General features: G+C 37.9%; 7 protein-coding genes across 8 annotated transcripts; all 7 read left to right on the top strand.

The window, feature by feature from the left end:
* Window positions 1-3,018: 3,018 nt before the first annotated feature.
* Window positions 3,019-6,802, top strand: LOC129424552 (intercellular adhesion molecule 2-like). The gene is made up of 5 exons (XM_073857018.1): window positions 3,019-3,241; window positions 3,733-3,993; window positions 4,085-4,414; window positions 4,654-4,890; window positions 5,134-6,802. Exons 1-5 carry the CDS (start codon window positions 3,178-3,180, stop codon window positions 5,202-5,204), a joined length of 963 nt encoding a protein of 320 aa, XP_073713119.1. The 5' UTR covers window positions 3,019-3,177; the 3' UTR covers window positions 5,205-6,802.
* Window positions 6,803-24,706: 17,904 nt separating this feature from the next.
* LOC129431515 (intercellular adhesion molecule 2-like) lies at window positions 24,707-56,938 on the top strand. The gene is made up of 6 exons (XM_055189451.2): window positions 24,707-24,882; window positions 25,130-25,390; window positions 25,488-25,811; window positions 26,019-26,255; window positions 26,359-26,424; window positions 55,514-56,938. Exons 1-5 carry the CDS (start codon window positions 24,819-24,821, stop codon window positions 26,421-26,423), a joined length of 951 nt encoding a protein of 316 aa, XP_055045426.2. The 5' UTR covers window positions 24,707-24,818; the 3' UTR covers window position 26,424; window positions 55,514-56,938.
* Window positions 37,580-41,123, top strand: LOC141349185 (vascular cell adhesion protein 1-like). Its single transcript, XM_073857016.1, has 6 exons — window positions 37,580-37,770; window positions 38,149-38,409; window positions 38,511-38,837; window positions 39,265-39,519; window positions 39,624-39,947; window positions 40,544-41,123. Coding segments are annotated over exons 1-6 (1,233 nt in total). The 5' UTR covers window positions 37,580-37,706; the 3' UTR covers window positions 40,546-41,123.
* LOC129431488 (hemicentin-1-like) lies at window positions 53,354-55,579 on the top strand. The gene is made up of 5 exons (XM_055189418.2): window positions 53,354-53,541; window positions 53,993-54,253; window positions 54,344-54,670; window positions 55,100-55,336; window positions 55,442-55,579. The coding sequence occupies exons 1-5, from the start codon at window positions 53,478-53,480 to the stop codon at window positions 55,510-55,512; spliced, it is 960 nt and encodes a 319-aa protein (XP_055045393.2). The 5' UTR covers window positions 53,354-53,477; the 3' UTR covers window positions 55,513-55,579.
* An 8,717-nt stretch (window positions 56,939-65,655) lies between the features above and the next one.
* Window positions 65,656-73,584, top strand: LOC129431525 (vascular cell adhesion protein 1). The gene is made up of 5 exons (XM_055189471.2): window positions 65,656-65,874; window positions 66,394-66,660; window positions 68,166-68,498; window positions 68,577-68,825; window positions 73,316-73,584. The coding sequence occupies exons 1-5, from the start codon at window positions 65,826-65,828 to the stop codon at window positions 73,321-73,323; spliced, it is 906 nt and encodes a 301-aa protein (XP_055045446.2). The 5' UTR covers window positions 65,656-65,825; the 3' UTR covers window positions 73,324-73,584.
* A 4,042-nt stretch (window positions 73,585-77,626) lies between these two features.
* tyk2 (tyrosine kinase 2) lies at window positions 77,627-103,671 on the top strand. The gene is made up of 24 exons (XM_055189387.2): window positions 77,627-77,853; window positions 78,318-78,515; window positions 78,597-78,720; window positions 78,796-78,934; window positions 81,780-81,943; window positions 82,377-82,737; window positions 82,826-82,981; window positions 83,179-83,336; window positions 83,419-83,533; window positions 85,495-85,678; window positions 85,832-85,950; window positions 87,463-87,630; window positions 88,466-88,553; window positions 88,699-88,826; window positions 89,366-89,501; window positions 93,059-93,210; window positions 93,286-93,436; window positions 93,613-93,707; window positions 93,791-93,983; window positions 97,011-97,129; window positions 97,438-97,610; window positions 99,515-99,632; window positions 101,933-102,043; window positions 102,121-103,671. The coding sequence occupies exons 2-24, from the start codon at window positions 78,341-78,343 to the stop codon at window positions 102,262-102,264; spliced, it is 3,471 nt and encodes a 1,156-aa protein (XP_055045362.2). The 5' UTR covers window positions 77,627-77,853; window positions 78,318-78,340; the 3' UTR covers window positions 102,265-103,671.
* Window positions 103,672-105,271: 1,600 nt separating this feature from the next.
* Window positions 105,272-130,293, top strand: raver1 (ribonucleoprotein, PTB-binding 1). Of its 2 annotated transcripts, XM_055189366.2 has the most exons (15): window positions 105,272-105,668; window positions 106,612-106,678; window positions 110,871-111,340; window positions 117,502-117,693; window positions 119,996-120,116; window positions 120,351-120,445; window positions 120,523-120,594; window positions 120,806-120,884; window positions 123,859-124,028; window positions 124,118-124,202; window positions 124,299-124,441; window positions 124,540-124,611; window positions 124,704-124,820; window positions 128,236-128,301; window positions 128,424-130,293. In XM_055189366.2, the coding sequence occupies exons 1-15, from the start codon at window positions 105,354-105,356 to the stop codon at window positions 128,568-128,570; spliced, it is 2,211 nt and encodes a 736-aa protein (XP_055045341.2). In that variant the 5' UTR covers window positions 105,272-105,353; the 3' UTR covers window positions 128,571-130,293. The 2 variants fall into 2 exon arrangements, with proteins under 2 accessions (XP_055045341.2, XP_055045357.2); XM_055189382.2 differs by lacking the exon at window positions 120,523-120,594 and having other exon boundaries at window positions 105,274-105,668.
* The last annotated feature ends 272 nt before the right edge of the window (window positions 130,294-130,565 follow it).

Genomic DNA, 130,565 nt, shown 5'->3' with positions numbered 1-130,565 from the left:
AAATTATGAAGTTATTTTTTTCTTTTTTCTCCATTTGCAAATCCAGTAGCAATGAAGCAAGATTCACTGTTGTGAAAAAGAGCATCAATATTACAAATTCGCTTAATTATATTTTTTTAGGTCAAGCACGGTGCATTGGACATGGAAGAACTGAGTTCAGTTTTAATTCCTCTGTCTGTTTATTAACATGTGATGTAGGATTGGAAACAAAACACAGTAATGTTTGGCCTGGACAATTATCATACATAAATCCATGCTAGTGCATCCTATTTATAACACTTAATCTTGTTTAAAAATGTTTGTCAACCACAAACCTACACCAATTTTACAATATGATAATATCATATTCAGTTTTCATTCAATCAATTTACATCCATTCAAAATTCCAATCTTTTCTTTTATTTTATTTTAAAATTAAGAAATGGATCAGGGAGAAGGCATGCACTGTAAAAAATATCAACATATATTTATACGTTATGTTAACTTAACAAATTAAGTTAAACAATTTAAACTTGCTTTTGTTAGTTATGTCCACTTATCACAAGTCAAAACTTAAAATAATAGGTTAAATTAACTTGCATAAACAAGTTGTTTAAACTTCAAGCTGCATTTTTTAATAGTGCGACAAAGAACCATTTTAACAAAATGGGGTTACTGCTGTGGTAAACAAAAGAAGGAAAGTAGAAAGGTTACTGGTGCTCTCATTTCTTAAAAAGAGGAAGATATACAGGTTAGCTAACCAGAAGACGACCTCAATAACCATCACCACGATGACTGCACAGATAGCAAGGTGGTACTAATATGACCTTGAGTTTTCATCCAACTCATCATCAAAAGACTGAAAGTATATTTAAATTGATAAAATATGTTGAATTGGCCTTGACAATTTGTTTAAACCAGACAGTTACAGTGACACTGAACTAACATTGATTTGTAAAGGATTGCACAAGGATATATTTCTTCAGAATGAAACACTTAAAACAATAACGGTACAAAATAGCGATCCCATAGAAGAACAATTTTTGGTTGGCCAAATGAATTTAAACGTTTTTTAAATAACTATTTCTTTTTTACTTTTTATAGGTTTTTTAGTTTGTTTTGTTTTATTCTTAATGCCATTCCAGCATCTACTGCTATATTCTCATGGTGAGAACTAAATCTATATACAAGTTAATCAAGTTGGAAATTTGGCATCTCCAATTCACCTAACCTGCATGTTTTTGGCCTGCAGGAAGAAATTGTGGCTAAGGGATACAGTAACGGACAACATTTTTGAACATTTTTGAACTCCGACAATAATCTTGAGATATTTTTATTTATATACATTTGCTTGGCCTAAATATAGGACAGAACACACGCTTGGCTAACTTGACCTATCAAGTTGGGTTGTTAATTTGAACCAAAGGATCATTTTTATTAAAACATTAGATTATTTTTACTTTATAAATGGTTAATATATGTTTTATTTAATATTAATTTTATTTATTTATTTTGTTACTTTCTGGCTGAAGTCAAACACACCACATTAAAAACACATGCAAACAATACATATAATATAACAATACATGTGCTATTTTTCTCATTACATGTGCTGTAATAAAGTTTACCTCAATCAAACATATAAAATGTAATTTGTAAACATTTCTTTCACCAGAAAAATTATAACTTTAGTATATTCTCTTTAAAAATGCTGACTGGAGTCTGATGGTCCAAAATGCCTGCGACAGCAACACTAAAGAGTTTTTGCTCTTTGCTCCCCCTACAGGTTGGAAGCAGAATTGTCCATTACCACTGTCATAAATAATTTAGCCTACTGCAGCAAAGCTGGCTCTGATTGGATTGTAAGTCTGCCGTAAAGCAAGTTTATAGTTTTCACTCGAACTACAGGACCGCGACCCGACAGTTAAGGCTAGAGGGCTGCAAAGCGAAAGTGAAAGTGCCGTTCACCCTGTTTCAAGTGGATGAACGACTGAAACTTTTTAGAAACGTTATTTGAAGGTAAAAAAAACTCTTTGGTGTTGCTTTAACAGTGTGGTTGATTTGACTCAGCGCAGAGTACACGGTTGAGGTGGAGAATATGCTATGCAACTTTAACTTTTTACCTGGACACATTAAAATGTTCTGCAGATATGACTTAATTTTAATAGTTAAATTACAGGATAATCACTAATCAATTTTTTAACCAAGAGAGCTCCTGCAAATGACACCTAATCCATATAAGAGTACCTGCTCTGAGAAATATAAATCTGCAGGACTGCAGCACTTCAGGACCAATGTTGCCTAACCCTGGCCTACTTAAATAAGACTGCATGGCCCATTAATGCAACTGCATATGGTCCATTCATGTGATCTCCGGAGGGTGCAACCTTCAAAATGTGGATTTGTTATTTGCAAAAAACAAAAACATTACAAATGTAAAATTTAACAGATAAACTTTAGGTTCAATGCTTTTCATCAACCGCTCCTGTAGGTGTCTGGCAACCCATGTGAGCATTGTGTCTGAGGAGGAGAGGGCAGTGAAAAAATGTGTCTCCAATATTTTGAATTAAGACTGCGGTACCAAATTTAACCTCTAGATGTCAATATCACACACTGCATTTTTAAATACATCGTGGAGCCTTATTGCTGTCCCATTATCATACTGATATTTAAGAATTACAGTCTAACATATTAGACTTCACTTATGTAAACGTTTCAGTAGACTATATGCACAGGTCAATTGTTTTTTATTCTTTGTTGAATATTTTTTTAGTTTGAACCAATATTAAGATAACCCAACTAAGAGCACTCGAAAGCTTGTGAGATTTAGTCCAAAATAATTCATCATTTTTTATTCATGACTAACTCACATTATGTTGTGTAATTGTGCCAGCTGATCTTAAACTAACAACACTCACTTAATTGTCTGATATTATTTGTACATTGGTTACTTCCAAAAAGTTCTAATCTCATTGGTTATATTGGTACTAAAATAAGCATGCTACTGAAACCTCTACTGCAACTTCTCCATTAAAGGCTGCGGCTGGGGTGTGTTCTTTCATAACTACTTCCTTGAGTTAAATCTAAACAGTTACAGATCTCAGTAAAGTGACAACGTTATGAAGATACGCTGAGTGATCTTTTATAACACATCCTGTTAAATTTCACTTTTAGTCTGCAAATCTAAACGTACACAACATGCTTCAAAGTTTGTTTGGACTTTTTTATCTCTCGGCGCTTTCTCAGTTAGTGACTCTCACAGGTTTGTATGTTGACTTAAATTCATTTTTTATATAAACAAGCTGGTGGTGTCAGTGAACTTTTCATTATAAAGTTTACGATTAATATTTGAAGGCTTACTTTCACAGATATGGCTGAGCTAAAGTCACGATTATACCTTAGTTAAATTAAGTCATTTAATTAAACATTCTTTAGAAAAATACATTACTGGTGTTTATCGTGAGTCAAATCAATGACAGTGGGATATTTTAAGATCTGTCAGTGCAAGTTATTTTGTTAGTTGAGACAGCTCAAACATGTGTTTTAGTCCAGGATAAAGCATTGTTTGTTAAACCAGGGTTATGTGTTGTCTCTCATTTCTTAGGCAACATGTGAACTTGCTCCATGTATTTCTTGATAACAGTACAGTATATTGCATTAACATAACCGAACTTAAAAAGTATCACCAAAGATTATTTTATATTTGAGTACTGTAATTATAAAACGTCACTCTTTAATCGTCATATATAACAGGTGCACGAGCTGAATGTCCTATAAAGCTCAAGCCACCGAGTGTTGTTGTGGAGTACGGCAGCTCTGTTTCAGTGGATTGTAGCACTGATGTCACACATGATGGGATGGGCTGGGAAGCCCCTGAAGGATCAGTACCCAAGACCACAGACAAACTGATCACCTGGAGAGTGTCTAACCTGACAAAATGGGACATACGGCCACAGTGCTACATGAGCTACAATAGAGCTCAATGTTCAACTTTCCTCCCAATCACTATTTACAGTGAGTTTTCATGTAAGTTTGAACTAAAATACAGAATATAATATCTACATTCATTGGTGTTATATCAAGTTCTTAAAATCTTCTTTCACAGAGACACCAGATAGTGTCTTCATCAGCACGGTGGATCATGCAGGACCAATGACTGAGGGATCATGGTATGAGTTCCAGTGTGTCATCATGAATGTGGCTCCTGTTAAGAATCTCACTGTGAAATGGTTTAAAGGAGAGACAGAGGTACACAGTGAGACCTTCAATGACACCATCAAGACTCCAGTGAGTGAAACATCTACACTTGATATCACTGCAGTCAGATCTGATGATGGAGTTCAGTACAGATGTGAAGCAGAGCTGGAACTGGGAGCAGATGGACCTCAACCTCCTCCTAAAGTGAAATCTAAATCTGTTCAGATTACAGTACAGTGTAAGTATACTCTATCAATTGCTTAACTTTTAAGATGTTAAATGTATGTTTAAAAACAACCAATGTAATGTGCAATCTCATCTCTTCAGTTGTGAATGAAGTATTGGAATGATTATGGATCACTGTTATACTACATGCATTAATTAGCTACTATATAATGTATTTCTGCTATGAGTGCATGAATTAATACTACAGTATAATACTAAGTGTGTTAAGAAGTTCAATTCTGTCCTCCCCAGATTCACCACGACACATTGATTTAGTGGAGATCATCAAGAAAAGAGATGGAGACGTCACTCTGAACTGTACAGTACCAGCAAATCCACCTGCTACTTACTCCTGGTACTCAGAGCATTTGACAGGGCCAAGAAATTCAGCAGTGTTCTCATCCTCTAAACTGACTCCAGGAAACTACACATGCACTGCTACAAACACTCTGGGAAACTCCAACAAAGTGTTTATCGTCAATTTTGCAGGTGTGTTATAAATAAAAAAGTGTGTCTGTTGTCACTGATATCTGTAAAACTATGGATCTATACCATACAGTTGTATCTTTTTTATTGGTCTACTGTTAGTCGTGATTTTCCACATACGTGCACAGAAGCAAAATCATTGAAGCTGATATTATGAATTTGTCTTACCTTTCAAGGTCCTACTGAACAGCCCAGTACTGCTGCTGAAAAACATTTGTGACATCATTTTTTGTTTTTCTTTCACAGGAAGTCTCCACACATTCATAGGTTCTCTTATTTTCCTACCGCTGCTGGTTGCTTTAGGGATTGTCGTGTGAGGAAGATACAAATGAATGATCCTGAAAGTTTTCTTCCTCTTCTTTTTAAAAATAGATGTTGAAAATAAATTATTATTCTGTAAATCGCTAGTTTGATATGCATGCTTTTATTTTTATTATAGAGATTCACTTTCTTGGTTTAAGATCAGTAAATGTTTTGCATTGAAATCTTGTGAAAGCAATTATTCATGACACACGCAATGTATTGCATCATTTTTCTGTTCCTTATATCGGCCCACCATGTCAGGAGTTTGGTCCACACTTGCCTTACCAGAGCCGTTGAGAAAAAGAGTTGTGAAACGCTAGTGTGTGTGTGCTCTATAGCATACGCCAAGGGCGACCGAAGTAAAGGAACTGAGATTGAAAGAAATGTCAGGAAATAAATCAAAACTTGTCATTAGGTGCCATGCTCCTTCTTTACGGCAATAACTAGATGTTTTTTTTTTTTCGATATTGAACAGATAAAGTAGCCTAGTAGACGTCATAACATGTATGTGACGTCAATAACTATGTTGTTGAACTAATGTGATTCGAACAACAGATGCAACATAATTACTGTGTTTTCAGGTAGCCAGTTCAAGGTCAAGGTCTTTTACACTAAGAAACATTTGGTTAAAAACAACCCAAATTGAGTTGTTTTCAGCCTGTAATTGAAATGTATTCTTTATGCATTTATTGTTTATGTATTTGTATTCTTTGTTTCTTAATGTTTAAGTAATGATTTTCATTATGTGTCTTTCATTATGTCTGTCATGACATTTTATATGCGTGGGTGGCAGACAGGAAGTCAAGCTCGAGAGGGCTCGGGTTAGGAAGTATGGCGGTGCAAGAGTGGTTTTTGTTTGTGTGATGATGTGCTTAAAAAAACGTATGTATCGTCTGCCTAGATACAAGTAGAGTAATTTTTAACCACCCAGAAGTGTCTAAACTACACCTAATAAGTAGTGGTTTTGATAGAACAGCATAGGGGGTGGTACAAACTCAATGTCCGTATATAACTGTGAGGACTGGAGACATGGAGCAAGAGAACCCAAGCGCAGACAACATCGGGGAGTGAACAAAGAACATTCACCAAATAAACAAGAAAACTAAAAAGCCCATGAGGGGGCAACACAACATAGAAACATGAAATAACAGTACTGACTAGACAAGAAACATTCTGATGAAACTAAAACTGAATAAACACAATAGACTACGAGACATGACATGATACAACTCAATGATCCAGCACAGTACAAGAGACAAGAGGAGATTAAATAGGGATAAACTGATAATGAATAATTAACAGGGAGAACAAGGGGGCGGGGACTAAAGACGAGACACCAGAGGCACATGCCACAATAAACAAGGCATGGCCTCCACATTAAACAAGAGACTGTCAGAACTCTGCCATCACAATAAAACATAAATATAAAACCAAACTCTCGTGGCAGAGTCCTGACAATAATGGAAGGAGATTCGAGTTCTTCCTCACTTCTTCGCATATCGGTTGTCTGTATATGCGTTGAGTCCTTGTACAAGTAAATAAATCGTCTCTGATGGACAGATCCTGGTATTAGTATTATTTTTCCATGACAAGCCCAATGGCTGGTTAAATATAGGACAGAATACACGCTTGGCAAACTTGACCCATCAAGTTGAGTTGTTAATTTTAATCCAGCAAATGGATTTTTTTAAATAATAATAATAATAATTCATTACATTTACTTTATAAATGGGCTAATATATATATATTTATTTAATATTAATTGTATTTATTTTATTAAGTTACTGTATTGCTGATGTCAAACAAACCACAAAAACACATGCCAACAATACATATAATATAACACAATAATAGCAATACGTGTGCTATAATTCTCATTGCATGTGTGCTATAATACAGTTTACCTCAATTAAAGGCGGAGTCCACGATGTTTGAAAAACGCGTTGGAAAAGGAGACGGGCCGACTTCCAAAACACACTTATAGCCAATCAAATCAAATCAAATGCCGGGTTGCGTATGTGTGGGGCGGGTCTATCAACAGAAGGTCCAGATTCTATTGGGGTAGGGGCGTGTTTGTTTGGGTGATTTCAAATATCAACATTGGCTTTCAAACATCATGGACTCCGCCTTTAAACATATCTAGGAACTTAGAATAAAATGTGATTTATTAATATTTATTTCACCAGTTCTGAGAAATAATATCTGCAGGATTGCGGCACTTCAGGACCAACGTTGCCTACCCTTGGGCTACTTAAATAAAATTGCATATGGCCAATTAATGCAACCAGGATGCAACTTTCAAAATGACCTTTGGGGGTTTGTTATTTGCAAAAAACAAAAACATTACACATGTAAAATTTAAGAGATAAACTTAAGGTTCGATGCTTTCTGGCAACCCATAGCGTTGAGTTTGAGGAGGAGAGTTCAGTGAAAATATTTGTCTCCAATATTTTGAATTAAGACTGCGGTACCAAGTTTAACCTCTAGATGTCAATATTACACACTGCTTCTTTAAATATATTGTGGAGCCTTATTGCTGTCCCATTGTCATAAATATATTTAAGAATTGCAGTCGAATATATAAGACTTCCATGTGTCGACTATACAGTTGCTGGTCATATAATTAGAATATCATCAAAAAGTTGATTTACTTCACTAATTCTATTCAAAAAGTGAAACGCATTTATTATATTTATTCATTAAACACAGACTGATATATTTCAAATGTTTATTTGGAAAATCACAAATTCAGTATCTCAGAAAATGAGAATATTACTTAAGACCAATACAAAGAAAGGATTTTTAGAAATCTGTGGACCAACACCAGCAGATGACATGGCACCCCAAACCAACACTTCCTTGATTGTCTTATATTATTATTTTTACATTTTTGTATGACAGTATTACTTCCAAAAAGTTATAATCTCATTGGTTTAATGTATGTAAATAAACATGCTACTGAAACCTCAAGTGCAACTTCGATCAAAGGCTGGGTGTGGTTTGTTTTTGCTTGACTTCTTTCTTAAGTTAAATCTAAACCGTTACAGATCTCAGTGGAGTGGAGATACGCTGAGTGATCTTTTATAACATATCTTGTTAAATTTCACTTTTAGTCTGATAATCTAAACACATACAACATGCTTCAAAGTTTGTTTGGATTTTTTTATCTCTCTGCGCTTTCTCAGTTTGTGACTCTCACAGGTTTGTATGTTTACTTAAATATTATTATTTTTTTGTTATTTTATATTAATAAACAGCTGGTGTCATTGAACTTTTTATTATAAAGTTTACGATTAGTATTTGAAGGCTTACTTTCACAGAGATGGCTGAGCTAAAGTCAGGACTAGACCTTAGTTAAATTAAGACATTTAAGCATCTTTTATAAACATTCCTTAGAAGAAAAAAAACATTACTGGTGTTTATCTTGAGACAAATCAATGACATTGGGCTGTTTTAAGATCTGTCAGTGCAAGATATTTTCATTTTAGACAGCTCAAACATTAGTTTAGGATAAAGCCTTGAAACCAGGGGTGTGAGTGTTTTCTCTCATTTCCAACATGTGAACTTGTTCCAAGCATTTCTTAGTAACTGTATATTGCATTTGCTTAACTGAACTTATAAAAAGTATCACCAAAATATTTTTTATTTGAGTACTGCGATTATAAAACTTTACTCTTTAATCTTCATATTTAACAGGTACTCAAGCTGAATGTCCTATAAAGCTCAACCCATCAAGTGTTGTTGTGGAGTACGGCAGCTCTGTTTCAGTGGATTGTAGCACTAATGAAACACATGATGGGATGGGCTGGGAAGCCAAAGAAGGAGGAGTACCCATGACCACAGACAAACTGATCACCTGGAATGTATCTAACCTGAGACGATGGGACATACAGCCACAGTGCTACATAAACTACAATAGGAAACAATGTGAAACTTTTCTCCCAATCATTATTTACAGTGAGTTTCCATGTGAGTTTTAACTGAAATACAGAATATAATATCTACATTTGGTGTTATATCAAGTTCTTAAAATCTTCTTTCACAAGACTCCAGATAGTGTCTCCATCAACACAGTGAATCACAGAGGACCAATGATAGAGGGATCATGGTATGAGCTCCAGTGTGACATCATGAATGTGGCTCCTGGTAAGAATCTCTCTGTAAAATGGTTTAAAGAAGAGACAGAGGTGAAAACTGAGACCTTCATTGACTTCATCAAGACTCCAGTGAATGAAACATCTACACTTCAGATCACTGCAAACAGATCTGATTATGGAGTTCAGTACAGATGTGAAGCAGAGCTGCAACTGGGAGCAGATGGACCTCAACCTCCTCCTAAAGTGACATCAGAACCTTTTCCGATGACAGTACAGTGTAAGTATACTCTGTCAATTGCTCAACTTTTATGATATTTTAACTACATGTTTAAAAAAATTATAATTGAATGTGCAATCTCATCACTTCAGTTGTGAATAAAGTATTGGAATGGTTATGGATAACTGTTAACTATACTATGCATTAATAAACTACTAATGTATTCCTGCTATGGCTATGATTAACACTACAAGTGTATGAATTAATGCTACAGTATAATACTGAGTGTGCTTTGTTAAGAAGTTCATTTCTTCCATCCACAGATTCACCAAGCAGTAAAGCATTGGAAATCATCCATTTTGCTGGTGTGTTATAAATTAAAAAGCGTGTCCAATGTCACTGATATCTGTAAAACTATTGATCTATACAATACAGATGTGTATTTGAAGAGTTTCGTTGCAAAACGAGATAAATTCATTTTTTAACATATTTGTCAAAACATGTTTATTATTATGTTATCATGTTATTATTTTGTTTTATGGTGCTACTTAGGTGTATTTTTTAAGTTATGAAGGTTTAAATCAAATCAAACCAACTGCAGTTGAATGGAAACTAATTGGAATGCACAACCAAAAAACGAGATTTCTGAACAGTTAAAAAAACGGTGGTTATCTCGTTTTGCAACGAAACTCTTCATTGGTTTTTATTCTTTTACTGTTAGTCTAAAGTAGTGCTTTTCCACATACGTGCACAGAAGTGAAATCATCAGTGATGTCAATATTACTTTAAAAAAGTAAGTAGTTATAGTTACTTGTTATCTCTCACAAATAGTTACTGAGTTAGTCACTGTGTTACATCATTATAAAAGTAACAAATTACCAGGTAAAGTAACATATGTGTTTCTGAAAAAAGTTCAAATATAAAAAAAAACTTGGTTGCCCACAATATTAAATCTGTCAAATTAATGAAATGGACACTAAAGACACCACAAATTTTGTGGCAGCATGTGACAATGTGAGGTGCTTCATTAATGTTATATTTGAATTACAGACGTGGAGAAATTCTTTCTTTCTGGGCATACATTGCACTTTACATAAAGATTTTGCATTTCAAAAAGTAGTGCTTATTATAGTGTTTGTGAACGCTACCTTTGAGCTCGTCGTATACTTGCCATCGCTCTGTCGCCGGTGTGTTTGACTCAGAGGGACTGCTGCGCAAGGACCGGGCTGTCTGTGAGTCCCTTAACACATGTATGAACAGCAGCAGCAGCACCCGCTGTTTGTTGAGAAGAGAGAACTAACTTATACCTGCTAATGCGTCAATCTCCAAAAGTCTCCAACCACGACAGAAAAGGTTGCTAGATTTGTCCTAGTCGGGTTTTTTTTAATTAAGTTGCTAAAAGGGTCTAGAAAGTTGCTAAATTATGGCCTCTTATTTATGACAAGAACCGCTTAATCCATACACAGGTTGATCCAGACAAGTTCATACACACGATGGACAGAGGAAGAACATGCAAACTCCACACAGAAAGGCCACCTGACCTAGCCGTGACTCGAAGCGGGGTCTTTCTTGTTGTGAAGCAATAATGCCCACTGAGCCACTGTGCCAACCCGTCAGTGAAATCAATATAGTAACATGCAGCATTTCATTGTCAGTAATGGTAACAGCATTACAACAGGGGAAACAGTTATTTATTTGATTATACTTGTAAGTAAAAAAAGCAATGCCATTAGTAAAGCCATTTATTTATAATGCTGTTATTCCCATCACTGAATATCGTTGATGCTGATATTATGAATTTGCCATGACCATTTACCTTTCACATTAACTTTTACACTGTGATGTGTAAAAAAGTACTACTCCTAAAAAAAATGTGACATCATTTTCTGTTTTTCTTTCACAGGAAGTCACCCCACATTCATTGGTTATCTTATTTTCCTACCACTGCTGATTTCTTTAGGGATTGTGATGTGAGGAAGATACAAATGAATGGTCCTGAAAGTTTTATTCCTCTTCTTTTTCAAATTAATTTATGAAAATGATTTATAATAATTTATTCAGTAAATCGCTAGTTGCATGCTTTTGGTATCAGCTGAGGCACAACGTGATTTATTTTTATTATAGAGATTCACTTTCTTGCTTTAAGATCAGTAACCGCTTTGCACTGAAATCTTTTGAGCACTCTAGCAATTATTCAAACGCCAATTTTGGTGGCATCTAAATTCATCCCTGTTTGGATCCTAAGGAATGAATGGGGCTAGGCTAAATGCTACCACATTCACAACGCGCTGTACAAAGATTAAGGGCATGCATTGAAAAAAGATAGCTATGTATTAATTTGTTGAGGTAAGAACATAGTAAAATATTGAAAAATGGTGGTGTTTTCCTTTAACTAAGTTGTTGAGCCAATGTGATTCAAACAACGGATGTGCAACAAAGTTACTATAATTTGGAGAAAAAGTCGAGGCTAGTTCATTTTTCCAACAATATGTCAAACTAGTTAAGCCAGAGAAGCATTCCTGAATGGGTTTAAAGGCTCAAAATGTCATTTTCCCAGCAAGATGTCGCTAAACATCAGCATCAGGGGGTAACGCATTACAAGTAACGCGCATTACGTGATAATATTACTTTTCTCAAGTAACAAGTAAAGTAACGCATTACTTTATAAATGTACACATTAATATAAAAAAATAGTGCAAGTTACTTTTCAGTTTAATTAATTCAATTTAAAAATATATATAATGCACTGAATTAAACTGTCACGTAGATTTACGCACACTATGCGTGCGCGCCCGAGCGTGTACCTTAAGTAACGAAGTAACTTAGAATTGTAATGCATTACTTTCCCAACACTGATCGGCATACTCTAGCTTGATAATTCTGTGAAGGCGTGGAATGAAGTTGTAAGCCCTGGGTAAAGTCTGCGAAAGTTTTTAAGTTTCTGCGAGTGTTACAGTCGAACGCACAGCCTTGCAAAGCATAGTTTATGCGCGTTGCGACACATTGCTATACTCTTGTATGAACATGCGAAAATTGAAAAACATTGCGTTAAGCAGGACTCACAAATAATGTACATTGATGACATAATGAAAAAAGTTTTAAAAATGTTTATATTATATTGTAAGCACACAATGTGGTTTGATAGAAGCAACAACAGAGTAACGTGCTAGATGCTTCAAGTACTACATCTACATCTGGTACAACAAAACTCACTACTGAACCAGCATAGTACGATGCTGAATATTTTTATAAATTCCATCATATTTTTTTATTCCTACTATGGAAGTTAATGGTCACTATCTGCTGTGTGTTTACCATCATTTCTCAAAATATCTTCTTTTGTGTCCTCGAGTGAATTAACCCTTTAAACTCCTGGGGATATTACCTTCAATTAATTTAAACTTCTTAAATGTTCATACAAATAGCTATGGTACAGTACAAGATCTCTATTAAATGTCCCAAAGGTATACAAAGGGATTTGGTAATGCTTTTATCTTTTGTGCTCCAAGGGCCTGGAATGAATTGCAAAAAGTATTTAAGTGGGAAGTATAACACCTTTGAGTAATAGATTGTCTTTTCTCTAACTTGATTTTTTCTGATTGTTTGGTATAAGTATTGTTTGGATTGTGATTACATTTGTGTGTGACTTTCTTTTGACCAGATCTCCATTAAGAAAGTGATATCGCAATAGGATTAGTATGGTTGAATTAAGGTTTAATAAATAAAAAAACATAAGATATCTGCTTCAGGGAATCTGGAAAAAAAGTGTGGTTATGTTGTATTTTTTTGCCTGTATTAAATTAAAAATATAAATCCCATTTGTTCAACTTGCAGCATTAATGACTATAATATTTCTTCTTTAATCATTGATTTGTCTCAATATACACACCAGTAACAAGGCACGTTTACAAAAAATGCTTAAATGTCTTCATTTAACTAAGATCTAGTCTTGTTAAGCCTTGTCTGAAACCGGGGGCATCATGGAGTCTTAAACTGTTGCGCCTTTAATTATTCCAGGTATTCCAGGTAGCTTAAGTCAGGTGTATAGAGGGAATTTGTCCAACAGTTGTCATGAACCAGCCAGGAGCTTTGGGAATCATTCCTCTGTTGAATGTATTATGGAATTGAATTTATTTTATTAGAGGAACCTGTCCGCTCCATTCTGTGAGGTCTGCAAAAAAGCTGTCGGTGTTAGGAAATACCCAGAGTCAGAGTCTCAATGCAAGTAGTTTAATAAAGAGTTGAAGAAAACACTGGATGTAGACAGGATAATAATCCACTAGAATGAAAGTCACTGTTGTCTCAAGCCGTCCGTGAAACACACAGAGCCACACACTAATCCTCCTCGCAGACACAGAGTCACAGTAAATGAACTGGCGTATGCTTGAAGGCAAAGCATCCAGTCCAAAAAGTAGCAGACAAACACAATCGGGAACCATATAGCAGAAACCCGAACACAGGATTAGGATCCCGAATTAGAGACAGTAATCCAAACAGGCAGGCTGAACCTATGGCGAGAGCAGAAAGGAGATGTTAACCAATGCGTGGAAGAAACACTTGGACGGGCGGCGAGACAGAGATCTAACAACGAGCGCGTGACGGAAAACAAAACAGAAAGGTATAAATAGACAAGAGGGAACAAGACATGGCTGGAAACAAATCAGAGAAGGAGAGGGAGGAGCCAGTGTGCACGTGAGGATCCTTCACCAGAGAGGTAACACAAACAAACACAAACAACCACACAACCGATCACCCAGAAGGCGTGACAGTACCCCCCCCCAGGACCGGCACCGGGCGGTCCCGGAGGAGGCTCACCTTGTCGCCGACGAAGATCCTCAATCAGACCAGGGTCCAATATCCCTCGAGCCAGAACCCAACACCTCTCCTCCGGACCATAGCCCTCCCAGTCCACTAAATACTGATGACCTCTGCCCCTGCGACGCACATCTAACAATCTCCTAACCGTATAGGCAGGAGACCAAGAATAGGTGGTAACTTAAGCTTGACCGTTACCGGACTGACGACCTTAACAATACTGTATGGCCCAATGAAACGGGGAGCCAGCTTGCGAGAGGGCTCCCGGAGAGACAAATCCTTGGTGGAAAGCCATACTTTCTGACCGCACACATAACGAGGTGAGGGTCGCCGGTATCGATCAGCCGCAGCCTTGGTTCGTCTGGCGTTCTGTAATAAAAGAGTTCTAGCTCGCTTCCAAGTGCATCTGCACCTGCGGACGAAAGCTAGAGCAGACGGAACCGCTGCATCGGGTTCTTGTGATGGAAAAAGGGGGGGGGGTTGAAACCCAATCGATAATTGAAAAGGGAATAAATTAGTAGATGCGACGGGGAGGGAATTATGTGAATACTCGACCCAGGGGAGCTGTTGGCACCAGGAATTCGGATAACGTGACGACAGACAGCGGAGCGTTCGACCAAGATCCTGATTAGCCCGTTCACATTGTCCGTTGGTCTGTGGGTGGTAGCCTGAAGACAAACTGGCAGTAGCGCCTATCTGTCTGCAGAACTCCTGCCAAAAACGAAAGATGAACTGAGGACCCCTATCTGAGACCACGTCAGTCGGAAGACCATGCAACCGAAAAACGTGTTTGATCAGAATCTGAGCCATCTCCTTGGCAGAAGGGAGTTTAGGTAAGGGAATAAAATGAACCGCTTTAGAGAAGCGATCCACCACAGTCAGAACAACAGTGTTACCTTCAGACGCCGGTAAGCCAGTGACGAAATCAAGGGCAATATGAGACCAGGGGCGGGAGGGAATTGGTAAGGGCTTAAGCAGACCATGAGGGGGTTGATTAGCCGCCTTATTACAGGCGCAGACTGAACAGGCTAATACAAACTGTCTGACATTCGTAGTCATCGAAGACCACCAAAAACGCTGGCGGATGGCAGCCAGCGTTCTCCGAACGGCCGACAAACCTAGACTCATGACCCCACCGGATGACATTGGAACGTAACAGCTCAGGAACCCATAGACGACCCGTTGGGCACCCCTCCGGAACTTCCCCCTCTCGGCCGGCCTCTCTCACCCGCTGCTCGATTCCCCAAATGAGGGCACCGACCACTCTCCCTTCCGGGAGAATGGTTTCGGTCCGCTCGACATCAGAACCATCGAACAGACGAAAGAGAGCATCGGGTTTAACATTCTTGGAGCCAGGCCGGTACGAGAGGGTGAAGTTAAAACGGTCAAAGAAAAGAGCCCAACGAGCCTGTCTAGATGTTAACCTTCTGGCCGAATGAATGTACTCTAAATTCTTGTGATCCGTCCAGACCAGAAAGGGCTCCGAGGTTCCCTCCAACCAGTGACGCCACTCACCTAAAGCAAGTCTAACCGCCAACAGCTCCCGATTACCTATGTCATAATTTCGTTCTGCTGGGTTCAACCGGTGAGAGAAAAAGGCGCACGGGTGTACCTCACCGTCAACAACAGATCGCTGAGACAAAACGGCGCCTATGCCGACATCAGAAGCATCCACTTCCACAATAAATTGGTTAGCCTGATCAGGAATAACGAGGACTGGAGCAGAGATAAAACTGGTCTTTAAAGCATCAAAGGCTTCCTGAGCCTCGCTATTCCAACGGAAACAGATCTTAGGGGAAGTGAGAGCGGTAAGAGGTTTAGCGATCTGACCAAAATTTCTGATGAAACGCCGGTAAAAATTGGCGAATCCCAGAAATCGCTGAAGCTCTTAATGGGTGTCGGGCACTGGCCAATCGGCGACCGCTTTGACCTTGGCGGGATCGGAACGAATCTCTCCCTCGGCAATGACAAAACCCAGAAACGAAACCGACTCCCTGTGGAACTCGCACTTCTCCGCCTTAACATAAAGCTGATTCTCTAAAAGCCGTTATAAAACCTGGCAAACATGCTGGGTGTGAATCTGCATGGAGGGAGAGAAGATGAGAATGTCATCGAGATACACAAAGACAAACTTGTTAATCATGTCTCCCAGCACTTCATTGACCATGGTTTGGAAGACAGCTGGGGCGTTACAAAGACCGAATGGTAAAACGCAATATTCCCAGTGACCAGTAGGGGTGTTAAAGGCTGTCTTCCACTCATCGCCCTCCTTAATACGAACTAAGTGATAAGCGTTGCAGAGATCTAACTTGGTAAACACACATGCTCCCTGTAATAACTCGAAAGCTGAAGACATTAAAGGCAAGGGGTATTTATTCTTAACAGTAATGTCATTCAACCCTCTGTAATCAATGCATGGACGAAGAGAACCGTCTTTCTTTTTCACAAAGAAAAATCCAGCACCTGCTGGAGACGAGGAGAGGCGGATGAGACCGGCACTAAGCGCATCATTAATGTATTTGTCCATAGCCTCTCTTTCTGGACAGGTAAGGGAGAAAATACGACCCTTAGGCGGAAAAGTACCTGAGAGGAGTTTGATCTCACAATCATACGACCGGTGAGGAGGTAGAGAGGTAGCCCAAGCTTTACTGAAGACCTGGAACAGATCAGAATACTCCGTCGGGACCCCAGAGAGATCGGCAGCAGGGATCTGAAACCTAGAACAAACAGAAGACAAAGGAGCAGGACCGAGACATGACACATGACAAGAAGAACTCCAAGACAAGACAATACCATTCTGCCAATCAACGTGAGGGTTGTGTTTTACCAACCAATCGTGCCCTAAAATAATGGGCGATTGGGATGCATGAAGTAAAAAGAATTCGATTACCTCACGATGATTGCCAGAAACATAAAGACTCACAGGGGGTGTGCGATGAGAGATCACTGCCATATGCTGCCCTTTTAATGTCCAAGCGGATAAAGGAGAATCTAAAGGGATAGCAGGGATACCAAAAGATTCAGCCAGACCAGCATCTAGAAAACTTGCCTCCGCACCGGAATCCAATAATGCCTGTAAACAGAAATCAGACTGATTAAACCTTAGCATGACAGGAAGAACAGTGCGGCTTGAGGGAGAATTAGAGGAGAAAACGCCCACCGATACTCCCGAATTTACCCGCGGGCGCTCCCTTTTGCTGGACATGATGCGGCCAGATGCCCTGCTTTTCCGCAATATAAACACAGTCCATTCGTCAGACGACGCTGTCTCTCGCTGTTGGTGAGGCGCAGCCTGCCTAGCTGCATTGGTTCTTCGGGCTCAGGTGTAGACACAGGTAAAAGGACCTAAGGTGAAGAAATAGCCTGACGAAACGACCGGCGGAGATTACGCTGACGATGGCGGGTCTCAATTCTCAACGCCAGGTCGATCACGGCTTCCAATGACGCGGGGGGATCCCGTGCAGCGACTTTATCTTGGATGTTGGGATCGAGACCCTCAAGAAACTGGACTCGAAGAGAGGCATCATTCCATCCACAGGTAGCTGCTAACGTTTTAAAAGTGATGGCGTAATCAGTAACAGACGATCCTCGTTGTAGTAATCGAACCAGTTCAGCGGCTGCCATGTCACCTTGGAGAGAACGGTCGAAAAGTCTCATCATCTCTTCCTTGAGAGCCTCAAACGAAGTCGTGCACGGGGCCTTGACCTCCCATACAGCCATTCCCCAGTCTCTCGCTCTCCCGGTGAGCAGCGTGAGGACAAACGCTACTTGTGACATAGATGAGGAAATCTCCGAGGCTGGAGAGCGAAGACCAAGGAACACTGCTGTAAGAAGGCCCGGCAGGTGTTGGGATCGTCGTCATAGGTAGGTGGTGTAGCAGTGTGTGGTTCTCGGTCGGTGCTCGGTGAAACACCGCTGGGTGCAGGAAACGGAGGCTCTCCACCGGGTTGCATAAGCTGCAGACGATCGCTTAGCTCAGAGAGCCGGTTGGAGAGAGCTAGAAAGTCCCGTGAGGCTGCAGCTAAAAGTGAAGAGTGTTGGTCGATAACAGCGCCCTGTTGATTCAACGTGGACTGCAAAACATCCATTCCGTCACTACTCGCAGACTCCATGTTGACGCGCTCGTACTGTTAGGAAATACCCAGAGTCAGAGTCTCAATGCAAGTAGTTTAATAAAGAGTTGAAGGAAACACTGGATGTAGACAGGAAAATATAATCCACTAATGAAAGTCACTGTTGTCTCAAGCCGTCCGTGAAACACACAGAGCCACACAATAATCCTCCTCGCAGACACAGAGTCACAGTAACGAACTGGCGTACGCTTGAAGGCAAAGCATCCAGTCCAAAAAGTAGCAGACAAACACAATCGGGAACCATATAGCAGAAACCCGTACACAGGATTAGGATCCCGAATTAGAGACAGTAATCCAACACAGGCAGGCTGAACCTACGGCGAGAGCAGAAAGGAGATGTTAACCAATACGAGGAAGAAACACTTGGACGGGCGGCGACTTAAGCTAGCACATAAATAAATAAATAACAGAAAATATTGGAATTGTGACTGCAAATTTACTGAATGAGAAAACTGAATCTGATATCTTATGGTAAAACTGTAAAGGTTTGTGGTTGACAAACAAATTTAAACAAGATCTAGAGTTATAAATAAGATGCACTAGCATGGTGTTATGTATGTCCTGATAATATATGTCCAGGTCAAACATTACAGTGTTTTGTCTCCAATTTTGAAATCACATGTTAATAGACAGACAGATGAATTAAAACTTGCTTATTTTGCTTCTTTTTCTGCAACAAAGTATTTTGCTTATTTACATCTGTTGCTAACTTCTGGTCTGGAACAAACTTTTTTTTATTAAAATGGGGTTACTGCTGTGGTAAACAAGAGACAAGTGAGGAGGCTGCTGGTGATCTCATTGCTTTAAAAAGAGGAAGATATACAGGTTAGCTAACCAAGCATGATGACTTCTTATGTAAACACCACAGTTGGTTTAAGTCAGTGGCAGAATTATTTTTAGTGTAATTTTATGTATTGTTGTCTCATTTTTTCCCCCTATTTTTAAATCATTGTTGCTTGGGTTGGGGTTAGATTTGGGGTTTGGGTTAGGATGTACTTTTATGTATTGGTTTCTACATGATTTTCTTCCGCAGTTAAAATTATTCTCGCTTGGAGTTGGGGTTAGAGTAAAAGTGATTTTAACCCCAACCCTGAAACGACAATGGTAAGAAAATAGGAAAAAACAATACATAAAATGACACAAAAAAGAAAGTCGTGCCATGGACACGAAAAACTATTGAAATTTGTAAAAAATAAGCTGAATTTCATGCCATAGACACAAATAAATGAATCAAATTTTGCGTGACTATAACACGACTTTCCGTGAGAATACGCCCAGTCAGTAAAAAGAAAGGGGTTTCAGGGCGGCTGCCTTTGCAGCATGCGTGTGATTTCCTGTGGATATAATATCAGCTTTGTTAGTGTGCACTGCGCATTTGCAAACAGTTATGACTTTTGGCAAAAGCATAGCATCAAGTATAAGTCAGAAATCAGTGGACCATTAAGAATTGGTATTCCATCTTATTTAAGAAAATGTATGTGCTGCCAGAAAGTCCCAAAATCATGGACAACTTTAAAGGCATATCTGGATTTAAGAAACACAGTGATAGATTTGTCAGTCATCAGTTTACAGGCCTCTTTCAGTGTAACAAGCTCTGCTGCCTGTGCAAAGAAGTGAATGTAAATGTTTAGAAAGAATAATGTGTTAACAGTAACATGTGTGTTCAATGTTCATCACGTTTTTCAGAAGCATCAATAAAAGGTTTGTAGTCGCTGTCAGATAAGGGTGTGTCAGAATGATTTTGTGGATATGTACAGTATAAACCGTATCAAGGGTGGTAAAGCAGCAATGGTGTGGTTACCCATCATCTTTGTTGGGGAACAAAGTGGCAGGATTCAGTACTGTCAATCGTTTGATCTTGATATTTGGCAAGTCTAGTGATAGCGCAATAAACTGTAAAGTTTATTTTCTAACAGAATCATAGAAGCAGAACGAGGAACCATGCCAGATCAGAAAAACCTATACGTGAAACTGACACAAAAAAATGTATGCCACGTGCACGTAAAAACGCGGTAACACGTCCCTTAAACGCTCAAAACATTTCGAGCTGAATTCAAACACAGTCACATTCCTATCTTACCATATCTGCGCTACTCACCTGACCAATGGTGAGCTCATACTGCCAGAAGCTGGTGCAAGGCTCAATATCTAGCACCAGTGCTGTGATTGGCTGAAATGCTCGGGGCACAGGAAGTGCCTTCCAGGCAGCGCTGCCTTGAAGGCTTCGTTGAGGGCTTAAAACACCAACGAGTCAGGAGGTCACCTCCTGCTGAAAAACTGTGCTAATTAGCAAATCCAGGTGATTGGAACAAAATACTGGGGAGGACTTTTACTCCTGGCACATGGATTTTAAACCTCTGAGTGCAACCCAAATGTCAACCAGAACTTGTTGTTTTCTACGGTGTGCCATATCTAAAACAGATGTGGTTCTCATGTATTTTTTGTTATGTGGGCCATATACCTCAAAATGACATGTGAACCAAAAAAACATTCCCGCCATTTCTGAAGCTATGGCAAAACAGATATGGTTACAATTTGGCCCATATATGTTCAGCCATGCCATATCTCGACCAAATGTGACAGCTGAAATTCACATGTGGCCCACAAATGCTTGCTATCTGGGGTAGGCCTGCAGCCACTGGGTCGGGTTTTTCTAAAAGTAAGCAACAGGATGCAAACGAATGTAAGAGGCGATCATTAAAGGGGTGGTTCAATGGTATTTCATGCATTCTGACTTATTAACACAGTTATAGAGTTGTTTCCTATAGAGTTGATTTAAAAACGTAGGCAAAAAGTCAAAAAATGAGTTGGGCGTGTTACAGAGTATTTCTGTGCTGAATGCACTTTACCAGGGTTCAGACAAGTTTTGGAAAGTTTTTTTCGATTACAGGTCCAGCTGACGTTTCAGGGGTTTCTATAAGTATCATTTATTTTTATGGGCACTTCCCCCAGCACTAAGAGCACTAGAAAGCTTGTGAGATTTAGCCCACCATAATTCCACATTTTTTATTAGTTATCAGTTTATCAGTTAATCTCAAACTAACAACACTCACTTAATTGTCTGATATTATTTTTTTTTATTTTTTGTATGACATACATGGTTACTTACAAAAAATTATAATCTCATTGGTTAAATTTATGTCCTTAATGAACATGCTACTGCAACTTCTCGATCAAAGGCTGGGTGGGGTTTGTTCTTGCTTGACTTCACTGCAAAAAAATGATGTGTTAATTTTTAACACATTGTGTGTCATTCCATTTAAGGCGTTATTTCATGTTAAAATAAATGAAAGGGCTAACACAAGTTGTGTTAAAAACAGTGATGGGAGTAACGGGTTACAAAATAATTCCATTACTGTAATTCCACTCCTTTTAGCAGTAATTAACATGTAACAAAGTATTTTTTTAAATCAAGTAACACAGTTACAATTAGTGAAATTTAAATGAGTTGGTTACTCACGTTACTCTATTTTGTGATAAATGAACACTTGTAGACAAGACATTTCTGATTTAACATCGCAGGACTGTGGTGGGCGGCACAATAAATAATAACACAGAAGGTGTGTTAGTATAGGGACGACAGTGTAATTCTCTGATTCCTTGGCTCAAGACGATTTGAATGCACCCTATGACGTCATTTTCCGTCACGAGCTTTTGCCCGATTGTCAAAAAAATTGGTATGTAGCATCAAGGCAAAAAGTTATGGAATTCATGTCGAAACCCAGAGATCGAAAACACCATAGGAAGAACATTACAATACCTTAAAATTTTGTGTTTTTTACACACAAATGGTTATAACTCCGCAACAAAATGTGATTTTTACACCAAATTTGATACTCTGATGTATGAGCAGATTCTGAGGCCACACAAAAAACTGTATGCTTGCATCACTAGTTGGCCTTATAATTGAATATCGTAGAGACACTGGGATGGTCTCTTTTGACTCATTTAACTTGTTGTAACATGTTTTGAACAGTGTTTTGCCATGGCAAACATCACTCACATGTCCTTCAGTGCTCTAATGTTCTATGATTGTCAATAACAGAAGGTCAATTGCAGTAGACAAGAACATAGATTATTTTTGTTGATTACTTTTGCGTTTTTTCATCTGAAATCATTAGGTTTACCTAGGTTCTTTACTCTGCTTATTCAAACCCAATTTCACATCCTTCTGTGCCCTTTTCGGCTTGACCCCAGTATTGCTGCTTGCAGCTATATTTGAAAAGTTGCTATTGCTGGAAGTGGATCTTGGCATGTGCAGATGGACGGCAGACAGTCAGAATAGGTAACAAAATCATCTAAGACAACCAAAGTGAGCGAGGGATCACCACAAGGGTGTGCACTTAGCCCTTTACTCTTTACATTGTTGACACATGATTGTTCTGCTAGTTTTAACACCAATCATATTTTAAAGTTTGCTGACGACACCACAGTTGTTGGCCTCATCACCGACAATGATGGCTTACAGAGAGGGGCTGGAGCAGTTGCCAGCATGGTGTAAAACACACCCTTGTCCTTAATACAAAAAACAAGAAGATGGTTGTCGACTTCAGGAGGACTAGTCATCCGCACCATCTCCCACTGACCATTAGAGGTGGGGTTCTGAGGTGGACATAGTACACAGTGTCAAGTTCCTGGGGTTCCATCTGACCGATGAGTTAACATCCAGTGACAATACAACAGCTATAATCAAGAGGGCCCAACAGCATCTTCATTTTCTTCGTAGACTGAAGTAGGTGGATCTCCCTATTCCAGCCTTGACCATGTTCTATAAAGGCACCATACAGGGCTGGTTTGGAAACAGTACGGCAGAGAAGAGACATAAACTAAACAGGATTGTGAGAACTGCTGAAAAACAGAATGCTGTGTGCATAGAGCAAATAGCATTATTAAGGACTCATTTCTCACGTGGCATGTTCATACTCCTTCAGTCTGGTAAAAGATACAGAAGTATCAGAGCAAGAACTAGTAAGCTTTTCCTCACAGCTATTAGACTGCTTAACCAGAGAATGTGAGAGTGTGCCGTTCACAGACACCAGAATGAACAAGTTCACATCAGGCAGTAATGCAGTTCAGTTCACGTTCACTCAAAACATTCAGATTGAGCTGCAGATTGAGTTATAAAAATCTACATTATTGGGTTTGTAATTTGTAAAAAAACAAAAACATTACATATGTATCATTTAACAGATAAACTTAAGGTTTAATGCTTTCCAACCCATGTAAGCATTGAGTCTGAGCTCTGATGAGGAGAGGGGCAGTGAAAAAATTGTCTCCAATAATTTGAATTAAGACTGCGGTACAAAGTTCAATCTTTAGATGTCAATATTACACATTGCTCCTTTAAATACATTGTGGAGCCTTATTGCTGTCCCATTATCATACTGATATTTAAGAATTACAGTCTAATATCTATTAGACTTCCCATATGTAAACGTTTCAGTAGACTATAAGCATAGGTCAATTGTTTTTTATTCTTTGATTATATTTTTTAGTTTGAACCAATATTAAGATAACCCAACTGAGCACTAAAAAGCTTGTGAGATTTGTCAGGACCGAGCGAGACAGCGGGGAACAAACCCAATTTTTACTAAAAATTATATAGACTAGATAGGACTGACTCCTAACAAACAGAACTGGACTCAACCCAAACACGGACTGGACCCAAGCCGATCTACACAATCCGGGAAGACCTGACAGACATGATCAAGGACATGACAAAAACATTTAAATACAAAACACACGAGTACAGAATGCTAGACAACAGGGCATAATATAAGGGAACAAATCAAGAGGGAACAGTGGAAACCAATCAAACATTGATGGGAGAGCTAACGAGGAGACGAGGGGGTGGGGACACAAATGAGACACAGCAGCACACAGACCAAACAAAGGCCATGTGGTTCAACACAAAACATGGGTACCACCACAATCCTGCCACATGACTATAAACAACTATGAATAACTATAACAGGAGGGCAGGATCATGACAAGATTTAGCCCAAAATAATTCATAATTTTTATTCATGATTTACATTATGTTGTGTAATTGTGCCAGCTGATCTCAAACTAACAACACTCACTTAATCGTCTAATATTATTATTTGTACATTTTTGTTTGACAGTATTTGGTTACTTCCAAAAAGTTATAATTTTCACAATTTATGTACTTAAAAAACATGCTACTGAAATCTCTACTGCAACTTCTCCATCAAAGGCTGGGCGGGGTTTGTTCTTGCTTAACTTCTTTCTTAAGTTAAAACTAAACAGTTACAGATCTCAGTGGAGTGGAGATACGCTGAGTGATCTTTTATAACACATCCTGTTAAATTTCACTTTTAGTCTGAAAATCTAAACACACACAACATGCTTCAAAGTTTGTTTGGACTTTTTTATCTCTCTGCGCTTTCTCGGTTAGTGACTCTCAAAGGTTTGTATGTTGACTTAAATTCATTTATATATGTGTGTGTGTGTTTTAGTCTAGGATAAAGCATTGTCTTTGAAACCAGGGGTATGAGTGTTTTCTCTCATTTCCAACATGTGAACTTGCTCCAAGCATTTCTTAGTAACTGTATATTGAATTGCCTTAACTAAACTTAAAAAGAATGAATAAAGCTTATTTTTTATTTGAGTACTGTGATTATAAAACTTTAATCTTTAATCTTCATATTTAACAGGTACTCAAGCTGAATGTCCTATAAAGTTTAACCCACCGAGTGTTGTTGTGGAGTACGGCAGCTCTGTTTCAGTGGATTGTAGCACTGATGTCACACATGATGGGATGGGCGTGGAAGCCCCTGAAGGATCAGTATCCTTGACCAAAGACAAACTGATCACCTGGAGAGTGTCTAACCTGAGACGATGGGACATACGGCCACAGTGCTACATAAACTTCAATAAACAACAGTGTGAAATTTTCCTCCCATTCATTGTTTACAGTGAGTTTCCATGTTATTGTCATTAATTTGGAATATCTGAAATACAGAATATCTACATTCATTGATGTAATATCAGGTTTTCAAATCTTCTTTCACAAGACTCCAGATAGTGTCTCCATCAACACAGTGAATCAAACAATGACTGAAGGATCCCAGTATGAGCTCCAGTGTGATATTGTGAATGTAGCTCCTGTTAAGAGACTCATTGTGAAATGGTTTAAAGGAGAGACAGAAGTGAAAACTGAGACCTTCAATGACACCACCAAGACTCCAGTGAATGAAACATCTACACTTGTGATCACTGCAGTCAGAGATGATGATGGAGCTCAGTACAGATGTGAAGCAGAGCTGGAACTGGGAGCAGATGGACCTCAACCTCCTCCTGAAGTGACATCAGAACCTTTTCAGATTATAGTACAGTGTAAACTACACTTTATTTATTGGTCAACTTTTATGATATTTTAAATGCATATTTGAAAGCAACCAATGTAATGTTCAATCTCATCACTTCAGTTGTGAATGAAGTATTGGAATGGTGATTGATAACTGTTAACTATCAAAAATAGCAGAAATACATTATATAGTAGCTAACTCAGTATAATAAGAAGTTCAATTCTGTCCTCCCCAGTTTCACCACGACACATTGATTCAAAGGAGATCATCACGAAAACAGATGGAGAGATCACTCTGAACTGTACAGTAGCAGCAAATCCACCTGCTACTTACTCCTGGTCCTCCGAATATTTGAAAGAGAGGAACAATTCAGCAGTGCTCTCATCCTCTACACTGACTCCAGGAAACTACACATGCACTGCTACAAACACTCTAGGAGAATCCAAAAAAGAGTTCATCATCAATTCTGGAGGTGCGTTTTTAAATGAAATGAGATTAATCATTGGAGCTCTGCAAAAATGTAAAGTAGTTACACGTTGTTTTTATTTGTAACAAATTCTGTTTTTCTTCCACAGGCAGTCGCACCACATTCACATTCAATTTTCTCCAGCTGCTGGTTGCTTTAAGGATTGTCATGTGAGATAGATAAAATTATATCTTCCTCACATGACAAGATTCATTCCACTTTTTTAAGCAACTTATTCATTTTCTTTAAGATCTGACAGTCACTGCTTTGCATTGTGTAACATTGCTGTCATATATCAACACTATGTGGTATTTTCAACCTCATAATGTTTATTTTAGATTTCAGACATTTAAATACACATAAGCACTGGTAAAACAATAGCCTATAGTTTGTAAAATACACCCTGAAGTCTGTGGAAGCAATATATATATTCAAATAAGATAATAATTTGCAAATAATAAATAAAAATTATTTTCAAATAATAATAATTTGCCGACGTGTGTTTTTCATATCAGACAAACACAGTGGAAGCAACTATAAAGTTTACTCTATTGTTATAAAGGTTATAATGATACCTGTTTAAAAGACGAGGATGCGCACCTGTCAATCAGCTATTACATAACAGAGCGAGGCCAGAGACGAACGTGCTCTTAAACAGGAATTAATATATGGAATAATTTGTGCATCTTTGAATAACTGTAAGAATACATTTCCTTTAAATATCATTTTTGTCATATAAAGTTTTAAGAGATAATTCTGTTTTATCCACTTTTATTGCTTATTTAAACTCGCGGTTAACAGCGTGTTTGGCGCATTTACCTCAGAGTTTATTTCAGTAATATTGCTGTTTTTCCGGTAACAATAATACAATTAACATGTCCATCCTGCTTCCTTGTCCGTTTATTAATTTCATTATGCTGTTATTTTAAGTTATAGCCTATGTTTATCGCCGTACTTACTAGTCTATCAAATAATATCTCATGATCTATCATCATTAGTGAGTTTTTGGTTACCTGTGCTGTGCAGTGGCATATTATGGACCGCTGCATTTAAAAATATGTCTTTTCAAAGGGAGATCTCAGTGTATCATTGATGGTATAAAGTTAAGCCCCCTCAGTCATTTCATCCTGCAGCCGGGCCTGCACACCACTGATAATATAGTTATAATATTATATTACATTTCTGTCATTAGATCCTTCTAAAAGTTACACACTGCACCTTTAAAAAAAACCATCCGTTTGGCTCAAATGGTGAAAATCAAACAGCATGGCAAAGGATTCTTGCGCGTTCGGCCTTACTGATGACATTTTGGCATTACGTAATTTTAGGTAGTTTTATCTGACTCCAAAAGATAAAATCTCGCTATGTATAATACAAATCGGATTGATTATTACTTTTTAACACAAACGATACCTATGTAAAGAATAAACTGACCGATTTCTGACAATAATCATGCCATAGTTGCCTATCAAAGGTAGATAGAGTTCCCCAAATCTGTATTCAAGTAAAAGTACAAGTAATACAAAAATTTACTCAAGTAAAAGTAAAATAACAATCTAATTAATTATTTACTTGAGTAAGAGTAAAAAGTATTAGATAAAAAACTCAACTACTCAGCTTAAAACCTAAGTTAAAGTAATCAGCCTATCTCAGTCCTGCATTAACATCACGTAACGTGTAATAAAAAAAAAATCTCAAACACACAGATGTTTCTCCTGACAATTAAAGGAGGGGTGCATGATCTCTGAAAGCCAATGTTGACATTTAAATCACCTAAACAAACACACCCCTACCCCAATAGAATCTGGACCTTCTTTTGATAGATGCGCGCAACATATACGCAACCCAGACGCCCCTTACTGCTGATTGGCTACAATGATGACCTATTGGAGTGAAAACATAAACTGAACTTGAAGCCATGGGTGATCTGCCTCAGACAGCTCACACATGCCTCCTCCGCTTCGGCCATCTACTTTTATCTACGGGCGCTACAGGGTGTGATGCATAGCCACCTCTCGCAACACAGCCTCTCCAACGTCTCACAAGACTTTAAACAAGCCATATAAACTTTTATTAAATACATATTTATTCATTAATTCATTCATTTAAATTCAGTTTTTTCACTAAATGTACTTAAGTAAAGTAAAAGTACCCATCTTTAAAGGAACAGTATGTAAGAAATGTATATCAATTAATCATAAAATGGCCCTGATATGTCAGTAGACATTAAGAAATCATTTTCATTTCAAATACTTAAATCACTCACAACAGTGTTATGGCCAGGATATTGTCATTTAAAAAGTGGAGTTGCAGCCCTCAACTGATGTTTATGTTGTCATGTTGTGTATTGGCCACTAGTTGTGGGATTGCAGTACCAGTTTTAGCCACAAGTTTGTGATTGCTATATCAGTTTTGGCCACAATCCTACATACTGTTCCTTTAAATATACTCTGAGGGGTGGTAATTAAATGTTCTTGCTGCAGACTCATTTTATGATGACAACTAGAAAAGTTTCATATCATACATATACTACAAAAGTGTTAAGACGGTTCATGCTCACTTTTGATAGAACCAACCAAAATAGATAGGTCCCACTATGGATATGGCTTAGATATTATAAGTCTAATTTAATACTTCAAATCAACCATGAGGCAGATACAGAGATGAAGATAATATATAGTAGACAGGAGACAAGGTGTTGAATAAAGTGTTAAATGATTTATTGAATAATCTTAATTGCCTTCAATGATCAGGGCTGCGTTTCCCGATAACGTTGTCTCTTAGCGCACTACGAAGACTCTTAAGTTAAACCTTAACTACAAGTTTACCTTTTCTAGACTTGTTTCCAGAACTGTACCTTAGCGGGTTTCTGAAGGTATACTTTCTTACGTACGACGTTACCAGGTGCTGTCCATGGCGATGGTGCTGAATAGGTTAATATAGATTGCTCGACAATCAATTGTTCACTTTATGTAATAGGTACTTTGCTGCGTTATGAGAGAGCGGTGTTATTTAATAAATAAACATTTCAGAAATAGTTCAAGTTACTGTTACAAGTTATTTATTAGGAATATCTGGTAAAAATATTTCAAATTGCAAACAACTAAATATAAACCTTGTATATTTTATTTTATATCAAACCCATGCAAAACTCGCATCTTCATGTCCAAAAGTATAATGCATAAACTGCTCCAATGCATCCATTATTCCTTCACTTTAAAGGATAATTTATATTAGGGGTTCCCAATAAATGCATTGCACAGGGGAATAAGGTGGGTCGTGCAAGTCACCTGGCTTGGCATTACACTTAAAATATATAAAAACAAACTGTTGTTGTTCATTAGTTCACGCGTTTATGTGCTTTGACAATGGATGCGCAAGCGGTTTACAATGCGGATAACGCTTAATGGACGCATTTCTGGAGCCGCGCCTGTCTGTTTACCTTAAATATAACATAAAAATATATATTATATTATATATAAATATATATTATGATTGTTTTAGATTTTAGCTTTGATTAGTTTTAATGTGGAAATTTGTTGACCTTATACAAGCAATAATCAAGTGGAGCAGTTTCTTTTGAGTGTTTATAAAGAATATGGCATGCAGTTGCCTCAAAGTTATAAAACATTAAAAAAAACTTCAATGCAAAGTCGAATTAACATCAATAATAATATTTAGAAAAATCAACAATTATGATTTCGTGATGAATGTGCTCCCGTGGCATGCGATTTTTTTACTTGATTTGTTTTATTTGCAGCTAAAATAGCCGGTAAACTAAAGATTTAACGGATATGAAATGCACAAATGAAATAGTAAGATTCGCTGTATAGCTACCTGCCATAGTTTCACCAACTCCTCCACCCAAACTCTTTTTTTAATAGTTTCTTTAGCCTGTAATAATAGTTCACAGCTGATATTTCTTTGGAAAAAAATTATTAAAAATCAACCAGTGTAATGATGTACTTCTTTTATCACAGTGATGGCCCCTAGCGGAGTCAAGTGGGATAAGGTATAGCTAAGAGTGCTCCAGACCAACCTTTCGAACGTATGACTTACAGAAGTGAACGTTTCGCGAAACACGTATTAACGATAAGGTACAGCTTAAGGTACAACTTAAGAACGACGTAGAGCTAAGAAGGTTTCGTCGATGGTCTGACTAGCTTTGTCTAACTTCGTCGATGAACGGACTAACTTCGTTTGACTAGAAGCAGATTTAGCAGGTGGTATTATAACAAACACAGACAGTGGAAATGTACTGCTCACCACATTATCATGACTTTGAAGAGCAACACAGATCCAAAATCGAAACTGACCTGTATTGCAGTGTCATGTAGCTGTCCATCAATGTAAACAATGTGCAAAGTAGTTGAACCAAAAAATGCACAAATAATAAAGTTATTGGTTTCTAAAGTAGGGAGTCGACTCTGAAACAAGTCATCATATGGATTGAATCCCCTGCCTGACTTCTTCCACGTAATACCAATACTTCGCATAATAATCTCCGCCTAGAGCCTTGCCCGGGAGAAATGAAAACTATGACCTGCCCACAGACACTTCGGCTAGTTAGTGTGTAAACATCATATCACGCTGTTCAGTTTGTGTTGTTTTCACTAAGGATGAAGATATATGAAGAATCTGTAGTTAAAATGACTTTTTCAAAGAGGGACATACTAAACGTTTGGCTGTGAAGAATCAGTGGTTAAAATTACTTTGTCACGGAGGGATTTGTCACATGGTGACGATCTTTTGGGCGGAACCAAAAGTTGGGAAAGTTTGGTTCCGCCCGGATGTTTCCGCCCAGACCGGGAAGCGGAAACACCGGACATCCGGTAGCATCGCGAAGGGCTGTAATCAGCAAATGAAGCGCAGCTGTGGGTTGTTAAGCGGCGCGCCGGGTGATTGGAAGACGGAGGCACACAGAGGAGTACTTAAGAGCAGTAAAATCACAGTTTGGGGTGCTTAGTGTGTGTTACGTTGGGGAGCTGTGCTCGTTCGATACGCATTGGTGGCTGTCTATACTCTCTCCCTCTCTCGTTCGCAGTCTGCGGTGGACACATAGGAGTCACGGAAAACCCTACGGGTAGAAGAAACATCAGTTTAAGTAACACATTTAAAGGAGCAAAGGAGGAAAGAACGGATTGTGTTTTGCAACATAAACAAAGGCGGACCGCTGTGAGTATCAACTCTTGTGTTGGGACGAAGCATAAAACTAACCTGTGCATTCATTGAATACCTCCAGGAGAAGGAGGGCGGCCCTACCCCTGAACCAGCGTGGTAGGTGAGCCGCAGGAACATTTATCCAAGCAGCTACAGCAACAGACCAACTCATCCAGGTCGTATTGTCATCGCTCTCATCAAACCCAAGTGAAGTGGAGGACGTCTGGCGTCTTTTTGTGTACACCTGTAGTGTGGTGGGTGAGTCCTTGTACTTTGAAAACTTTTTCACGTTGAAGTGGTGCTGTGTAATTGCTGTGGGTTGCTGTGCCAGTGCTGTGTGTTTTGTCAGACGTAACCTCACACCATCCATTTCATTGAGGAAAAGACGGAGAGGCTAACGGTCCTAGGAAGAATCATCTATTATACACAGTGCGCTGTTTGGAGTGTGAAGTGACGACGTGGGCCTCTGGAAGCCCTCCCCGTCTGTGTGTCGGCCGATTTCAGAGAACGGCGGTGAAGATTAGAAGCTGGCAGTGTGTGTGAGTACGAATACGGGTTATTTAGAGTGATACCTTACCTGTGTGTATGCCCTTGTCGCAAAGTTAGAGGCGAAGGAGTTCTGCCGCCCCGTGGCCTCTACAAAAGGGCGCCCCTGTCCGGTATTCGATTGCCCTACAGGTAGCGAGGATAGGGCAGTGCTTGACCCGGCGAGACGGCGTGTCATTTCCGCCCCTCTGCTTGACCATTGGACTCGCCGAGAGGGTTCTGCCCCCGGCGCCCTGTGGAGAGAATCACAGCCCGTTCGACTCCCTGTGCATGCAGCCGTTGTAAGTCCGCCCCCGTTACGTGTCAATCCGGCCTTGACCTAAGAGCGCAGTGTGGTGTGCTGTGGAAAAGCAGCACTTACCTGGAGCTGTAGAACAGCGGAGAGGTGAGAAGCAACCAAGTCAGAGTTAACTGTGTCTTGTGTTCCAGTTGCCTCCTGCAGAGAAAGGGAGAACGAGAGTGAACGTTGGGAAAACGAACGGTGGAAAGTTATACCTACCAAGAGCTGTAAACAGCAGAAAGGTGAGAAGCAACCCAGTCAGAGCTAACCGTGTCTTGTGTCCCAGCTGCCTCCTGTAGAGAAAGAGAGAACGAGAGTGAACGTTAAGAAGACGAACGGTGGAAAGTCATACCTACCAAGAGCTGTAAACAGCAGAAAGGTGAGAAGCAACCCAGTCAGAGCTAACCGTGTCTTGTGTTCCAGCTGCCTCCTGTAGAGAAAGAGAGAACGAGAGTGAACGTTAAGAAAACGAACGGTGGAAAGTTATACCTACCAAGAGCTGTAAACAGCAGAAAGGTGAGAAGCAACCCAGTCAGAGCTAACGGTGTCTTGTGTTCCAGCTGCCTCCTGTAGAGAAAGAGAGAACGAGAGTGAACGTTAAGAAAACGAACGGTGGAAAGTCATACCTACCAAGGGCTGTAAACAGCAGAAAGGTGAGAAGTATCCCAAGTCCAAATTAACTGTGTCTTTGTGTCCAAGTCGCTACCTGTGGAAAGGGAGAACAGAGTGAACGTCAGGAGAGCAACTTGTGGAGAGTTATACCTACCTAGAGCTGTAAACAGCAGAAAGGTGAGAAGTATCCCAAGTCCAAATTAACTGTGTCTTTGTGTCCAAGTCGCTACCTGTGGAAAGGGAGAACAGAGTGAACGTCAGGAGAGCAACTTGTGGAGAGTTATACCTACCTAGAGCTTTAAACAGCAGAAAGGTGAGAAGTATCCCAAGTCCAAATTAACTGTGTCTTTGTGTCCAAGTCGCTACCTGTGAAAAAAGAGAACAGAGTGAACGTCAGGAGAACAACCTGTGGAAAGTTATACCTGCCAAGAGCTGCACACAGTAAAAAGCTGCCGCCTGAGGAGCGAGGAAAGAAGGAAAGTGAGCTTGACATAGGCATTGTGTAGACCCTGAGTGGTGAAGTCCCTGCAGAACGAAGTACAGGTACGCCGGAAGAAGAGAGTTTACCCCAAATTACTCACACTATTTTATATTTGCCTCCAGGGAAGGAGAGGAGGGCGCCACGGATAACGGGGACAGGCAGGAGCCTGCTTTCCACGTCCCCCCCTTTTGGTCTTGGCCCCTAGACCCCCGTTGCCCCCTCTCTCTGCCACACTCTTGGCCGTGGCTCACCTGGAGAACAGAGCCCGATATTAGTTTTAATTCCCCTTTCCCCCATCTCCCCAGTATATTTTAAATATTTAATAAATAAAGATTATTTTATACTTACCTGTTCTCGTGTTGTCTGGTCATTGGGTTGGCTTTGGGGACCTCCTCGAGGTGGAAGTTGAGAAGGGGCGTGGCTTTAGTTATAAGCAGCCAGCCCCTTGGGCGTGACAGATTTACTAGACGTTTGGCAATGAAAGATGCTTCAGTACCCACTCTATTTGGAACACCATGCGTCTCCTAACCACAACCTGTAAATATGATTAGCTACATACTTTCTTAAATGGGTGTAAAAATGTTAGTGTCTGTCATCGTTTTTATTGCTTGAACTAATTATGAATGATGTGTATGTGATGATAGAAAACACGCTGGCAGATGCAGGAAAAATGTAAACACAGGTTTATTTGGAGGCTGACAAACACAGGAAAACAGAAACAACACAATGTCCAGAGGACGGTAATGGTAATCAAAGGACTACGGTGGAAAGCGGGTGATGGTGGTTGTAGTTGTCGTTGGTGGAGTAGGTCTGTAGTGAAATAATTCAAGGAGCGAAGACCAGAACATCCAACACGAAGACGCCACAATAACAATCCACATGCTGTACAAACAATCCAGAACGATACAGAGACCGAACAATGAACAAGGATCTGGCAGGGAACAGAGAGCAGAGTGAGTACATATGGAGAGCATATAATGACGAGCAGCTGGAGTGAGACAATCAACACAGGTGAAGGGAATCGGGATAACGAGCACATGACATCACAGGTGAGTAAATACCATACACGAGACACGGAGGAAACAGTAGCCGTTTCTCAATACCAAGTACGCCAAACTCGGACTTGTGTCCTTCGTAGTTCGAACTTGCAAGTTCAGACTCGGAAGAACGAACTCCTGACGCGAAATGCATTATGGGAAACTTAGCTGTCATAAGTCCACACAAGTCTCCTCTGATGCATCCTCGATAAAATGGGCGGATCAAGAACACATCCAGGGATTTTATGTGAACTTGGGCTTGATGCGAACTTTGAATTGGAACAGTACTTGGGCCGCGACTGATGACGTTTCACAAGTCCACAAGAACGCAAGTACAGACAATAACGCATATTGAGAAACGGCTCGTGTGTTTGCCTACCGTGACAGTGTATTGATGTTGTTGTTTAAACAGAGAGTCACGTTAGCAAGCGGCTAGCGCATGCTGCACTTATGGATTTGCTTTGGCCCAGTTAGCTTACATACCTGCTTAAATGAGTGTAAAAATTTTATTGTCAGTCGTCGTTTTTATATCTTGGGCTAATGATGACTGATGTGTATTGATCTTGTTGTTTAAACTCTTAATATACTGTCAGAGAGTCACGTTAGCAAGCGGCTAACGCATGCTGTACTTACGGTTTTGCTATGACCCGGTTAGCTTACATAAATGCTTAAATGAGTGTAAAAAAATTATTTTCTGTTGGTTCTTATTGCTTGGATTAATTATGAATAGGGTGGCCATTCGTGCCAGTTCCGCCGGACACATCCGAACATGTTTTCGGATGCGTTCTCCGGAAGTCGCGTTGGTCGACCGAATACGTCATCAAGGTTTAATATTTCGGGTTCAATTTCAGAAAAGCAACCGTTACATTTCAAGGTAAGAATGAAACTACAATAATTGTATGTCTTAAAAGAAATACATCTTCATTTTTTAATGTATTTTAACTGAAATGTGAGAACCTCGATGACGTATGCGGTCAAGCAACGCGACTTAAACCGAAAACATGTTCGGGACGTGGCACGAATGGCCACCCTAATGATGAATGATGTGTATTGATGTCGATAATGTCTTCTCAGTAAATCATGTTTGCACTAGGTCAATACATGTTGGTCTGTGCCCCTGATCTGTGTCAGTTGACCAATCAGAGCAGAGTAGGCTGCTGAAAGGTGGGGTTTAGGCAGATTGAGTCTTTGAACGGCTTCACACGAATCGTTTGGGGATCTCTGAGAAATGGTGTATTTTAAAATTTATATTTTGAGAAAATTACAGTGTTTTTTGACCTTGCATGCATTAAAACCTGTTGTCCGGGACTTATAAACAGTGATAGGATGCTTAAAATTTGCATCTTACTGACTCTTTAATAAAAACCTTGAGATGGAGACTATTGGAAAGTCATATCTACTTGTGAAGACAATTCAGTGCCAGCATAAGATTTAAACAATTTTAAGAAAAATAATGTAAAATATAAGAACTAGATAGAATTAAATAAATATTTAACTAATTAACAAAATATATAAAACTAGTTAAGAATAAGAAATTAAATGAAATATAATGTAGATGTATGTCTATACTCTCAAGTCATCTCACACACACACACACACACACATACACTGCTTTTAAGAAACTCAGATCCTGATCTATATTTAATATTTTACTATGACAGTTAGGAAAGTCTCACATCACACACAGTGTAAGTGTTGCAAACTTTCAATGTAGGTGTGATTTTCTCTCTATGAGCCTGTGTTGGTCTTTCTGACAGTTGAAAGCTATAGTGTCTGAAATAATTAGTGGCGCTAAAAGCTTTACATTACATTACATAAGCATTAAGCAAACACTTTTTCAAAGCTTCATCTTAAAGCAAACATCAGATCTTCGTTGAGGAAGTGATATCTCAATAGGATTTAGGATAATGAAGGTTAAATAAATAAAATAGCATGAGATATCTGATTTTTTTATCTGAAAAAAAAACCGCTTAGGGAAACCTTCTTTCTGTCAAATGTTTTATAGAATTGAATTAATTTCATTAACTTCATTCTGTGAAGTCTGCAAAAAAGATGTTGGAAGATCTATGTTAGATGGAGGAACAATTCCTGTAAAGTTTTTTTAGGACTTAAGGTAACACAAAACTCAATGCGTTCTCTTTAATTTGCTACAAAAAAGATTGGAATTGTGACTGCTTGTCAATTAATTGAATGAGAAAAATCTATATTATCATTTGGTAAAACTGTAAAACTGTGTATTTTGTTTGTATGTGTTGTGACAAAGGTTTGTGGTTGACAAAATATCAGTGACTTGTCCTCTTTCCATGGATAAAAACTGTTATGAATTATTTTATAAATCAGTAGTTTGGAACTAAGGCTTTAAAGCATGGATGTGTAAAAAGAAGAGTTTTTTTGTAGAGTAATAGAAGAAGAAGAAAAAGGAGAGAGGGGTTAGTTCAGCAAATTCATTATTTACCTGGTGTCATTCAAACAACATGATTATATCTTTCTTTGATCTTTGGAACATCCATTCATTATCTGAAATCTGTGTTAAATCCTTTGCAGGGTCATGGGAGGCTAGAGCCCCATCTATCCCAACATCTCAGGGATTTTAATAAAAAGTTTAATTTTTATTATCCTTTTGGTCAAATCTATGGCCTTGTGTATATGTTCTTACAAGGGAGATAATGGAACTGAAGTAGACATAATTGTGGATGGGAATGTGTAGCTTAATATTCTAGTAATGGTTTTTGAATGCACAAACCACTATGTCATAAGTTGGTTTATCTATATAGCATATGTAGAATATCCCAATGATGAGTAATATATTGATGATGGCTACTTTTATTAAATAAATTACATTAGTTATTAGATGTTTACCAGTTTTCATTGCATTGTGTCCAGCGGATGTCACCAGCGTGCCGTGCCAGAACTTTTCTTCAGTTGTTTCCTACAGTTACCACAGGATGGCTCTATGTTCACAATAAAAACTTGAAAAGTGAAAAAACAGACCCCTTCTATTAAACACTATTTCCTAAATTGTGTTAATTTATGATCGTGTATTTTTGTATTCTCTGATAAAATATGATTGCTTCTAATTATTTCTAAATGTTTGATTTCTGTCTCTATTTTCTGGTGTTAAATAAACATAATGGTTTTGGAACCCATCCAGAAATATCAGTGAAAGGAAAACCCTTCTGGGTGGGGTTTGTTTTAGCTTTATATCTGCTTGAAGTGAAGCTTTTCAGTCACAGATCTCAGTGGAATTAAATATAGAGAAAGGCCTATAGGAAAGATAAAGATATAAAGTTGAGGGATCTTTTTATTTTCACATCCTCTTATATTTTTAAAACACATACAACATGCTTCAGAGTTTGCTTGGACTTTTTTATCTCTCTGCGGTTTCTCAGTTAGTGACTCTCACAGGTTTGTCTTAAATTCATTTTTTCTTTTTTTATTTCAATAAACAGGTTGTATCAGTAAAATTTTACGATTAATGTTTTCTCTCATTCTTCAGTAATGTATATGTGAACTTACTCCTAATGTCATTCAATAATTAATGTCTCAGTGCTTTTATGTTTTATTATATAATTGCGACACTAAATGATTTTATGGACCATCCAAAGCATTTCTCAGTTAAATGTATGTATGTGGCATTGGCTTTAAAATACCAAACCCTCAACACATGACCAGTGGTCAGTTTGAAGTTAAAACAACACTTTATTTTTCAGTCTGCTTGTAATCGATATTTGAGTGCTGTTAATATATGTTATAACTTTACTCTTTAATCTTCATATTTAACAGGTACACAAGCTGAATGTCCTATAAAACTCAACCCACAGAGTGTTGTTGTGGAGTACGGCAGCTCTGTTTCAGTGGATTGTAGCACTGATGTCACACATGATGGGATGGGCTGGGAAGTCGCTATAGGAGGAGTACCCATGACCAAAGCCAAACTGATCACCTGGAGAGTGTCCAACCTGAGACAATGGGACATACGGTCACAGTGCTACATAAACTACAATAGGAAACAATGTTCAACTTTTGTCCCAATCACTATTTACAGTGAGTTTCCATTCTTTTGTCATTATTTAATTCTCTGAAATTCAGGGTATAATATCTACATTCATTGATGTAATATCAGGTTTTTTAATCTTCTTTCACAGAGACTCCAGATAGTGTCTCCATCAACACAGTGAATCACAGAGGACCAATAACTGAGGGATCACAGGATGAGCTCCAGTGTGATATTGTGAATGTGGCTCCTGTTAAGAGACTCATTGTGAAATGGTTTAAAGAAGAGACAGAAGTGAAAACTGAAACCTTCAATGACACCATCAAGACTCCAGTGAATGTTACATCTACACTTGAGATCACTGTAGACAGAGATGATTATGGAGTTCAGTACAGATGTGAAGCAGAGCTGGAACTGGGAGCAGATGGACCTCAACCTCCTCCTAAAGTGACATCTAAATCTCTCAACATCGTTTATGGTAAGTTCATGGATTATTACGTCTGACAGATGAACTAAATGTCTAATACTGTATGTATTTAACTTCAACATAACATCCATCCATTTAAAGTCATTTTTAAACACCCTGGCTCCATAAATGTGATAATACCATAAGAACCACTCAGAAAATATTTGCAATACACTGCCATCTGCATTATAAAGAAAGCTATTTATAAAAAAAAAAAGATATTTTTTAATCATAAATGTACCATGCTAAATTAGTTTGATAACTTTTTTCTTAAAATACCTTTGGTAAAAGGCTGAGCTTGAAAAATACAACGGATGTACTTTAATTTCTGAAAGTACCCCTGCGTATGGACAGCAAACGGCTATATCACATCACATGCTAAAGGTATTTTATCCACACATAATGGATTCTGAAATGCTTCCATCATTATTTTTAACAGATATTTGCGATCTTCTTCAGTTCAACCCATCAAGGGTTGTTGTGGAGTACGGCAGCTCTGTTTCAGTGGATTGTAGCACTGATGTCACACATGATGGGATGGGCTGGGAAGCCGCTGTAGGAGGAGTACCCATGACCACAGACAAACTGATCACCTGGAGAGTGTCTAACCTGACAAAATGGAACATACGGCCACAGTGCTACATAAACTACAATATGAATCAATATGCACAATTACTCCCATTCATTGTTTACAGTGAGTTTCCATGTTATTGTCATGAATTTTGATTATCTTAAATACAGAATATAATATCTACATTCATTGATGTAATATTACGTTTTTAAAATCTTCTTTCACAGAGACTCCAGATAGTGTCTCCATCAACACAGTGAATCGACCAATAACTGAGGGATCACAGTATGAGCTCCAGTGTGATATTGTGAATGTGGCTCCTGTTAAGAGACTCATTGTGAAATGGTTTAAAGGAGAGACAGAAGTGAAAACTGAAACCTTCAATGACACCATCAAGACTCCAGTGAATGAAACATCTACACTTCAGATCACTGCAGTAAGATCTGATGATGGAGTTCAGTACAGATGTGAAGCAGAGCTGAAACTGGGAGCAGATGGACCTCAACCTCCTCCTAAAGTGACATCAAAACCTTTTCAGATAACAGTACAGTGTAAGTCATTGCTAAGCTTTTATGATTTTTTTCTTAATTTTTTACTAACACTAGTTTTTTGCTTTTGAATATGCATGCATGTGTATGATACAGATTTTCATATTACACAGATAATTTAATATATTTAAAGGAAAACACCACCGTTTTTCAATATTTTACTATGTTCTTACCTCAACTTAAGATACATACCTATCTTTTTTCAATGCGTGCACTTTATCTTTGTACAGCGCTTCTTGAATGTGTTAGCATTTAGCCTAGCCCTCTTCATTCCTATGTCTCCAAACAAAAGTTTTATTTTGTGCCACCATACTTACTCTTGTAACTACTCATGTAAGAGTCTTTAAATAGGGAAAACATGGAAGTGTTTGGTGGCTTCTAAAGGAATCCCTGTTTGGAGCCATAGAAATGAATGGGGCTAGGCTAAATGCTAACACATTCACAAGGCGCTGTACAAAGATTAAGTGCACGCATTGAAAAAAAAGGGATTTATTAATTAGTCTTAATTGAGGTAAGAACATAGTAAAATATTGAAAAACGTTGTTATTTTCCTTTAAAACATTTGACACTGAATGAGTAAACACTGTTTTTTTTCATAGAGATAATTTTGTCACCCTCAAGAAGATGCTACGTACTCCTGGTCCTCAAAGCATTTGAAAGAGAGGAAAAGTTAATCAGTGCTCTTTTCCACTATCTAGGAATCTCCAACAAAGTGCTCATCATCAATGAAATGAGATTGACTTGGAGATTTGTAATTTTTTTAAGTGTTACAATTTGTTTCTATTTGTAACCATTTATATTTTCTTTCACAGGCAGTCGCAACACATTTATGGTTAACCCCTTTTTTTCTGCTGGTTGCTTTAAGGATTGTCATGTGAGTGTAATCATTTTAATAATAGAAAGATGCTCAGATGAGAGATGAATAGATGTGTGTATATCTAACCATTATAGACAGATTTACAAACAATAGTCACCTCTAGTTTATAGGCAGAATAGTATTGAATGATTTGTGCTTAAATAGAAATTACTAACAAGTATTACAATAAACCCTCTGTCTGTTAGCTAACTCCAACCATTGGGTAAAGTTATAACTTTGCACATCTGTAACTTTCAATGTAATTTTATGAGAATTGTATCTTACACAAATAAAGTGAAATCTATGTGTTTATTTGTATCAGAGATGTGTGTGTTGCTTGTGTAAAAATATAATTCATCTAACTTTCTGTTACTCAAACTTTAAACTGAAATTTACAGACAGAGCAAAAAGCTTCTTGTTTTTCGAATATATTTAGAAATGAAAACGAAACTGAAAGTTTTCTGTAGCAGGAAACACCCCATTCTCTGTTAACAGGAAGTCTACACAATGTAATTCTGTCCTTCTTAGCCATTGTTCACTACTGACCAGGACTCAACAGTAAAAAAACACTTCTTGTTTTTATTGGAGAATCACTGCTTTTCCTCCAGCTGCTGGTTGCATTTAGAGTTGTAATTAGAAGAAGATACAATTTTAATTCATTTTTTAATATTCAAAGTGCTTTTTAAGTAAATAAAAGCTGTGATTTTTTTACAGTGAAGCACTGGTTTAATACACAAGGTGTTTGAAAAAACTGATGCAGATGCAGAAAGTGTTGTGGGGTTAGAAACTGCTATCGCTTATTCTTAGAAGTTCAAATCATTTTCGCAGACTTGTACGAATGATACAGTTTCACTTTCTTTAGAAACATGACTCTGAGTCTGACTCTGTAAATTACTTTAATGTTTTGTTGTGCAAAAAAAACTTTTTGAAAACAGATTTGGCCTTGTACTACTTTAAGAACACGACTCTGACATTGACATCAATGCTTCAGATTGTTGTGCCAAAAAAACTTGCTGCTTGAGTTTCTTCCTCTAATTTTAAGTTGTGTTTTTATGTCAACTGTTTTTAAATGTTATCTGTGAGAGTCTGTGAGGTAATTAAATGTTCTTGGTGCAGACTCATTTCATGATGACAACTAGAAAAGTTTCATATCATACATATATTACGAAAGTGTTCATGCAGACTTTTGGTGTTCATATTGATAGATCCAACCAAAATGGATAGGTCCTACTATGGATATGGCTTGCAGATATTATAGGTCGTATTATAAAGTCCATACTCAAATATCAACTCAACCATCAGGCAGATACAGAGACGACGAGAATATAAAGCAGGCAGGAGAAAATGTGTTGAATAAAGTGATAAATTATGTATTAAATAATTTTAGTTGTGTTCAATGCTCAGTTTAGCTTCGTCGATGAACAGACTAACTTCGTCTGACTAAAGCAGGTTTATTTGGTGGTATTAAACCAAACACAGCCAGTGGAAATATACTGTTTATAACATTCATGTGATGTTAATAAATATCCTTTAGATGGAGACCATTGGAAACCCATATCTGCTTGTGAAGACAATACAGTGCCAACATAAGAATGAAACAATATTAAGAAAAGTAATGTAAAATAGAATAACTAAATATAATTAAATAAAAATATAACTAATTAACTAAATATATAAAAACTAGTAATGAATAAAAAATTAAATGAAATACATTGCAGATACTCTGCAGTCATCTCTCAAATATACACATGCAGGTTGCTTTTAAGAAACTCAGATCCTACAATCAATCAATATCTTACTATGACAGATAGGAAAGATTTACATAGATAGGCTTGAAACGGCTCAAATAAATCATATAAAAATACATAAATTATTCTAGTCACACTTTTTAAGGTCCTATTCACTATTAACTAACTATTAAGTACTTTTGCCTCAATAAACTCCTTATTACTGCTTATTAATACTTTCTAAAGTAGTTGTTAAAGGGGACATTCAACAAGACGTTTTTAAAGGGATAGTTCGGCCAAAAACGATATTAAACCCATGATTTACTCACCCCCAAGCTGTCCGAGTTGCATATGTCCATCGTTTTTCAGACAAACACATTTTCGGATATTTTAGAAAATATTTTAGATCTTTCTGTTCATTAAATGTAATGTTACGGGGTCCAGCAATAGTCCACGACCTTCAAGTCCAAAAAAGTGCGTCCATCCTTCACAAATTAAATCCAAACGGCTCCAGGATGATAAACAAATGTCTTCTGTGGGTAATCCGTGCGGTGTTGTTGTAGAAATATCCATATTTAAAATGTTATTAACGTTATAAACTACCTTCCGGTAGCGCCGCCATTTTGGAGTGATGCGCATTTAGGATGAGAGCTTACGCAGCATACAGCGGTTTCTCTGTTGCTGCTCTGTCCCCCGCCCTCCGAATTTGTCATACGTCACTAAGAAAAGTGCGTACACTACGCTAATACTCTCTCCTGAGTCTAAGATGGCGGCGCTACCGGAAGGTAGTTTATAACGTTAATAACATTTTAAATATGGATATTTCTACAACAACACCGCACGGATGTTCATTAATTGGCCGAACTATCCCTTTAAGATATTAAATAAATCTTTGATGTCCCCAGAGTACATATTTGAAGTTTTACCTCAAAATACCATATAGGTAATTTATTGTTGGATGTTAAAATAGGCACTTTATGGGTCTGAGCAAAAATGCACCATTTTTGTGTGTAGCCCTTTAAATCCAAATGAGCTTCTTAGGTGGGCGGAGTCTCAAGCACTTGCGCTGTAGAGAAGACAGAGCATCAAGAGGGAGATTCTGCAATGTTCAGCATTATATATTTGAACAAGTTTAAAAGTCAATCATCTGTCTTATGCATACTAAATACATGTTTATCAGCAGAGAGGGAACATTGTGGAATAAAAATAAAGACTTTTAGGTCTCATGCTGCCAGTGTTTTAAAAAGGCACAATGATTTTCAGCATGTTGCAATAAAATACACTTCCACAAACACTGAGAAGTTTACTTTTTGATCAAACCACACAAGCACATTTAAACGATCTGTAATAAAACAACACGTTTAATGCTTAAAATTTAGAGAAACATACAATAAGCATAAACATGTCATTTGATCTATGATAGTGAATACGCGTTGTTCTCTCACTCTCTCTTGTGCAGTGCATTAATCCTCGTGTTCATTCATATAAACTTCAGAGAAACATTTTAAACATACTTGTATTGATGAAAGTGAACCGTCGCGTTGCTCTCTCTCATTCGTTCGCTCACTCGCTCTTTCTCACTCACTCACTCTTTCTCTCTCTCTCGTTTGTTTGCTTACTCTCTCTCTCTCTCTCTCTCTCTCTCTCTCTCTCTCTCTCTCTCTCTCTCTCTCTCTCTCTCTCTCTCTCTCTCTCTCGCTCTCTCTCTCTTGCACTAAGGTAAGGTTAATCCTTTAGAACGTTAATTAAACTTTTAGAAAGACCATAAAAACTACAAGTTATAAGATTGTAGGCTCCTGTTTGTGTTTGAGGGAATACAAACACGTCGTGCTGTCAGTCATTCTTTCTCTCTGTCTCACGCACTCGTGAGGCCGCTTTATGGTTGGATAGCGCAGTCGAAGGGGCGGTATCATTATAATAAGATCCCTTAATACGCCATGGGGGGAGCGAAATCCGAATGAGCAATATATTCACATGCTTGCAGAGAGAGCCTTACCAAAACAAAGTTACAGGGTTGCTATTTTTCATGTTTTCAGGGTTGGTAGAAGCACTTAGGACCCAATTATAGCATTTAAACATGGAAAAAGTCTGATTTTCATGGAATCTCCCCTTTAAGTTTAAATATTGGTATAGGTTTAAGGGTGTAAATACGGTTCTAGGTTTAGAATCAGGCATTAATATGTACTTTATGTACTAATAAACAGCCAATATCTAATAGTAATATTAATGCTAATAACCAACCAGTTAAGAGTGAGAGTTTGGAAACTACACTTGAGTGTTACTATTAATATGAACTCAACAAAGTATGTAAAATAAGAACATGCATACATAAAAACATGCTTTTTAACGCTAGGCTTAAAATTTTGATGTTTCATCCACTATTGTATTATATATATATATATATTTGTTTACAGTCCATACACAATATTTAGTTTAATTACATCAGAAGTGAATGTTGCTAAATTACTGGAAAATAAAAGTAATATCCCATACTTAAATTTTTCAAGGAAAATTTAATTAAATGACTGTAACTTATTACTTAGTAGTTACAACCAACACTGATTATCATTTGGTAAAACTGTGAAACTGGTCTGTTGTGTATGTATGTATTGTGACATTTGTGGTTGATTTTCTTTGGGTTAGGTAAATCTAAAATTTACAAGAATTTTTTTTTTTAATGTCCTCTACACATTTTGTAGCATCAGTGTTCAATTTGACCCCAGGCTCTTTGAGATGTATAAAACATAGGAAATATCAAAATATTTATTTTATTGAGGTCTCTATAACATGCTATAATGTTATAATGTTCACTATAATATTTAATATATAAATATTCAATATTCAAAAATCTTCCATCTGTTTCATAGATTTAACCTACAGTAACAACCATACTGGGAGAACCACTGATAGTTCACATGATACGGGGGAAGGGGAAATCCTAATTCTAATGTGAACATTTTCCGGTGCTGTGGTGGAGGAAAAACATAAATCTCATGGTTTACATGGGCAGACAAGCCCACTCAAATAGATCCAGGCACGTCTGTGCTGCAGCCAGATGAAAATACTTTAACTTTTCAGAATGTCACTTCGGAAAGCGTGTTGGAAAGAAGGAAAACAGGGCTGCAGCTGATAAAATTGCTGGGATAAAATTGACCCCAGTGTGTAAATAGTTCTTTATCAGATTTTAGGGTAACAGGAGGGTTAAGCAAGATTCAGTTTATAAGTAGGACGCATATGTGCTTTATGTATGTCCTGATGATATTCATCCAGGCCAAACAATACTGTATCTTGTTTCCAAACCTGAGATCACCTAAAAAGACAGGCAGATGAATTATAACTGAACTCAGTTCTTCCATGTCCAATGTGCCGTGCTTGACTTTGGGATATCTAACAAACTGAATTTGTAATATTGGCGCTTTCTTTTACAACAGAGAATCTTGCTTCATTGCTACTGAATTTACAAACGGAGAAAAAAAGAACTGCCTATTTTTCTTGTTCACAACAAAGAACTTGCTTATTCACTTCTTTTTTTATGATTTTTGTTTCTTGCTATTGAATATGCATGTATGTGTATCATATATATTTGAATATTACACGGATAATTTAATATATTTAAGACATTTAAATAATCACAGTTTTTTTTCATAGAGATCTTTAGGATCATTTTGTTGGCTAATTCGTATGAATTCATACTATAGCCAAGGTAAATTTGCCATGGCAAATCATACAAAGATCTACGGATGTGGTCGTATGAATTAATACGAATTGGCCAACTTGTAAAATATGTACGAATTCTTGTGAGATAGCGTTGCTTACAAGATTGTTGGCAAGATTAATTTCACTTATTTTTTCAAGGAACTTTTTCACTTTCTTTAAGATTTGACAGTCACTGCTTTGCATTGTTAAACATTGTGGTTATTATTCATGACCTAAACCAATGTATTGTGTAATTGTTAGGGATGCCCCAATATATCGGCCTACAATTGATCAAAACATTTTTTACATTGGCCGATTGTTTAAAAACAGCCGATGATCAGGGCAGATTATCCTGGAAGTCAAAAGGGTGATAAAGCGCATCAGAACTCATGCTGTGAGATTATTTTGAATTGGGTAGAGATGGATAGATGTGTGTATATATTTTCATTTTAGACAGATTTTAGTCACCTCTAGTTTATAGACAGAATAGGATTGAATGATTTGTGCTTAAATAGAAATTACTCAAACTTTAAACTGAAATTTACAGACAGAGCAAAAATCTTCTTGTTTTTCAAATATATTTGGAAATGAAAACGAAACTGAAAGTTTTATGTAGCAGGAAACACCCCATTCTTTGTTAACAGGAAGTCTACACAATGTAATTCTGTCCTGCTTAGCCATTGTTCACTACTGACCGGGACTCAACAGTAAAAACACTTCTTGTTTTTATTGGAGCATCACTGCTTTTCTTCCAGCTGCTGGTTGCATTTAGGGTTGTAATTGGAAGAAGATACAAAAGCATTTTCCCAGAATTTTATTCATCTTTTTAATCTTCAAAGTGATTTTTGGGTGTTTGAAGTCTGATAATTAATAAAAAAAATTAATAAACTTTGGCTGCTTGGCTTTTTATGTCAACTGTTTAAAATGTTATTTGTGAGAGTCTGTGAGGTAATTCATTGTTTTGGGTGCAGACTTATTTTATGATGACAACTAGAACAGTTTCATATCATAGGCCAACATATATATAAAAGCGTTAAGACAGTTCATGCAAACTTAAACCTATAAACCATATTAATATTCAACCAAAATGGACAGGTCCCACTATGGATCAGAGGTGCATTTTACAAGCATCTGTGCTTTACCAGTGTGTTTGTCTTGGGAAAAAATTATGTTACTTTAGTAAAAAATGATCACTACATTCTAAAGCAGAATCATGCGACGTATTCCTTTTATATTTCATATTAAAATTGATTTAATAGTTAATTACATAAAAATTGTGTACTTTCACTTTCTTGAGTAAAAGTACGAAATTACTTTTTACTTAAGTAAAAGAAAAAAAATGTACTAGATGTTTAAACTACTTAAAATTAAATATTGACCAAAAACTTGAAATTATGAAATGAAGTGGAGTTAAAATGATGATAATATGCTTTGGAATGTATGTTCTCCAAAGAAAAACACTGATAAAATACAAATACTTGAAAATGTACTTTTATGTAGAAAGTAAAAATATTTAAGTATACACCTCTGCTATGGATATGGCTTGCAGATATTCTAGGTCTAATTATAAAGCCAAATATCAACTACTACTTTAACTGAGCCATCAGGCAGATACAGAGATGAAGATAATATACAGCAGGCAGGAGACAACGTGTTGAAAAATGAAAAATGATTAATTGAATAATCTTAGTTGTCATTATGCTCAGTTTAGCTTTGTTGATGTACGGACTAACTTGATGTAGGCTATTAAAGCAAACACAGTCAGTGGAAATGTACTGTTCACAACATTCATGTGACGTTAATAAAAACCCTTGTGATGGAGAGCATTGGAAATCTATATCTACTTGTGAAGACAATACAGTGCCAGCATAAGATTGAAACAATATTAAACAAGTAATGTATGTAATGTATGAACTACACGGACAACATGTAGCTTCAACCAACCAGAAACTTTACTCTTCTTGATTTTTCAAGTACGGCACCTACTTAAGTTGTCAAGTGCCCTCTAGTGGTGGCAACATACACCATATAATACATAACATCCCCCTTCTTTGAGTTTTATTTAACGCATAACAACAAACTCAGACTCATTTACATCACAATTGAACTAGAGTCTAGCATCAATTAAGGGCAACTTATAATGCCTGGGCTATGGCAAATGTCAGGTATTAGATTAAACTAATCATTCCCTGAAAAAAAAACCATTTGGAGACATGTAACAACACTGCATTAAATGCATTTGAAACTGCATTGAGCTTTCATGTCCCTGTGTGTGCATGATGTGAGATATTGTTCATGCATGCATGTATGTGTTGCAAAGTGAGGTCAGTTTCTGTATCTTCCTGGCATTTTCATCAGCCTGCCAAACCGAGTGAAGTGTTCCTCCAACACATCAGTCTTTTGTGATTCAGTTTGTGCTGTGGATGCAGCATTAGGTGGTTTGGAGTGAGTAGCATCTGGCTGAACATAGATGTTTGTGTCTCATATTTTCAAAAGGTGTTTTCGGTTTCTCCTGTAGGTCCTTCCATCTGGAGTCTGAACAATGAATGATCTTGGTTGTTCATGCTATGTTCATGCTATTCAATCCCATTCCCACTGCCATTCAATGACACTTTCCAGCATCTTTCTGAGCGGGACACACATAGGTACTGAACCATGCCCATGAACCGCATAATAGAGCTGCCCAATTCTGTATAAAATTAGAATCACAATTCTTTTGCTTAAAATAAAGATCACGATTCTCAAGAACTTTGTTAATTTTAAAGATGTACGAACCCCTGAACATTAATTTAACATTAGTTTTTACATGTGCAAAGAAATATGCTTCTGAAAATGTCAAATAACTGTAGATAATCAGTTAAAGCAACACTTAAGAGTTTTTGCTCTTTGCTCCCCCTACTGGTTGGAAGCGGTAGTAGGTCTGCCGTAAAGCAAGTTTTTGTAGTTTTCATTCAAACTACAGGACTGCGACCCGACGGTTGGAAACTTCTTTCGGTTTTGGCCGATAGAGGGCTGCAAAGCGAATGCGAAAGTGCTGTTCACCCTGTTTCAAGTGGATGAACGACTGAAACTTTTTTGGAAACGTTATTTTAAGGTAAAAAACTCTTTAGTGTTGCTTTAATGTTACAGTTTTTCTGAATTGCTGAAACACTAAACCCCAATCTCTGAACCGAATTCATAGTGGACTAAACACATCTGTCAAATCATGCACTCTTTTTGCAAAATTCTAAACACAAACTTCTCACTAAAACACACATTTCACACTGCAATGCATTTGTTTTATAAATGCTAAACACAGGCAGGCAAAAGTTGAACACAACTACAACACCGTAAACACAACAACTCAAAATTCTACACACTTTTATCTAATGGTATTTTTTACCAATTGTGTGGATTGGAAACAGTCTGAGAGGCAGATGAAGAGTATGAGGAAGAAAAGGACACCAGAGACGATGCAATTGCCAAAATTTGCAGTTGGACTGTTGAGTTTTTGAAAGCTAATTTTGATTTTGAGTACAAGTGAAATGGTTTTGAAGGAATTGTTTGATTTTGCTGGAAGAGTCAAGGGTTCTGTAAATTTTGTTTGAAATTGGGATTTGTGTTTAAGGTTTTGAGAAAATGAGTGATGGTTTCTAAAAAGGTGTTTTAGTATTTCAGAAAAACTGTAACTGTAGAGTGATAATGGACTCTTTTCATTTAAAGAAAAAATAAAAATATATACATTCTAAGTAGCCTAAATAAAAAAAACAAATACGATTTGGTGCAAATTGCTGCCATATTGACATTACTTTATGATAATGAGCTATGACGCGGTTTAGCGGAAAACTTTGGCGGCAACCAATCGGAAGCCGGAAACTTTTGCTTGAGAGAATTCCAGAGAATGCATTCAAGCGTCAGAGCGTTTTTTGACACTCTCGCTGGCGGCGTGAATGTCCATCGGGTGAATAAATCTACATGCACGCTTAATCTTCACGCCCACTAGAACACTTGGGCCAAATACAGGAAAACTAGTGTAAGTAGTTAAGTGGTCAAGTGCAAAGACAGCAAGTGTGGTTATTTGGACGCAGCCAATGTTTCCCCCTGTGCTAAAACCCTCTCGGAAGGGATAAGATCTGGAATAAGACCATCTTTTTGGTACTAAAACAACATCAAGGTTCTTGCCTGCGCATTGTTCTGCCTCACTCATTCTTTTTAATTTCTGTTTTTTCTGTCTAACTTCTCGGCAAAAGCATCCGCTGTACCAGTGGAGCGAACATGAGCACATTTGGCTTGCGCAATAATAAATGTGATGTCAAGACTTCATCGTCGCCGCTGTGATTGCGTGTTGTCGAGAGAACTGACGAGACTGCATCTTTCCTCTTTGAAAATATAATTACCTGAATCGTCGTAAGGCTGGATTAAAATCATTTGGGGGGTCGAATCGAGATCACAATCTTTAACGTCTGCTGATAGTATGTGACCAATATATACCCCGAGATGTGAACCGCACGAAGGGATTCAATAAGAGAAGGTGACGGCTGAGACATGACAGGTGAAGAGAGCGCAACCTGCCTTGACGATTGATATACGCAACAGTCACAGTATTGTCGGTACAAACGAACACATCTTTGCAGCTGGTTGCTGAAACGCACGAGAGCAAGATGTACAGCGTGTAGTTCTAGGCAGTTTATGTGCCAATGCAGCTGGGGTGTCGTCCAGACCCCCGAAGCTGCGTGCCCGTCGTACGTGGCTCCCCAACCCATGGTGGAGGCATCTGTGCATACAATGGCATGCCCGGAGACCTGTTTCAGAGGCACACCGGCCCAGAGAAACGATGGGTCTGACCACGGAGCAAAGGTTAGTCAGCCGGTGTACTAGGGAAGGCAGGTGCTGCTTCCAGAGAAACGACACCTGTCTCCGTAAATCCACCAGGGACATGTTCTCACATATGGAACACGAACCCTCAGCAAATGCAGCCTCAGCGTGCTAGAGACCCAGACAAGAGAGACAACGCTCGTGGCCATCCCGGGGCGCTATGGAGATACTGCATCTTGAAAAAGACACAAAGTTCAAACATGCTGCTCTTTTAGGGAAATCACTCTTTGTATCAGCTGGTGACACACACAGGGGAGTGGCAACGCACACACTCACACTCAAAATAAAACTGAGAAATTAAAGAGGTGGGTGGAAAAACTGTGAGCCTCCGCTGTGGTGCAGAAATTCAACCAACTTCGACATGCAGTGTACTCGCATGGTGGGTCGGCGTGGCAGATGCAAATACCTGCATGCCAAGTTCATTGGCGTTTTAATAGTTTCTCGAAGTAGTTGCTCTCCGTGAAGCGGTTCCCAATTCGTTGGTCACGACGTGACGTCAAAGCTACCAGATAAAATGGAACAAGAGACATATGGAAAGTGGGAAGGCTGCTATTGCTCTTATTTCTTTAAAAAGAGGAAGATATAGAGGTTAGCTAACCAGAAGACGACTTCTCATGTAAACACCACAGTTGGTTTAAAAAAGGAAGTCATACAGGCCAAAGCACTGGAAACAGATGGTGAGACCCCGATGATGATGAGCAAGATTTAACTTGAGTTAAATAAACTTCTTAACAAAAATTTTCTTCCCTCATCCCTGCTGTTATAACTCACTCAGTCTCTACTACTGAGAGGAAAACTCAAGTACGCTGACCATGAGAAGGGAAAAATTGCTTTGGCAGTAACAAATATAACTTACAAACCCACAGATGAACTGCAGTCATGGAGCAGACATTAAATACTGCAACATCCCAAACATGCTGAGAAGAAAGAGACACAGAGCAACAACTTTTCTTGCCATCATCACCCAAGATGACTGCTTCCAGATATCAAGGTGATATTGACACGATCTTGAGATTTAAATCAATTTATCATTTAAGTTAAGATTCCTTATTTAAAATAACATTGACAGTTGAACCTGAACTTACATTGATTTGTAATGTGAGGCCAAAAGATTAAACAAGAACATATTTCTTCAGAATGGAAAAAACTAAATAGTGATTTACACAGCGATACCTTAGAGGAACAACTTTTGGTTCCCCAAATAACCTTTACGTCAAAAGTTGTTAAAGAACTTTCTGAACTATTTTTTTTTTCTTCAGCAGCTGGTTGCATTCATTAATCTTTTGTGATGACTTATCAGTGACTTGTGCTCTTACAATGGATAAAAACTGTTATGGATTATTTTATAAATCAGTAGAATGCAGGCTTTAAAATGGGGTGATGAAGATGTAAAAAGAAGAGGTAGAGTAGACGAAGAAGAAGAAGAAGAGGGGTTAGTTCAGCCAAGAACATTTTTTTCATTATTTACTCAGCCTGGTGTCATTTAAACAACTTGATTATCTTTCTTTGTTCTTTGTAAAATCCATTTATTATCTGAAATCGGAAAGTGCTAATCTATTTCAGGGTCATGGGAGGCTGGAGCCCATATCTATCCCAACATCTCATGCCACATACAGGATAGGTCTTTATAACCAAAGCATGGATTTTAATAAAAAGTTTAATTTTTATTATCCCTTTGGTCAAACCCATGGTCTTTTATATGTATATACTCTTACAAGGGTGCTAAGTACACATAATTGTGGATGGTAATGTGTAGCCTATTCTAGTAATGTTTTTTGAATGCACAAATTATGTCATGAGTTAATTTATCTATATCCCTATGTATATCTGGTGAGTAATATATTGATGATGGGCTACTTTTATTAAATAAATTACATTTGTTATTGTATGTTTACCGGTTTTTATTGCATTATGTCCAGCGGATGTCACCAGCGTGCTGTGCCACAATGCGGCTACGCAGAACTTTTTCAGTTGTTTCCTGTGCGGTTACCACATGATGGCTCTGTTCACAATAAAAACTTGAAAGTGAAAAAACAGACCCCTTCAATATTAAACACTATTTCCCAAATTGTGTTAATTTATGATCGTGTATTTTTGTATTCTCTAATAAAATATGATTGCTTCTAGTCATTTCTAAATTTATTATTTTTTATTTCTGTCTCTATTTTCTGGTGTTAAATAAACATGTAATGGCTTTGGCACCCATCCAGAAATATCAGTGAAAGGAAAACCCTTCTGGGTGGGGTTTGTTTTATCTTTATATCTGCTTGAAGTGAAGCTTTTCAGTCACAGATCTCAGTGGAATTAAATATAGAGAAAGGCCTATAGGAAAGATAAAGATATAAAGTTGAAGGATCTTTTTATTTTCATATCCTCTTATATTTTTAAAACACATAGAACATGCTTCAGAGTTTGTTTGGACTTTTTTATGTCTCTGCGGTCTCTCAGTTAGTGACTCTCACAGGTTTGTCTTAAATTTATTTTTTATTCTTGTTATATCAATAAACAGCTGGTATCAGTAAACTTTTACAATTAATCTTTACTTTCATTCTTCAGTAATGTATATGTGAACTTACTTCAGATTCATTTTAATGTCATTCAATAATTAATGTCTCAGTAGTGTTTTTATGTTGCATTACATAAATGTGAACTAAATGGTTTTATATACCATCCAGGTCACCCTTGCAAAAGAGGTTCTTAATCTCAATGGGATTCTCCTAAAAGATAAATAAAAAAAGCATTTCTCAGTCAAATGTATGTTATAAAATGACAAACCCTTAACGCGTGGCCAGTGGTCAGTTTGAAGTTATAACAACACTTTATTTTTCAGTCTGCTTGTAATCTGATATTTGAGTGCTGTTATTATATGCTATAATTTAACTTTATAATTTAACTCTAATCTTCATATTTAACAGGTACACAAGCAGAATGTCCTATAAAGTTTAACCCACCGAGTGTTGTTGTGGAGTACGGCAGCTCAGTTTCAGTGAATTGTAGCACTGATGTCACACATGATGGGATGGGCTGGGAAGCCAATGTAGGAGGAGTACCCATGACCACAGACAAACTGATCACCTGGAGAGTGTCTAACCTGAGACAATGGGACATACGGCCACAGTGCTACATAAACTACAATAGGACTCAATGCAAAACTTATCTCCCAATAACTATTTACAGTGAGTTTTCATGTGAGTTTTAACTGAAATACAGAATATAATAGCTACATTTATTGATGTAATATCAGTTTTTTTAATCTTCTTTGACAGAGACTCCAGATAATGTCACCATCAGCACAGTGGATCACACAGGACCAATGACTGAGAGATCACCATATAAGCTCCAGTGTGACATCATGAATGTGGCTCCTAAGAATGTCACTGTGAAATGGTTTAAAGGAGAGACAGAGGTGAAAACTGAGACCTTCAATGACTTTATCAAGACTCCAGGGAATGTGAGATCTACACTTAACATCACTGCAGTCAGAGATGATGATAGAGTTCAGTACAGATGTGAAGCAGAGCTGAAACTGGGAGCAGATGGACCTCAACCTCCTCCTAAAGTGACATCAAACCCTTTTCAGATTACAGTACAGTGTAAGTCATTGCTAAGCTTTTATGATTTTTTCCCAAAATTTTTCCTAACACTAGTTTTTGCCTATTAAATATGCGTGCATGTGTATCATACCATTCTATTCATATTACATAATTTAATATATTTATACATAAAAGTATATGTAGAGTAATACATTGACACTGAATGACGAATGAGTAACAGTTACAGTAACAGCTGTTTGTTTTCATGGAGGTCTGTAGGATAGTTTGTCACCCTCAAGAAAATCTAGTACATGTATGAGATAATCCTATGTCCGGTACAATCTGACCTGCTAAATAATACAACTAAATAAAATAAAAAATTATAAACTTTAAATTAAGAGCCCAGGTGAATTCATAAAGATGGCTGAATGTGACTTAACTGAGTATTATGATTTGTTGTACTAAGAAGTTTATTTCTGTCATCCCCAGATTCACCAAAACATACTCAAGTAAATGAGATCATCACGAAAACAGATGGGGAGATCACTCTGAACTGTACAGTAGCAGCAAATCCACCTGCTACTTACTCCTGGTCCTCAAAACATTTGAAGGAGACGAACAATTCAGCAGTGCTCTCATCCTCTACACTGACTCCAGGAAACTACACATGCACTGCTACAAACACTCTGGGAAAGTCTCAAAAAAGATTCTTCATTAATTCTGGAGGTGCGTTTTTAAATCAAATGAGATTATACGTTTTGGAGCACTGTAAAAATGTAAAGTAGTTACACTTTGTTTCTATTTGTAACTAATTCTGTTTTTCTTCCACAGGCAGTCGCATCACATTCATGGTTAATCTCACTTTTCTTCAGCTGCTGGTTGCTTTAAGGATTGTCATGTGAGGAAGATACAAAAGGATACTCTCAGAAGATTAATTCCACTTCTTTTTTTAAAGCAACTTGTTCACTTTCTTTAAGATCTGACAGTCACTGTTTTGCATCAAAATCTCACGAACGTGAAACATTGTGGATATTATTCATGACCTAAACCAATGTATTGTGTAATTTTTAGGGATGGACCCATATACCAGCCCATAATTGGTATTGGCAGATAAAAGAATTTACATTGGCCGCATTATTTTGAATTGGGTAAAAATGACAGCAAAATTGCAATTTGTATGAAACAGTAAAAATTGAAACCATCAGTGTTGAAAAAACTATGAAAACATGAATGTTTAATTAATTACTCTGTCACAACCTTCTGTACCATCTGCATTTCTGTGCTCAATGATAGTGATCAAAGACTATTGGCAGAATTATTTGTCCAGTACAGTGGGGGTTAAAGGTGGTCTTCTGATTGGTCAGTTTGAATGTATCATGTTGGGTTTGTAGCATTTCAATTGTAACTTTACTGTTATTAAACCTTTTCATTTGGTAAATATTTTGTTTAGTTTTGATTTAATGTTACCTATTGCCATACAATATGCTCTCCCACATATTTTTCTATCATCAGTCGCAGCCCAAGTACTGTTCCAATTCAAAGTTCGCATCAAGCCCAAGTTCACATAAAATCCCCGTGTTCTTGATCCACCCATTTTATCGAGGATGCATCAGAGGAGACTTGTGTGGACTTATGACAGCGAGGTTTCCCAGAATGCATTTCGCGTCAGGAGTTAGTTCTTCCGAGTCTGAACTTGCAAGTTCGAACTACGAAGGACACAAGTCCGAGTTTGGCGTACTTGGTATTGAGAAACCGCTAAGGACTATAAATAGGGAAAACTAATGAGGGGAACAGGTGAAAATAAAAAGTGACGAGACATGGGAAATATGTGATCTTATAACCAACACTGAGACCATGCATTAACCACACAAAAAAAAATGTACTGTCAGAACCCTACCAACATGACTAGATATAATACAAAACAAGATTCGGGCAGGATCCTGACACTTTCTGTTAACGATTCTACAGTCATTTCAGTGTTCTTACAGGCTTTCTTAAAGTTTTGGTGCCAAAACCTGGGAAACTTTTAGTCAGTTTTGTTCTTCTTCTGAAATTTGGATCCTTTACAATCAGTATCTATGGTATTACGCATTGCTCTAAGTAATTGAATATCGGCTTATTGAGTGTCAGTACAGAATTTTTGTATCAGTACATCCCTAGTTATTTTCCTGTTTCTATATAATTTAATTATTATGTATTATATCATTATATATATCATATATTATATTTTATTTTTTTATTTTATTTAACCTTTATTTAACCAGATGGACTCTCTGAGATTTAAAATCTTTTTTCCAGTTGTGACCTGGCCAAAATGGGCAGCAATACAAGTAGTTTCATCGCAGATAAAACGAACAAGAAAACACATTAAAATATACACTGTAATCAATTAAAGCAATTGCATTTTGCTGAGTCAGACTCCATGTGCCAAATAATTTTCTTAAACTGAGCAAGAGACACCAGATTTTGTAACTTCAATTTTGACTGAAGATAATTCCAAATCGAATGAGGCTGCGTATGCAGAAGCCGTCTTCTCAGTGTTTTAAACTGAAATGCCGTGACTGAATGATTTCAAAAAACTGACTGAAGTTTAAACAAGGCTAATTCACCAGAAGGGCACTGCAGTACACAATAGAATCATCTGCATAAAAGTGAAGATTGACATCTTGTGTGTCAATCAAGACTGTTTATATATATATATATATATATATATATATATATATATATATATATAAACAGTCTTGATTGACATATATATATATATATATATATATATATATATATATATATATATATATATATATATATAGTAAATAAAAGGGGACCTAATACAGACCCTTGGGGGACACCACTTAAATAATTTTTGAACCATGGAATAACGCAATCTGACAGACCGATACTTTTTAGACTGCGCAGTAATATTTCATGAACCACTGTGTCGAAAGCTTTAGATAGATCGATAAAAAGAGAAGCACAAAAATCACCTTTGTCAATCGATCCCACGATATCATTTAAAACTTTCAATAAAGCCATTGTAGTACTGTGGTTTTACGAAACCCCGACTGATTATAAGACAGCAGATTGTTTTCATTTAAATAGTGTGTCAACTGATCACAAATGGGTTTTTGTGATATTAATATAGATTTTGTGAGCATATTACACATCAAAGTTATTTTAAACCTACATTTATGTATTTGGCTTATGTTGTTATTCAAAGAGGTTTACAGTACATTTGAAGGTATATGGTTTTATCAGCATTTTTGTTGACTGGAAGTCAAACCCATGGGCCATGACCTTTTGCGCAAGTTATGAGATCAATTTGTGGACACAAAATATTTTTGATACACATTTTGCTATGTTAGTGTGCTAAGATTTTAGGAAACTCCACCCTGGTTTTAAGCTAAAATTAATTTGCCTTCAAAACCATAATTTACCTCTTTTAGATACCAACATTTACATATACAAGTATTACAATAAACAGATGAGATAGTCAAGCAGACTTGATTTCAGACAGATGTACAAACAATAATCACCTCTAGTTTATAGACAGAATAATATTGAATTATTTGTGCTTAAATAGAAATTACTAACAAGTATTACAACAAACCCTCTGTCTGTTAGTTAACTTCCAGCCATTGGGTAATTTATAACTTTGAACCTCTGCAACTTTCAGGGTAATTTTATGAGAATTGTAGCTTACACAAATAAAGTGAAATCTATGTGTTTATTTGTATTAGAAATGTGTGTGTTGCTTGTGTACAAATATGATTCATTTAACTTTCTGTTACTCAAACTCTACACTGAAATTTACAGACAGAGCAAAGAGCTTTTTGTGTTTTCAAATATATTTGGAAATAAAAAACCAAACTGAAAGTTTTCTATAGCTGGATACACTCCATTCTCTGTTAACAGGAAGTCTACACAATGTAATTCAGTCCTGCTTAGCCATTGTTCACTTCTGACCGGGACTCAACTGTAAAAACACTTCTTGTTGGATTTAGGATTGTCATTGAAAGAAGATACAAAAGCATGTTCTCAGAATTTTAATTCATCTTTTTGATTTTCAAAGTGACTGTTAAAGTAAATAAAAGCTGTGATTTATTTTTTACAGTAAAGCATTGGTCTAATACGCATGGTGTTTGAAAAAGTGATGCATAAAGTGTTGAGGGGTTAGAAACTGCTATCACTTATTTTTAGAAGTTCAAACGTTTTTGCAGTCTTGAACGAATGATAAGCTTTCACTTCCTTCCTTAAGAACATGACTCTGAAAATGACCTTTGATTGACTTTAATGCTTCAGATGGTTGTGGAAAAAATGAACTTTGACTGCTTGAGTTTCTTCCTCTAATTTGGGAGAGTCCCTGAGGTAAATAAATGTTCTGCAGACTCACTTTATGATAACAACTAGAAAAGTTTCATATATTACGAAAGTGTTAAGGGTGTAACTTTTGGTGTTCATACCTGTATCAATGATAACTAGGAAAGTTTCACATCTTGTGGTGTGACAATCGCAAAATCACAAGTCCACTAAAAGTTTCCAACAGTGTGTGGATTTTGCCTGTGTTTGTCTTTCTGACAGTTGATAGCTATGGTGTCTGAAATATAAATAATTAGTGGTGCTTACAGTTTTTTACAGACGCTGGGAAACAATTCTCAATACTGAGGTCACTTTTGCAAAACTCTTCACACAGTTCTCCTAACAAACTGTCACAGGTTGGGGCAGACCACAGAGTTGGGGCGGACCACGCCCCTTCCTAGTTTCCACCTGGAGGAGGTCCCAAAGCCACCCCAATGACCAGACACACAAGGAATAAGTTATAATTAAAATAAATCTTTATTAAATTACTTAAAATCAATGGGGAAGGGAAAAGGGGCAATTTAAAACAATGGTTCCTTTGCGCCTCCAGGCGGGCTTCCACGGGGACAGGGGGACAGAGTCCTTGGGGTTGGTTCTCTTGAACCCGTGGCGTGCTCCCCTTCTCCTGGAGGCAAAATCATAGAGAGTGATTACTGCACTGTACACCAATACTGATACCAGCCTTCTCCTTTTTCCTACAGATTCGTGTTGCGAGCAGAGACGCGTACTACAAGGCTGGGATGTTTCTCCCTTTTTCCAGGTTCGTGCTACCAGCAAAGGTAAGTGTTACACCAGACTGAGGCTCTCTTCCTTTTCTAGGTTCGTGCTTTAAGCAAAGGTAAGTGTTACACAAAACTGGGGCTCTCTTCCTTTTCTAGGTTCGTGCTGTAGGCAAAGGTAAGTGTTACACAAGACTGGGGCTTTCTTCCTTTCTAGGTTCGTGCTGTAACCAAAGGTAAGTGTTACACAGGACTGGGGCTTTCTTCTCCCTTATTTCCTCTTTACTCGAGGGCAGTGCACTTAACAACGTGGAGGTTGGCACAATGTGTTTCGACTTACGACCTCCAAATGGGCAGGAGAGGAGACGTCGAGGACAACGGTGTAGAGCCGAACGCTTCCCTCGTTCTTCCTCCACTCACAGTATCGGGGACACGGAACAGGGGCGAACCTTTGAAGAGGCTCCACACAAAGATAATTATTTTTCACAGTCGTCAGCCCAACAACTCCTCGTCGCAAGCATTGATCATAAATTGGTCTACTCACTTCAACCTCCCAGATACTTCACCACTGCCCATCCACTCGTCAAGGAAAGATTTGTCACTTCAAGCTCAAGGAAATCCAAATTTTACAAGTTTCTTCAACCCACACTCCACCGACCTCAACAGCTAGGATCTCCTCATGACTCCTCTGGCCTTGAAGTGGCTTCTGTCGACATGAGCACAGCACGACACTGCAAGCTGTTAGGTGTACACACACAAATGAAGACAAAGACTCACCCATGGCACTACACACACACTTCGTGAATTACGGACTAAGCCAGAACTCGACCCGGGCCCGCCGTGTGGTTGGGTGGTTTTTCTTGGTGGAGGGGATGAAGTGAATCGGAGATGAACACAGGACCCCCTGTGGTGATTCTGGTGCTCCCCGGCTCACCCACGCTCCTTTCTCTCCGGTGGGGCCGCAGTGCTACGGGAGAACTCTCAACACACGGTCAAGTAATACTTTTGTGTTTACATTCCACGATACAAACTTCAATGCTACTCACATATGTTCTCTCCTTCCAGTGTGGCTCCCCGGCTCGCCCACGCTTCTCTCTCCAGTGGGGCCGCAACGCTACGTGGCAACTCACAGCACAGGATCAGGTGATACTTTTACATTCACAATACAGCCACAGACGTTGATGCTACTCACGTATATTCTCTACTTCCAGAGTGGCTTCCCGGCTCGCCCACGCTCCTCCAGTGGGGCCGCAACACTACGTGACTACTCACAACACAAGGTCAGGTGATACTTTTACATTCACAATACACACCAAGTACTTCGATGCTACTCACATAAATTCTCTGCTTCCAGAGTGGCTCCCCGGCTCGCCCACGCTCCTTTCTCCAGTGGGGCTGCAACGCTACGTAAGAACTCACAACACAAGGTCAGGTAATACTCTTTGCTTAGTTACTCCCAATGGTAGAATTCGTTTACTCACACTTGCTGAGGCTTCCCGGCTATCCGCATTGAAAACCACAGCTGTCTTCAACTTAGCCGACCTAGTGACTCGCTTTAGCGATGCTTCTTCACCCAGTTCATCCAATTCGGATTCCTCCGTGGCAACAACAGCACGACACGACACGACACGACTAGGGATGGCTCCCGCGAAACTGACGATTCGACACTGTGTCGAGATCCCGAAGCGTAAATGTTTCGAAACACTGCTCCGAAATGTGATTCGAAACACCCATGTCACGTGATGACGTGATTCGAAACACCAAGCGGTGCATTTCACAAGTATTTCGAAAGGTGGCGTACCTGTCGAATCTGCGTCGAATCTTAAACTGACAGGGTAGGAAACGAATCTGACAATACCTCATAGATGCGTTTTTGGCAAGATCAAATACTATAATTTACTGAAAAGAAGTCATTTTTCCTCATATGTATGTAACACTTACAAAAAAATGCATGCCAGCAAAAGTGTCCCTTGTGTGAGAATGTTTTCAAAGGCTGGAGAAATTATATGTAAAAAAGAAGCTGGTTGAGTTTATCCACACAGAACAATTTATATATTTGAATAAAGATATTTATATGTATGTGGCATATGGCTTGATATATTTTATGAATCTCTTATTATTTATTTGGTATATCTCTATTCCATTTTTTTTATTAAACAGACCCGAATAGCCTATAGTTATCGACAATTGTGAGCCTAAAAGCTCATGTAGTTGTCAAACAGATGTTAAAACAACAACAAAAAGCATTTTATTATGATGACGTAGCGCATGCATTTCCCGGGTTCAATCCTAAGATCTATGCATGAGAGTCGAGAGCACTATCCACTCTCCCATCCTATCACTTGTGTGTCAATCAAACAACATGTGGCATACAATTTGTCAGCGCTCGTCTAAAATCTTGTCAAGGCTGCTTCATGTAAAGACATGCAAACGACCGCTAGGTGTCAATGTGGAGGCGGTTTCGGATTGATGTTTCGAAGCCTCGAAGCATACGGCACAATTGATTCAACTGTTTCAGTGTTTCACGAAGCCTCGCTCTGCCCACCACTAGACACGACACGACACGACACCGCCAACCAAACACAACACAAACTTGACCGCCAAACTGTGTTTCCAAAGTTCCTTTTATCCGCCTTCCTTCCTTCTCTTCAGCCAATCGCTAACCGCTGTGTTGATTTTCCGCACCTGTGTCCCAATCAGGCTGAATTCGTCCTTGGAAAACTACAGGAAGTTCCGGTGTTTCGAGTAAGTCGTCCAGGCGGAAACCATCTTCAGGCGGAACTACTCTTCCAAATTTTCGTTCCGCCTATGCAAAAAGTCACACGGTGACAAAACTTTTAGCTTGGCAAAGCAGTTCATTTCACATTCAAAATGCACTACAACTACCAAAACACTTTAATCAGGTCTCAACTCAACTCATTCTTTCAGAACACTAGCAAATGTTGACAGCCGACAAACACACTTTGTCACCCACAAAAGAACGACCTAAAAAACACTAACGACATGTAGCATTATACAAGGTTTTCTCTGTTATAATTCACTGCTATATATGTTAATGGAATGAATCACACATGATGCAGATTTCTTTAATATTTGATGTAGTTTATTTTTATTTTTTGGCACTGAGTAATTCCAAAATGCAAGAATTTGTATACACACCATCCACTGATACAGATACTGTACAATAGTAATGCTAATCTACTCTGTCTTCTCCATTTGGCCAATTGTTTTTATAGCATTTACAGTTTTTTTACAGACACTAGGACACATTTCTCAATACTTAGGTCACTACAGCTACCAAAACACTTTATTCAGGTCTCAAATCAACTCATTCTTCCAGAACACTAGCAAAGGTTGACAGTCAACAAACACACTTTGTCACCCACAAAACAATGACCTAAAAAAACACTAACAACATGTAGCATTACACAATGTTTAGGGGAGACCGGGGCTGGTTGTCTCACGGGTTGGTTGTCACACTGCTTATTACAGACACACTACATGGCGCTGTGGTACAATTTTGCTATCAATTTGTTAGTCTTTAATAGCTTACTCATTTGCACTTGAAATTTTGCCGAGCAGACACAAAACATTGAGGTTAGGAGACAATTTTTTATTTTTATGGGTCAGAGTAAATTTTCATGTTGGTGTTGTTTTTGTGTTGAGATCTTGTAGGATATTAGTCATTCAAAAACAAAACACTCATTAAAAAGCCAAAAGTAGTAGCTTTATTTTGAGTCATCTTTTAGCGATCAAGTTAAAGCCGTGTGGCAGCTAGCTTAGCATGTTTGTCAAGAAGTCAGTTGGGGATGGTTGTCACATAGCTTGCGGGGTTGGTTGTCACATAAGAATATTGGACATGTAGACCTTTTAAGACTGTTTGTTTGTTTGTTTTTGTTTGCTGTTAAAATAAAATAAAGCATTAAAAAAGAGGTTTTAACACAAAAAATTATTTCTTTTTATTTCTCAACACAGTAGACAATGGGCTTTATGCCCAGCTGCACTACTTCCTGAACTTCAGCCAGCTTCTTGTTTCCTGTCTGCCATTGTTGGACAAACTGATTAATCCAGGTGTGCCTGACCTCAGTAGTCACAACAACAATAATCAGACACACCTGGATTAATCAGTTTGTCCAATAATGGCAGACAGAAAACAAGGAGCTGGCTGAAGTTGAAGTAGTGCAGCTGGGCATAAAGCCTATTCAAGTAACTGATCACCCACTTTAATCACATTGTTTAAACATAAGGGGCATTAATAACAACTATCATAGGGGTGGATTCATATTAAAACTTATTTGCCGTTTTTAGCTTAAAAAACTAAAAAGTTACACATTATCTTTTCAGATCCCAATTTATCACTGAAATCCTATTGAATCACTATAGGGACAACCAACCCCGTGATGGTTTGTGTCAGAGTGTCTTTGATGGTTAATTACTTCCTATTACAATACATTCGAAAAGTAAAAAGGATACACATTTAAAGCCAAGACTCCAAAGTTTCATTTCATGTAGGAATTACTGCTGAAAGATTTTTTTGAAGATGAGCAATTCATGCATGAGTAAAAATTGTGACAACCAACCCCGGTCTCCCCTACTCTGTTTATAATTCACTGCAATATATGTTACTAAAATGAATCAGACATGATGCAGAATTATTTATTTAATGTACTTTATTTATATATATATTATTTTTGAGTAATTTAAAAATACAAGAATTTGTATACATAGTACCATCCACTGATACAAATACAATAGTAATGCTAATCTACTTTGTCTGCTACATTTGGCCAGTTGTTTTTATAGCATTTATTTTTAAGATTTCAAATGTATTTCATTAAAATCTTACTGTAGAAATGTAGCAAATTCCTGTCTTATTCAGTTTTGTATTATGTTATTGTTTTGAACATAAGTTTAACCGTTTTGAAAACAGTATGTAAGCATGTGCAAATTGTCCTGTATGTATAAAGAGTTTTGGCAGTTGTTGAGAAAAGAATTCATGAAATTTGAGAGATGTAGTTATTAAATGCATTTTGTGCCAAAGCAATGATAATTGATCCTCAGTTTAGCCAACATAGACTTCTGTTGTGCTTACTGTGTGAAGAGTTTTGCAAAAGTGACCTAAGTATTGAGAAATGTGTCCTAGCGTCTGTAAAAAAAACTGTAAAACTCCTACCATACGGTGTGTGCTACAGATATGAATAATACCTAAGATGTGCTGTTACTTTAGTTTTTAATGGTCTAACTTTTTCAGACCTAGAGAGTAGCAGGGTTATGAATCCACCTCTGAATCACTACAGTCTCACACCAACCCATAAAATAAGTTTTGTGGATGTTTTTTTTTTTTTTTAATAAAACCTGATACTTTAGAGGAACAAATTAACACATGTCTAATGCTTTTCAAATGAAGTCTTTTATGTGTCTCTTTTGTGTGTGTTTAACACAGTGATGGTCTGTGCTTGAACACAGTGTGTTGCTATAGAAACCGCTGTGCTCTGACACATTTAAAGACGGCTTGCTGGAACTCAGTAGCTTTTGACCAAGATAAATGAAGAATGTAAAAATACTACGCATAAACAGTGACAGGGGAGTCGAAACATTAAGTCATGGGTTCGGCATTTAAACTGCATCAAGCTATTTCAATGTTAGCAAATTTGAAAATTAAATCTAATTAGATTGACAGATTGATTAAAGCAGCTGAATGAAGCAGCATATGAAAAGTTGTTGTATACAAACACCTTAACAGTGGACAGTTTCACAGAATTGGTTTAACATATTCAATGTAATACACTTGAGGCAAAAAACTTGAATCATAAGCGATTTTTTTATTATTAAAAAAAACATGCAATGTAATAATGTTTGAAAATTAAAAATGTGTTTTCTTCACATTTCAGTGTTCATGACACTATACTCATATCATCTGATATAAAAGGATACACATGAGAAATATTAAAGTGCAAGCAAAGGGAGAGTTGATTTTAATGAGGCCCAGTGTTTCAATCCCCCCTCCAGACCCTTCAATACTTGGGAAGGCTTTTGTTAGCAGAAACAGTTCACTGTTTTAGTTGCCAAGCAAGACCCGACTTGGAATTTCTCTTGCCTCTGTGCCTGGACTATAGCAGATTTCATCCATTTTAAACAAAATGAAAGACGCTCTTTTATGGTTTCTTGGTCTGCTCATTATCGGAATAGGTAAGATATTTCGCTGAGCAAATAACATTTTGGGTTAAGATTAGACAATGTTAATAATGGAGGTTTAAATTATTTAAAGTATTAAACTATATACTGCATATCTGTACTAAGGAAAGTTCATCCACTTTAGAAAGTTTGGTTTTCAAATCAAACATTGTTTACTAAAGGTATATATGTATTAACATAAAACTATAATATATGTGTAAAATATGTGACCCTGCCTGTGAAAACTCAGCTAAAGTCAATTTTTGTGATTTACTGTCTTCTACATGAAATCTTAATGTAAAGAACTTTGTATAATCTTGATATCTTTAATACTGACTAAGATCATGCTCCTATATCTCATAATTAAATTATGAGACTTTAACCTGGATTTCACAGATAGGGTCATATATATATCAATGTTGATGTGTTATTTGGTACAGTAAATCATTAATATTTGTATATATGGCATGTGTTTCGATGTAAAGTACATTTGACGAGTAATATATTGATGCTGTTTTCGATTGACTTCTTCAGTCTCGGGTGATAGTTGCTCTCTAGGGATATCTCCCTCTAGAGTAGTGGTGAAATTTGGAGATCCGGTGTCAGTCAGCTGTGTGGCTTCTCGTCCGGTACGCGAGCTGGGATGGGATTCTGTCATTGGTGCATCACATACACAGCATGACCTGAGCGTTCAGTGGCGGGTGGATAGCTTGACTGACTGGATCGAGGAGCCGATCTGCTATGGTGTGTTTTTCACCGCACCGAGGCAGTGTGAAGAAAAACTAAACCTTGTGCTATACAGTGAGTACATTATAAACCTCATAATAAACATATAAGGTAAGCTGTACACTCTAAAAAAAAAAGCTGGGTTATTTTCAAACTAGGTCAAAAAGGGGTTAAATATAAAAAATTTCAGGTAAGTTTAACACAATGCCTGGGTTTGTTCCTTTCTGACCCAATGCTGGGTTAAGAGTGTAGCTTTTTGCTGTATAAATGTGTATGGACGGTTTCACTGGATGCATGTGCGTTGTTGCGGTTAAGCATCTGGACCATAGACTGTAAAAAAAGATGGACGACACCCGTTCGCTCTCTTACATTGGTGAAAAGTGAAGCCGCCAGTGTCCCGATACGGCGCTGACTTGGGTCTTAAGTCTGTGCGGTAGCGATTTTGGGACCAGTCTTGCGCAGTAGTGAGAAGGAAGTAAAGCTGCGAAATCAAGGCCCCGCCCTCGCTCTCGCAAAATGCACATATCACAGCTGTCAATCATGACGTGACACTACAGTTTTTATAGCATTAAATTACTAAAACTAAACTAAAAACAAACTTATTTTAAAAACAAACACTTGAATTTACATCAGCGTGATAAAAAACTACAGAAACCAGATTCGGAAAAAAGATAATTGAAGTGTAATTAAATTGTTTAGTTGGTCTCAAGTCCCATTGAATAACATGGGGGAGGCGGAGTTTATGACCTATAATGGGACCAGTCACTGGGGGGCGATCAAGACGTTTTGGTTTCACTTTTCAGGGCTTGTGCGGCACGCTTGGTCTGGACGGAGCTTAACTTCCTGTCTCTGTTTGTTTTATGGTCTGACTAGTGGCTAAACTGAACTCTTGAACAAATACCTTATCAAAAATAACAAATGTTTTGATTTCCTAAAGACGAGGGGAGGCCGCAATCATGGATCACCGCTATTTGAAGGGGGGTTTGACAGCTGATCTGTAGTTAACATTGTGTACACATTTAACAAAGTAACGTTAGCTTAGCAGTGGCGGTTGGTGACTTCTTTATTCAAGGGCGCTTGATGCAAAGTTCGTCACAACATGTATAGCCCGTCATATCTCAAAAGAGACGCTCACGTTTGCCAGATACTCGCATAATCTCATGTGTAATCAGAGTTTACTGTTAAGGGAGTGTCTTGTGTTTATTTTGTGAACGTCTCTTTTATCATAAACGGTTTTGACCTGTGTGCAGCAGGCACTTATTTTGACGAAACGTGATGCACATGGTTCACATGATGCAATAAACACTTATTTTGAAAACACGAGCAACACACATGACACTTCGAACTAAGCTATGATTTGAACTAAGATAATCTACTTCTAGTTTATTTTGTTTGTGTCAGAAATAAACTACTCTAAAAAATGTGTTGTTATTGATTCTTTGCAGAGCTTACCGGAATTTATGTGTGTTCTATGAAAGCCGTTTGTTTATGTTGTTATGTTGCTGAAACTGTCTATACGTAAAAACATTTATAACACAGATTGTTAAGTGTCTCAAATGTTTGCTCTCGTCCTCATGCAGAGAAACCAGACAGCGTCTCTATAAGTGTAGTGAATCACACCAGTCCTTTGGTGGAGGGAAGAGAGTACCAGCTACTGTGTGAAGTGCAGAACGTTGCACCCGTTCAGTACCTCGCTTTACGCTGGTACAGAGGCCAAACTGAGGTTTACAACCACTCCTTCTCAGAGTTATCACCTGCTACGCCAGTCCAGGTGTCATCCACCCTTCTGATCGTCCCAACCAGAGGTGAAGATGGAGCTCAGTACAGATGTGAAGCGGAGCTGGAACTGGGAGCAGAAGGACCTCAACCTCCTCCTACAGTGCAGTCAGATGTTCTCAGCATTTCAGTTCACTGTAAGCCATTTGACAAGTCCAAACATTTCAAACCCATATCTTGAAGTCATGTATATTATTTTGTTGTTTTTTATTCAGATCCCCCTGATTTCCCCAGTCCAGAGGATGAGATACTGGAGGTGAATAATGGTGAGGAGGCAGTGCTAAATTGTGTCGCTGTGGGCAACCCACCTCCTGTGTACACATGGAGCTCCTCAAACCTTCAGAAAGTTCACAATCAGCCAGTTTTGACAGTGACATCCTTGGGCCCAGGGGCGTATACATGCACCGCATCCAATATCCTGGGGAAAAAGAGCAAAGAGTTCATCATCAAGCACAAATCCAAAGGTGAGATCGGCATGAACAGCAAGTGATTTTAACTACCCAGTCTCACAAGGTTTCGCCATATAGTCACGTAATTATTCTATTCATTTTTCGTGATATTATCACAAATTTTTGCGTTTTTTGTGATCGTATAACAAATTCCTGTTTTCGTGTGATTATCACGTATTAGTTACTCAACTGCTTTTTCCTATTTTTAAACCATTGTCGCTTTGGTTAAGGGTTAGATTTGGTGCTTGCATTAGAATGTCACTTTATGTATTGGTTTGTAATATTTTTTCTGATTTATTTTTTATATGTTACCTGGCGTTAGGGTTAAAGTTGGGTTTGGGTAGAGATGTCATTTTATGTAAATCTAACCCTAAACCAAAGCGACAATGGTAAGAAAATAGGACAAAACAGTTAAGTAACAAATACGTGATAATCACACGAAAACAAGAATTCGTTATACGATCACGAACAAATGCTGAAATTCGTGATAATATCACGAAAAAAGAATCAAAAAGTTACGTGACTATATTACGAAATATTACTATATTACTGGGCTGGATTTTAAATGGGTGCTTGCATATTATGCAATTTCACGTCTTTCGGAGTGTTAAAAGCTGAAAAACTTTAAAGTCGCAAAGATTAAACTTTTTCAAATCCAAAGAGATATTCTTACTGAAAGTGAAAGAGCATTCATGCCTTCCTAAAACACCTCATTCAAACACCCCCCCACATATCTACAACACTGTGTGGGAAGATTTGCATATCACCGGCCAAATGTATGTGCAAAGAAAGAGGCCGTAACTCAGAAATAAGGTACAAGAAAAGTTGCACCTTCTCTAAAAGTACATTTTTGTACCTAAAAGGTGCATATTGGTGCTTCAAATGTACCAATTGGTACCAAAATTGTACATATTAGGACGTTTTAATAGGTACTGTTCCAGTGACAGTTTTTTTTGAGAACTGAAATTTGGGAACTGATATTTCAAATATGATAAGGGGCATAACATTTCTATCACATGCTTGAGGTATTCAGCCAATCGCAACGCACTAAAACAGTTGGCCAATCAGAGCACACTGCACTAACGATGAGCTTTGTAAAAAACAAAAATAATGTACGGTTTGTGGAAAGTAATGTGTTTTTTAACCTTAAACTGCATGAGCACATTGCATTACACCAAATACACAAAATAACATAATTTTTAGCAAAGTCATATGACCAGGAAAACCGTTTTTCAATATTTTACTATGTTCTTTCCTCAACTTGGAAAAATTAATACATACCTATCTTTTTCAATGCGTGCACTTTTAAACTTTGTACAGCGCTTCTTGAATGTGTTAGCATTTAGCCTAGCCCCATTCATTCCTATGGCTCCAAACTAAAGTTTTATTTTGTGCCACCTTACTTACTCGTGTAACTACTCATGTAACAATCTTTACATATGGAAAACATGGAAGTGTTTGGTGGCTTCTAAATTTATCCCTGCTTGGAGCCATAGGAATGAATGGGGCTAGGCTAAATGCTAACACATTCACAAGGCGCTGTACAAAGATTAAAAGTGCACGCATTGATAAAAGACATCTTTAAAAAGGCATTCTTAAAGGAACAGTATGTAAGAAACGTATATCAATTAATCATAAAATGGCCCTGATTTGTCACTAGACATTAAGAAATCATGTTCATTTCAAATACTTATATCACTGACAACAGTAGTCAGGATATTGTCATTTAAAAAGTGGAGTTGCAGCCCTCAACTGATGTTTATGTTTTCATTTTGTGTATTGGCCACCAGTTGTGTTGCAGTACCAGTTTTGGCCACAACCCTACATACTGTTTCTTTAAAAATAAGGGTGACACACAATGCCATAAAAGACCCATTTTTGTGTCTGTATGGTTGCATTCAGAAAAGGTTATTGTAGTGGAAAATGTTTAGACCATTAAAAAAAGCAAAAAGTGGTTATTCGGAAAAAAATAATGATGAGCCATCGATGTGAAAATCATTTTGTAGCACCTTTATTTTTAAGAGTGAAATTGCACAACAGAAACAGGAATTTGTAAATTTGGAAATACTAGGTGTGGTAACACTAATGATACACTGCATCACAGTACCATCTAGTGAGATGGGTGGAGTCTTATCCTCTGATCGTGCTAACAAATACTCCTACAAGATAAGACATACTTTACATTCCAGTACTGCAAAAAAAGCACAATCCTTCACCAGCGTTTCTTTTTCAAACCTTAGACAAGTGGACGGAAACTCCAAATGTCCTGACAAGGGGCCAAAAAATACAGCATATAAATGCAAAGGAGGAAGAGGCTTTTCACACATGCATGAAAGCAGCAACATAATTAGATGCATATAAGCTCCTACACTGTTAGATACAATAGCAAAAAAAGGTACCCCAGCTGAACGGGTCCCAATATGTACCTTTGGGTACAGATATATACAGTATTTAGTATCATACCTTTGAGATACTAATATGCATCTTAATTTGATGTACTACTATGAACTCTTTAAGTGCAAAGCTTTACTTTTTGAAAGGGTACAGCTCCAGTTACAGCAGGGTTACATATTTTGACTTCAATTCTATGGTAACCAGAAAAACTTCATCACAACAAACACCATACTTGTCCACCAACAGTAACCTGCAGCCAAAAATTGTCTTGGCACTATAAAACTCCTGTTGTCTGTTTAGCAGGATAAGCAACAGGATGCCAACAACAGGATTTCCTGTAATGTTACTCTGTTGCAAAACTGCTAGTCACAATCATTTTATTACAACAGATATTCCTTATATCATAGTCTATGTTGTACAACAAGTTGTGACAGTATTGGCCAGACTACGTCAATGAGTGTGTTTGCAAGGCACATTGCTTGCTTAACAAAACCTACATAATTTATTACTGGAAAGAAGTTGAGTTTGATGGACACATTGGTATTATTACACGATGAGAAATAACAGAGCAAGTTAAAAACAGAGCGTTGTTTAAGATTTGCATTTAAAAAATGATACATTTTTATAAAAATTTTATATTTTTTATGATTATATTAATGTGTGTCTGGGTCAGAGAGCAAATGTTTAAAATTCTGTCATCATTTACTCTCATGTTGTTACAAACCTGTATAAATTTCTTTGTTCTAATGAAAATATTTTGAGAAATATTTGTAACTAAACCGTTCGTGGACCCCATTTTTTTCCTAGTAAAGATGTGAATGGGGTCCAGAAATGGTTTGGTTACAAACATTTCTAAAAATATCTTCCTTTGTGTTCATCAGAACAAAGAATTTATACAGGTTTGTAAAACATGAGAGTGAGTAAATGATGACAGAATTTTAATTTTTTTGTGAACTATCCCTTTAAAGTCACCATGAAACCGAAGTAGCGATTGCCTTATTTTCCCCGTGGTGACGTATATACGAATGAAATGGCTTTTGAGATGAAATAAGGCAGGGCTGGATTTGAATTTGTCCATCGAGATCTGATTGGTTCGTTTGAAGTTGGGTCGTGTTGCTAATTGCTAATCACTGCGATCTTCTGCCGGACCCCGCCCACCTGCCATACTTATGACCGGAAGTAAAGAGAGATCGTTTAGAGGAGGGAAGGAGATTTGCATTTTTGACACAATTTTTTTTTAAATAATGAAGCTCACAGATAATTCATTTGTTAATAATACCACAATATTAAAAAAATATATATATAGTTTTTCATTTCAATTTCATTGCGACTTTAAAGGAAAACTCCACCGTTTTTCAATATTTGAATATGTTCTTACCTCAACTTAGACAAATTAATACATCCCTATATTTTATCAATGCGTGCACTTTTAATCTTTGTACAGCGCGTCGTGAATGTGTTCGCATTTAGCCTAGCCCAATTCATCTCCAAACAGATATGAATTTAGAAGTCACCAAACACCTCCATGTTTTCCCTATTTAAAGACTCTTATATGAGTAGTTACACGAGTAAGTATGGTGGCACAAAATAAAACTTTTGTTTGGAGCCTTAGGAATGTATGGGGCTAGGCTAAATGCTAACACATTCAAGAAGCGCTGTACAAAGATTAAAAGTGTACGCTTTGAAAAAAGGCATGTATCAATTCATCTAAGTTGAGGTAAAAGCATAGTAAAATATTGAAAAATAGTGGTGTTTTTCTTTAATGAATTTGTTTTTAAAGTTTTTGCTCTTTGCTCCCCCTACAGGTTAGAAGCGTAATTGTCCATTACCACTGTCGTAAATACTGCAGCATAGCTAACTCTGATTGGATGTACGTCTGCCGTAAAGCAAGTTTTTGTAGTTTTCACTCGAACTACAGGACCGCGACCCGACGGTTGGAAACTTCTTTAGTGCGGTTTTGGCCGATAGAGGGCTGCAAAGCGAATGTAAAAGTGCCGTTCGCCCTGTTTCGAGTGGTTGAACGACTGAAACTTTTTTTGGAAATGTTATTTTAAAGTAAAAAAACTCTTTGGTGTTGCTTTAATGCTAATCCACCATTTTCTGTTTGACAGGTGTTTAAGAGACCTTGAGAAGAAATGAAAGATGCACAGATCCAGACGTGCGCTCAGGACTTTCTGAACACGCATGTTTAAAATTTAGCTTGACTCTAGAATGTAGAGGGTTTGTTTCACTTAATGCCTTGCTTACTTACATTTACATGTTATATTTAGGACTCTCCTTATTCAGGGGTTTTGATTTGTTAAACATGAGAGTCAAACCTTTTTCCTTGTTTTGTATAAAATCAGGTTTGTGTTTTATGACCAGCTGTGATGATTTTTATTTTATAGATATTAATTTAACTAATAATAAAATAATAGAATGAACATAGTGTGATTTAGTGATTTTCTTCTCTGAATGGACAATAAAAATGTTATTTTACTATGATAGTTATTTCCTACTGCATGGGTATTTTTGTTATTGAAAACTATAGATTTTCTACACTGTCAATAAATGGTCCCAAGCTGTCACTTGGGCATTACCCTTTAAATGCACAATTTAATATAGATTTTATACCAATATGTACTGTACATTTAAGGTACTAATATGCACATAGGTGCAAAGGGATACATTTTGAAAGGCCAACAGTGACAACTAGGGACATTTTCTGACAGTGCAGATAACTGAATATTACATCTAGTCTCCACATGAAACCTTTTTCCAACTTTCTCAGGAAATTCTCATGGAGTGTTACTTTACAATAAATTATCTGACTGTGTGCACATAATAAATATCTTACAATAGAGATAGGACAAATGAGTATTAAATAAAATACATTTCTTGTAAAGGTTCCACTTATCTTCTCTTGTGCAAATATTTCCCTACTCAAAATGAAATTCTGCAAAACTGCATTTTGCATTTTAACTTAGCTTTTTTCATGTTTGAAGGTATGTCACTCCAGCTGGGATATTGGAATGAGTTTGTTTTAACAATTGATGTTATATGTAATTATTTTCATGTTTGGTGTTAAAAATAGTGTTTATAGGATGATTGTAACAATGGTGTAACTTTGGTTTAAGATGTGGGGGGACACAAAATGGGGGAAAATGTTTTCGATTTAAATTCCAAAATTTAGGGACTATGTTGATAAAAAAATCCAGGAAATAATAAAGTTAAGGCAGACTCTCAGTCATGCTCATTCGTGACAATGTGCGGTTAAAAAATCATGACAAATGATTTTGAAAGTGGGGGGACACAAAAGGGATTTTGAAAAGTGAGGGGACATGTCCCCCTGTCCCCAGTGGAAATTATGTCCCTGGGTTGTAACACTTTTTATTGAGCACCAGTAACTTAAAATTTGTTTGTGCTGATGCAAAACCCTGTACTTGCAAATGTCCAGTCACTTTCACTGTCCTTAAAGGTAAAGGTAAAAGGAAAAAAAATTGGTCAATATCCTAATATATTCTATAAACCTCTTTTAAAGAGCACCTATTTCATTGCTAAAAAAAATATCAAAGCTATTTTGTGTATTTGGTATAATACAATGTGTTTGCGTTGTTTAGGGTTCAAAAAACCAACCTGATCTCACAAAGTTCCGTGTAATAGTCACAGAATTTTTTGCGCATTTTTCCGTGGCATTCTCACGGATTGGTTACTCAACTGCTTTTTCCTATTTTCAAACCATTTTCGCTTCGGTTTAGGGTTAGATTTGGTGTTTGCCTTAGTATGTTACTTTAACTATTGGTTTATATTTTTTCTGCTTTATTCTTTTATATTTTCTAAACTTTAAGCAATTGTCGCCTGGTGTTGAGGTTAGAGTTGGGTTTGGGTAGGGATATCATTTCATGTAAATCTAACCCTAAACCGAAGCGAAATGGTAAGAAAATAGGACAAAACAGTTGAGTAACCAATCCGTGAGAATGCCACGGAAAAAGACAGCCTGTAGCAGGGCCACGGAAAAATGCGGAGATCCGTGAGAATGCCACGGAAAAATGCGCAAAAAATTCTGTGACTATCCCACATCGTACATTCTTATACTATCTGAACTAATTTACGATTAGTCATCAGCTGTTGCGCCTGTGTTATTTAATTTGAGCTTTTTTAAAATTGTGCTTACTTGCTAATTTGCCCCCGTTTAGTAAATCTGCCCCTAAATGTGTTGTTTTTATCTAGACACAACATGTGTTGTTTTAACACATTCGTTTTAAGAGTGTAGGGTTATCTCTTAAACCCTGGTAAAGTGTGAACAGCGTGAACGAACTATTTCAAGTGTGAAAAGTCTGATTTCTGATTTCTAGACTACATGGGGCTTCTCACTTGAACCATCTGTTCTTAGCTTGTGTGAGGCTTTCGAATATCTGTACACAGTGTAACATGACAGCCTAGCAACTGATCCCACTAAATTTCCATGCCTGACATTAAACTGCAGGCTTTTTCAGAATTAATCAGATTAACACTGCCTTGCTTGAAAAGAAATTACGATTTTCATAAAGGGTTGGTTGTAACATTTTAATGAACTGTTACAACTATCCCCACCCCAAGCAACCAGAGTCTGTGTATTTATTTTCCTGCCCCATATTTGACACATTGGTTAGTTGTTTAATTGCTCCCTCTGGTGGATGTTTATACGGGACCTAACAAGTACTTTAAATTATGTTTGTATATAGAGGGTATGCATTGACGTCACTTTTCAACGTGACCACGCCGGAACTCGCCCTGTTGAGTGGCAAACGTTCAACAAAATGGCTGGTTTTCTGACTATTATCAGCTTAAATTGAATTTAGTTGGACTTGATAGCAGAGGTGGACAATACTTAGTTACATAAGTTACATTTTCCAAACATCTGTGCTTTATTAGGTTGTTTGTATTGGGAAAAACATTACTTCACTAAAGCATAGAATCATACTGTGTATTCTTTGATATTGCATATTAAAATTTATTTAATACCTAATTACATTTCAATTGTGTACTTTTACTTGAGTAAAAGTACGTTAATGTACTTAAATATTAAATGTGAAACAAAAATGTATTATTTGTATTATTTATAAAATGTAATTGATTAAAAATTATGATAATATGCTTTGGAATGTATGTTTTCCAAAGAAAAACATGGATAAAATAAAAATACTTGAAAAATACTTTTAATTTAACGCGTTTTCCCCGCGTTTTCGTCGATGTCACGCTGTACTCAAATGCTGCCGCTTTGTCTTTCGCTACTCAGTGGGCGTAACCGCAGTCCCTCTCGCCGACGGTGACGTCATGTGCATACCCTCTGTTGTTTATTAGCACAGACAGAGCAAAAGTTATGTAAATGAGTGAAACTGTAAAATGTTGTTGTGCCTATTAATTCAATTAATTATTTATTAATTAGATAAACAAATCAAAACAAATAATTGCCCTTAACAAAAAAGACACAAAAACAGTTGATTCAAAAATAATAATTAATACCTTACTTCATCTGACACATAAACCAATATCAATCAATTTAAATCAGCCTACTGGATACGACACATTTATGAAGCAGCCGTTATCTCAATAACCTATGTATCTTCTTTGTTAGGTACAGGGAATGCTAATAAATGTTTCAAATTCTGTTGATTCAACAAAAGGTTGCATTGTTATGTACTAATATAATAACTGTAAAATAATTTATTTAGTTTTGTAAATTTTTATTTGTAATACAATTAACCAAGAAGGAATTAATAGCCATCTTAACATGTGGCTTGGTGATAGCAATTATATATGTTGTTTAAAAATTATTAGATAATGCATTAAACAATAAACAACAATTAATGTATAAAGTCACATATATTATTAGACTACACTGTGTTGTCATTTTTATTTTCCTCTTAAATGTAAAATGATTGTATAAAGCAGCTGTACATTATGCTGTACTTTATATAAATCATGTACAGAAATTTTTTTTAGTTTAAAAAAGTCATTTCAACTTTCTTGACTAGTGAGAGGTATAAATTAAATAAATTAAGTTGAATGAGCTAAAGTTATTATTACAAGTTTATTTTTTACAATTTATAGCAACTTCTAAATAGTAAATAAAAATGTTTAATAACTTATTTATTTAAGTTATTTAAACTTCAACATTAAAGTGCAACAAGGATTTTTTTACAGTGTAGTATGTATTTCCAAATCATCCACATGTTGCATTACCAACACTTTAAAATAAAAAAAACTTTGTTTTTATTCATTTTGTCAATTTAACTATATAACCAGTTATCAAAATAAAATTACACTTGATTTATTTAAGATGCCTTTTGTAGTTTATGTTTTGGTGCTAAATATGTACTAGGGACTCTTAATTTGAAAACATCTATAAGGGATTATTTAGACTGTGTGTCATTTTCTAAGCTGCCTATCAAGTTAGCAATATCATCATGTGCTTTCACAACGCATCTATAGCGCTTGATATGCTGTCTATGTAGGCGTGTGGTTATGTTTTAAAACACACTTCTGATTTCGTCTTCTTCCTATATTTGTGCACGTAGCTATGTGAAAATACTGTACGCAGTGTCAGTTATGCGAGCGCAAATGTAATAAATGCTGTAATAAGAGGACAACAAAACAGAGATAAACATCATCGTTCATCAACCTATAGGTAAATCATAATCCACGATGAGTTTTTATAACTTTATACATATGAGTTTTTATCTTTACATGAGATCAAGTGGCTGTTAGTAAAACAGGAAGTAGCTTATATGTTTGTTTTATATAAAAGGGTGCCTTGTCGAGATATTGCGCTATGGGTAATAATATGACAATTGTTGAGTAACGTATAAGTATCGTTATTATAGGCTGTAGTCGACCTTGTTTGTTAATTTAGGAAGTTTATGAGCACAGTACTGAAAAAACATCCCCGGACATTACAGCACTAAAAACATGCCATATCAATAATAGCGCAGGTGTACTATTATAGTTCGTGTGTTGTTTATGTGCATCACTGTTATAACAGGTCTAAATAAATGTCTTTAGGATATCAGGAAGTGTGTAATTTTACTATACGATTAAAATACATTTGCGGTAAGCTGAAAGAACTGGAAACCCCCTGTTTATGACACACAGGTGCTGGATAATGTCAATGGATAATGTATAGACGAGTACGTTCAAGAAGATCCAAGGCGGGGACGTCCACAGGACAACCTGAAGGTCCTGGTATTCATGTGTTTCTGTTCTGGACCAAAAGCAGCGAGCACTACTTGTCATACCGGGAGGGTGAGGTGACAGCTGAAGATCTTACCATCGATGCAGCCAAGGCTGTGGGTAGGTCTGGGTGCCAGTGGCAATACATACTTGTGCTTTTGTTTCTTTGTCAGTGATTAAAAGTGTTTTTCTCTTTCCCAGGTATCACTCCAGTTTGCCATGCTTTGTTTGCGCTATACGACCCTGTCTCCTTATGGTGGTACAGTCCTAATCACAGATTTAACACAGAAAACCAGTCAGGCCTGTTGTTGCATTTCCGTATGAGGTATGTTGTTGTGTGCGTGCGCCGGGGATACATAAAAGTGGTACATGTTAATGGATTAACTGTATTGTTTCGCAGATTTTATTTCCGTAACTGGCATGGCTTAGCCGAAAAGGAGCCGACTGTGACGCGTCATGTGCCAAAGAGTGGAAATGGGGCGGATCAGATATCATCTCCTCTACTGGAGATAACCTCTCTCGAGTACCTGTTTGCTCAGGTGATTTTATAATATGATACCCCTCAACTTCATTTTCCCATGTAGGATTGGGTAAAAATGACTTCTGGAATTGCTGTTTATATATTTTTAATTCTAGTTGGTTAGACATAGGGAGGTCAGTAGGTTCATTGTACACCTGTTGTGCATTTAAATTATGCATTTGATGGACACTTTGATCACTTTAAAGCGAGTTTTATCACCATTTTCATGGGATTCAAATGGTACCTTGCCGTTGCAAGCACAACTTAGCCTTTGTTAAAGTTAAGCAGCAAAGTCGATATCTGATGATAGTGTTGAAAGAGATCAGAAGTCAGAAATGTTGTCTTGTTTTGTTGCATCTATCTTGATATCCTGCATCTGACCTGATAACTTGTGTACTGTTCACAAAGTAGTGAGTGTCGCAATTCGCTATATGAAGAAAAACGAAATAGTACATTTTGTATAAAATTACCTACCTGGCACATTCCTGATCTTGAAAACAATCTATTTGAGATTCGGACTGAAATGCATTGAAAAAAACTGATTTTAATCTGTTTATAGACCAGCAATGGCCACTATATTGGCCGATAGTTGGATTTTTTTGTTATCACTATAGATGGTATGCATTGACATCACTTTTCCACGTGACCACGCCGGGGCTCGCCCTGTTGAGTGGCAAACATTCAACAAAATGGCTGGTTTTCATAGGCTGCTGCGAAAATGCTAGTAAAAATGACTATTATCAGCTTAAACTGAATTTAGTTGGACCTGATAGAGGTGGACAATAGTTACATTTTCCAAGCATCTTTGCTATATTAGGCTGTTTGTTTAAAAGTTTGTGAATCTGGGGGAAAAAATTCAAGGCCCTGGGAAGTTTTTGAAAATATACATACATAAATACAGTTCATCGAAAGTGCTTGAATCTATTTTATGCAAGAAGTTTTCTGGAAAAAAATCCATATTGTTCCCTGTGTAGTGTAGGATAATATCATAAAAAATTCTAGACTTTTTAAGCACACGTGCTAAACTGTTCACTTTAAATGCTTATATCTTCTGTATGCGAATGTTGATTCAAAATGCTTTTTTGCATAGTTGTGTTTGACACATGAAAACGTCTCGGGTTACGTATGTAACTGTTGTTCCCTGAGAAGGGAACGAGACGCTGGGTCTCCCTTGCCATATTTCCTGCGTCCCTGTAATGCCATCTTTGGCAATATTTCAGATTGCGATATAATTCCTGGCTCACCCTGTCTTTGTCGTTAAGCCTCACCATTGGTTGAATTTGATGTACACATTCAGACGCATTTAGCCCTGTAGGCGTTCCCAAAGTGTCACTGCAGTGATGCAGCGCGAGTTCCCTCGAAAGGGAATGGTAACAAAATATCTTAAAAGGTAACACAGTGTAACATTGCTCTCACTTGAAATGTGACTCCACATTTAGTCCTTGAATATGAGGGTATTGGACCTGAGAAGTCCTTGAAAGGTCCTTGGATTTGAAGTTAACTAAGGTGTGGGAACCCTGAGTCTATTGCACAACAGCTTTTTCCCATTTAGACGCTGATTTCACACTGTACACAAATGCTGCCGCTCTGTCTTTTTCCACTCAGTGGGCGTTACCGCAGTCACTTTCGTCGAAGGTGACGTCACGTGCATACCCTCTATAGTCCGATAAATTTTTTCAGTGGGCCAATATATCTTTCTGTTTCTTTATTTTTTCTTTTAACTCAGATGTAAAGCAAAAGTCTGACTGACCATAAAATGACCAATCAGTATTCATTTAGTGTTTACTTTTTTACTTTTTCCATTTATACAAAAGGCCTACTCTCAGATATTGTTCCTTACTGGTATTCGGACACCTTAATAAAGTAAAACTGCACATTTTAGAGTAGCCTTTTATTGTGGCCAGCCTAAGGCATACCTGTGCAATAATCATGCTGTCTAATCAGCATCTTGATATGCCACACCTGTATGAGGTGGATGGATTATCTCGGCAAAGGAGATGTGCTTACTAAAGCCTTATACGGACGGTAAATGACGATGTCTGTAAAAATATATTTGCATGCGGTGGATGTGTGAGTTCATAATTCGAAACATATGGAAATGCGCTGCATGTGTGGTTAATTACATGATCATTCACATGACCCGGATACTTGATTATATGGATATGGAATACTGTTGTGTAATTGAATCAATTTTAAAAATGTATTTAGCAATTGTTGCTGCTAATAGACATTTTAAAAGTTTTAGTGGTTTCATGTATTGGAGCAATGATGAAACTTTTCCCCCATTTACTTATCATTATTTAAGGTATGAAGGTGTCAATGTTTAAAAGAAAGCAGCTTCATGTTGAAGGATAAACGCAAAGCCCGTGACCATACGGTGTTTTTCAATGGTCTTTACAAAGGAAGTGCAAAATTACTTTTGCTAACTACTTTAGGCTCTGCAGTCAATATGGATATGATGTCACATTGTTGGGCTTACAAGGATACAATCTATTTTACTGTCCCAAAACACTGCCATGCAGATTTTTAAGTTTGTATTGTGGTGTATTAAGTCATGAGTTGATGTTTAGTTATTTTGTTGTTCAGACATATTTTCGCTATACAGTCACTGTCTGTGCTGACTGACATTGGGTTGGCCTACATGTCTGTGGAGGGTGGGGCTGAATTTGCCTACAGCACATTTGATTTGGGCTTCATTTATTCATTATGGTTTAATATAAATAATACTATTAACAGTAATCGAAAGCTAAATATATTCTTTTCTGTTTTTGATGTTTCAACCAAAAGTGTCCAAAAATACACCAAAATGTCACTCTTGACGTAATTAATTTCCTTTAAAAAGCATGTGTTTGTTCTCTCACCAGGCTAAACATGATTTTGTCAATGACGTGGCGTGTTTGGATGCGGTGAGGGGCGAGGAAGACATCAGTCGCTTTAAAAATGAATGTCTGGGTATGGCAGTACTTCATCTCTCATATACGGCCCTGCAGACTGGCTCCTTTCTACAGGATGTGGCCAAACAGACCAGGTGCAGAATTTAGCTTTCTTCACTTTTAAGGCAAGGTGTAACTGGGTGCTTTTCAAAAGGGAAGTTAAAAAGTTGAACAGTAGGAGGGATGTGTAATTTTTTAGTATTTATTTCCTGTGATATAATGTCAGTGAAGGTTCATAGTTTAATCATTTTCCCCCTCCATCTGAATCTAGAATTAAAGAATTAAGTTACGCCTCCCAACATAACATCTCCAATAAAAAATAACACCCAAAAATGAAAATGAATGTTATTTTATGGGTTTCTTTATTCTGTTAAATTCAAAAGAAGATATTTGGTAACCACACAGTTGGCGGTACCTATTGAATTTCATAGTAGGAAAACAAATACTGCGTAAGTCAATAGGTACCGTCAACTCAAAGTTTGCCAACAGTTCATACTGACAGATCTTGCGTGATATTCAATCTTTCAGCTTTCTCCGTTGCATCCCCCGATCATTTGCCCGTCACATTGCCCGGGATAACTTTGTGACGAAGATACGGATTCGCCGCGTGTTCGAAAACTTCGTGCGCAGTTTCCAGCAGCACACGGTGGGCATGGGAAAGCTCGGACCGCAAGAGGTCATGTACAAGTATCTGTCCACTCTGGAGCGCCTGGCACCCGATTTTGGCCTTGAGACTTTCCTTGTGTCGCATCTTTACATAAGAAGTGATGGAGATGACAGTGGGTCCTACCTCATATCCTCTGAGGAGCCAGTGAGCGGCAAAAGTACTCATGAAATCAGGGTGTCTGGATCGACGGGGATATGGTGGAAGAAGCTGCCGGCAGAGCGGGTAAGTGTTGACGTTTGACCTTCTTTCCTTTTGCCTGAATTGCACTTTTAAAATTGTTCCCATGTTGGTGTCTTCGTTCACATTGTAGGACAACAACTATATTCACAATGACAGCAAAGGCACACGGCAACTTGATGAAGAGGAAGTAGATGCCTGGTGCTCCTTCTGTGACTTTCCTGGGATTTCTCATATCGCCATAAATGGTGTAAATGTCTGTGTTTGTCGCCAGGACAACACGTTAATGGTAAGAAACCATGAGCATGAATGCATCTACATACATTTGGTTGTATACTTTATCAACCATAAAATGTAGTTTAGACACAGCACTGACCTGAATCTTTCCATCATCTCTCGAATCCTTATTGGTGGACCCTGAGATTGCCTGTTAAAGCTTAAAGAGGATTTGGATTTCATTGTTTATGTTTGTTTGATATGTTTCAGGACATACGATTGGGCTCCAGTTTAGAGGCTCACTCTCTGGTTTCACTTCTCGATGGATACTTTAGACTTACAGCCGATGCACATCATTATCTGTGTCGTGAGGTGGCTCCTCCCAGAGTGGTTCTCAGTGAAGCCAACGGCCTGCATGGTCCTATACTGTAAGTACAGTCATTTGCATTTTTACACTTGGTGCAGTCATGCAGGCTTGTTCTGATCTTGTTCGCTCTTTTCTAATTCAAGGGACGAGTTTGTGCTTCAGAAACTGAAGAAAGAGGCCGATGAAGGAGCGTTTGTTGTGCGATGGAGTGTGTTGGATTACGATCGGATAATCCTCGCAGCTTTGAGTAGGACAAAGGTGTTGCTCCATTTGCTTTAGTTTGTGCAGTTGTCAATATTTGTTTTGATACTGATTTAATTTGACGAACTGAAAAATGAATGCATAATACATTGCAGGTTTTTTGTGGTACTTACCAAGGCATGCATCTTTGTTCATCAGTGCATTTAAATGAATAATACATTAAAGTGATTTCTTAAGTCATGAGGTTCCTGGAGGTAATAGATGCTGTTATTAAGCAATTAGACTTACAATGTTTGCTTGGAGGGCCAGAGACCAGATCTAGAGATCACCACTGTATTATAAAGACTCAGGGCTTGGGATATTCTGACTTAAGTGACTAACCAACCATTGAAAAGCATATTATCCACCTAGAACACATTGGCAACTGCAAAGCACCCTGGCAACACCTTAGCATAGCATCGTAGCAAATTGGCATCATAGCAAATTTTTATGCTTTTCTAAATAAAACGTACAAAATTGCAATGATGCTAAATGTCCCACAATGCTAAGGTTTTTCAGGGTGTTGCTATAAAGTTGCAAATTTGGTTAAAAGGCCGTATGTACACCAAAGTGTTTAAACATGTCTGAAAATGGCAGACGCTCTTTTAAAAAGCACCCCATTTGTTTTAAGGTGAGGTGTTTTGGTTGCTTTAATATGTCGGATTTGTTAATCAGTTGTTGTACGCTGTTTGGTTGGTATGTTATTTGTCACGCCCCTCCTCCAATGTGATTGGACAGATTCAATCACAGAGTAAAAAGTGGTATTGACGATCACAGCGTTTTACCCAAAATTGAGCATTTTTTAAAGGATTACTCCACTTTAATAAGAAAATTTCTAGATAATTTACTCACCCCCATGTCATCCAAGATGTTTATGTCTTTCTTTCTTTAGTCGAAAATATATATATATATTTTTAGGAAAACATTCCAGGATTTTTCTTCATAAAGTGTACTTCAATTAACCCCAATGGTTTAAAAGGATAGTTCACCCAAAAATGAAAATAATGTCATTAATGACTCACCCTCATGTCGTTCGAAACTCGAGACCTCCATTCATCTTCGCAACACAGTTTAAGATGTTTTATATTTAGTCCGAGAGCTTGTTGACCCTTCATTGAAAATCTATGTACGGTATACTGTCCATTTCCAGGAAGGTAATAAAAACATCATCAAAGTAGTCCATGTGACATCAGTGGGTCAGTTAGAATGTGTTGAAGCATCGAAAATACATTTTGGTCCAAAAATAACAAACATTTATTCAGTATTGTCTTCTCTTCCGCGGCTGTTGTAAAGCGTATGTGCGAGACTAAAGACACATGGCTGCAGTGACGTGGATGACGTGTTTGCAAAGTTTTGTTTTCCAAACTTACAGCGTGCGTCTTCCTCAGACTGTAAACGAAGCCTGGGTGCACAAAAAAAACCCCAGCTGGGCGCACCAGATAACATGTCAGCCGCGTCGTACATCATCTGCGTCACTGCGGTCACGTGAGTTTAGTCTCGCGTATGCGCTTCATTGATTTTTGATGCTTCAACACATTCTAACTGACCCCATATGACAGTCTCGGTTCTCTTGTCTAGTGCGTACCAAAATGTACTCACATTTACTCAAAAGAACCGCACCAATCGAGCAATCGCACCAGAGTTCGTTTTAATCTAACTAAACATGTCAAGTATGAACACGCCAATGTCACTTTTCACTTAGCCGTCCAATCACAGTGGAAGGAGGGGTGGGACATACCTAGGCGCATCATTCAACGAGTGATAAACAAAACAGAAGTATTGCAGCAAAAAAAGCGCTCAGCTGAAGAAACTCTTGCAGTTTTAAGAAGAACGCTTGGTGTTAAAGCCGTGTATAAACACTTTGGTGGACACAGGGCCTAAGTGTTAAGAGAAAGGAAATTGCACTAGAAATTAAAAAAATTGATTAGTGCTTTGAATGCTTAAGTATTTGCTAACATAAATGCTAATTGACTTGGCAGGATGGACAAAATCCAATATACAAGCAGTTCAGAATAACACAGAAGGCCTCTGTATTTAAACTGGAGGGCTGGGATAAAGAGTTCTCTAGCATAAAGGAGCTGACCGACAGCCTGAAGACCTTTGTGCTGAAGTCTGGAGAGGACAATTTTACTGTGAAGAGGTCGTGCCTGCCCAGACCAGGAGGTGATTATTGTCTGATATCCGTTTGACAGTGTTTATACAAGCCAATGAGTCACCCTGATTGTTGTTTCTGATCATGGAAAATTCCACTGAAATGCTCATGATATCGACAGTTTGATGACTAATCCCGCAAATGTTTTAACGCTTATATTTCAGAGCTCTCAAACCTTCTGGTGTTGAGAAAAGGTACCAACAAAGATGATAAACACGTCCCCGAACCCCTCAACCTGAGCCAACTGAGGTTCCATCAAATTAAAGACAAGGAGTTCACAAAGGTAAAAACATCATTTACACAGCCAAAAAGAACAGAATTAAAGCTAAACATTAAAAAAGTCACAAGTTATCACATTGAAATTGAAACAAGTCTTTAAATAATACTATACTTACATTTATGAATCTGTCGTTTAAAAGTGCAAGTGCATTTCTATCAGTATGCATTACCTTTACAAACCAACAACCTTTATGTTGTAAATCCAATGCACTACCAATTAAGCTACAGGGACATACTGTGGTTTGGGGCAACATTCTTAGAATAGCCAGAGACCACAACTAATAACAAGTATTCTGGCAGCCATTCAACTAATAGGCTAAATAGCTCAAATGTTTCACACAAAACTATACTAGTTTTAACAATGTTATAGACATACGCATTAGTGCATAATAACAAAAACATTATTTGCCGCAGTCGATCTGAAGTCTGACAGTAAATGTCTTCAAATGTATTGTTGAAGATTTGTTACAACGACTTAGTGTTGTAGTCAAGACCACTTAAACCGAGACCAAGTCATGACCAAGACAGGCCGAGACCGAGACAAGACCAAGACTTTAAAGGGTCGAGACCAAGTCAAGACCAAGACAGGCGGAGACCAAGTCAAGACCAAGACCAGCGCAAGTCACAGCATTAAAACACTTATGATAAAATGTGGAATATGCATATGATTAGGCACTTCTTGTCTGTATGCCTGTGTGTGTGTGTGTGTGTGTGTGTGTGTGTGTGTGTGTGTGTGTGTGTGTGTGTGTGTGTGTGTGTGTGTGTGTATGCCATCAGAGAAGTTGATAAAATAATCAAAGGCATTGCAGATATGTGGGAATTTATCTTTGTCTATAAGCAAATAAAAAGTGAACAAACACTAAAGAGCTGAAATCAACTTAACCATTTATTCTGAACTGTCTTTCCATGGCTGGCCATCCACTTAACACAATGCAGGTGTTTTTAGTAATAAAATTAGAAAAAATGTAATTGGGAGAAACTTAAACAATGCTTAAACAATGCCAACATCATATGCCAAACCTGAATAAACTTCATAAAATTAATGATAAAAAATAAATTTGTGATGTGCCATCAGTTGTGGTCTTGACCGGTCTTGAAATAAAATTCCGAGTCCACTTTGTCTGAGACCGAGACCGAGTAAAAATGCAGTCGATTCCAAGACAAGACCAAGACCTTTAAAAAGTGGTCTTAAGACTCGAGAATCACAACACTACAACACACTGGCTATATTGTTAATCCTATAAATAAATAAAATATATAAATCTATATATAAAAAATCTTGTAATTTGTATTTGATGATCTAGTATTTGTGTTCCCTTGTGTTGACCAACTGGGCTGCATGGTTGTCCATAAACATGATTTGTTCCCCTGCTTTAGATAAAATAGCTGAATGCTACAAGAGCAAACCTGACATGGATTGGTTTTTAGATTGGTTGCATTGATTAGATAAAGGAATTATCTGTTTTCTAGACATAATAGTTTGTCATTTTTCCAAACATGTTGTTGGCGAATGCAGGAGCAGCACCTGGGACGTGGCACTAGGACTAACATTTACGCCGGCTGGCTGAAAGTGCGTGGCATGACAGAGGATGGTTTTGAAGAGTCAAATAACAATGACACTGACAAGACAGGCATCCGAGTTGTCCTCAAAATTTTGGATCAGAGTCACAAGGATATAGCACTGGTAGGTTATACATCTACGTATTATTGCACATTCAACAATACCTCACAAAACTCTGTCATTGCACAATGAAGCAGTTTCCAAATGTTTACAATTTCATGTCCCTCCCCCACTACCACCGAGCAACCTCCCTTCGAGCTCGTCCTCGTCAGCGCGTGTGCAACAGTATTATTTTGAATGCATACTTAGCAAGAATACTTAGATATTACTTGCATAACACTCCGAAACACAATCAATGGTTGATAAAGCACAATTACCTGTCGAAAAGAAATGTGGCAAGCTCTGCATCCAGCTTGAACCCTTTAAAATCTCGTCGATTCCTCCACATTTCAAATGCTGGTCCAATATTGATCCTAGTTTTATTACGGGCACGGTCGCTTTCTATCGTCGTTTCCTTTTCATTTGTTGTTCTGGTTCGGAAGTATGTTAGTGAATGTTCTCTCCGCCATCACGCTGCGTACAAACCAACACAGTTGTGAACTTCAGGCGGATGCACGTGATATTGTAACGCGTGCGAGGGGGAGGGTGGATCTGTGGCGCGTGGCAGGTACTGTGACTTTAAACAGCCCTGCGCTGATTGGACCGAGGGAACCGGGAGCGGTGGATTTTTGCAAAACAAATAACAGGCTCTAGGTGGAGCTAGAAGCGCGGGTTTTTTTCTTAAACAGTCTAATTTATGTTGTTCTATCGGAGCATAGTGTTGGTTTCAGTAAATATGATCAAAAAAGTTGCAGACCGCAGCTTTAAATATTTATACTAGCAATGTGTCATATATCATGTAATCTCATAAGCACAGATGTTACTGTATCTCATTCATTTGCTTTATATATCCCTTCAGGCCTTCTTTGAGACAGCTAGTCTCATGAGTCAGGTGTCACACTGTCATCTGGTCTTTGTACATGGAGTTTCAGTCAAGGGATCTGAGAGTGAGTGTCGTGCTTTTGACTTCCTCTTTAAAGGCCACCGGCGTCATCAAAGCTGTTTTTTTATTGAATTCTCTTTATGCACAAGCTGTACTTTTTTATGATCCGTCAAAGATGTGATGCATCTGTTTATCTTTTATTTGAGCAGACATCATGGTGGAGGAGTTTGTGGAGTTTGGGCCATTGGATATGTTCCTGCACAGAGAAAAGGCCCATGTCACTCCTCGGTGGAAATTTACTGTTGCTAAACAGCTTGCAAGCGCTCTTAGCTATCTTGTGAGTGAAAAATTACAAATGGGAATAAAACGGTTTGATTGCCAAAAATTTCATTCTGTATTATTAATCTAAGTTTGGTCATGAAACTGTCCAGAAATGTCCAGGTCATATTAAACCCATATAAAATCATTTGCATGAAGAAATTCAGGCCTGTTTGTAGGAGTAATATTTAGGACCATTAGGATTTTTAGGCATTTTCATGGTAATGAAGCTTCCCATACTTTATCATTACTGTAATGCATATATACATATATAGTACAGCATATAAATACACCATTTGTGTATATATACATATATATATACATTTTTAAAGTGAATTTATATTATGGGACTGTTTATATTATTAAAATTATTTAATTAATAAGACAGGAAGATTTCAGAAAATAGGTTTTTCATAAAATTGATGATATGTTTTATAGTGGATGAATCTTAAAGAGGGTAAAATGGCTTAACTTTCTAAAATTATATATCTTGTTTTTATTTTTGATTTTGTTGCATTTCTTTGTGAGCTTCACTCTTCGTGATCTCTTTCTTTACAGGAGACGAAAAGTTTGGTACATGGTAACGTCTGTGGGAAGAACATTCTAGTAGTCAGGAAGGGTTTGGAGGATGGGACGTCGCCTTTTGTGAAGCTGAGTGACCCTGGCATTTCTATCACAGCTCTTTCCCGTGGAGGTAACTGAGATCTACTTTGTTGCTTTTCAGATAAAAATACATGATGTAACTTACAGAGGGTTTTAGCAGCAACAACATAAACAAGTGGCTTTTGTGGCCCAAACTTAACTTCCAGTAGACTTCCGCAAAGAATCAATAACAACAGAGTCATTTAAGAGTAGATTTTTTTCTGATATAAAGCAAAATAAATAACAAGTAAATTACAGGGTTCCCACGGGTCCTTGAAGTCCTTGTAAGTTTGTGAATCTGGAGAAAAAAATTTGAGGCCCTGGGAAGTTTTTGAAAATATACATGCATAGATACAGGTCATTGAAAGTGCTTGAATCTATTTTATGCAAGAAGTTTTCTGGAAAAAATCCATATTATTCTCTGTGTAGCGTAGGATAATATATTTTTAAACTGTTCGCTTTGAATGCTTATATCTTCTGTATGCAAGTGTTGATTCATAGCAAAATGCTTGCATAGTTGTGTTTGACAAATGAAAACGTCTCAGGTTACGTATGTAACTGTTGTTCCCTGATAACGGAACGAGATGCTGCGTCTCCCTTGCCATACGTCCTGCCTCCCTGTAACGCTGTCTTTGGCAATATTTCAGATAGCGATATACTTCCTGGCTCCCGCGTCACCCTGTCTTTGTCGTTAAGCCTCATCATTGGTTGAATTTGATATACACATTCAGACGCACGTATTACCCCTGGAGGCTTCTCAAAAGTGTCACCGCAATGTGGATCCTACGTCTACTCTTATAATTGTGTAATGCATGTATTCCATCTCTTGGTTTTGGCTAGAAGGGATACAGCAAAATCTAAATCTCGCGAGATGTTGGGTTTAGAGTTAGATTTGGGAGTAGGATTAGGATGAAAACAGCGGCCCTGGCTAGATGAAGTACAGCTACGGCCTAAATCCTGTGAAATGTTTGGTTTAGGGATTGGATTAGGATAAAAACAGCACTCATTTGTTGAGATTTTACATGATTTTGGCAGTTGCTGTTTCCCTTCTAGCCACAACTGCCTCTCTTCTCATGTTATGTCTTCTTGGCCAATCATCGTTGAGAATGACTCTCTTTTTCACAAGTAAACGTTCCTGCCATGGCGCTTAGGTCAGTTGTTTCCGGTCAGTTGTTTCCAGTCAGTTGTTTTGACCATCTCACTAAGGTACACCTAGTTATTTATTTACTAGGAAAATGTGGAGGCTAAAAAAAGTTGTTTGTCTAAATAAATGTCTACATTCTGCACATTTGACTTGTAAATTATAATTTTCTTTCAAATATCATAATTTTGAGCTTCTGATACGATCCCTGGAAATTTCCAATCTGGCAACACTGACTGTGAGTCATCTTGACCAGTACTAGTACTTATATGTTTATGTATCACTCTGCTGTTTCCTCTCTTATGCAAACATAAACAGGTGGCAACATTTTTCAAAACAATATTGTGTGTCCAGTTATTTACTCGTGGCAAGTAGCCATGTAATAAGCAAAATAATGTGCATCCAGTCGTTTGTTATGAATCCTGTCAGAGTGATAGTAGTCACGCTTTTTTGCTATATGCATTAGCCCTCAATTATATGTGTGAACACATGTAGAGCACACCATGTACCTTTCTATGTACTCGTCACCACTGTTTACTTCATCAGACTTCTATCACACAGATGATAGAACAGGAAGTGAAAAACTAACCACTTCTGGTTATGATGACACTTTGTCTAGCACATTTATTAATGTCAGTGAGGAGGATATTTATTTAATCTCATAAGTGATAATGAATAAGGATATGTCAAATTGTGAAGTTTCTTAAGGAGAAATGCGGCATTATGTTTCTATCGTGCTGTCATACGATAATCAACTTTTTAAATAATATGATAGTGGAGTAAACTTATATTAACTCTTTCCCCGCTAGGGTTTTTTTTTTTTAAGTTACCAGCCAGCGCCAGCATTTTTTCATGATTTTTACAAAAGTTTAATGCCTTCCAAAAAAAAAAAAACTTCTTAAAATATATAAACATAAAATATATCAAATGAAAGAACAGACCATCTGCCTTCAAACAACAACAAAAAAATGTTTCATCCTACCTTCATTTGTTCTCTTTTCAAAAAACACCAAATTTTGAGAAAAAAGGTGAGATAATTCAATTTTTGTGAAGGACTTTTGATGGAGATCAGATTCAGAGCGATCTTCAAAACTTACACGGACATACAGCTGTTTGTCCTGGGGCGATACTTCGGGGTTTTATAAGTTGTGGAATAGCGGAATAGTTCTACGTTTGTAGGCTACTGTATGTGTAGCCTGACACGAAAAATGTGACAGCGCGTTAATTTATAACGCGTTAATAAAAGCACTGCGATTGGTCCGCTAGAACCCCTTCCAACAGGTAAAAAAATCTGTCTCGCATTTTTTAAATGGATTTCCACTTACGATGGTAAAAACAAAGATGAGTCAAGTTGAGGAGTGATAAACTCGAGCTGCAAAAATAGTCACTGTCCATTAACCTCCATCACAATGGTCTTAAAATATAACATTTTTGTGAAATAACATTCACACAACCTGCTGCTGCTTCTTCTTTTGTGGGTTTACTGCCAAACTGCTTATTTTTCGGCTGTTGCACTGCTATTGTGGGTTACATGCGTGGATACTGCCTACTAGCGGTCTGCATGTGTAATTGCACGTCTACGTGGACGATGACACAGAAGTACGAATGAAAACCAGTGTTGGGGGTAACGCATTACAAGTAACGTGCATTACGTAATAATATTACTTTCTGAAGTAACGATTAAAGTAACGCATTACTTTTTAATTGTTCACATTAATATTTGAGTTACTTTTTTATAAAAGTAATGCAAGTTACTTTTTTAGTTTATTTAATTCGATTTAAAAAACATTATGTACCGAATTGAACTAAACGTAGTCACATTACGACTTTACACAAAAAACACCTGCAAGGCCTGAAAGAGATAAAGCCTCAGCCAAGAAAAAGTAACGCAAAAGTAACTAAAAAGTAACGTAAGCATTACTTTCCATGAAAAATAACTAAGTAACGCAATTAGTTACTTTTTTGGGAGTAACTTAATATTGTAATGCATTACTTTTAAAAGTAACTTCCCCAACACTGATGAAAACTTATGCGTAGCCTACAGCATCGAGGCTACAGCTTAGGTCCTACACAGAATAATGAGTGCTTAAGTAATCGAATATCGCTATCGGCACAAAAAATTATTATTAGTTATTATGTTTTGTTACTATGTTATGTTAGCCAGGATTTTACATTTCTAGCACTTCACATTGTTTGTTTAGTCTTACATGTAACATTGTTAAATATTCTCAAAACTCATAGTGCATAAATTTCACAGCAGTCCTTTCTCAAGAAATATTATTGAATATATGAAGATTTAAGAGGGAAATAAAATGGTTGAAGGTTCTCAACAGCACCTACGCTGAGCCCAAAAGGTTCTAGTTTGGGAACAGGAATCGTGTTGGTGGAACTGAATGCAACCACCCAGAACATCTTACTGCACTTTTTAAAAATCTTTTCAAAAAGTTTTGTTTGTGTTTTACTTGAAGAGCGCGTGGAGCGCATCCCATGGATCGCTCCCGAGTGCATTGCCGATGGAGTGCGTGTTGGAAGTGCCGCAGACCAGTGGAGCTTTGGAGCGACTTTGCTGGAAATCTGCAACAATGGAGATTTGCCCATCAGTGGCAGCACGCTGCCCGAGGTACTGCTGCATCCTGCTCTATGTGTGGCTTTAAGTAAACTGACTGCACACTCACTTTTTCTTATTTCTTTACAGAAAGAGCGTTTCTATGAGACACAGAGTCGCCTGGCTGTGCCTTCATCTCAAGAGCTGGCAAGCTTTATAAGCAGGTGTCTGACGTACGACCCTGCCGCCAGGCCGTCCTTCAGAACCATTCTGAGAGAGCTAACAGAGATTCAGTCAAAAAGTATGTCTTTTAATACAATATTTTTATGCTTATGTTTGTGAGGTTTTTCCTTAAATTATTGCTCATTGGAACACATGTAATATTATAAAGTGATGTTGTTGCATATTAACACTATAGGTGTATCTAATCTTAGTAATTTCGGAAATGAATATAGTTTCTGTCTACTTCGATTAAAGATCCAGACATTTCCCCTGACTGCGAGTCAACTCAAGACATAGATCCCAGTATCTTTTACAAACGGTACCTGAAGAAAATCAGGGACTTGGGAGAGGTCAGTTTACCATTACTGCTACAGACTGCGTTTAGATGTTTATGTATTTCATTCATTTGTAACTGTGTGATCTGCTTTTAAAGGGCCATTTTGGAAAAGTGATGCTGTACGTTTATGACCCTAACAACGATGGCACCGGAGAGTATGTGGCAGTGAAGGCTTTGAAACAAGAGGGTGGCGATAACCTTCAAGATTCTTGGCTGAAGGAGATTGAAATACTGAAATCGCTTTATCACACAAACATCGTCAAGTACAAGGGATGCTGTACCGAACTGGGTGAGCAGAGCTGCGTGTCGCTTGTATATGTTATTGTACTCAAAACATTGAACAAATGTTAGAAAATATATCAGACTCATCCTGCACTCTTAGAGGCTGTTTACACTTGGCATTAACATGCGTTTTCATCGATCGGATCACAAGTGGACGAGGTTAATGCCAGGTGTGAACAGTGTTCAAAACGTTTTGTCAACATTCAACCACTTTCAACCACATTCAGAGGTAGTCGAAACCCCTTTCGATCAGATTGCTTTTGTAGTGTAAACGCACATGGGGTTGAATGTGTTCCAACAGCCCCACGCGACTGCCTTCCCTAAGCCCATTTATCTAATCTGAGGTACTGAGCACAAGGGGCTGTTTACACTTGGTATTAAGATGTGTTTTCATCGATCGGATCACAAGTGGACGAGAGAGACACATTACGTTTACACCTGGTATTTAAATCCGTCTCTTTTGTCCACTTTCGACCGCTTCTGTGCTGAATTCTATGAGGGGGTGGTCTGTGAGACGGTGGGTGAGTCTCTCTGCTGTCATTCAAACCCGAGCGGGAGTAATTATGAGTTTATATGGACGCAAACTAATATTATGTCGGAGTGCACTGATTGTTTAGCAAGTAAACATGCTGCATAGAGTTTTGTACGTGTGTATGTTAGAGCTTTCTTTGAATTTTCAGCGCAATTGATGAAATAGGATCGCGCAACTTTCAGACGCTTTCAAAACGAAACTGCGGAGATTAGCCGCTTAGTTTTATCAATGAAAGGCTAAAATAGCACTGTTCACCGTATGTTCACGCCAGAAGTCAAAAAAGACATAAAACTTGTGTTTAATACCTCAGATTAGATAAATGGGCGGAGAGAAGGCGGTCGCGTGTGGCTGTTCGAATGCATTCAACCACATGTGCGTTCCGCAACTCCAAAGCGATCCGATCGAAAGTGGTTTCGACCACCTCTGGATGTGGTTGAAAGTGGTCGAAAGTGGAGGAGCTCAAAACGTTTTGAACACCGTTTACACCTGGCATTAACGTCGTCCACTTGTGATCCGATCGACGAAAACACATGTTAATGCCAAGTGTAAACAGCCTCCAAGTTTAACGTCTTTTCTGACTTCTGGCGTGAACAGATTGTGAATAGAGATATTTTTAGTCTTTCATTGATAAAACTATATATGTTTACAAACATATAAACGTACAAACACTGTGCAGCATGTTAACTTGCTAAACAAGCAGTGGACATTTAGTTTGCGTCCGTATGAACTCATAATTACTCCCGCTCGGGTTTGAATGACAGCAGAGAGACTCGCCCACCGTCTCGACAGACCACCCCCTCAAAGTATTCAGGACAGAAGCAGTCGAATGTGGACAAAAGAGACGGATTTAAATACCAGGTGCAAACGTAATGTGTCTCTCTCGTCCACTTGTGATCTGATCGATGAAAACACATCTTATTACCAAGTGTAAACAGCCCCATAATGTGTCTACACATTTTTGTCCTATGAACTGCTTTATAGAATGACAATGAATGTCCCCTCCCCTCAATTTATATAAAAGCTAGCAGCCTCTGAAATGAAAAAGTAGAAAGTGATAGTTCACAGCATAAAGCCAACATTAAATGTGTCAATACCAGAATGAATGAGTTTTGTGCTTTCATGCTGTCTTTAACTCTTTCCCTGCCAGCATTTTTTTTTTTAAGTGCCAGCCAACTCCAGCATTTTATGATTTTCACAAAAGTTTAATGCCTTCCAGAAAATGTTCTTCTTTTAACAAATATAAACATGCAATATATCAAATGAAAGGACAGACCCTCTGCTTTCAAAAAAAGTTTCATCCTATCTTAATTTGTTCTCCTTATATCACCTCTCAAATATGGGTAGGTTTCTTAAAAAATACCACATTTTGAGATAATTGCATTTTTGTAAACGACTTTAGTTAGAGATCAGATTCAAAACGATGATCAAAACATACACAGAGTTTTTACTGTTTTTGGATTAGTGGATGATTCAGTGTTTTATAAGTTAGATAAGAGCACCACCTAGTGAATAACAGCGGAAATACGGATTGCCGTAAAAACTCGTCAATTGCAGAGAAACGTTTCTCTTAATTGACGAGATAACTCGTCAATGGCGGGGAAATAGTCAATGTCACCTAATATGGCAATTTTTGAATATGTAATAATACCAGTCTTGGGTGTCTCCAGAATGTGCCTGCCAAATTACCCTATATATCATATAGTATACCATGTTGAAAAGCCAATTTTTGGGTGTGCAGGAAAAAGTGCTGGTTTTATATGTGTGTCTCTTTAACTCTTTCGCCACCAGCATTTTTTTTTTTTTTGTAAAAGTTGCCAGCCAGCGTTTTTCATGATTTTCACAAAAGTTTAATGCCTTCCAGAAAATGTTATTCTTAAAATATATAAACATTATACCAAATGAAAGAACAGACCCTCTGTTTTCAAAAAAAAAAAAAAAACATTTCATCCTACCTTCAGTAGTTTTGTAATCAGCTTTTGAATATGGGTAGGTTTCTGCAAAAACACCACATTTTGAGCAAAAAGCAGAGATAATTCCATTTTTGGACTTTTCATAGAGATCCCATTCAGAGCGATCTTTAAAATAGACACGGACATGCAGCCGCTTGCCATAGGGCAATACTTCCGGGTTTATAAAGTTGCGGAAGGGGGCCACCTAGTGGATAATAGCGGTATTGTGGAAAGTCTGAAATACTCGTAATGAATGTGCAGTAAGGAATTATGTAAAGAATATTTAAAATAGAAATTATGGGTAGATGTGGGCGGGGCATGCGCAAAGTGATGTCAATTTGCTCAATACAAGCCAATAGCTTGTCCCATGAGACGGGGATTAAAAAAAGGAGTGGGCAGATTTTTATCATAACAATGTGTGCATCATAACAATGCATGCACATGCGAGTCACAACATATTAAAGTGTATTTCTCATATTAGGTGACCTTTAATATTCATGCAAAATAATAAGTCTTTCCTGACTAATTTGAATATTTTGTTGTGTCATGTTAGGTGGACAGGTGGTCCAGTTAATCATGGAGTATCTTCCACTGGGAAGTCTCAGAGAGTACCTGCCTAAACATAGCTTGGGAATTGCCCAAAGTCTTCTTTTCGCACAGCAAATCTGTTTGGTGAGGTTATGTTTACAAATACACACATTTTCACTGACTATTTCCATATATGACATTCAATATGTAGTTAATAATTCAGATGTTTTGGGCACAGCATATGAATAAGACGTGTTGTTATGAGATGATAAACATCAACAGAGGCTAAATTGCCACACTGACTGCTCAGTTGATTCATGCTGACACGTTGTTACCATGGCAACTAGTTTAGATGCACTGATTATTGACTGTATACAGAGATGAACAGCGTGCATCAAGCCTAATAGTCTGTCCTTTGATGGTGTAATGACCTGTATTTCTGTGCACCGTAGGGGATGGATTATCTGCACTCCAAACGTTTCGTCCATCGGGATTTGGCTGCAAGGAACGTTTTGGTGGAGAATGAAGGTGTTGTTAAAATTGGTGACTTTGGTCTAACAAAGTATATTCCAGAAGGAGAGATCTACTACCGTGTCCGTGAGGACGGTGATAGCCCTGTGTTCTGGTAAGCTATTATCACTGGAGACTTGAATTGTTGATCATATTCTGCACTGGAGTGTGCTTTCATCAATAAAACTTGATCTCTTTCATGTGTGCTAATGGATTCGTGGACCATAATTGGATATTAGTGTGGTGTTGAAAGCACAAATCAACTTGATATTGATCGAGTTGGAGAACATTAAAACAATCAAATGATCTGTAAAAATAAAAAAATCCATAACAAACAAAACTTTAGTTGAAAACCTTACGCTGGATTGACACGGGGCATCAGCGTTAATGCTTAACGGAGGGCATGTGGCCCTGAGGCAATCATTGTTGTGAGAACAGCCAATCACAGTGAACCACAACAAGACATCTTTTGGTTTGACAGCTAATGGAGGCCGGAACTAAAAAAAATTGGTCAAAGTAATTACTCACCGCAATGATTAATATTTCTTCCATTTTTATGCTCCTCTGTTCTCTGGTCTACATTAACGTAATTGGCTAGCGTCTGCACTCAAAATTAAAGGTGCAGTGTGTAACTTTTAGAAGTCTCTTGACAGAAATGCAATATAATATACGAAACTATATTATCAGTGGTGTATAAAGACCTTTCATAATGAACCATTATGTTTTTTTTTTCCTTAGAATGAGTTGTTTTTATCTACATACACCACGGGTCCCCTTACATGGAAGTCGCCATTTTGTGCCGCCATGTTTCTACAACAGCCCTTAATGGACAAACTTTTTTTACTAAGTTGTCTCCGACAATGACATGTTTGCATTTCGGTGAACGGTGGACTGAGCGTTGGTTGCAATTCGCAACCTCACCACTAGATGTCGCTAAAATGTACACACTGCACCTTTAAAGGACAAGTTCGGTATTTTACACTTAAAGCCCTGTTTTCCGATTGTTTATGATTTGGAATTTCGACATATGCGGCTGCCCCGAGAATTTTCGGGTGTTGGTTGTTTCACCTCCCACCTCTAAAATGGCTGTATAGGTGCACTGGAACAATCCTTCCTAAAATGCATTAAACATTCGTTTACAAAGACGTGAAACTCACCGAGTGGTCGGGGGTGTTCACTGGTATGCTCACACAGGGATCGCTGCCAAAGATGCTTTCCAACAGGTGTTTTAGCATTCGTGTGGACCTATTTTTCCAAATGCCTCACACCCGTACATTTTTCTGCTGAGAGCTTGAATAATAGACACTCCAGCCCAGGTGGTGGCGATAATCCGCCTTTGCCAATTGCAAGAATACAAACGGGTTCCCGGCGCGGAGTAGTACCGTACCTCACAGCACATCTAATACAAGTCAATGGAGTTGGACAAAAACTAAGATAAAACCTGTTGGAGTGCGTCTTTTGCAGCGGTTTTTGTGTGAGCGTATCGATGAACGCCCCTGGCCACTCTGTGAGTTTCATGTCTTTGTAAATAAAGGTTTGGTGCATTTTGGGAGGGATTGTTCCTGTGCACCTATATAGCCATTGTAGAGGTGGGAGGTGATGCAACAGGCACCCGAGAATTCTCGGGCCAGCATCATATGTCCAAATTTCAGGCAAAACCGTTCTATTTCATCATAAACTATCTGAAAACAGGGCTTTAAAGGAACACGCTGAGTTTTTGGGACTTTAGCCTATTCACCGCATCCCCCAAAGTTAGACAAGTCCATACATACCCGTTTCATCTCCGTGCGTCCCGAAACACTGTCTGACGCACAGAGTTAGCCTAGCATAGCACAAAGACTGGAAGTAAATAGCTCCAGCTAGCATACTGCTACCAATAAGTGAAAAATTAATAACGCCAACATTTTCCTATTAATATGTTGTGATTTGTATAGTCACAGCATGTATAAATCCCAAAACAGTTGCCGTGTTCCTTTAAGGGAAGTTATTTTATACCAATATTGTTTATTTGTTTTTCAGGTATGCCATAGAGTGTCTAAAGGAGAGCAAGTTTTCTTTTGCATCTGATGTTTGGTCCTTTGCCGTGACCCTTTATGAGATTTTGACCCACTGTAACCATCGTCAAAGCCCGCCTTCAGTAAGTATCAAACAATCTGAAACATGGATTGCTGTCATAGACCGTAAAAAAGATGGACAACTGGTCTTCACAGATTTCCATTGTAGAAAATGTAAGCCAAATTTGAACCCAAAAATGGTTGCTAACATCTTGCTCCAATAATGTTATTTGAGTCTGCTCAGTAGTGATCGTGAAGTGGAGCTTCGGTACCAAGTTCTTACCCATATTCCTCATTCACACAAATTATGTCGCCACACCCCTTTTATTTAATAGCATCTCAAAACTAAACTTAATAGAAAAACGAACACTTAAAGGTTCAGTGTGTGTTTTTTTTAGTGTCATTCACATATATGGCCCTATTTCAACGATCTAAGCGCATTGTCTAAAGCGTACAGCGAAACGTCTAAATGGGCGTGTCCGAATCCACTTTTGCTAATTTAGCGACGGGAAAAATGGTTTGTGCGTCGAGCGCATGGTGCTGGCGCTATGTCTAATACCTATTTAGATGACGGACTTTGTAAACTGAAAAACTAAGCGGAGGAAGAAGATCCCCAGTTTAAGATTAATGTTAAATAATTGTGTTGTTTTTCACTTGTATTGAAATGTAATTTTTTTATTAAAACCTTTAAAACCCGTTTTCTTTTAGTCATAGAAGTAAAAAAGCAGGCTTGTAATTGCTTTAAATGTATGGCTATCCAATATCATCAAAAAATTATTTACAAGTATGTAAGAAAAAGGTTTGTACTCTAAAAATACTTTATTTGTAACAAACAGGAGATAAAGAATTTACAAACGGCTTTTCGCACGTTTCAGCACTTGGACAGCGGTTTTTTAAGCAAAGAGTTTTTTTAAGCATTACTTAAAAATGTTTCTCATCTCACCATATCCACAGGTACATCATATACAATAAATCCATGAGTTAGCATTTAAAAAAAACATTTAAAAACAGATGAATTTGTTTAAAGCAAAGCATTTATTTACTTACCAGGCTGCAGGTGAAGCAGCTTTTTGTGCCTTTTAACGTCTCATAATTAGTCCTCATTTATGTCCAAGAGACTTAATAATAATCTTTTACATTTCAATCCTTTAATCTTTTTATATTGGAAAAGCATTTTTGTGCTCCTGAGCATTCATAGGTGATAAGCAAACGTGCGTTTTCGTCCTGTTTATATAGCGCATTTTTCTAACGCACTTTTTAAATAACAAAAAACATATTGGGCCATTGACTTTAGACTTTAGAGCAGGTTTTTGTTGGTGAATGGCGTAGTCTATTTTATTTGCCTCAAAATAGCAACGCGCCAACAATGCGCCTGAACACACCTCGTTTTTTAGATCAGAACGCCCATGGGCGCAAACATGGGTGGAAATGCATTTGCTTTCTGAACAACGTGCCGCTAAACGTGAAAATTATAATTGCGCCAGGTCGAAACTAGCAAAATACACTTGCGTCACGCTTTGCGCTGCATTGCGCCGGTTGTAAGATAGAGCCCTTAGTGGTGAGATTGCAACTAGCAACCAACAGCTCAGTCCACACTCACCTCTCAATTACGAAATGCATGGAGAAGCTACGGTAGCTGCCACAGGACAAACATGTCGTCGTCTGATAAAACGTTTGGATGAATTCTGCTTTAAAGAACAGTTGTCTGTTTAGGGGTACTGTAGAAACATGACAGCAAGTTTCATGTAAGGGGACCTGCGGTGTATGTAGATAAAAATGTCTCATTGTAAGATAATTAAAACAATACAGTTCATTTTGTACACCACTGATAATATAGTTATGCATTCCAATTAATCAATTATTGCATTTCTCTCAAGAGATGCTTCTAAAAGTTACAGATTGCACCTTGAAAATACATAAGTGACATAAAAAATAGTTAAAATAACAGAAAACATCTTTGGGAAAAATAAATCTTAAGTGTAATTGAATTTGCTCACGTCCCATTTATGTACATGAAGAGGATTGTGTTTATGACCTATACTGCAGGCATATCAGACTTCACTTTTCAGGATGTGTTCACCTGATTGCTGTTTATATTAAAGACTCTGCTTCCTGTTTTTCATTAAACGAATAGTTCAACAAAAAATAAGCGTGTCCTCATTTAACCACCCACATGTTGTGTCAAACTCACGTAATATTTCGAGAAAATAGGCAAGAAAGGTCACGCAGCTCTTGTCTGTACAATGAAAGTATACAGTGACCTCCACCTCAAAGAAGCGCCATAAACCTTTGTCAGACCTCTTAGATTTTTCATTCCCATAACGCGAGAACCAATGGCATCATTGATGTTAACCCTTAAATTGTTCATTTTTGTGTTCCATAGAAATTCTTTGAAATGATGGGAATGGTTCAAGGTCAGATGACTGTGGTTAAACTCATTACTCTCCTGGAGAAAAACCGAAGACTGCCGCGTCCTCGAGACTCCCCTCTTGAGGTAGTGAGCAGCACACGTATTCCAGCGTGCTTTTAAATGCATAGATCACAGATTAATTGCCTGAATTCTCTTCACAGGTTTATGTACTGATGGAGCAATGCTGGGACTTTATCCCTAGCCAGCGTCCGTCGTTCGAATCATTAGCAAAATCTCTGGACGACATCCGGCAAATGTACAAACAGCAACCGTCTGTGCAGCTCGCTCAGATCAACCATTGCTGACCTGCTCTTTCTCTCTCTCTATCTATCTCTCTGTTGTTCTCACAGGTTTTAACCACAAAACACTTTGTTCTGAGCACGACCACACTCGCCTGTTATTTTCACTGAGTTGTACGTTTAGAGAACAGGCTGTTTTCAAGTCGAGCAGGAACCTAGAGAAACAGCGCAGGTGCTGGTCAAATTTGTGAACTTTTGTTTAAACTGGTCTGTTTACCCACCGACTCTGTTACTACATGAAAAAACATCTAGCAGCACTTTTGAGTTCAGCGTCGATCGCGACACGTTCTATAAGCCGCTTTAAGTGTTAACAGATTTATTGATTATACCTAAAACTATTTGTTTTTTGGCATTTGTACAGTTATGTTTTATGTTTGAAAAATGTACTTGGTGTTGACATTATTCTGTCCCAGCCTTTGATGTTGCTGATTCATGGTTCAAGAGCTGCAAGTTTATGGGGCCAGCATTGAGATGATTCTTTTAGTTTTTAGCGAAAAATTTCCAGCACAGGAACTCTGTTGATGGAAAAGAGATTTATGTAACCTAAAGTGCTCTTTAAGTCAAGAAACGTCTTGGAATATTCATTCCTTAATGTGTATATATATATTGTAAATGTCTATTTTGATGCTGTTACGTTTACTTCCTCTTTCCCACGCCTGCAGTGCATATATATACATACTGTACACCTCGAAAACATTTAAATGTTATTTGAATTTGCCAAACACTTTTCTCCAAAGTGACTTACAGTGCATTCAATCTGAAGATTTTTTTATTGGTTCTTTGGTGTGTTCCTTTTGGATTAAATCCATGACCTTTGTATTGCAATGCAATACTCTTAACAATTGAGCTACATAAACAGACAAAAGACAGGTTTGTGTTTGTCATCACAATAATTTGCTTGCCCTATTTCTGAGGTAGTCAGGGACACACTGGGATTAGTTGTTTTAATTGTGCCATCCAAGCAAAGCATTTTTTTGCCTTTGAATAATTGGTTGACATGAATGTTTGCTCTGCATCAATGCAATTTGTTCCAGACTTAATTTGAAAAAGAGATTCAGTAAGTAATCTAGATACAGAAGAGACAAATGTAAAGATGCTGTGTTCTGATCGGATGACAATTTGATCTAATTGTAATCGCATATAATGCCAAGTTTAAACGGAGCCTTAATACTGTGATAGGCTGTTTCCTAAAAAGCCTTAAGAAAATGAATGTGGATGTTTACAGTCTGATTTGTATGTTGCATTTATAATTTATTTTACTCTTTTTATAAAATGTGCAATTCTTTCCTTGTTTTATGGGCATTTGTAACCTATGTGTGAAATGCTGGTAATAATGTCAAACTGAATGTATCAATATGATCTATTAATAAAATATAAAATGTATAATAAACAGTAAACTGAACTTAAAGTGAACTTAATTATGGATTGTGACTAATTATAGTTTTAGTAAAATAGGCATTTTTGAATTTACAAGATATAGCTATATAGCTTCAAACAAATGGTGCTTTAAAAAATGGTAAAAATATATTTATAGCAAACGCTTGCAAAACAAGTTATTTTGTAAGTTAACTGTTAATTTTGGAGTTATTTTTTTGCACATTTTTCATTTTAAGATAAAACTTTATTTAAAAAACTCAGCTTAACTCCCTTAAGATCAGTAATTCTCAAAGTGTGGTCCGCCAAACCCCCCCAGTGGACCGCCAAAAGATGACCTAGGCAAGTGTTTATACAATCGTCACTTATTTAAGTAGATTTTTAATGCACTTGCAAAACTGTGATATCAGTTCTTGCCTTTCTGTTTTAATAACGTAAAAATGGATCGGTTCGCTAAACCAAAGGGGAGTCAAAATAAAAGATCAAGCGTCAACTGAAAGCAGCTAAAATCCAGAGATCTCTGTTTTGAAATGTACTAGTTTTTGTTTCATGTGTAAAGTCCCTGTAAATTCAGTGATTTAGGACATTAAGGGGGACATTTTTTTTCAGTTTTTTTATTGTTACCATAGTTACAACCTAGCTTATCCTTCCTATTTTGTTGTTTTTTGGGGGAGTGTTAGAGTGGGATTCTGTTAGGTGGTCCTCAGAAAATAATTGGAAGATAAAGTGGTCCTTGGGCTGAAAAAGTTTGAGAAACACTGCTTTAGATGGATATTTAATTGTTCCTTTTTTTTTGAAGGCACTCTGTCCCTTTAAATACTGACGTTAAAGCAAGGTTGCCAGATTGAAAGCAAACGGTGGGCTTGATGCATTCATATATTTGTTGCAGAATGTTGTAGGCTCTGTTGTCTTAAAAAGGGGATTTTAAAAGGGATAGTTCACCCAAAAATAAAAATTCTGTCATTATCTAATCACTCTCATGTTGTTACAAACCTGTATAAATGTCTTTGTTCTGATGAACACGAAGGAAAATATTTTGAGGAATGTTTGGAACCAAGCTATTTGTGAGCCCCATTCACTTCCATAGTATGAAAAAATAATACTATGGAACGGAATGGGGTTCACGAACAGTTTGATTACTAACATTTCTCAAAATATCTTACTTCGTATTCATCAGAACAAAGACATACAGGTTTGTAAAAATATAAAAGTGAGGAAATGATGACAGAATTTTCCTTTTTTTGGGTGAATTATCCCTTTAAAGCTGATCTTTCTTATAGGAGGTTTTGTTTTGGTGTTCGTTACAATAATGTTACAATGTTACAATAATGTTAATTCTAATTTAAATTGTACAAAACGTGTACAAGTGTATAAAATATATAGTATAGCATGTGCATTAACACCAATATAAATTTATATGTTTATTAACATCAATATAATTAATATATTTAGTGTCAAACAGATCCCTGAGTAACATAAACCAAAACAAAAATTATACCGCTTATCTATCATTATCGGTTATACTGCGTTATAATGGTATCTGGCAACTAACTTGCTGTGTTCAAATTTGACATGTGACTCGTTGGCCCCGCCTCTCGTGCTGAAACGTAAAAGCGCATTTCCACTCGACCAATCAGCGGGCGAGTTGCTCGCACGTGTGTATTGTTTAAACTGCCCGAAACAAACGAGCACTCTGAGCGTACAAACTTCCAGAGGGAGACATGGCGGCCGTGGTGTCCGTTAGCTCAGCTGCCAGAGACGACAAATCTTATACTGGTGCCAATTTTGTCACTAATCCACTCTTTAAAAGTTACGATCAAGCAGCCGAATCTGATAGCTGGGGCTTTGAACATGCCGATGGGGACGCCGGCGATGTGGGTTCACCAACGGGCAGCGAGTGTGCCCGACGGGTCGATGATGAGCTGACGGCCCTCACTCCAGAAGAGATCGCGAACCGTTTGGAAAGGACGAGAAGAGAGTTTTACAATCGCCGCAAAATAATCATTAAAAACCTCCCCGCTGATATTAGCAATCAGGTTGGTACAAAATGTGTTTTGTGTTAACGTTTTGAGTTTCACAGACATTTCAAACACGAATGGAAAACGTGATTTGCAATTTTGTGTTATCGCTGACTCGGTAGCTAATAGAGGGGCTTTAAGATACTCCAAATAATAACTTAATTGTGAGGTGAAGTCCTGATAATAACTTGAATGACCACTGGTTGAGCCTTGTGTTTTCGTGAATAACTGAGTGAAGTCATCTGGGAGTTATTTTGTCACGACACGAGGCCATTTGGCAATTCATTTAATCGACCCAACGTCCTGATGCTTATCAGAGGAAATAACAGCTTTGGGGCTTCTGAAATCACATTTGAGCTATATATTCACACATTGAGACGTGTACATTTGCTACAATCATACAAAGCTGTTTAAAATGCCTATAAAATGTCATCTCTACCTCAGCACAGATGGTTTGTCAACCTCAATTTGTATTATTGACTAAAAGCTATGTAAAGTAATCCTTTATTTTTAGTTTTGTTAGCAGTTTGGTGTTTCTAAGTATCCACCTGTGAATCACATGGTCTTGTAATCCAGATTTAAAGGGTGATTCAGTGTATTGTGAAACATTTAGGGGTCAGTTGACACTGGATGTGGTTCTTTTAGGAAAATGCTTGATTCATGGGGAAAACAGGTGCGTGTGTGCAGTTCTGGTATTGTATGGGAGCCATGAGGATGACAATAGGCATAAGGGGCTCATACAAAACATTTTGCTTTCACTGACACCAAAAGAAAGTGCTGGTTCATGTTATGATGATGAGACATAATAAGCTTGAAAGCAAAAAGTGGTCTTTTTTTCTACTCTCTGTTTGCAGAAAATGAGTCAACAGTATATTACTATTAATAATGGAGGATGCAGTGATTGATCCATAAATATATAATAAACATGTCTCAATACTTGGTGTTATGTTTTTTTTTTTAGGAAGTGCATGAGCTGCTAAGCAATTATGATATGAAGTACTGCTTTGTGGACAAGTACAAGGGAACAGGTGTGTATGACTCATTACTTGCATGATTAGAGATTTTTTTTTGTGATTTTAATTTAATGTAATCATGCTAAATATAACTTGAGTGGTTGTGGTGTAAACATTAAGTGTTGAACTCTTGCGATTCAATTTAGGCTACGTTTACACGTGGGCGGCTATTTTCATAAACGGAATAATATCTAGCACTCAGTTTTCAGAAAAGTGTTTATTTACACGTACCCGTGCATATATGCCATCAAGAGAAGCTCAAGCCCACGTAAGCCAATCACCGGCAACGCTGATGGTGACGCGGACTGGTTCTCTCAGTTTTTAAAAATAACCATGTACGTGTAAACAGGGTCTTAATCAACTTAATTTACATAATATATGACCACAAAACCAGTCATAAGGGTCAATGAAGTTTGGATTTATACATCATCTGGTTAGGTACGCTTTCCATAGATGTATTGTTTGTTAGGATATGGCTATAATTGCCTAAGATACAACTTTATGAAAATGTGAAATCTGAGGGTGCAAATAATTTAAATATTTAGAAAATCACCTTTTAAAGTTGCCCCAATGAAGTCCTTGCAACACGTATTACTACTAATAAATACAATTTGGATATTTATGGTAGGCGATTTACAAAATATCTTCATGGAGCATGATCGTTACTTAATATCCAGTGATTTGTGGCATAAAAATCATTTTGACCCTTTACAATGTGTTGTTGGCTATTGCTATTAATATGCTACTTATGATTGATCTTGTGGTCCAGGGTCACGTATGTGAATTCTGTGCTATCTATACAGCACCAATATGTTTAAATGCTTGCGGTTATTTTTGTAGACAATAACATGCTTGTCAAACATATTACTTTTTGTTAGAAAATTTTATTTTAATTAGATCATTTAGACTGAATGTTGAATAAAAACAACCTGTGCCTAAAGAGGGTCTCACACAGGACGCGCAGCTCAGCGCCGCGCTGTTCTAAAAAACTTGAACACATTGCTTTCTATGAGTATACGCACACCGGCGCCGTCTGGTGGCACCTGTCCACGCCGCCCAGGTACGACTCAGGAAGTTGCTCAAATCCCTGTCGCGCCACTCGCATAGTTTAACATTAAATGACCATGATTAAATTATCATATTTCATTAACAATTAACATTGGCTGCTAGCATATATTTTGCTTTTTCAAAATATAAAATCTGACGAAGCTCGTGCTATTTAATGCGCTCCCCTTTGGCTTACAATACCTCCGATTTGTCCTAGACACGGCGCGACACTGCGCGGCCGGTGTGCTACACCCCCCCCCCCCAAGTGCCTGCCTGAAGAGCTACCAGGGATTTTGAAATTTTACGAGCCCTAATTTAAAGGTGCCATAGAATAATAAATTGTATTTAACTAGGCATTGATGAATAATAAGAGTTCTGTACATGGTAATGACGTCTTGAGCCACAAAGATTTTGTTTCCTCATTTTTATATAAACCTTGTGCATGTAAAAGATTGCTGGAAAACAGGCCAATCTTAACACAACGCCGACTGTGGTGTCACAGTGGAGATGTACGCCCCTAACATTAAATTACACAAAAGAGTTGTGACTGAGTTAGCGCTACATGCTAATTAATGCTATAAATTACATAAATTAGCTGCTAGCGTTTAGGCTAAAGTTCTACTATTGACATTAAAGTTACGTTTTGCAGGTCCATACTAAAAAAAAACACAAATTTACAACTCAGAAACAGCCATTAACAATCTCCAAACAATTCCTGTTTGTCTGATACAGGCCCAAACATTTAAGGTCTGTTTACTAATGTGAGCTACATAAACCTCAGAGCAATCAGAAAAGAGCTCAACATTACTATTCATGACTAGGGCTGGGTATCGATTCCGATGTTCCAGATTGATCGATTCGATTTCGATTCACAGGCTATCAAATCGATTCGATTCAATTTTCGATTACGGTTCCCGGGTCGGTTTTTAATCTCGATTCAAGTCAATGAATATAGATTTAATACAAATACTATATTAATAAAAAAGAACAGTGAACAGCAGTTTACAAGTGGGTAATTAATAAAAGAAATTTAAAGCCACAACACTATCGTCGTCGTCTTGATAGCGAAATCTAAAACGCTTCCATACCTCTGACTTTTTATGTGAAGGTGGCATCAACGTTGATGAAATGTAAATTGTAAATAAAAAAGCTATGTAATAAAGTTACATACCTTCTATGTAAATAGCAAAGAACAATTTAACATTATTTCAATGCATTCTTTGGCACCTTAAAGGAATAGTCGACTCGGCGCAGTAACACCCTCCCTCTCCCATTATGAGAGGGAGAAGAGGATCGGACTTTTCAGGCGAGTCGAAGTACTCCCAAAAGTGCTATTACGCCATAAAATATAGTTCCTCTTTTAAATCCGCTTAGAAAAGCGCTACGTTTTATTTTGTACCACCAAACTTGCTTGTATAACTACTCGTCTTAAATAGGAAAAACGGTGATGTGTTTGGTCACTTCTAACTTTATCTCTAAATGGTACCATTGAATAAATGGGGCTAAGCTAAATGCTATCGAAGCGTCGCAGCGCGCTCCAGCGCTTACGTGCACGCGCACAGATGATAGAGGGATGTATCAACAATTCTTAGTTAAGGTAATAACATATTTTAAAGGGATAGTTCGGCCAAAAACGATATTAAACCCATGATTTACTCACCCCCAAGCTGTCCGAGTTGCATATGTCCATCGTTTTTCAGACAAACACATTTTCGGATATTTTAGAAAATATTTTAGATATTTCTGTTCATTAAATGTTATGTTACGGGGTCCAGCAATAGTCCACGACCTTCAAGTCCAAAAAAGTGCGTCCATCCTTCACAAATTAAATCCAAACGGCTCCAGGATGATAAACAAAGGTCTTCTGTGGGTAATCCGTGCGGTGTTTTTGTAGAAATATCCATATTTAAAATGTTATTAACTTTATAAACTAGCTTCCGGTAGCGCCGCCATTTTGGAGTGATGCGCATTCAGGATGAGAGCTTACGCAGCGTACAGAGTTTCTCTGCTGCTGCTCGGTGCCCCCGCCCTCCGAATTTGTCATACGTCACTAAGAAAAGTGCGTACACTACGCTAATCCTCTCTCCTGAGTCTAAGATGGCGGCGCTACCGGAAGCTAGTTTATAAAGTTAATAACATTTTAAATATGGATATTTCTACAAAAACACCGCACGGATTACCCACAGAAGACCTTTGTTTATCATCCTGGAGCCGTTTGGATTTAATTTGTGAAGGATGGACGCACTTTTTTGGACTTGAAGGTCGTGGACTACTGCTGGACCCCGTAACATAACATTTAATGAACAGAAATATCTAAAATATTTTCTAAAATATCCGAAAATGTGTTTGTCTGAAAAACGATGGACATATGCAACTCGGACAGCTTGGGGGTGAGTAAATCATGGGTTTAATATCGTTTTTGGCCGAACTATCCCTTTAATATTGAAAATGAGTAGACTATTCCTTTAAATATGGGTGCATATTTAGTTTTGATTTTTGGATGCTTTAAATTACAACATAATTCCTGTAGTTAAATGTGTGCTATGCCATAGTTTACTATTATTCCATAATATGGAAAATATAAAGAATAATTGAAGAGTTTGGTTTCAAAACGAGATTTTTGTTTTCTCAAAATATGTTTATTATGTTATCATGTTTCTATTGTGCTACTTGGCTGTATTTTTTGTTATGAAAGCTTAAATCGAAACAAACCGCCTGCAGTTTGATTAAAAAATTAGATTTTTGAAAATTTTTTAAAAACAGAGTTATCTTGTTTTGGAACCAAGCTCTTCAATTGTTTCTGAACAATTAACTGGTAGGGTTTTATTTTGTAAACTTCATTTTGAGGGTTAGTTCACCCAGAAATTAACATTTCCTTTCCAAACTTCAAAAGATATTAATTTAACACAGCAGATGTTACCCAAAATTTTAGTTATTGTCCACTTTGGTCACCAGTCACTTTAATTGTATGAAAAATTATCATCAATTTCTTGGATTTATGAAAGTCATATAGGTTTGGAACAACATTGAGTAGCAAACCCTCATATTTCTGTCAAAAAGAAAAAGGGCCATCTAGTTATCGTGTGTATTGATGTTCTCTACTGATCTTGTATTATAGCTGTTTCTTATGTTATTTGCATGTGCTGTATTTCTATTTAAGCCTTTGTGACGCTGCTGAATGGCGAGCAGGCCCAGTTTGCCATTAAGGAATTTCACCAGTACGTGCTCCGTGACCGCGAGATCTCTGTACAGCTGCAGCCTACAGACGCTCTGCTGTGCATCGCCAACCTGCCCAGGGCTTTCACCCAGCAACAGTTCGAAGAGCTCGTCCGGCCCTTTGGAAACATCGAACGCTGTTTCCTAGTGCACAGTGCCACCACAGGCCACTCGAAGGGCTATGGGTTTGTGGAGTACATGAAGAAGGACTCTGCCGCAAGGGCCAAGTCAGAGCTGCTGGGGAAACAGCTTGGGTCACGCATGCTTTACGTTCATTGGACCGAGGTTGGCTCTCTCACTTTCCCCATGCTACAGTCACGTTGCCTCTGTGTCGACCGACTACCTCAAAGCATCCTTGCCGCTCAGGATCTCCGCAATGTGCTGTCAGACATACACGTGCCCATATTCTGCCAGGTTGGTACACGCTCTCAACCTTTCTGGTTCAGGTTGTGGATTTAAGTGATTAAACTTTAATTTTTTCTAGTTTCATTAAAGTGACATTCACAATACAATGATTTGTGAAGTGACCTTTTCAAGCGCTGAGTGTGGGTTGGGAAAATTCTAGTGGCTTGATTTTTATTGATCGCTATTTGCAAGGGCATATGTTTGGTTGGAGGATTGGGGGGTTGAAGTGTCAACTATAACCATGTTTTCACTAATCAAATATTGGCTGGGTTGTAATTGCTGATTTTGACTATTGATGGTATCACCTCCCCCCTTCCCCTGGAAACTACATCCTTGTCTATTTATTGAATCATGAAAAATTGCTATATTTGTTGATATGGAGTTTGGGTTCTTATTTTAAAATGTAGTTGTTTAACCCTTAACTGTGAGCCCCCTTTTTGAGTTAAAAATCTGTATAACTCTGGTATTCTTTGTTGTAGTAAGCTAATCTCTTTTTAAAGAAGACCCTTTAAAGGACATTAAAGGTATTTTACACTTAAAGCCCTGTTTTCAGATTGTTTATGGTGAAATAGAACGGTTTTGACAGAAATTTCGACGTATGCGGCTGCCCCGAGAACCCTCGGGTGCCTGTGTCCCACCTCCCACCTCCACAATGGGTCCACAGGTGCACTAGAACAATCCTTCCTAAAATGCATTAAACTTTCGTTTACAAAGACATGAAACTCACCGAGTGGTCACTCTTTGGTTACTTTTAAGCGTAATGCTAATGGTCTAAATGAGCATATTTAAAAAAAAAAAATGTCCCTTTAATGTGCATGGGGTCAGTGACATTTACACTTAAAATGACTGTCACCAGGGTTTCCCGCAGCATATTTCATTTAAGGCGGCCCGCCTAAGCTTGGAAACCCTACCGCCTTAACTAGGTCGTCCAAAAAAAAAAATTATTCGCTGTACAAAAGGCCGTCAAGTGCATCTCGGAGAATAGCGTGTACGCGCGTCACACGGCCGAAATGTGAAAGACGTGGTCCGGGTCGTCACTGTCTGGAGGATAACTAGCCAGTTGATAAAACATCTCGGAGAATAGCGCATCTATCATTGTTCGCCAGACGTTCTACAACATCTGCTTTCGTTTGTTTATTAACCCTTTAGTTTCACTTCATCGCGCAGCTATTCCTGTTAGAAAAAACATTTAATTCATAAATAATCTAGTATGTGTTCACTTTTTGTCATAGTTTCTTCAAAATTAAGTTTTATTTGAGTGTTTTAAAAATACATTTTATTTTATTAAAATATTTTAATTTTCATCATGAAGCATATGCCCTGCCCCTTTGATTGCCACGCCCTCGGCCCCACCCACTCACTTAACCCTACCACCATAACACATTTTCTGCGGGAAACCCTGGTCACTACATAATATCTATTATCTAATGGCTTTAAAATATGAACATTCTTTGAGCTTTCCAGTGATATATAATTTGTCATGAATATTTTAGTTTTAGAATAGGCAATATGTTTGTTACTAAACAATTTGGGCCCATGACAGTTAAGTGGTTCATATTTTGACTTTCATATGTGTGAGACTGCGGCAGACCAGAAACGCAAACTCATGTTAAGTGTCTTTTGTCCGGCACATTCCAAAGTTTGGGGCTGGGTGGTCTATCGAGTTGTGGTTATATATCAGCAGTATTGTGCGCGTAAACGTGAAGGGGTTAGGGGTGTGTCGGTTTTCTTTGTTAGAGGGGTAGGTATAAGGAAACAGACAGATAGTACATCAAACTAAGATTTTTCGGGACCTCACTTAAAGAAGGTTATGAGAAAGCCTAGACTATATCCTTGTCTTCTGCGATTTGCTGAAGACAAACTGTAATCCACAAAACTGAGATAACTGAGACGACACATCATGACATGTGATTTCTTGGGGGTAATTTTCACCCCTCACTACTCTTTATTAAAGCGACGGGTTAGATGTATGGCTGATGTAGGCGAAGGGGTATAAAATAGAAATTGGATTTTGCCTTCATTTTATGTTTGTGGTAGTGTTAGGTAATCAGAAATTTTAATCACCATGCCATTAAATTTATTCTTCATATGCCTGAATTTTAATTTGATGTTTAATTTGCAAGCTTTCATCTTTTTTTATACGCTCTTATTTGCCAAATTATATGCTGGAACATTATGTGCCTTCTGCAATATCAGGACTGTGAACTACTGATCTAATCAAAAACTGCCAGAAATACTGAGCTAATATGACTGATCAGCCAAAGGTACAATATGTCTTCAGCTATTCATAGAAAGGATGAACAAGAACTGCTCTGAAAAGGCAGGGATCACTTATTATTGCCCATATTTATCTGCAATCTAAAGTCTGATTCTCAGCTCACACAGGTTATGCTTATATAAGTATTATGTGATATATGTTTGAGAAGAGATTCCTAAGAATGTATTGGTTAAGATTTGTCTGGCTAGTCAAATGTTAACATTGATAACTTTATTTTAAACGATTTTAAGTAGGGTTGGGTACCGAAACCCAGTGCCGTTATGGCTGAGGCATAAAAAAATAAGTTTGGTTCTGGTTGGTTGTCAGTTTAGGTCATGGGTCGGTAGGGATTTTATTTTATTATTATTTTTTTTCCAGTGGCAGCAAGGGATAGGTAGGAAATTGTTACATTTTTAAATTGAATAGCGGATATATGAGGTGACTTTGGCTATATTGAGTGTTTGTCTCACGCAGCGCAGCACGTCTCCACGGATTATCTCTTTTGTCATAATCAGGATTTGACATTAACTTTTTTGCTCACCAGCCAAAGTGGCTAGTTTTTCAAAGTTACTAGCCACTCAGCATTTTCACTGGCCAAATTTTTGTTGCTGGTAAAATCAATTTTATATGATTAAACTTGACTTTGGCATCCTAAAATGACTTTAATTCCAGCAAATTTACTTGCTAAATTAGATGCAGACTGAATTTCAAATGCAGTCTGACTACCCAAATTAAGACAACATTTACTAGCTGGTATATAGCTGGTATATCAGTATAGATCATATCATATATTTAGGTGCATGAAAAACATGCTAGTAAGTAAGGCATAAATAGATTAACTTTGAATGAATATATTAAAAGTAGAACAGGGGTGTAGAAGAAACACTAATTCTAAACTGAAAAGATAAACGCAAAAACCATCGACATCCACTTTAAATATTTATTAACAACAGCAGTAAATACTGTCAAGAAATGTACATTAATTTTACTGTCAGCTAGTTTATGCATTTGTATTTTATAAGCTTGATAATGGTTACTGATAAAAGTGATTTAAGACTTTTTAATGACAAATGTTGAGAGGGCATTATTGTAACATTAAAATGATGCGCAAACCTCTCAGCTGGTGGGTTTTCTTTGATTTCGTGTGCATTCAGGTATGCGCTGAATTTCTCTTCGCTCTTGCCCTGAGAGTTTGCACGCAATTTATATCTAATCAATCACTTCCATGCAATTGTTTTATCTTTCCCGATGTGTGAATGCGCTCAGACTGCGTCCTCTTGTGCACTCGCAAATCCATCAGCTCTTGCGCGCTCTCTGGAAGGTGACGCTTTGGTCCGCAACGCCCCGCTGATCGCGTGCGCGTCTCTCAACAAACGGTCTCTTTGCGTTGCGCTGGGTGCAGAGTGCTCATGGAAGTTGTCGCATTGCATATTGTTTATCATTTCGCATAACTTTTAAGAAAACTACAATTAAAAAATTATATTCAACCTGGCAAAGTGGCTAGTGGGATTGGCTGGCCGAAATCTACCCGCATTTGGCGGGTGTTAATGTCAAGCCCTGGTCATAAATTCAAATATTATAATTCACTTTCTGACCGCAAAAATGAGCCTTGGTTTGTCCTCTCTGGAAGAGAAAAGCCCACTTGCATATCGTTGTTCAGCTCGTCTTTTTTGGTCTGTAAGTTACAACTTTCGGCGGGCGCAAAAGATTACGTTGCTGTGCACGAAAAAGCATCTCGAATGCACACCAAAAGTTACCTTTGCTTTTGTAAGTGACGACAACGATGTGTGAACGATTGTGTTAACGACCGTATAGCTGCCTTGTTTTTAGCATTGGTAGAGGACGTTGCATCGCGTGCTTTACAAAAACGGTGCTGTACTAAAAGGTAAATTATAGTTCGCCTCAAAATTTTTGTGTATTTATTTAATGTGTATTATTTCTTCCCCAAGCTCATAAAATAAATTTGGGTCGCACATAAATTGGCAGGGTCGGTCGGAAACCGGAACCAAACAAATTTTTTTCTTATGCCTGATATTTACTGAATTAGAATACAGATTTCAGTGCTTCTTAAATGTCTGAACATACAAAATGACAAACGCAGAATTGTTTTCGTGTTTTATGCTGTAGTTTCTTCTACTGTTGTTTTGCGACTATTTTTGTCAAAGTATCGATTTTGCACCGGTATGGTGGGAAAAACCCAAATGATGCTGATCCCTAATTTTAAAGGGACACTTCACTTTTTTAAAATATGCTAATTTTCCTGCTCCCCTAGAGTTAAACATTTGATTTTTACCGTTTTGGAATCCATTCAGCCGATCTCCGGGTCTGGCAGTACCACTTTTAGCATAAAAAGTTGGCTTTAAAAGTTACCAAGGGGACTATTTTCAGGCGCTGGGTAATATCATTGCACCTGATGCAGCCATGTTACGGCAGCAAAGTCCTTGATTGTTGCACCAGAATGAGAGTGTGGTTCCTAGCATATCTGCCTAGAGAATCGCAGCATTTGGTTTTCTGTCTGTCTTGGTACACGATGTAACTACAGAGAGTCAAGTTTTAAATAGGAAAAATATTGAAACTCTTTGGTTATTTTTGAGCTTGATGCTAATCAGATTCAATGGATTATGCTAAGCTACGCTAAAAGTAGTACCGCCAGACTCGGAGATCAGCTGAATCGATTTGAAAACTGTAAAATCAAATGTTTAACTCTATGGGAGCTGGAAAATGAGCATATAAAAAAAAAATGGAGTATTCCTTTTATGAAGTCACTTGCTTTCACTGTACTTCAAAGTAAATGTGATCCTTACACCAAACCTTCTGTCAACAATTTGAGGTTTGAAGGATTTAAGGTTTGTTTCTGACACATTGAGGCTTAATGCAAAATGTGTGGATTGCATTTATGGGGCTTTTACTGGCTGCCTTTAGTAATCTTTCACTTTTGTTGTAATGAAAAGAACAGAGTGGACGACGTGCATCCTGGGCTCGTTCGGGATAACATTGGAGTGAGATTGTGCTGTAGTCTATTATTTCCCCAGTTGTGCTAAAGTACCTGGATTTTCGTGATTTATTGTGAATGATGTTCAGCTCTTTCACCTTTGACCTGCTTCACACAGGGCCATGCTGAGAGCTCTTTGGCAGAGTGCTTTGGTTTCTATGGTGACCAGCATCTGACTGGGCCAGGTGCTGTCAGTCAGCAGGTCATTCTGGAATGAGAGAGCGGCCGCCTTTCATGTTAAACACGAACCACACGCATATCGTTAGCTGGAGTGCATTATTAGGCATGGCACATTGTAGTGCATCCCATCTGTGTGGAATTAGGAATAGAATCATGTCGGTTTCATTCTGTTGTGCTCCATTTATTTATGGGGGGAAATTGGCTTTGTGTATTTTACAGTGTTCAAATGTAATTAATTTTCTATTTAAGCCTTTGTGACGCTGCTGCATGGCGAGCAGGCCCGGTGTGCTGTTAAGAAATTTTTACAATGTTGTTTAAAAGTAGCTTATTTATAGCAAAAGGGAACGTATGAAAATTCTCAATTTACCCTTATGCCATCTCAGGGCTCCAGAATAAATTTTTCACTATGGCTCCCAACTGAAAATTTTAGGGGCGCAACCAGAAAATTTAGGGGCACACTCCTTAACTCTACATGCTAATTATTTAAATTTCTTCTTATTTCCACTGTATTACTATTAAGTAATTTAATGATAGATGCAGAAAGTACAATGTGCTGTTTCAAATTAATTGTCACATCACAAAAGGTCAAATTTACTGGTCGCACATGTGCGACGATGTAAAACACAGTGGCACACTCTCAAATTTTGGTGGCAGTCTTGAGCCCTGCATCCCATATGTATATGACCTCCCTTTTTATATGCTTTGCTTCTCATAAACCAAATTCATTTGTTTTTATCAAAGCTTGCACAGGGTCAAGACTGCAACTTTCGCCGGTTTGCGGTACTGGAGTTTTCTACGCCTGAGATGGCCGAGGAAGCTCAACGTCTCACGGATGGAAGAGCTTTAGGTGGCACACACATACGGGTGTCCTTCTGTGCTCCCGGACCACCTGGAAGAAGTATGCTAGCGGCCCTCATCGCTGCCCAGACCATGGTAAACTACTGTCCACCTTGTACCCTTCTTGTGGTGTTTTTTTAGAAGATTCCCATGCTTCATGAAATACCAAGTTTTAGGGTATGAGAGAGGAATTAAGGGCCCGTCCCAATACCTCCCCTTTATATAAGCATGTTAAAATTCTGGAAATTGTTGGAATATGACACGAGTTTTGTGTTTGTGAAATTTTGAACACTAATGAATATATTTCACGAAGCTTTCTGACAATGTCTCCCGACTGCTGCTAATCTGATCTGGGAAGTTTTGTCAATATTCAGGATGTGTGTACCCGGGCTTATCGAGAGTTCAATCATATTAATAATAATCACGCTGCATGTGACGTAGGTGGGCACGTTCGCTACGCTAATTTCATATAGTGGTGTCCCATTTCATAGGGAAAGATTTGAACCCCCACTTCCCTTGTTTAGGGACTTTACTATTGAGGGCACTCAAAACCAAGTAGAAGTTTTAAGGGGGTAGAAATGGGACGGGGCCTAACGGATGCATTGTAATGTTATGCACAAATCCATGATCAAAAAATGGGTAACACTTTACTTGAAGAGGTGTTCATAAGACTGACATTACATCTTCGTAATCATGACATGACACGTGTCACGAACATGAAGAAGAATGTATTCACGTATATGACAACTGTCATGAGGTGTCATTCATTCAATTATGTCATTTTTAATGCAAAGATGACATTGTTTGAGATGTCTTTATGACAACTTGACATTACCAAGACAACACACATTTCCACTCTTTACCAGTGATACAAATAAAATGTTTCATTAATGTCTAAGTGTTAATACTGTCATATACGGTAGTTTTATAACAGCATCATAAATATTTTTCTTGACCTCAACTACAGTGATACAAATTATCTGACAGCGTTTTAACACTTAGACATTTTAATGATAGAATATTCTTCAGTTCATATGGACTACCGGCACATCCGGGAACTTGACGGGAACTTTACACAGCCGGCAGGTGTGAATAACTTATGAAATCACTCAGATTAAACATGTTGAGTAATTATCTGTCCACCCTGCCTGCCATAGAGCCCGAAAGATACATTAACACATTTAATTTGGTCAATATAAAAACATGTCCCTTTCATTCTCACAGTCAAATTTGTGTAACAACGCCATCCAGTGATTGCTGGAAATATCGCTAAGCCAGTTAGTTGTATGACTCGACGGAAAAGTGCACTCATTACTCTAAATATAAAGACATAATAAATAAATACTAAGTAACTTTCAAATACGAAGTAAAATCATTCACTTGCTTCCCTGTTGACTCGATGAGGTACGAGTAAATGTCTGGGTAAGACACCTCTGGCCAATAGGGAGCGTTGTTACACAAATTTGATGCTGGGAGAATGAAGGGGACATGTTTTTGTATTGACCAACTTAAATATGTTAATTTATCTTTCGCGCTCTATGGCAGGCAGGGTGGACAGATAATTACTCAACATGTTTAATCTGAGTGATTTCATAAGTTATTTACGCATGCCGGCTGTGTGCGAAGGTTGCTTTGTTCTGCTGTTTTGAATGGAAGCCAATGGAACGTCTAGTCTGATTTCCCCCAAAAGTGGGCGTGAACCTGTTTAGAGACATTCTATGACGGTCTTGCGCCGGTTGTGCGTATAGTGTTGTGTGTCTCTTTTTTTTTTTAGTTAACAGTTCATTTTATTTGTTAAACATATACAATTCAATAATTATAATTAATATTTTATTATTATTATTATTATTATTAAAATTATATTTTATTGCATTTGGGGACTGCTTTACCTAAAATGAAATGAAAACAGTACAATACTGAGTTAAGTCATGCAGCGTTGGATCATCCATACCACTAGAAAAGTGTTAATTACATTAAATACATTAATTTAATTAAATGTTTTGTTAGTTTTTCAGAACCCTCTGTGTAAGGAAGAACAAGTTTTGTTAGTGGTCAGTTTTTTATGTATTGTGCACATGCATAAAGTATAACTTTTTTGACATTTTTGTTGCATTTTATTAAGGTATTTAATACTATTTGACATAGTATTAACACTTAATGACATTTAAATGACCATTTATGTAATATTAACCCATTAAGCTAGGTAGTTTAAGTTTTATAATAAATCTGCTGTGTCATGTTTATGACAGATCTTACAAGTTTTGATGTATTGGTTTATGTCAAGTTGTCATAAGAAAGCAGAAGCTTTACACTATTTGCGTTTCAATCTCAATTTCACTGCACATTGAGTACCAAGAGTCATGAGGTCCTTGAAGATTGTTATCTTCCGTCTCTACAGGCCTTGAACCGAGGAAAAGGTCTCCTTCCTGAACCTAACCCTATGCAGATCCTTACAGGTCTGAATAACCCTGCAACACTTAAGATGCTCCTGGCATCTCTCAACCCTGGACATAAACAAGGTGCGTTTTTGTCACATAGTATTTCTATTAAGACCTGGTCAATGATTTTTGTGCAGTCACTGGTATAGAATGTCTTTCCGGTAGCTCGAATGGTAAAGCATGGCGCCAACAGTGCTAAGACAATGGGTTAAATAAATTCCCAGGCAACAAATGTACTCCTGAAATTATATACCCATTTGCACTGTCACTTTGGATGAAAGCGTCTGCATAATGCACTCTTCCCTCAACATGCAGGACTTCTGGGAGCTCCGCCCAATGTACCGCTGCTGGCTAACCCCGCCCTTTCTGCCGCACTTATGCAACTGATGCTCCAGAACCAAGTCCAACAGGTACAATCCCTTCGTTAGCCGTCAGTATTTCGGTTGCATGTGTTTCCAGCCCTCACTCTCTGTCTCTCCCCTCTTAGCAAGCGCTTTTAGGGAACCCTCTAATTTGGGCACAGCTTCTGCACAGTAAAGAGTTCAATCTCCTTTCTTGTGTGAGTGGGTCTTCAGTGTGATGTGGTTGTAGTGTGCGTGGCCAAAACAATGACTAATGGTTGATTTGTTTAATGCAGTCACGATTTATTTTTGCCAGAATATTGAACAGGTTGTGTTGGTTTGGTGTGCCGTGTTTAAAAGTCCAAAGTGTATATGCTAAGTTTGTTTGTGTGTGTGGGTTTTCAGTAATGGAGTATTATCTCCCTGCAGGCTGGATTGCTGAGCGAAAGTACTTTAGCTTCTCTTCCCCTCCAACAAGGCATTAACATGTTGGGAGAGTTACCTCAAGGTATCATCTTTTATACATTTAATCTGTTTGTTTCTGTTGTTTTGGGAATTTATGGGCAGTTTCCCGGACTGAGTTTAGATGGCTTGTCCTTGTTTATATTAGACTATTTAAATTTTTTTACGAACGAACAAAAAAAACTATACAGGTTTGCATCTTGAGACAAAACAATTAGAGCCCGACCGATTTATCGTTTTGCCGATTTTATCGGCCGATATGAGCATGTCGCAGATATATCTGTATCGGCGTATAAGCCGCAGATATGCGCCGATATGAACGTTTGTTACAGAACACATTAAATGCATTTGAAAGATGTAAGTACTTGTTTGTCCAGCAGAGTGCGCCATACTGGTTGCTAATGGCGACCCAGATCACTCACTGTAGTGACACCAGCCAATCCCCCACCCCCTTCACTTCAGTCAGTCAGTCTCTCAGTTCAGGTGGCTGCAGTCACGCAGTGTCTTCTTCACAACATTTTTACACCTGGTATTAAGACGCGCTTTGGTCGATTGGATTATAAATGGACAAGAGAGACGCATTCCCGCTTACATTTGGTGTTTTTAATCCGTCTCTTTGTCGACTTGCGAGTTAAAACGCAAGCGGGAGAAATGACGCGAGACGGAGAAATGACACATTTAAACTACGCGCAGCCGTGCACTTATATAACACTATATGAGATTACTGCTGCTTGTGTTGTTAGTTAACACGCTCATTTCAGAGCAATTGATTCAATAAGCTCGCGCAACTCAACACCCTTGCTAAATAAAAGAGGCGGAGCGAAGACGCATTAGTTTTATTAAAGTCTAAAGTTTGCACGGAACCCTGGGTTTGTGTTATAAAAACGTTGTGCACAACATTAAACATAGTGTACATTAGTATGTGCTCCGTCAAGCATTGTCTTCGTAACGGTGAGTGGCTAACTAATTTGTGAAGTACACAACTTACTGTAAAGCTAATATTAATCAATGACTTCATAAGTTTCTCTTTATAACGTTATTCTCGTCAAAACTGCAAATGATGCAAGTTTTATGTATTTTGTTCTCTTTGTGTTTTAAAGTTATTTATAATAAGTCAAGTTTACTGTTTAGTGCACTGATATCCAACTAATTTTGGATAATAAAGTTTATTGTTAACTTCTTGCCTATAGTACATATCTTTGTCACATCAATATAAGTGTTGGATCACCACATTTGTGAGTGATCACCACATTTGTGAGTGATCATTGCATTGCATTGTATTTATTCATAGTATATTATGTTAAAGTATATAGTGTATTCTATGTACAGTACTTTAGTATAATATACTGTAGTATATACTGAACTATAATGTACACATAAAGAATATCGGCCGATATATCGTTATCGGGTTTTTTTTACTCCCTAATATCTGTATCGTCATCGGCCGGAAAAAACGCATATCGGTCGGGCTCTAAAAACAATGGATAGCAGGGTGTCCGCGGGGTTTTAAAAAGTATTAAAAAGTGATAAATCAAAATTGTCAAATTTAAGGCCATTAAAAGTGTTAAATGTGGTTAAATAATTTTTTCAGACTATCAGGTGTCCTATTCTGATTTAAATTCTATCTGCGTTCGCGTTAGGTTAAATATGGGCTTTAGCATATCTGGGCACATAATCAAAGATTTTTCGTCTCTGGGATGTGATCAAAGCCTGGAGTGGAGCTAAATCACGTTCCTCTCTCCACTGTAAGCGTTCTGTAATCACTACGCACCAGATCCACTCCAGGTTTTCTGACTGTATCACGTTAAGCTGAGGTAAACGTAACAAATACACTTAAGTGAGCAATAACCTTGAAAATTACATAATAATGCTGATGCAATAATTATTGGTTCAAATAAAAGCATCAAAATCGAGGGGCAACCTTCCGATCTCTCTCTATTACAACAATTTATGATAAACTATATGAGGAGTTTCGTTGCAAGACGAGATAACTCTGTTTTTTTTAATTTTTCAGAAATCTCGTTTTTTTTTTGGTTGTGCATTCCAATAAATATAAATTCAACTGCAGTTGTTTTTTTTTTTTATTTAAATCTTCATAACTTAAAAAATACAGCTAAGTAGCACCATAAAACTAAATAATAACATAATAATAAACATGTTTTGACAAAAAATGTTAAAAATGAATATCTCGTTTTGCAACGAAACTCTTCATATTGTTAATATTCTGTAATAAGACAGTCTTTATGTATCCAGTCTACAAATGCGACCTCCAAAGGATGCAGCCTTTGGTTTGAGAAACGGCCAGCATTTCACCTCCACGAGAAATCTCGTGACATAATTAATTTCGTGATACATATTTAATCTCGCGAGATCTCGTCTCACCCCAGCGAGTGTTTTGTTCCTGCTCCCTGGCACACAGGAAAATTTTCCGTGCTCTGAGTAAAGGCATCAGTTTTAAGAAGGTTGCGGTCATGACATTTTTGCCCTTGCTGCTTTTTTGTCCATCAATCAAGTGACTTGTCATAAATGAGTAAAAATGAATGAACGAATAAATAAATGAGTAAACTACTGCCCCCTAACACTATCTTGTAACTTGTGAAGAAATAATTCAGAAGTTAGCAGAAAAACAATTTTGACAGCTTGTGAAATGGGCTGTGACACAAAACTATGACTTTGAGACTATTCAGTACACTTCCAATGCAGTGGCGTAAAGGTGGCATTTTTTTACATGATCTATGGTTTTTATGCATACGTTATGCTTGCTGTGCGCATACATGTAAAAAACTGACTATATTCCAGGCTTAAACATGCATGCAGTGTTTTTGGATTGGTTGTCTAGAGTATTTCAAACTGTGTACTTTTGATACAATTTTGCACTGGAGGCATTTGTACTCTTAAATCTGTTTATTTCTACTATTGGCACTAGCATCTCTCACCACAATATGAATGTTTTTGCCATTAAATGTAGAAGGCCTGTGGGGATCAATGTGCGATTTCAGATTTTTTAATTTTTTATTTAGGTGGTATTGCTTCAAGTCTGGGCTTGCAGAATGAGCCTGTTGGCCCCATTAAACAACCATCTCAGAGCAGACCATTAGGGAGAGAAACTGAGACATCAACCACCCCGATTGGCTTTCCTCCAACGCCTTCTCCTGTGTTACAAGGAATGAACGTGCCGACTCTTCCAGGGGTGAGACTAATGGTGGTAACTGATGAATTTGTTGTTCTGTTGTCATGTCATAAGGTCAATCATGATCTGTTTTTCTGATTTCTGTAAAGGTTTCTATATTGGGCGAACCTCCTAAAGACGTTGGTGTATCCCAGAACCCCTTTCTCACTGCTCCTAGCATATTTCCATCTTCAGGTGAGTCTTGCTCGGTTGCGCGCTGTACTGTTTTTGCTACTGCTTTAGTTTTGTTAGTGCAAAACCTTATGATCCCTAAGCCATCGTTTTGTTTAGGTGCCAGCACAAGAGCCCATCCCTACAGAAAAAGGACAGCGGTGGGCAGCACATCCAACCAACGCACAAATCACAGCATTCATTCGAACTACAGCCTGCGCTTCCAGGACTCGTACACACCAGAGTTTCCTCCTCTGCACCAGGTTGCCTGGTTTTAATTTTAGCTTTTAAGTATCGGACTGCCTATAAACATTACTGACTTGATTGTGTCATCTTTTGTCCCCATCCATCCCACTTAAAGGATCCCTTGTCTCACCTGTATGAGCAGCAAGAAGTTTTGGAAAATTCAGTGCTTTCTGGTTATGGAGTTCAGGTATGATATCACCTCCCATCATTGTTGCCTCTAGTTATGGTGATTTATACCTTGGACATATGTTATCATAATTGTGTTTCTTTCTCTGGCAGTCTAGACATGCAGGCTTCAGTGATTCAGGGTCTCCTTTTAGCTACCCACCTAGCCCACCACAGTCTTATTTCAGCTTTGGGGTCCCTGCAAACATCCATTCCAACCAGCTCAATAAGGTAGTGTCAATATTAAACTACCTGTCAAACGTTGCTTTACCTCAGTGTTTCTGTAGCTCACCGCAACTTACAGGATGAAGTTAAAAATGTTAATCTTTTGTAACATTTCAAGTAGCGAAAATTGTTAAAGTGACAATCCATCCAAATTTCAATATCACCCCATGATTAGTGGTCAATCGATGTGTGTGGGGGGGTATGGCCGATAACGATATATTGATAGCTGTATGGCCAATATAACACGTTATTACAGAAAATTTGTGAAAGTAGTGTGTGCACGTGTGTGTGTGTGTGTGACTGTACATAACGCCATGTTAAAAACTGAGTAATTGGTCATTTTACTGTCTGTCAGACTTTGGCTTTACATTGAGTTGACACTGAGTGTCTTTATTACAAACATCAAATTTAAGTAATAGAGAAATTTACTGGCCTATGGAAAAAATGTATCGGCCGATGATAAAAAGTACAAATATCGCCCTTTGCGATGTATTGTCCCATCACTACCAGTGGTGAGGAAAGTTACTTTTAAAAGTGATGCATTACAATATTAAGTTACTCCCCAAAAAAGTAACTAATTGTGTTACTTAGTTTGTTTTCATGGAAAGTAATACTTGCGTTACTTTTAAGTTACTTTTGCGTTACTTTTTGTTACTTCACTGAGGCTTGATCTCTTTCAGGCCTTGCAGGTGTTTTTTATGACCGAGAAGTTCTGCATTCAGAAATTGCATATTTCCATTGCAAAAATGTCAAGCTCTGGCCTGCCATCTCTGTTCCTCTCAAGTTCAAACGCATAGTGCGTAATTTTTCGTGACTACGTTTAGTTTAAGTAAAAAAATTTCTAAATAGAATTAATTAATTTAAAAAGTAATGCGTTACTTTACTCATTACTTTAGAAAAGTAATATTATTACTTAATGCACGTTACTTGTAATGTGTTACCCCCAACACTGATCACTACCTATAATGTACTCGCCCTCAAGCTATCCGAGATGCATATGTCCATCATCTTTTAAGCGGATAGTTACTTTAGTAAATGTGCTTGCTTTTTCAAGCTTATAATGGGAGAAGAAAAACATGAATCGGGAACAACTTCTGACTTTATGAAGGATGGATGCATATTTTTTGGGCTTCAGAGGGCGTCCACAAGGCTTCAAGGGGTTAATAAAGGTCTTTTGTGGGCAATCTATGCGAAGTATATAAGAAAAATATCCATATTTTAAATTTTATAAATATAATAACTAGCTTCTGTTAATTTACGAGTCACTGAATGACGTACCTGTAGCAACGATCGCTCGCTATGCTAAAACTTTCGCATGAATCCAAGATGCCGCTGTTACCAGAAGCTAGATGTTACAATATATAACATTTGAAAAATTTATATTTTTCTTACAAAATCACATTGACTACCTGTAAAAGACCTTTATTAAACCATTGGAGTCGTGTGGATTACCTCTGTGAAGGATGATTGCACTTTTTGGGTTGATGGTATCGACGATCGTCAGACATATTGCTAATTGCGGGCTTCTATGACGATAGTTAGCGATAGTTATTATCATCATCATAGTTTCACATTGACTTGCGTATTGCATGCTTTTCCTCGCATGAGAGGATTTGTGGGCTTTAGTTTGCGCGAGAGTTTGTAATGTGCGTGGATTCCTTCTTGCACGCTCGTGGACTCCATGGGCGCGTCCTGGACTTTTGCTTGGACCTGAATGCGCGCGGAATGGACTCCTAGCAACTGAGCTGAGGGGCAACCTTCCGATCTTTCTTATGCCAATATGGAAGTGATTTAAACTGCAATTCATCAACTGGCCGCTTGAGGCTGGCTCCAAAAGGGAGTCAATTCCCATAGACCTCCATGTTAAAATGGCCAACTTTACAGTTGGAAATAATGTTTACAGCCTTGTACAAAAATTGTTTTTGGTCTATATAGCTAAGTTTGCCCTTCATGACAACTGTAAGGAGGTGAATTTTTTGTAACTCATCCGTTTAAATTTTATTAAGCCTTAAGGGGGTGGCACACCGGCTGCTCAGCGCCGCGTTGTGTTGCGTCTAGGACAACTCGGAGGTATTGTAAACCGGAAGTGCACATTAAATAGCGCAAGCTTCGTCAGATAGCGTCTACTTCAAAATGCAAAATATACGTTAGAAGCCAATGTTAATCGTTAATGATTTGGGACAAATATGATGTTATTTAATGTTAAACTGTGTGAGTGGCGCGACAGGGATTTGAGCAACTTCTGAGTCACAGCTGGGCGGCGCGTACAGGCGCCACCTGGCAGGGCCGGTGTGCGTATACACATAGAAAACAATGTGTTTGTTTTTTTTAGAACGGCGTGGCGCTGAGCGATCTCCTTTAGAGTTCTGCATAATTAAGGGCATGACCACTTTAGTGACAGCAGTGGCTATTCAACCGTGACTCGAGTCGAGCTAGGGGCAATCAGTCACCTCAGTTTCACCCACGTCCCGCCTTTTACCCATTTTTGGATATCTGCAAGTGATGTGCGGCCAAGATGGCGACGGCAGGCACCGCCTACATTAGGCTTCAAAAATGATCTTCAGAAACCTATGGGTGATGTCACGGACACTACGTCCATCTTTTTTACAGTCTATGACCTAAGCTTGTAATACGCGCGGCTCTGACATTTCCGCTAGAGAGGTTGTTCCCACTCCCTTGCAAGCAGGAAATTTTAGAGCACCTGGACTCAATGACGCGGATGCACTAATGGCATCAGTTTTAAGCAGTTATGACAGTGTTGGCCTTGCTGCTTTTTGTCCACCAATCAAGTGACTTGTCATAAATAAGTAAAAAATGAACAAATAAATGAGTAAACTACTGCCCCGCCCCTCGATACGAATCGTGTATCGCAGTCTCACAGGCTGACGAAAGGACGATCTCAAAATGAGGCCAACACTAGTTTAAAGTCAGAAGTTGTTCCCTAATCCCCATTTTCTCCCATTATAAGCTTGGAAAAGCAAGGAATTTCCTAAAATAACTCCAAATGTGCTCATCTGAAAGATGATGGACATATTTCTCGGGTTTGCTTGAGGGTAAGTAAATCATGGGGTAATTTTGATATTTGGTTGGAGTATCCCTTTAATGATTTATTCTGTCTTATGACTTTTTTTGGTACTGATTGGAGACCATGAGTGTTATGACTAACCACAGTATTCAACACTGCACATTTGATTTTCCATTAGCTTTGAAGTCTTTTGTTGCGCTGTGATTCAAATGAGCATCACAGCTGGCAACAAGCCCAAGAATCACTTACGTGGATGCATTTTCAATACTCTGATTCAATTTCAGAAATTCTTGTTCTGATGTCATCAGTACACAGTGTTCCTTCTTGTAACCTTTGTATCTGCATGGACCGAACGAGTTGCAGAAAGTTTAATAAGTGCTTTTTGTGGTTCTTCAGGCCGTTGGAATGCCTCCAGTGACTCATCCCAACCCATTTTCTGCTGCACCTGGTGCTGGAATGAAGGTAGGCCATCTTCAGCCCTGATGTCTGCAGCGTCTATATTTATTCCTTGTCAATTAGAAGTGTGCCAGGAACCTTTCAACAGTTATTCTTAGCGGGCATCTTTCGATTTTCTGTCTCTTCAGACTCCCATAGGTGGGCATAAGCGTCTGTTCTCCCGTCTCATCCCATCTCCAGAGCCCAGTCCCGAGGGTGGTTACGTCGGTCAGCACTCTCAGGGTCTCGGGGGACACTACGCCGACTCCTACCTGAAACGCAAGCGCATCTTTTAACGAGCTATCAGGGGCTTTCACCAAACGGATGCCACCTAGTTATTACTACCTTTTTAAGTGTGTGTGCGAGGGCGGTAATGAGAGATGGGACGGTCACTTGGGCACAGGAACCACTGGAGGACCCTGAAGCTCAGATGATCAGTCTTATGTTGGTGATTGTGTTCTTTTTGTATGTTCTTTCAATGTGTATGTAAATAGTTGTTGTATTTTATTTTGCTTTTTAATTTTATTTTAATTTACTTTTTTTGTCAACCCAAAGATGCAACGGATACCATAATGAAAGGGTTCCCACACCCTGTTGGTCTAAATAGTCCTGTTCTGTAGCCTATTTTTTTTTATTTTGGTTTATTTGGTTTCATTAAGCAGGACAATAGCGTTTATCAGCTATGCTTCTCATTGGTTGTGTATATAGTTGTTCAATGTCTAGTATAGCTCCCCCACTACCAACATAGCAGTGCCAAGCCTAATATGCTTATCGCATTTAGCTGTACAGATATGGTAGCTGTCTGTTTGGTTCATCCTCTTAACAGGGAGCTTTTACGCTGGGTTAGTTTAAGTTTTTTTCCCACAATGCACCATTCTTGTTGCACTACTTTCCATCCCTCCATTGTAATAGAAAGTCAAGGTTTTTCCCATAGTGAATGTTTGTTGCACTTGGAGGATGCGCATCATGTAAATCCATCCTCCTAAACGTGTTCGTTTCTCACCTGTAGTGGTCTCGTTTCACGCCTGTTCTTGTTTTTTTTTGCCTGCTTTCCCACCTCTCTTATCTTGTTCGATCGGCACACTTTGCTGTTGCATAGAGTTAGTATCTCCGCTATCACATGTGAAGCCCCAGCTGTTTGGAGATGGCATTTGAGGGGCTTTGCTTCCCCCACACCAGGCTCCAAGCAGAGAAAGCACAGTATGCCTGCTGTTGCTTCTGTGTTCCCCACACAAAATCGTAGAAAAAGTGCCATTCCTCTGCAGACCAACAGAGGGAGCCAGTTAGCTTTTAAGGTGGCACTGCTTCATATGAAAATTGCAGACTTTACTTGCCCACAGTTTCCTTTTTTGTTTAGTTTAGTTTTTTTTTTATTAAATGAGAGCCAACAGTCTGAAGCAGGCCGGACCTGTGCCCCAGCGTGACGTTTATTTTACCGTAGTAACTGTGACTTTCATTTCTCTCTCTCTCTGTGGGTTTTAACTGCTTTGCCCCAGAGAGGAAGTGACATCTGCAGACTGGAATGTGATTTATTTTGTCTGTGTGAATTATTAATCTGGTTGATAATTTTTGATTTGTGATAACGCATTACCTCTTATTTCTTACCGTGGCTTACAATGAGCCAGGGTTACTCATGTGCCTGCCTTAAAGATAAGGCGGTGTTTACTGTAATCTCTCCTCACTGTGAGGCCGAACTACATTTAACATTATTTGCCGTGTACATGCTTGAGTTTTTCTTTTTCTGGAGTCCTGAACTCTTGTTGTCGTGTTTCATTTGGTCTGTAATGATACGAACAATGCTGCTTTACATTTTGTGTGTATCCATCTGAGTGAGATCGCACAGTATGTTGTAATTGATTTTTCACGTGCGACACGTGGCAATAGCTACTGCTGTGTAAAATGAACTTGAACCTTTCAGGTTATTCATCTGTTAAATGACCTCTTCAGTCATTCTTTTCTTTGTACAGCTCTACTGCTCTGTGTTGTGACATTTGAACAAGTAAATGTTATTTAAGTTCATTGTAGTTTTGTGGTTAATCTGATATGCACACGCTTCACTACACTGAACATCTGCAATTAGCTCTACAGCTACGTATGGCATAAAATATTCAGTATTTAAGAGTAGAAGTTTGTTGTCCTAAGCTTCGGATAGCTTTGCATTTCCCAAATTATGTTGAACAAATAAATGTAAAAATAGCTATGATTACGTGCACACAATTTTGTCAAATCGACAGAATTTTAGGTTAAGACCGTAATGTTACACTTTAAATGCACCCTTAACTCTTTCACCG

This window comes from Misgurnus anguillicaudatus, chromosome 19 (genome assembly GCF_027580225.2).
Source record: "Misgurnus anguillicaudatus chromosome 19, ASM2758022v2, whole genome shotgun sequence".
Taxonomy (NCBI): Eukaryota; Metazoa; Chordata; class Actinopteri; order Cypriniformes; family Cobitidae; genus Misgurnus; species Misgurnus anguillicaudatus.
Note: the sequence above shows the minus strand (reverse complement) of the source record. Positions and strands in the feature narration are given on the sequence as shown.

Coding starts and splice junctions, on each gene's coding strand:
- raver1 (XM_055189366.2), top strand. CDS start 105,354: ATGGCGGCCGTGGTGTCCGTTAGCTCAGCTGCCAGAGACGACAAATCT. Junction 117,694..119,995: donor TCATCGCTGCCCAGACCATG/GTAAACTACTGT, acceptor CCGTCTCTACAG/GCCTTGAACCGAGGAAAAGG. Junction 124,029..124,117: donor ACGTGCCGACTCTTCCAGGG/GTGAGACTAATG, acceptor ATTTCTGTAAAG/GTTTCTATATTGGGCGAACC.
- LOC129431525 (XM_055189471.2), top strand. CDS start 65,826: ATGAAAGACGCTCTTTTATGGTTTCTTGGTCTGCTCATTATCGGAATA. Junction 65,875..66,393: donor TCTGCTCATTATCGGAATAG/GTAAGATATTTC, acceptor TGACTTCTTCAG/TCTCGGGTGATAGTTGCTCT. Junction 68,499..68,576: donor TCTCAGCATTTCAGTTCACT/GTAAGCCATTTG, acceptor TTTTTTATTCAG/ATCCCCCTGATTTCCCCAGT.
- tyk2 (XM_055189387.2), top strand. CDS start 78,341: ATGTATAGACGAGTACGTTCAAGAAGATCCAAGGCGGGGACGTCCACA. Junction 82,738..82,825: donor AGAAGCTGCCGGCAGAGCGG/GTAAGTGTTGAC, acceptor TTCACATTGTAG/GACAACAACTATATTCACAA. Junction 87,631..88,465: donor GTCACAAGGATATAGCACTG/GTAGGTTATACA, acceptor ATATCCCTTCAG/GCCTTCTTTGAGACAGCTAG.
- LOC141349185 (XM_073857016.1), top strand. CDS start 37,707: ATGCTTCAGAGTTTGCTTGGACTTTTTTATCTCTCTGCGGTTTCTCAG. Junction 37,771..38,148: donor TCAGTTAGTGACTCTCACAG/GTTTGTCTTAAA, acceptor CATATTTAACAG/GTACACAAGCTGAATGTCCT. Junction 38,410..38,510: donor TGTCCCAATCACTATTTACA/GTGAGTTTCCAT, acceptor CTTCTTTCACAG/AGACTCCAGATAGTGTCTCC.
- LOC129424552 (XM_073857018.1), top strand. CDS start 3,178: ATGCTTCAAAGTTTGTTTGGACTTTTTTATCTCTCGGCGCTTTCTCAG. Junction 3,242..3,732: donor TCAGTTAGTGACTCTCACAG/GTTTGTATGTTG, acceptor CATATATAACAG/GTGCACGAGCTGAATGTCCT. Junction 3,994..4,084: donor CCTCCCAATCACTATTTACA/GTGAGTTTTCAT, acceptor CTTCTTTCACAG/AGACACCAGATAGTGTCTTC.
- LOC129431515 (XM_055189451.2), top strand. CDS start 24,819: ATGCTTCAAAGTTTGTTTGGACTTTTTTATCTCTCTGCGCTTTCTCGG. Junction 25,812..26,018: donor TTTTCAGATTATAGTACAGT/GTAAACTACACT, acceptor TGTCCTCCCCAG/TTTCACCACGACACATTGAT. Junction 26,256..26,358: donor GTTCATCATCAATTCTGGAG/GTGCGTTTTTAA, acceptor TTTCTTCCACAG/GCAGTCGCACCACATTCACA.
- LOC129431488 (XM_055189418.2), top strand. CDS start 53,478: ATGCTTCAGAGTTTGTTTGGACTTTTTTATGTCTCTGCGGTCTCTCAG. Junction 54,254..54,343: donor TCTCCCAATAACTATTTACA/GTGAGTTTTCAT, acceptor CTTCTTTGACAG/AGACTCCAGATAATGTCACC. Junction 54,671..55,099: donor TTTTCAGATTACAGTACAGT/GTAAGTCATTGC, acceptor TGTCATCCCCAG/ATTCACCAAAACATACTCAA.